Source organism: Cupressus sempervirens, chromosome 2, assembly GCF_028749045.1.
Source record: "Cupressus sempervirens isolate cs-2001-9-10 chromosome 2, ASM2874904v1, whole genome shotgun sequence".
NCBI classification, from domain to species: Eukaryota; Viridiplantae; Streptophyta; class Pinopsida; order Cupressales; family Cupressaceae; genus Cupressus; species Cupressus sempervirens.
Window position 1 is genome coordinate 267,554,720 of NC_143119.1, and position 144,179 is coordinate 267,698,898.

Below are 144,179 nucleotides of genomic sequence, written 5' to 3' on the forward strand. Positions count from 1 at the left end.
CAGATAATTTGAGACCACAATCAACATTAGTGCCAAGAAATACCCAATAAAATTGGGTGGCACACAAATTGAGGCAAAGTCAAAAATTCCCAAAAACTAATGTTGATGAAAATCAACAAAATTAGAACCCTAGTTCTAATTGGGTATAAAAACCCCAGATATCAAATAAAATTTGGGTTCGGAGTTTGTATGCAAAAATGACAAACATAATAGTCCAAAACCACCAAACCCCACACCAAAAGAAAACACATTCTCATACTTGCCCAATCGGGTAGAGCCAACATATAGGAACAGAAGGGAAGACTAGTTCTTTGCCTCCTAACATACCAACACTAGAAACAAACTCAAGAATAGAGCTAAGGCATAAAAATGAAAAAGCCGTACTTGGAAACAAAATAGGAATGCTCACAGTAAGATAAATGCTCTGCTAAAACTGTCAAAAGTCTCAACAAACTAAGGTCTTCCCGTACTAATTCCAACAAGATCAATCCTTTGTCGATCCCAGGCCTGTAGCTCCCACAACAAATAAAACAAAAATCCTCCTTAAGAGGGTTCTTGGAATTTTGCTCTCAATTTCCAATTTATAAGTGAGAAGTGAGAAAATAACTCACTTTTTGGGATATATATTCACTTTAAAAGTGAAATATTAAAACAGGAAAATAACTAGCTCACTTAAATAAATCCCTCTTTAACCCAGACAAAATCAGGCAATTCAAGTTAAGTGGAATTCAACTGTGACAAAGCTATCGATAATTAAAATAATTCAATTAAATACCAAAGACCCTTAAAATATTAAATCACAATATTTTTTAATAATTTCTACAACAAATGTGGATATCTAAATGCACAGACAAAACACTAGTCTAGTCACAAATGCAAATGAACCCAAATTTATTAAATCACCGAAGAGTATAATTAACAATTAGACAAGATAGGTCACCCATAAAGGGACGACATTTGCTAGGTATAAACAACCAAATCACTAACTCCATGTGCCACTGCCGAGGATTTAAATTCTGCACACTAAACAACATGATCAAGTGAAATTGCATATAATAATATAGTTGAAGTGATAAATGCATTAAATCACATAATTAACCATTTATTTAATTACATTAAAATGATCTATTTACAGCACTCATTGCATCATATAACATCTCAAAGAAAGAATGAAGTACATATGTGTAGCATCGAATCATAGTATCCAAAATCCAATAAGTCCACCATATAATCATAAACAAAGTATATCTTCGAATACAAAATATCTAGATATCATCATGAAGCATCATGTCACATCAATAAGCATCATCATCTAGATATGATCAAATTGAAGAACATAGTATCTATCATCTATGATAGTAGAAATCAAAATATAGTAACTGACCATCAGGTCATCTTGGATATCCTCCAACACGAGTATCAAAATATCTCTCGAATCCAAAATATAATAAGGTACTAAATGAAAACATGAGAGGCACTACAATTCCAATCATGGATAATAAATCCAATTCCAAAAGTCTCAGGGTTACCTCTGGATCCTCCATTAAAATTAAGTTTAAACCATGAAGGGGGAGGAGGTGTTCAGATATATTTCAATGTGTCATCTTTTGAGGATGACCCATCCTTTCCCACACAAACTTGGTTAATGAGACCAAACCATTCTTTCTTCATGAGAGCATCGCAATCTATAACATTTCCTTAAATTTTGGAGATGAGGTGAGGTCTATTGTTTATGTTCTCCACAATGCTAGCCTCAATCTTGTTACAAAGAGATGAAATTCTCATGGTATAGTCTTTAAATATTATTTGGTTACATTCCTTCCATATTTCTCATGATAAGTCTAATTGTGCCAATTTCCAAAGAGAACCATAAGTGTTATTTTTGAAACTAGTAGGCCAAGCTTTGAGATGGCTTAAGAGATTTTTAAGAAAATATGATAAATATTGCAACCTGTTACAAAGCCAAGCCCAAGATTGATGAGTAAAGGGTCAATGAAGAAGAAAGTGGTCTATTGATTCCTCATCCTTTTATAAAGCACACAACAGGAGGGCCCTTCAAAACTAATTTTCCTAAACCAATCATCTGTGAGGATTTTGTTATGTGCAACAACCCAATGAAACATATAAGGAGTCATTATGAGACATGCTTTGTCCCAATAGAGGTCTAAGGGAAACTTAGTTAGAGTCCAATGCATTTGAGATGGTATGAATTGATATCCATCTTTGACACAATATGTTTCAGTTTTAGTAATTGTCAAAATTAGTGAATCCTTTGAGGCTTTAGGGAAGATTTGTCTATCCTTTAGAATAGAGACAAGTAGAGCTCTTTCTTATGGGAAGATGGGTGCATTGTCCCATGATTTCTAGCTCCAATCATAACCTAATCATTGAAATTTATGTCGATATAGTCACTAAAGTAAGGTCCCCATGCTACTATGATGGAATTGACTATATTGGCAGGTATAATTAATTTAAGGGGATGGTATTCTCCTTGGTAATGTTCCCAAAATAGAGTTGATTGGCCATTCCCAATATCCTAGGTGAGATCCTAGCTAATAATAGGTCTATTGGCTAACATGAAATTCCAAACTCTAGATCCTTTAGGAGGGGAGTTTGTTCAAAAAATGCTAAGGGGATCTTGAGGGGTAGGGTATTTATGATAGATAATTTGAGCCCATTCTTATTGGATTCTTTAAACATTATCTATACTAGTCTAGCACCAGAGGCTTTGCTTTTCAATATTACCTTTTTGATGCCAAGGCCCCCATTAAGAGAGTTGTTTGCAAATGACATCCCACTTGATAAGGGCTAACTTCTTTTGTTGGGAGACCCCATGTCAAAAGAATGTTCAAGTCTTCTTTCCCAGTTTTGCGTTGGCTTTGGAGGTCAAGGGGAGGCATGACATTTGATAAGAAGGAAGGTCTGAGAGAACATATTTAATAATAGTCAAATGACCTACACTAGATAACCATCTTGATTTCTAACTATCCATCTTACTATCCATATTTGAGATAATGTGGGACCATGCCTTATTTGACTTAGTGCCCTTGTCCAAGGGCATTCCAAGATATTTACAAGGGAATGCCCCTCTCCTAAAACCAAAGGTATTGAAAATCCTATTTTCCAAATGGGGGGCGGGTCAAAGTCGGTGAAGAAAACTTCAGATTTATTTGCATTGATGATCTGTTTTGAGGCTCTTATATGCATCTCAAGAATGTTTTTGAGAGATATAGCTTCAACAATAGAGCACTAAGCAAGCATAATAGTATCATCAACAAATTTTTCATGGGTAACATTCAAGATACAATTAGAAACCTTGATTCCCTAAAAAGTGCCATGGGTATGGGAAACACTTATGAGCCTGCCAAAAGCCTCAACCATAATGACAAACAAAAAGAGGAAATAGGATCTCCTTGCCTAAGACCTCTTGACATGCTAAAGAAACCTTTGAGTGACCCATTAATGAGTATAGATATCTTGGGGGGTGATATAAAACTAAAGACTAGATGAATCCACTACCTTGTAAAACCAAAGGCCTCTATACATTTACATAAAAATCACCAATCCACCTTGTTATAAGCTTTTTAAATATATAATTTTACTAGCATACAAGGGGTTTTATTAGCCTAAACTGAATAGATGAGTTCCTGAATGTGATAACCCCATCCATAATGGATCTACTAGGGATAAATCATGTTTTATCTTCTAAGATAATGAGTGGGAGAATGGGCTTTAGCCTATTGGCCAATGCTTTGGTAAGAATCTTATATATTGTGTTACACAAGGCCTATAGGCCTAAAATTTCCAAAGTGTAGTGCCTCATTCTTTTTTGGAATGAGGGTAAGGAATGTATGGTTAATTTATCTAAGAAGGTTTCTCAAATTTATGGTAGCCTCAATAGCTTTCCAAAATTCATCCCCCAAAAAATTCCAACACTTTTACAGAAAGCTAGCCTAGAAGTCATCAAAGCTAAGGGTGTTTATTTGGATGCAACTAAAAAAGAGTGATTCTGATTTGTTCTTTGATAAACTTCTTATTAAGATAAGCATTGCTTTTATTTTTCATTACGTAAGGAATGTTGTTTAGTAGGGTTTATTGGGCTGGGATGTTAGAGAAAGTTCAATTATTGAGAACCTCCTCAAAGTAGTGAATGGATTCAACACCAATACCTTCAGGTTCTTCCAACACAATACCTTGTGAGTTACTAATTCTAGTGATTTTATTTACTAATTCTCACATTTCTTCCCTTGAAAGGAGATCATCTTGTTTGTTTAGAAGTTCTTTTTCCCAAGAAATAAAGGTCATTGTCCACACATTTTCTTAGAAATTCCTCTTTTAATCCCATAATGTTTAGGTCTGCTTTATTAAGTTCTTCAAATATGTTTTTGAAGGAAATTTTTTTCCACTCTTTGATCTTGAATTTTAGGTGTTTTAATTTTGAAACAAATTAGAACATCTCAAAGCCCTAGAAGGAGACCTCATTCTACTAGACTTATAGGAGGGAGAGGAAGTTCTTATCTTGAAACCATATGTTTTCACACTTGAAGGGGTTTCTACTTAGCCTGACAGCTTTAGAGATATCAATCCTAATAGGGAAGTGATCTTATCCTAATATAGGCATGATCTATGTATAAAATTAAAAATTAAAAGAGGAAAGTTCCCCAGAGAACATAAATATGTCCTACCTTTCTTCTATTAGCTCTAATCTAGATCTCTTATATTTCCAAGTATAACCCATTGGTTGTGTGGATATCCATGAGATTGCAACACAAGATCTACTGATTTAAATCTCGAGATTCTTGGTTCAAAGACCTAACACCTCTAATCTTTTAATCTAAATTAGAGATGACATTGAAGTCTTACCCAAGAATGACATTACAATCCTAGCATGCCAAGAGAAAATTGGTTAACTCTGTCCAAAGCTCAAGCTTCCCAAAGGACGTTATGGGACCATAGATGTTGAGCAAGAGAAAGAACAAGGGTGATGATAATATTTTAACCCAACCACTCATCTAATTTGGGTTACTTTCAATAAAAATGAAGTTAATCGATTGGGGTTCCATAAAAACACAATGCTCCCAAAGGATGAGAGGACATGATGACCACATACCTTTCAACTATCTATTTTCCTATCAAGTGTGGAAAGTTCTTCAACTTGTAGTTTGGTTTCTTGGATAAGGATAATGCTTGAGGCTAGAGTTTAAAGCAATTTTTAAGAAAGTGTTGCTTGGAGGGGGCATTGCAGCCCTTGATATTCTACGATGAAATAGTCCCTTCCCATTTTGAAAGGTTGAGGTGAGTTTGGGTTGATTTCCTGCCTTACCATCATGTTTTCTTAAATATGACTTAGATTTTATGCCTCTTTTTCTTAGAAATTTTCTTTTAGTTAGGAGTTTTTTTTTTCCCATGAAGGTTTCCAGCTATACCAAGGCAAGGAGAAGGGCACACAACATATAATTCCATATACTCCAATACCAAGTTTGAGCTAGATGGTGAATCTACTTCAAGATGATAAAAAATGTGGATGGAGTTTAGTTAAGGGGAGTACAAAACTTTCAAATAATCAACCATCTGATTAATGCCAAGCATATTGGAGACTGATTCAAGTTCCATAAAAAAAAATTCTTTAACATTGTGCTCAAGAGAGGGAGGGAATAATGTAGATTGGGCAACAAAGATGTGAGATTCAAGATCCTTCCATCCAAGAAGTTATGGGTATATATGAATTCCCTTGTTAAGTCATTGAGTTGAAAAAGTCTTGTCCGTAAATATTTCATGATGTTTTTGGCCTCCTATTTGGTGGTTGTATCTAATTCATTAATCTTTAGGGGAGGGGGAACCTGGGGGGATTGATTGGGAGAGAGGGAACTGCATGTTCTATGTCTAAGAGGGATAAACCAAACAAAAGAGTCTGTTATTGGGGAATCGAGGTCATATTTTCCTCATAGCTATTGAGGTCAATGAAGGGGGGGGGGGAGAGGAAGCATAACCCTCTGGGTGAGAAATGATAATTGATCGAATCACTAGAGAATCTTGAGAAGGGGAGGGAGATGGGAGGATGACGGGGGGAGGCAGAGGGGTGGGGGGGGTAGGGGCATTGTGAATAGCACCAAGAGATGTGATAGGGTTATGGTTGAATAAAAACCCTTCAATTTGGAGAAATTTGATCATAGGTAAGATGGTGGATGAAGTAGCTTCCAAGGGGATTAAGTTATGGGAGTATAGGACTCTTTCAACGAAGGTGAAATCCTCTAGTAATGTTACCCTATTATCTTCAATATCACTAAAGAAGAGTTTTGGAAAAATGTGGAATCTTGCATTATCCTTTTTTATAGTCAACTTTGATAACTTGAAATGAGGGTTGATAAGGAGTAGAACTTTACAACCTTCATGCTCAGACTTAGGGTTTTCAAACTCTAGGAAGGAACCAAGACAATTCCTGATGCAGTAAATTGAATCCATATTTAAAAAGGTCAAGGGAGGATTCCTAAATTAAAGCAAAAATATTTTCTTTGCAAAAATATGAATGGGGATTGAAATTGTCAGGATAATCCAAAAAAAGAAAAGGATTTATGTTTCATTTTGGGGCTAGAAGTAGTGGTGTTAATAGGGCTATACTATTTGATAGTTTAAGAACATCATGGGCTAATTTCTACTTGGTTCCATTTCCCTATTAGACCTATTTAATATTAAGACAAATTATAGGTGATTGATCATGACGTGGAATAGTTCTCATACATTTTTAAAACATGTCATGATCAATAAAGGAGGAAAATTCACATGGAAGGGTAATAAGTTGGATGTTAGTGTAAAAAGAGGTATAAGCATACTAGTTAGTGTTTAACCTAGTTAGTGCAAGACTACATTAAAGCTAACATAGAGGTCATTTAGACTTTAGTTTCACCGCATGAAGACTCGCCATGTAACTCAAAACATACTCATAGATTCATAAACTTGTTTCATAGTTAGAGGAACAACAAAATTTTGGATCCTACCATCTATCCCATGTACTATCCTAAACTGAAATCACTTCAATTTAGCAATTGTTTAACTCTCCTTTCAAAGTGTTTGCATTGCACATTTGAATTTGGAACACTTCACAAACACATGTAATTCAATTCTCTCTTCCACTTAGGTGAAATTGAGGTAGGACTTAACACATCCTCCATTATTTCCCTCCTTGGCTTGTACAAAAAATGAGGTAGGATCTAATTTCTATGCATCCTCTTCTTCATCTCCAACCTTAACTCTATTTCACATTAATTTTTGTAAAAGTTAAGTTAAAAATGCTAAACTATTGTTTTATATTTTTTTCAAATGTGACATTTTAAAAAAGGTTTTGAGCTTTAAAAAAATTAGAGTTTCTAGAAGATCCATCATTGAACTTTGTGTTGAAGATAAATATTAATTAAATCCTTTAGCAGAATCTTCAAAGTCCATTCTAGTTGCACATAAACAAGTATTGGAAGAATGTTTGTAATGGCAAGTTGATCTCTAAAATCAAATTCTTTTGGTGAAGTACCTTACATGGGAGATTGTTACTATTGACAACTTAATGAAAGGGGATTTCAAATCCCAAATCGATGTTACCTGTGCAAGGCGAAGGGAGAATATATTAACCATTTTAAAAATGTTTTGTCCATTTTCTAGAGATGTTTAGATTATGGTCCTCCAAAAAGTATCTCTCTCTCTCTCTCATAGTTTTTTTGAATAATTTACAACAATTTATTCTAAATTGGGATTGCTCTTTCCTCCACTCCTTATCAGATTACTCTAGAAAATGGTCCCACCCCATATCTATTGGGAAATCTAGAAGGAGGGGAACATCCAAATCTTTAGTTTATCATAATTAATCTCTTAAAGGAGAACTCAACTTGTTGTAAGTGGAAAAATCCCCCTAACCCCCCTTCTATTGGTGACTAGAAGATTGCTTTATCTTGGATCTCTAGCCATTAAGGTGTTTGACAATTTCATATCTTTAATTCAAATGAATACTAAATGGGTTCCCCCTCCCATGCTAAAGCTAAAATTTGATGGTGTTGCAAGAAGTGGTTGTGCTACAGACAGGGGTGTGGTCAGAAACAATGTTGGTTGTTCACTAATTACTTATGTATGGAACTTTTGATCCACTTCTAATAGCATGGTGGAAGCCTTAGCATTGTATTATAGTGTGAAGTTAGTTGCCAATTTGGGATGGAAGCACCTATGTACCTATGTATAGAAGGTGGCTTTATAGTTATTGTGGAAAATGTTAAAGGAAGTATGGAGCCATGGTGGTTAATTTCTAATATTCTTGGTGACATGTGGATGTTCCTCGTTGGCTTGAAGAGACACACAATACAACACATTTATAGAGAGGGTAATGTTTCGGTAGACTCGTTGGCTTACCTAGGCTTGCAGGTTCAAGGATTTAAATGCTAGAGGAAAATAGTTTCTCTACTAGTGCATACTCAATCACTTATGGAAATGGAACAGAATATCATACATGGGAAATTATGGTTACCTGGTTGAGCTGAAAACTCTATTGGATTTTAAAGGTAGTGATAAATTCTTTAAGTTGGGAACTTTTGTGAATTCAAATTCAAGTTTAATCACTATCATGAAAAGAAGGCATCAGATGACAAATGTTAAAGTGGTTTTTCGTATTATGTAAGGTTCCTTAATGATTCAATCTATAAGGCTTACAAAAATGATTCAAGCAATTTTGTCAAAAGGGGAAAGATTTTAAATATTTATTTCCATTCTACCAAGATCTTGGGACATACTAGCGATCACATCTCTTAGAGAAGAGTTGGAATCAAAATTGATTGTGAGGACAACTTCCCACATGTGTCACCTTGTTGGTGTCTGGATAGTAAATTTATTACCTTTCCTAGTAATAATTATGGAAACTCAAAACATTTATTTATCACTAATATTTGCATTTTTAAGTTGTCTGTGATTAGCTATCTCAATAAGAGTTCTTGGAGAAAGGGTATTCTAAATTCTGTCAATTTGGGGTATTTGAAAGGGTTTGAGAAAGAGGCAGAGATGGTTGGTAACATGGTGAGGGTACAACCTCCTAAAATTGAGGACTATATGCAAAAAAATCCCTATGCATAGATAGCAATTAAGGAAGGCAACATGCTCCCTTTCATGGAGGCGATAGAGGGACATGATGAAAACTCTACCTAGTTTGTAAATTCTTAAAACATCAAGAGGGTGACTATCAATGGAATTAATTTCCAATTTGATGAGGAAATTTTTTCAATGGCTATTGGTTTATCCACGGAGGGCAGAAAATAGAAGAAGGTGACCAAGGTTTCAAATGATACTAGCCTCAACAATTTTTCTAAGAAGGATGAAGCCTCAGTTAAGCACATAAGTGGATTTAATGAGGAGGATCTATCATATTTTTTGGATGAGGTATGTCTTCTAATAATGAAGTACCTTACTCTTGAGAATAGATCTGGTGTTTCCTACTACAACCACTTCCCTTTACTTAATAATTTTAGGTATCATGATGAAATCTATATCCCCTTTGTCCTATTGCATGATTTACAAATTATGATGATGGATGTTAGGGACAAGAAAAAGAAAGGCAACAAAGAATTGATAATACACCAGGTGATCATCAACACTAATAATAATCAATTTATTTCCATGCAAAATGCCTAGGGCCCACCTAATCCCCCAAGAGATGTGGGTGGTAATCTCTCTATGACCCCTACTCCTCAGCCATCCTTGTCTTCCACTCCCTCTTGGTCTTCAAAAAATAGACAAAAAATATATGGATAGGACCCAGGTAAATGTAAAACAACAAAAAATTGAACACACTATGGAGGTTGATTTAGTGCATTCTAAAGATGATCATGAGGGTGGTTGTAGGAGGTTTGGTAGATTGGATAAGAGTAAGGTGAGGTAGATACAAATTGCCAATAGGTGAATGGAAACATAAGAAGAGGAGTTATGGTTAGGGGTGAGTGAAAAGAATAAAAAACCAATGAGGAAGGAGAAAGTGATTAGGGATAAGTATGTTGAGGAGGATGAGGTGGAAGATGAGACCTCAGAATTGGAGGAGGATGAAGTGAAGAAGGAGTCAACCCTTGAGTCTACCCATGTGTTGGCCAGTTTTACCATCAACATTGTTACTTCACTTTCCCTACCCCATGTTTCTCCTACCACAAATGCCACCTTCCATATGAAAACTAGTTCTCTAGAGGGTACCATGAAAAAAGACAAAGAAAGGGATTTGTCTAACCCCAATCTGTTGTAGGTCTAGGATACTAAGATGCCTAAGAGAAAGTGTGTTGGTTTTCAAATCTAGAGAGTACCATGGAGAAGGCCAAGGGAGATATTGACTCCCTACAAGTCCATTTTACTTCCCTGTATGAGAGCTTCAACACTTTGACAATTTTTTATGTGAAGATTATCCATGTGACAATAACTACCCTACAATGTCTTCAACATGAAAGGAAGATGTGACGTTGGGAGGAGGAGACTCCAAGAAACTTTATGAATTTTTGGTAGGTGATTGGACAAGGATTTTTGTTTCCGGGTTAGGGAAGGATAAGACAATAAAATAAGGCCTTTTGTTTACTGCATGTTTTGTTTCTTGTGTTTTGAATTTGCTAGGATGACGCAACTGTGAAAGTTTTGGACTGACCCTATGTGGCCTTAATTGGCTTTAAAAACTTTGCTAGTAGCTTTAGGATTGATCTTTATATTATAGTCTTAATAACAGATATTGTTGTGAACATTACTAGTGTTAGGTTAGATAAGTACTTTAACTAGTCAAGTAAGTTTTGTGGTGATGGTTTTTTGATATTACATGTTGGGGTTGTGATTTTGTTGGTTATTATGTAGGTGGTTGTCTATTGTTAATGGGTTTTCCACTATTTTTCTCTTAACGACCAACCCCTTTCATAGATTTCTTTAATATAAAAAGTAATAATTGCTACATTAAAATATTAAGAAAAGAATTGAAAAGGTCAAAGGTTAACAATAGAATAATATAAAATTTTAGCTAATAAGATGCAAAAATGTGTGAAAGTATACAAGTATTAATTTAAAAAAAACTATCAAATGTTTGTCCACTAAAAAGCATGTGATAAACCAACCTTTTTGGCTTGTTGATTTTTTTTACCAGAGAGAGGCAAGCAAGTACCATGAGGGTCGATTCTATACCAAATTTATTATTTCATCGAAATTTGATTGAACATTTCATGATCAAATTTAATTAAAAATGTCGTGATTAAGAGAGGGAAAGGGAAAAGGTGTATTTGAGTGTTTTCTTGAGTAATCTTATTTAACCTCAGTTCTCTTTTTTGTTTCAAGTCGTTGAATATTGTAGGTTTTATCTGTGATGTAGACATGGTGTGTGATATGGGATCTTATTTTACATTACTCAAAAATGTTATAATGAATCTCATTCATACTGTGGGTCAATAAATGTGACATGTGATATAAGGTCTATTGCACCACACAAGAAGTTATAGAGAAGCTCACCCTATAACTAGAAGCTCGTTCTATAGTTAATTGTTAAGTTCTATATTCTTGGTTAACTCTCAATTAAAGATGTCATATTTCCACAATCCATCAAAATTTGTTAGAAAGTTTCTAAGTTTGATTTAGTATTTTCTTCACTTCAACATTTTGGATCACATTACATGGTCCATCATGACGATGTAAGAGAGAAAGGAAGGAAGATTTTTTTGGATCTGCAATATTTTTCTTCCTTTTTTTCTCTCTTGTAGCTTGATGATAGATTATGTAGTGTGATCCGAAATGTTGATGTTGAAAAAATACCACACGATCAAATCTAGAAACTATCTAACTAACTCTCAATTTCATATAAATTAAAAATTACACTCCCAAAATTGCTTGCTCGTCTTTTTTACCAAAGGTTATTTGACCAATTCACTTCATAATCAAATATTCCAAGAACATTTGATCAAAAAATCATGATTATAGAAGAAAAAGGTTTTTTTTTGTATTTTGGATCAAATCTTTGATTTAAACTCAAAGTAGTCATTTTGGGTAGTCCAATATCATGGGTCAATCTCTCATTTACTACATGTGATTTGGGTATGTTTTACATTACCCAATAAATTTATAAGTTTACATGTGGAATCACATATTTTTTTTATCTATTTATTTATCTCTAAACTAATTACACAACTTAGATCCTAGAGGTTTTCTCATCAATTGTTCCTTCTGAGGTACAAGTCAAGATCAGTATGTACTTGGGGTAAAGACCAAGGTCAACTTGTAGTCGAGGCCTTGATTTCATGGGATCTCGGACCCATATCAAATTAAATTACTTTCCCACTCAGTCCAGTTGTCTCTTGTGGGATTTAATCTCCAAATCACTATAAAAATACCCTCATTTGCTTCATTTTGGCAATAAGGAAAAGAAGGCACAATTAGGTGGTCATCCCAATTTGACATAGAGAAATCATAAGGTAGAAACCAAACCTTGGAATTGTTCATTAAAGAAAAAGAGTTCAACCCTTTTAATCAAGTATCAACATCTAAATTCAAGCATTCAAGACATGAGTTGCAAAGGAATTGTGAATATGGATAACACTTGAGCTCTTGGGTGCTTGGTGCCATTCCCATGTTATTTTCATATCTATGTTTTTAAACTTCATATGTACACATTTTACATGCATTCAAACACATATTGATTGCATTTTCATGCTAGGGTTTCACTCTCTAGGGTTAGATCTTGGCATATACATAGCTCCTTGCATTCTAGATCCATATTCTACACTCACAAAAACTACACACATACATTTCCTAAGGGCTATTGTGGAGGTGGAAATCACCAAAATAAGGGGTTGAGTAAGGCAAACCCCTATATAGCCACCCACCCACCCACCCCCCCCCCCCCCCCCCCCCCACACACACACACACACATTTGTAGACTTGCAAGTTTCAGGGGTACAATTTTTATTGTAGATTTTAGGACCCAGAGCACTTTTCAAGTTTGTATTTTATTTTAAGTTCCAACACTGTTAGATACAAGTTGAGGTCGAATTGTACCATATTATTGTAGTGTCAATTTTTGCGATGATATGGGAAGCTAATCACCAAATTTTTTAAAACCCTATTTCATATTTGAGCCTAGGTTTAGGTCAAAGTCAACATGTATTGTACAGATCAATCTGTTCCTGGCATAAATTAGAGAGTTGCCTAGATCAAATTTCCTAGTTGGTTTGTAATTTCCCAATCTAGAAATCAGGATCTTTTGAGGCTTTGGTCAGCATAAAATCAATCTTTTAGCATCTTCACATCACTTGTTCTCATGGGTTCACACATTTTATCTTTATTCTTTGTACTTACTTTTCTAGATCAAATATATACTTATCTCCATATTTATCTTCATTTATTTCCTACAATGAGAATCAACACAAAGGTTCCAAACCTTGCAAAGTTGAGGTCCCCTACTCTTAACCTAGCTTCATTAGTGGTACTATTTGGATCTAATTTGTAAGAAATGATCCCTCTTGATTCTCCTTTTGTATTGTCCCCCCTTCATCCTTTGGATTTTGGTGAGTGATCTCTCATTTCTCATCAGTTTCCATAATACAACCCCTTCATTCTATCCTTAATAAGTAAGGCTTATCTGTACATTTGTAACACACACACACACATGATATTTTGCAATTTACATTTTTATCATTTGTGGGTGTTGGGTTTGCAAGCAAATCTCGATTGCTCTAACATTAGATTGGGGGATGTAAAGAAAAAATAAGGCTTATATATACATAATATAGAAGAAAAAGAAGAATGTGATCCTCTTATAACTACACCTATGAGAAGATCCTAAGTGAAAATAAACTAGTTAATAAGTATATCCCACTATACTAATCATTTTTTTTTGTATTATCTTGTACTAAAAAATGAGCCTAGGTTTGTGAAGGAAATTCTTTCTGTGAAGAAGAGTGAGCCCTTAATGGAGGCAATGCAAGAGGATATGATGAATTTGAATAGATGCAATACTTAGAATTCAAAAGATTTATTTTACAAAAGGAATCCTATTTGATATAAGTGGATATATAAAATAAATTTGAATTAAATGGATAGTTAGAGGGATACAAGAAAATATTGGTTACAAAGGGTTGCTCCCAAGGTGAGGGGTTAGATTTGTTGAAATATTGTAATCTATTAAAAAATTAAGTTTTAATAAAGTCTTGCCTTTTATTGTTTTTTAAAAATTGATTTAGAACATAATTTGTAAGTTAAATTAATTTTTTTGAAAGGGACCTTGATGAACAAATTTATGTGAGACTTATTTTTGCAATCCATTATTTTTGTTAAGATTAACTCTGTCTTTGTATGATTTGAGATAGTTACATCTTGTGGTATCACATATTTTGTTTTTTTGCATTATAATAGAAGTGTGTTAAGAATGGTTATGATTATTTTGTTTTCTTTTATGTTGTTGATGTTTAATTATTATTATCTAGTATGTTGATGGCATATATATTGGAAATAGAAAAAGTGTAGTTGGAAAGATTGAAACACTTTTTTTTTGGCACATTTAATATGAAGTGTAGGAGTTATAAAACATATCTTAGTATGGAGTTTTTAAAAAATGAATCAGGTTGGCTAAAGATACAACTTAATCAAATTATGTATGTTTAAACTTCCCTATGGCAATTTTCTATGTAGAATGTAAACTAGTGGACATTATTTTATGTGCAACTTCTAAGTAATCTTTAAATGACACTTTAAGATAGACGATGGTTTGGAGTATATGTCCAATGTTTCTTATGCTAATAGTTTTGGTACACCCTAATGTACATTATAGTGTAGCTTGTGTGCATGCAGTGGGAGTTATTAGTAGGTTTAAGTGAAATACATTTTATAAATTTTAAAGGGACCTCTAATCATTACCTTTTTGTTGTGCATATGATGGGCAATTTTATTGAAAGGTGGGCCTACTTTAAAATTAGAGTGGTGATTTTGGCAATTAACAAGTATTTATGTAATTATTCTATTTCAAGGAGTTGATATTGCCATAAGTGACAACCCGTAATTGTACTATGTATGTATGTCAAAATGCAAACCTATTAGAAACACTAAATATCTCAATCATAAGCCTAATATCTATAGTCAAATCAACAACGCCAATGAATCTCTAAGCCAAGCACATGATCATAAAATAACTAATATACTTTCACAAACATTGATAAGTTTGACTCCATTGTTCTATTGCCCTTCAAGATCTTGCAGGCAATAGTAATTTTCTCTCAGCATTAAGTGCTAGAAGAAGATGGCATAAACAAATGAAATATGGATGATTGATGATGCAAGAAAAATGATAACAAGTAAAAAAAATGATAGCATGTAAGTATGATCACAATGGTGGTTAGGTAATTGAGAGGTAAAAATCCTCTTTTGTAAAAACCTCCAAAAGAACCTAGGGTTTAGACTAAGAGGTTAAAAGATGAAATGTTAAGATTAAGAGGAGAGGGGTAAATGAATAAGTTTAAGCAATTAAATGAACAAGGAATGAGGTGAATAGGTGCATTAGTTTTTGGTAACATTCTTTAAGCTTAATGAACCTATACATGTGTGGAGGAGAGGGAAAAGGTGACTGAAGAGATATGTGACACTTTCCATGAGTATGAATTTAGATTATGATCTATGTGAACAAGATGAATGGTTAGTATTAGAAAAAAAAGAGGATAAACAATTAATCAAATAAATAGAAGCATCTATTTAATTAAGTGAAAATGGCAGAAATAAGATAAATAAATAAACATTTATTTAGTTACAGGAGAAAAAATGTCAATAAATTACATAAATGAAAAAAAAGATTTGTTTATTAATATTGAATCAATGGTAAAATAATTAATATTTATTTAGTTAAGTGAGAACATGCTTAGGTGTGTATATTGTTTCCCTTTTGCAGACAGTGTGGTTTATCACATTTCTTAAAAGAAGATAGTGCAAGCCCCAGTATTGGAGGTGATATGATCCTTGAGAGATTGGACGAAATTTTCCAATTTGTGCAAGTACTCTCTCAACAGAAACAAAGGAATAGTTAGTAGGTTCAAGGCTAGAAAGAATATAATGGGCAAAACAAAAATGGTGTGTAAAGGTGTCGCATGGTTAGTGGTAAGACATGATATTCACACGGGGTGGGTTATGGTTGTAGAGCTGATATGAGGATGGTCAGGGTTTCGAGGTCATTTGCACATAAAATTTTGGAGAGTGCGCATAAGATAAGATAAAATTATTAATGTCCAACAAGAGACCACCAAAGGGTCTAAGCAATGTTACACTAGTACTAGGGTACTTTGGGATGACGAGACAATAGGACACCGGGGCGAGTTTCCAAGGATGCAGGGAAAATGGTCTTATTTTTGAGACGACGGCAGAGAGGGGTATTGTATAGTATATATAGAACTTGAAATGTTAGTTATGAAATGATGTTTCAGTAGTTCACTAGAACATACCAAATTAAAATACTTGAACATAGCAAAATTGCAACATGAATTAGAACCATTGACATTCAACATAGTAACGTATTACATACCCAATAATAACATTCAAAAATCAAAATTCAAATAGAAATTCAAGTACACATCCTAGCAGCGACATGGTTGTAGAATGACGGAGGTGGGGGTGCTTGGGTACTCAATTATCTGGTGTGGGGACGTCTTGGGGATGGGTACTTCAAGGTTTGGGAGGGCGGTGCAAGTCTCTGGGTTACACTGGGTCTAAGGGACTGAAAGCTTACAAATAGGAAACTACCAACTACAGTAACACCAAATTGTGATCTAGAAAGAGCAAGATAGGAAAGCAAAAAGAACAAAGGAGAACACATAAGACATCATAGCACAGAGGAAAGAGTGTTGATTGCAAACATTTTAGAGGCAAAAAAATTGCTTTGATCACACAAGCAACATATATCCATCCCTTAAGTCTTTAGGTAGTCGTAAATGTGTCATTAATAAAGTACATAGGCTACATAATGTAAAGCACAATAGGAAGTTGTGACTTGCACAATTGTATGCATACCCAATCATTTGTTTTGATTCTACGAAATTGCAAGAGAAACATGTTCAATTGTAAACTGAAACTTGTTCAATTGTAAACTCACATGAATTGTCACAAATAACACATTTGATAAGGCTTTCTATGCAACCATTGAAGTTGCACAAATTTCTCAAGATTTTTTGCAACTAATAAGAAAATGCACGTTTGGTGAATAATGTTACACAATTGATAAAATTGACTAGGGGATTATGTGCAATTGGTAAAATTATGCAAAGGACTAGGATAAATAGATTATTTAGTTGATAGATAGGTCAATCAAAGATTTCAAAGCCAGTAGATTGGTTAATTTTATTGCAATTTGATTTAGATGTGATGATGCCTCAAGAGATGCACGTGCACACATAGTTGATGCAATCAAGTTTGACACAAATAGATCATGCCATACTCAATGCAACATGATTATGGCACATAGTTTTCATGTACGATATTTCAGTAATTCTTTGCTTATAAATAGCACTCATGGAGAGGTGGCATAGAAAGCATCTCACCTATCAACTGGGGAGATGTTCATCATCTTGGAGGATTCTTCAAATTTTGATACATAGGAGCAAGTGGTTTACAACACAATAGGAGATCTAGAGGCTATGTGCAACATTTGGAGACAATGAGCTAGATGTATGAGGGGAGGTTAGTTGGGTACAAATGTACACAAAGTAAACTCCACTACCATTGATTGGCTAGGAGTGATCAAAAGATTACTCTATCATGATAGAGAGAATAGGAAGGGGACGCACCTTCGAGCACATGGTCGTGGAGGGGGCTTGATTTGCCTAGGATCCTTGTAAATTGGCACACTTGTATGATGATCTACACAAGTTTGGCTACTTAGGAGGTGCTAGCTTGGCATTAGGAGTGATAGTTTTGTGAATATGGGCACGAGAGCATATAGTTGTGACTCGACAAATATGAATGAGAACTACATTTTTCCTAGGAAAATTATCAAATTAGACGGGGTTCTTAGAGAATCCTACACTTCAAAAGCATAATACTTTATATTTTTGGTAAGTTCAACAATTAGCTTCTTCAATAAAAGTATACAATTGACAACTCACAATCTAGATTAATTCCAATAGGATAATATCCACAATCCTCTCAAAATTATCTACTTTGACCATAAAATCTTTCTCAATGTAAAACCATTATATTGGTATAAATATTATGTTATTACCCTTTTTATGTTAATATAATATTATTTCCATTTAAATGATTAAGTTTTCGTAAGCAAAATGCTTCCTTACCCAATAGCATATAATGATGTATCATCCTTGATTATAGACTAATGAGTGCCAACAAATTCCCATAAATGCTTGATTGATGGTGACTAGGTGTGACCTCCCTGTGTTCTAGTGCCACCTCTACTTCCCTTAATCAAGTTATATGTTCATTAACTCATGATCACAAGTCATCTAGACTCCCCTATCCAAGAATGTGTGTGTGTGTATATATATATATATATATATATATATATATCACTTTTTTCTCTAAATTAATTAATAAAATAGCAATATTGTATGCATTTGGTTTCAAAAGCTTAATTTTTATTAGTGCTCATCACAAATTCATAGGCATTATGTCTTGGCTATCCTTTTCTTATTGTAAAATATTTTGAATATATTTCTTCATTTTTTAACCGTTTTCAAGTAGAATTTGGTGAATCCCACAGTTACTGCAAGTCAGTCCATAAACTGGAATTGAAGGACATTGCTTTTATAGCTTGGTGAATCCCAGCTTGCTTTATGATCCTAGGATTGCTTTGATTGTCTGAATTCCATGGTACAGTGACTTGCCGAAATCATTTACAAAGCTCAAGTCTTATGTCGTCGATGGTTAAAACACTTTTTGTCTTGTTTTTTTATTTGGGTGATTGCTAGGCCTCAAATTTCCATATGAATTGACAAGTACGATTTAAATTTCTCATATACTTTCCCGTGGTGTTAAAGATTTTCACGAGAGTATCTCATGCCAAATTATTAAACTCCAAAGTTACTTATGCTGCTAGCCACAGGAATGCTAAATGAGATGTAATAATATTAAACAGAACCAAATTAAAATCTAGTCAAAATTCATTTGCATGCTGACCAAGAATAACCTTTCAGAGAGATTTCTCGTGCATGTACATTACAGCACTTCCAATACCACATGGTAATTCCTAAACTACTTAGATAATTCAAAAGTAATTATTATTATTTGTACAACTCTCTAATTTGATGACAGCTACAACAGAGGCTTTTATACTAACTTTCCGTCCAATGGTAACTACACTCAAGTAGGCAACAGTAAACATAACAACTCCATTACATTAATCCATTTACATGAAATGGAAATAAGCACTCCAGTGATTCTGAAGATAACCGTCTACATTCAAGAAGATTCAATGTGGAAACTAATATGCCCAATAATGATTACAAGAAGATTCAGTCACAAACTTCCAAATCTTCAAAAAAAATTGGATTCCGGCTATGAACGTCTGAGTGTTTGATTGCCATGTTTTGGAACTCTCCTCTTAACAGATTCAAAAATCATAGTCTATATTTGACTCATTAAATGCTTTTGCAGGTCGAACTAGTCTCCCATTGTCATCGTATAGTGCCAAATTTTCACATGGCCTTGGAAAAATGTTTCCTATTGCTTTTCCCTGAATGTAAGTACACTGAAAAATATTTTTCTTCTTGTAAGTCACTCCAACATTCATATCCCTGAATTCTACATTTTTTATAGGTATTTCCTCACGACCATAAATTCTGACAGGTACACGCACCTCCTTACCATGGATGCCATGATAGTATAGGTTCTCAACTGTTGGAAGAGCATTTGGATCATATTTGTCATCTGGGTGTTCACCATAATCAGTCTTCACTACAATTCCAACCCGAAGAGTGTCGAATTTTAAATTTCTGTAATATATATCACGCACATAGCCCCCTCTTCCAGGGCTAGTTTTGATCCTCACACCACGTCTTGACTGCCACACAAGAATATTTTCAACTGTGACATTTGAGACACCTCCTGACATTTCACTCCCAATTGATACTGCTGCACTGTAATGAAATGATAAAAAATATAAGAAAATACAAATAAATAATGACTTCATGATCCTAAAAACTGCATATAGCTGCAAAATCAGTGAAGAATTAAGATCATAATTATTTACGGAAATGCAAGACAAGCAATGGTGTTGCATCTCTGCAACCCATTTACCTCACCTTACTCTAGATCGAAGTATGAGATTCCGGATAACAATATTTGCAGATGGTCGACCATATGCTATTCCATACTGATCCCAACCACTTTTGATTGCTATGCAATCATCACCAACACTTATATAGCTGTTTTCAATGATACAATTCTGGCAAGAGTCTAACATAAATATAGGCTTTAGTACCTTTTCTATAAAAAATGATTAAATGATAATTTAGTAGATATGATTTCCTGCTAATATTTATAATCTCTTTGCAGTTTTATGATAAGAAAATTAAGTCATCAAAATACACAACCAAGAAAATGCAGAAATTGAAACAACTCCCAATTGTTAACATATATTGAGTTGTATTTCCTAAATTTGAGACACAAAAAGCTTAGTTTTTTTGCCCAATAAACAACATTTTTAAAATGGGAATCCAAAAAAAAATTCAGCAAAAGAAACATTTACAGATAAAATTTCCCGAGGAAAACATTTAACAAACAAGGAACATCAGAAAATCCGGTTCCATTTTCCTCTAATTTGCCTATTCTACCATTCACTAATTGTAAATTAGTTCCATACGTCCTTTGAAATTAGGATGACATCAGATGGAATTGTTCTTCAATCTATATTTTTTTAGCCACTGCATTTCTAATCTGTTGGTTAAAAAAATTTGCAATCAAAATTTCTATAAAGAATATTGATGTGTAAGAATTATGTCTTCCTTTTAGATTTCATAGGCCTCCTCAAGTACTTAATTCTTCAACCTTAAAACAAATATAGCACTTACATGATCATATTAACATGTCCCAGAGCAGATTGGAATGGAAGATTAGGTTGGTGGTGATGACAGCAAGAAAAGAAAATGGATATAATTACTTACTGGCCTTCAACATGATCCCTACCTTGACTTAATCAATGGACATGCATGTGCAAAATAGAAACTGAGTAGAGAAATCAATTATCATTAGACAAAGCAAGATAGAGGTAATTATTTAAATAGTGCAATGTTTCTCTCTCAAAGGTGTTGTCTAATTGGGTTAAATTTGAAATTGTGAACATCAAACACAGAGTATATGTGCATTGGTTAAAAACTTGTGTGCAATATATTTAATAGAAAGATGTTATCCAAAGTAAAACATATAGATATATTCTTGCATGCGAAAGATAGAATTGCAAAGAACATTCTCTACCTGGATCAATGCCATCTGTGTTTGGAGCATCCAAAGGAGCCAAGATAGTCAATCCACTAAGGAAAACATTCTTACAGTCGTATGGGTGGAGTGTCCAGAATGGAGAATTGCGTAGTGTGATATTTGTAATCTCTATGTCAGTACTCCACATGAACTGCACAAGTCTTCCTCTTGTATGGTTCATCTGTTTTTGTCGAAACTTAGTCCACCAACTTTTCCCTTGACCGTCAATGGTGCCATTGTAACCTGCATTGATATAAGGCATCTGTAATTTACTTTGCTTAATTTTTGGAGGATATAAAGCCACAATTCCTAGAGGCAAAACAAAGAAAAATACAGCATACATTATTGCATTTTACAACAACCAGGATGTCAAAATATAATGCCTTCCCACTGAAATAAACATCCATTCAAAAACTGCTAAGGTTAAAACAATTAATCAACTCTGGTTGAGAAGTTATCCTAATTTAAAATGCCTGATAATAAATTAAACACAACTTCTATTGAGTTCATAATATTAAACCCTATTATACATATTCTATAACATAGATAACATTTAGAAATTAGCATATTAATGTTCAACTCCAGTTGGTGAATGGATTAATAAAGATGCAAATGAAATGTAGTTCTTTATTTTCCAATCTTCTAAATTGATACGTAAAACTATCAGAAACTCATAATGTTTTATATTGAAGATGGTCATCATGTGCTCTGATTCTTTAACTTTTATCTAGCATGCTCATCCACATTGAACATGTGTTCAGGACTCAGGTATCTGGGGTTGATGATAACCAAACAGGTTCAGGGTTTATATCAAATGTTTTAATATAACACACTGATTTAATCATAACCTATGTATTATATATATCTATACCCATGATATCATGAGGCATATTCTGTTTATTAGTGGTCATCCATCATAGAGTAGCTCAGATGTAACAAATGTTTCCCCAGTTTAGTATGGGACACATTAATACATATATCTCAGTACAGCTTTAATCTGTCCTAGTCTTATTACCCTAATGTTATTTAATATTCATATAGGTCTCAAACCATACCATTATCAAGAGATGTTCTGTCATGTCATTTTTTAATTACTTCAACTCTGGTAATTTGTAACCCTTGGATCTCAAGACAGGTTCTAGAATAAGTTAACCTGCTCCCTCAAATTGCCAAGGTGAGTGTCCTTAATCAATAATATCGTGACTCGTTTTCCTTGTATATCATCAGAATGTGTATTGGCCCTATTGTGGTGGCACGTTATGATATTGTCAATTCTTTTGCTTTTGGATTTGACATAGCAGCGTGACACCACTACCCTCTAGCCTCACTCTGAGGTTATGGCTATTTGAATCTATACTTAAATAGCATGGTTAACATTTACCAGATTGGGTTTATCTCTACTCGTGTTTTTGTTGTTATGATAGTTTCTTTTTCAACTCAGGTTTTTTTTTTTAACTCGGTACTTTTCTTATCGTGATCAGATTTATGTTTTGCCCACTGATTTGTTTGGCCAATCATTTGTCCAATAAGTTATTGTTTTGGTTCATGGTAAAAAGAGATATACAAGAACAAAGACTGAGCTAATAATGTAATTGAAGCACACCTATTAGCATACCATGTTGCTGACCCCAAAGAAAGACTAATACATCTAGAAACAATACCATTACAAATTACAATATACTTTGCCATCAATACTTGCTGTACCAAAATTATTGCACTAGCAAAAGCTTCATAACTCCTGCTTGCCAGGGAATTGCTTATGCTACAGAGTATTCAAGGTAACTTTTCTAGACATGCTAGGGATCCTTATTTTGACAAAAACGATGCACCACTTTGATTCATCAATGTTTTACATTGCACAGTTGTACCTGGAGGTGTTTCCAGTTTCCATTAATTGGGATTAGAAATCTTGCCAAGTCTTGTGTATTTTCCCTCAATTGCTAGGTTGATAGTTCCTTCTGCTTGGGGTTTCAATGATATGAAGTACCTATCCGCATCTTCGTATGAGTGAATGGTGATTCCCAAACTGTCTCCTGAAGTGGCTGGGCCGAGGATCTGTTGTTGAATATAGGAGCCTGAGAGATAGATTTACTGACCATTATGGCATTTCAGTATATGGACCTTTAAACAAAATGCTCTCAATGGCACCAACCCATCAGGGGAAAAAAAACCTAGATCTATGGGTCAAGTGCGCAAATGCAATCTCCCAACATAGGAAGAAGACTACAGCTTTTAGTGCTTCTGCCATCATGAAAGAACAGCTTAACAAAATAACCAGTTTTCTCAAGGTACAATGAAGGATGGTGACTGTTGTGAATAGTTTTCCTACAAATCGACTTATCACTAGTGTCTAGGGACTCCACATCACCTACTTTCCAGTTCAAATTCTTGTTTTAAGAAGAGTTATTTTGTGAACCGTGAATGTGTAAAACAGGTAAAGTGGATGCAGGGAGAGACAAGGTTAAGGGATAAGCAAACTCTCACGGCCAAATCATCTACAACAACCTGTGAAACAGATGCACTGCTCAATATATGGGCAGAACTTGCAGAGACAAGTCCATATTGGAATTTGATTGTGAAAATTTCCCAGTTTTGTCAATGTAAGAAAAAGGTCTGGAATTCACCATTGCAAGAGACAAAGCATTCAAAATTGTAACACAGACTTAAGGATCTCTAACCTGCAGTAAAGTCCACTGAAATCTACTCCAGGTAATGAGTATGTACAGTGTTACCTTCCTCATCTTCAACGGTGAGAGGATTATTTGCATTTATTACATGTGGTATAGCCATACTGCAGAATTGAGGATTGTGAGATATGAATAAACTTTAGCTTTCTTTCTTCTACACTGATTAATTTTTAGGTGCTTAACTGCTAAAAAAGTCAATTATAAACACAAGACAGCCTATCATGAATAATGTGAGCTCTCGTCCACAGATTTCATCTGAAAGGAGGCACATGATGGTTAAAAGAAATATCACCTAAGCTATTTGTTGATAAGGGACCTTGTAGAGGTAACCCAAGATATCATAGCTTGAGCTGCATTTGAGCATATGGAAGATCCTAAATTTCTTTTAAGCATACATGCATCATTAAATTATTCTCTTACCATAAGAGCAGTGGAAATTGTCTATTTAAGCAATTAAATTAGCTCAGGTTGGTTAATATTAAGTGTAGAATTGAATGAATAGCATTGAAAGACCCTCTATAAAAAGATTGAGACCCTATACACAGTTCCTCAAAATGGAAAGGTTTGTGATGCTGCAGAATGGATCAAAGAGATGGGACTATTTCGCCACCTTTACCATTATTAGCATATTGAACGCTGGATCAGAATGGATAAGATTTTGTGGAAAGTTGGCAAGGCATCAATGGTCATAGTTATGACAATGACAATGGGATAAAGGACAACTAAATGGTAAAGGATAAAAGAGTGTGATATCAGGAAGTAGTTATGAGAGGCATGGGAAGTAGGGGTGGGGTAGGGAACCTTGGGATGTTCGAAATTGGAAATTGAATAAAAGCTTAATATAGAATAGCATTGGAGGGTGGCGAATGAGAGGGGATATAAGGTAGTAGGGTAAGAAAAATAAATATAAGTAAAAAGGTTATAATTATATAAAGAAATACAGTGGGTGAAGGGTGGCAAAGGTGTGAAATGCAGTAACCTAGATTGAGATAAGTTCGGATAACTTTCAAATTCGAAAACCTGATGCCATATGGGTTATGTTAAGAGTTACCTTTTAGATGGTGAGATGGTACTGAGGGAAAGTAAAAAGGATAGGTTTGGAACGATAAGACCAGGAAATCTTTGCCAAATCGGGATCAGGTACAGGGGTACAAAACACTGGTATGGCACAATTTTTTGGGGGGGTTGGGTACATTTTTGGTACATTCATACGAATATATATATATACATACACACACATGCAGCTAAAAAACTGAAAATTTTAGAATGTCATATACCAATACATATGCTAAACAAAACCATTGGAAATTTCAAATTTTGAAACATAGCATTCTAATTTAAATTCAGGTTTTTGTATCAAAAAGATCAAAGTCAGAATCTCATGATAGATAAGTTCAGAGCTCATATATCAACAGCCTAGGTCTTCAAAATATCTAAAAGATCAAACTGGACTCACTAAACATTTTGACATTTAAAAACACAAATCCCAGATGTGAACTTGCAAGAGATTCATTTCGAAATCTGATATTTCATACCTAGAATCACCCAGAAAAATTCCATGATTCAGCAACTTACTCTCAAAGAATAAAATTCAGTACATAGAAGTGGATTAATGATTCATAACTGATCCTCGCAAGGAATCGGGATACTAGAAGGGATTGGAATCTTTGAACAAATGACTAGTGTGACTAGGACAACATTAAACTATGTTAATGGATTCATGTGTCCAACCCGCAAACAAGACCCAGGTCCATATGGGGTCAAGATTTGCAAACCAGTACATACTGGATTCTCATAGGGTATGGATTAGACCTTGTGGGTTTGTCTGGATTTGAACCTGTGTGTTTGTCAGGATTTACAGACCACGAATCTGGATGAACCCACAAGGTCGAATCCGGACCCTGTACGAATCTGGCATGAATCTGCGTGAATCCCCAGGGACCCACAAGCCAAACTTGGAATAAGTACAAACAAATCCACACACACACACACACGAATCCATTTGAATCATAATGGAAAAAAAGCTCACGAATCCATGAATCAGATTCTTGTACCTGAATCCAAATCAGCAAGTAAGCTGGTTAAAGTGGTGTCTTACTCCTGTTAATGTTTAGCATCATAAGAAGCAAAACATGAATCTCATATGCTACCACTGTTTGCTTTGCATCACAGAGAAATAAGCATCTGTATTTTGTTACTGATATCTACTATACATTACAGAGATATAAATATGCTACCATTGTCTGATATGCATCACAGAGACATATGCATACGTACATATATTCATACTGATGTATGCATACATATACGTATGCATATATCTCTGTCATACATCTGAAATATTGACAGTAAAATGTGCATGATGTTGACCAACTTATATTGGTCGGGCTTCATATTATCAGCGACTGATTATATTGCTTGTGTTGGGTTTCATACCCTGTGCCTTGCCTTTGTTATGATTATTATCGGGCCCTTGTGTTGTTATCGGGCGATGGCATATAAAACAAATTCTGGGCAGTTATTATGTTAACTAACATGCCTCCGAAGAGGCATATCCCTACGTGGCTTTTGGGCCATGTAGAGACATGACTCTTCGTAGTCATGTCTCTCACCATTTATATATATGTGCTCATTCACTGCTGCAGAAAAAGGATCGATTCAAGGCATCCGAGTACTTGCAGATAAATATATCAGTATTATTTATTATTGTTATCACCTTCACCTTTTGTTATACAGTGATCAAGAGCTTTAACCGTTGCTGAAGGAGGAAGATTGTTAAAGGTTTTGCTGCAAATCACAGTCAAAGATAAGTACTTATATTCTGCTTGATTTAATTCAGAACTTATCTACAAACATTATTTGTAATTGTTTATCTATTAGAGATCCACTTTACTTAACATGGTCCCAGAGCAGTACTGATAAGAAAACTCTTACAAAATATTCATTCTAAAACTGAGCCAAAGTTAAAGAAAGGAAAAGTTTTTTTTTAATATTAAAATGGTGAATCACGTAAGAATAGAAGACAAGCTAGATGGAGCATCAAACTTCTCATCTTGGAAAACCAGACTATTGATAGTTCTAAGAGAGATGGAATTAGAAAATCACATTGAAACAAATTTACCCATGCCTGAAAATGAATCCGAGAAAGCAACATGGAAGAGGCATAATAATAAAGCAATGAAAATAATCATAGAGTCAGTAAAGGATCATATACTTCCATCTATAGCCAATCTTAAAACCGCATTTGAAATGTTCTCCACCATTCAAAATACATTTGAAATTAACAATACAAGTAGATTACTAACTCTAAAACAAGATCTACTTTACATAAAAATAAAAAATGGAGAATCCATTACCTCTTACTTCCTAAGAATTACTGAATTAAAGGATCAACTTGCTACTATGCAAAGTCAAATAGATGATAAGGAACTAAGCATGATTGCTCTTGGAAGTTTGAGTCTCTTAAAAACGAATGTACTCAAGAAGAATTAAGATTAATTATGAGAGGAATCATTTCAAATCAAGAGGGAGAATTTCAAGCTCTTCAAGTCAGTACCAATAATAAAAGAAAAAGAAAGGGAATTCATCAAGACAACAAGGAAATCAACAAATCATACAAGAAAAGGGATTGGTCCAAAGTACAATGCTTCAAATGTGACAAATTCAGTCACATTCATAACTTTTGTCCAGAACGAGAGAAAATACAAGCAGCCCTAGCAGAAGTTGAGTATGAAAAGGATGAAAATCATGCATTTTAAGTTGTTAAATAAAGATAAGATCCCAAAGTGAGGAATCAGAGGGAGAATGATACATTTCCAAATACATAAGTGACATATGCAATGTTGATTCAGTTTTCCAATCAGAGATATGGTATATCAAGATTGATTTACAAATGAGCAAACAACAGATATTCTTATTGAACCTCTTGTTAATGTTATATTGGAATATTTCAGGTGAACTTGATATGATCAAATTGTAATGTTGAATATTGTATTTAATTTAAATTTATATGATTATATAGTTATTGCTTCAGATATGTAATGAAAGGTGACAATCTTTCATTGGCATATATAATCAGAAGGTAATCATTGTAAGGTGACGATCTTACATATGATAGGCCTATTATCTTGATTCTTTGGGCCAGAATTTGCCGGACACCATGATAACAAACAAATAGAAGGTAATCTTTGTAAGGTGAGGATCTTACAAATGATAGGCCTGTTATTATGACTGTGTTATCAGAAGTCATGAATAACGAAACAAGGTATAAGCTTCTCTAGACATTGCTTAAGTGCAAGTAGAGATTATGTGAGCCATCTCTAGACATTGCTTAAGTGCAAGTAGAGATTATATAAGCCATCTCTAGACATTGCTTAAGTGCAAGTTGAGATTATGTGAGCCATCTCTAGACATTGCTTAAGTGCAAGTAGAGATTATGTGAGCCATCTCTAGACATTGCTTAAGTGCAAGTAGAGATTATTTCTACGCTTCTCTAGACATTGCTTAAATGCAAGTAGAGACTAAGTGTGCTATCTCTAGACATTGCTCAAGTGCAAGTAGAGATTATTTTTTGGCTTCTCTAAACATTGCTTAAATGCAAGTAGAGACTAAGTGTGCTATCTCTAGACATTGCTTAAGTGCAAGTAGAGATTATTTACTATTCATATTATTTTGCTTATATGATGACTCTGATTAATGTTTTACTTCTTCCTAGCTGAAGAGGGAGTGTTAATGTTTAGCGTTAGAAGAAGCAAAACATGAATCTCATATGCTACCATTGTTTGTTTTGCATCATAGAGAAATAAGCATCTGTATTTTGTTATTGATATCTACTAAACATTATAGAGATATAAATATGCTACCACTGTTTGATATGCATCACAGAGACATATGCATACGTACATATATTCATACTAATGTATGCATACATATATGTATGCATATATCTCTGTCATACATCTGAAATATTGACAGTAAAATGTGCATGATGTTGACCAACTTATATTGGTCGGGCTTCATATCATCAGCAACTGATTATATTGCTTGTGTCGGGTTTCATACCCCGTGCCTTGCCTTTGTTATGATTATTATCAGGCCCTTGTGTTGTTATCGGGCGACGGCATATAAAACAAATTCTGGGCAGTTATTATGTTAACTAACATGCCTCTAAAGAGGCATGTCGCTACGTGGCTTTTGGGCCACGTAGAGACATGACTCTTCGGAGTCATGTCTCTCACCATTTATATATATGTGCTCATTCACAGCTGCAGAAAAAGGATAGATTCAAGGCATCCGAGTACTTGCAGATAAATATATCAGTATTATTTATTATTGTTATCACCTTCACCTTTTGTTATACAGTGATCAAGAGCTTTAACCGTTGCCGAAGGAGGAAGATTGTTAAAGGTTTTGCTGCAAATCACAGTCAAAGATAAGTACTTATATTCTGCTTGATTTAATTCAGAACTTATCTACAAGCATTATTTGTAATTGTTTATCTATCAAAGATCCACTATACTTAACAACTCCTAGTTACCAAAATTGGCAAAAGACAATCGACCTATGTGATTTTTTCATCTTCCAGAAATTGACTAAGTCGTTGACCAATTTTAACAGTTTCTTGGTAGAAAGTCGTGATTTTCATAAAAAAGACAAATTTCCCCAAAAGATCACAATCTTTAACTTTTTCTGATTTTTCCTGGCCTTTTTGTTTTCTCCCTGACTTTGGTAGTGATTATTTATTTATTTATTTGTAACCCCCACACCCAATTCTTTTCCTAGCAAGGTTTTCTTCATAGTCTGAATAATGTCATATTTGGCCAAAAGGTCAGCTGCAACATCTTTTGTGCCTCTATATGTACATATGCAATATTTTGGAGCTTCATAAGAGTTGGATGGTTAACATTCATTGTACCTTAGACTAACCAACATATTGGTTGAATAAACATCAGGGCGTTATATGTATTGGGTACCCCTCCAAAACAAGATGAGTAGGCCTAACTTGATTACAATATGGACACATTAGGGACCCTTGGAATGTCGTTCGATAGGATATGTAGAACTTGGTAAAAACCAATAGTTTAATAGGGATCCCCTGGAAGATCCCATGTTGGTGACATTTTCATGTGTGTCCCTTGGAAGGTCCCTACAAATCATAAATGAAGGCTCAATGAAATTAAGTTGCAGGAAGGTAGAGCACAAATGAAGTGACCATTGAAGGGAGACATGAACTTGAAAATGGACAGTAGTTTGATTAAGGGGAGTGCTTCAATTTTAGCCTAGCCAATCTCCCATATGTTAGAAGCACTCCTCTTGCTTGAGCCTAAATTTTTTGCGTGAGGATAATTGTGTTGTAAAAGCCTATAGTGGGAAATGAAATTGTAAGAACCGGAATGAACGCACTAAACAGATTGATTATTGCATTAACAATGAACTCTTATATAGAGTTTACAAACGCTAACTAAAGTGTAGTCTAAAAATAGACTTAACTGAGAAAATCTAAAAAGAAAGAGTATGAGACCACTAACTAAGGTCCTAGAAGAATACACTAAATATAGCAAGAACTGAAGATACCAAAAATAATCTAATGTCCTCCCTTAATGGTCATTCCATCAACTAGCTTGCAGAAGAGAATACTTGTCATGTAGTTACAAAAACTTTAGAACATTTTGTTGTTACTGAGACCTTGGATCTTCAAAATGACAATGACCAAAATTAGCCTAGAAAAAAATGGAGATGGTGGCCCTCTTCTTCAAAATGATGTGCATTAAGAGAGTAGAGCCTACCACAGACTCTTCCACTGACCCTCCCAAAATCTGCAAAACCAATGACTAGAAATGGTCACAAAAACAACCAATCTAATGTTGGATAACTGAACTGTCCTTCCCTAAAACAGAGATACATTAAGAACAGTTGGCCTGATTTTGAGGAAAATTGGAAGAACCCTTCAAACTTTGAAGATGAACATGCTGCCCCAAAACAGACTGCAAGATACTATAGTTTGATAATTACAAAGCATCTTTTTTTTGGAGGAAAACAACTAAAACACTGAATGAACATTCCATGCCAACATTGCATATTACAAACACTAGAAGCTTCAAAGAGAAAAATCGACCAAAAACAAACATGAATTTTGAGGTGAAAAATCAATCATAACGAAACAGAATCAAAGATATAGATCAAAGAATATGGAACTCCGTATTTTAGGAAAAAGGGTAAACCGTAAAACTCAACTGAATTTTTTTTGGAAAAAATTTTAAAAACCCCACTGAATTTTTTGAAGCGAAAAAATTATGAAAAACCCAATTGTGAGGCCTCGCCCCGACCCATCATAGCATAGTTGACACATTATTATTTTGATACTCATGACTCAATATGTCAAGACACTATCGGATACACTGAACATATTATGTTATTTCATGTCGTGTGATGTTTACTTTCAGATATTTGATTTTGTCATTTAATGCTTTATGAACATGTATGTTGATGAAGTAAGTGAATGCAGAATTAACACTTTGATTATACAATTTTAATGATTGAGAATATGAGTAGAACGAGATAAACAACTGATTATTTGAAAGATGGATGTTTTAAATTATGCAGAGTAACGAGAATCGCGCTGAAATCGCATGAATTGCCGATTCAGCAATCAGATTCATGCACGCCGATTTTTTTGGTGTCGGAAATCGTGATCGGCGATTTCATCGGGTGAATCGCATGTATCGGCGATTCACTCAAAAAATCGCCTGAATCGCCATTAGAAATCGCCAAAAATCAGCTGGCAGCAGCAAGCATGTTTAGTTGGAAATAATAAAAAAATCACTTATGTTTTTTGCTTTCTTTTTTACCTTTCCTCTTTGTTATAACCCCAAAGGGCCTTCTAATTGTTAAGCATGACTGGAAAAGAGAGGAGAAGAGAAAAGAAGAACCATAGGTTATAAAAAAAATTAAAAAAAAAAAAAAAAAACGACGACAAATAAAAAATGTTTAGAATGCATAACGGATGATGCCCAAGGGAAGGGAAAGACATAATCAGGTAGTAAAACATCAGCGGTTCCCAGAAAGAGTGTGGGATCAGAAGAAAATCACAAAAACACTGTGTTCCATGTAGTTTTGTGTGGTTTTCAGAGTGCTAATTTGGTCTTGGCGGCAGGGGCGCTGCCCCTCGACCCCGCTGGGGGCGTTGCCCCCTAGACCCCCAGTCGCTGCGGTTATCAGTCATGGGAAGTCTGACCAGTTGATGAGACCTGAAGCTGTTGCAGGCATGGAGTGTCTGTGGTGGAGAGAACAACAGAGCAAGCCTTTCGAGAGGGGTGATATGCTTTGAAGCACTTGGAGTAGGTGTTGGATGTGAAGCTGTCTTATAAAAACTCTTTATCCCATGTGGTAAACACAAACTTCCATGTTTATATATGTTAAGTTTCAACTTCTATTTGATGATGTTATAGTGTGTTTAAGTTATATTCAATAAAGGGTGCATGAAATAAGTCTTAAATTGTTAAAATCTCTACATTTAAAGGGTTTTTTCAAATTTGTTGATTCATCGCCGATTCACCGACGATTCACCCCCGATTCACGATTCAATTTGGCCGTGCCGATTCCGATACGATTCCGATTCTCGTTACTTTGAAATTATGTGATTTCCCTGATATGTTATATACATATATGCATGTGATTTTCTTGAGCTACTGATGTGTGCAACGAGTGTACAGGATATTTTAGCCAAGAAACCTAATGGAGAAATGAAACTGAACCCTATGTGTCATTGTGAAAACCCCATTGTTCGTATTTTAATTGTATCGTGAGATGTATGAATGTATCATTCTGTAATCAGTGAATGTTAATGTTTCGTAACAGTGTTTTTTTAGTGTTGCTTGACACTCGTGAATTGTATATGCGTTCCTGAATGCTAGTAGGGTTAATCGAGTAACTTTAAAATCTAAGTCGGACTAAGTTAGTGACCCTATTGCTAATCATCTTATAATCAAGATTAATTACCCCTAATCTGGATTAACGTTTAATCTGCTTTTTGAAAGTTGTTAGATAGTCCTAAAATTCCTAGCATTTGTTAGGTCCCAAATTAATCCCTAAGGCCTAAAATCATGAAATCTAAGTACCCAAGGGATATGGGTATGGGTTGGGGGCATTTTCCACCCCCCCTAGCCCCTTTTGTTAACTTTTACGGTCACTCAAAAATCCAATTCTTTCTTTGTTGCGAAAATTGATTGATCCCATCATGAGTTGGATGACCTTAACTCCACCTTGAGGTTAGCCTTAAGTCTAGTTGTGTTGGAAGCCTCTAGAACTTTTGGGCAAGTGGGGGAGTCATTGCTTTTAGAGGTGGTTGAGTTTAGGATCTTATTTAGAGGCAATTTTGAGAGGGTTTTGGGTGTTCACCCAACTTCTAGTTTTAGAAGGATTTTCAGAATTGAAGAAGGAGAGGAAAGCAAGCTCATCTAAAACTTGTTCTTTTGCCATAACTTGATTTTTGAAGGTAGGAATACTTCACCTCTTTTTGGTTTCATGTTGTGCTTCATGTTTCAGTTTCATTGTTTATGTATGTATGTGTGTGTGTTGAGTATGTTGGGAGAGATTGAAAACAGGTTTTCTTAAATGTCTTTCCTTTGTGTTTTGTTTTGAATTTCAAAGTTTTTTTTTATGGGTGTTTTGGCATCACTCACCCTCGGATAGGGCAGAAGTGGCCATTTTCAGGGAAAGGTCTTCAGTTGGATTCCAACAGTGTAGAGTCTCTTCTTAGGACAAGAAGAGGGAGAGAGGGTAGGGTGTTATGGGCCCCTACCTGTCAACACAAACCACGTATGAGTTTTGGCATGTAAGAATAGAAGAACAGAAGTTCTTGAGTTAGAGCCCCGATAGGGCATCTGTTTTGGTGTTGTGTCTGACGTCTCCTGTTGGAAAAATCCACCTTCTCCCTAGTTTGGTTCAATGTTGGATCTATTGTGAAAACCCGGTATGGGAATGAATGTCTAATTTTGTCATTATGTTATGATTGGTTGTCTCCTGGTTAGTTTTTGTTCTCTCCAAAATCACCGTGATGTATTTTAGAATTCAAAATGAATCCCTTGTTAAGGGCCAAGAAGGAAATTCAACTTGCTATTGAATTCAGTTATGTTGAGGAGATTTTTTCCTCAGGATTGAAAATCCTATGTAAAATGTATTTTTTAACTTATTATTGAAGTGGCAATGAAGTCGGGTTTTCTTACTGGTTCTTTCTCGGCTGAGCCTTTGAACCAAGTGGGTTAATAGAAAAAGAGATTGAGAAATATGCATTCATTCGAGTCTTATAGCAATTTCAGTTTATGCACGTGTATTGGATATTAAATAAAATGGTGACATGCAATTTATGCAATTTCTAAGTTCAATTATGTTATGGAAAAATTTAAGTTATGGTTGGAACTTCGTTTTAATTTCATGCTTATTAGGAAATAAAATTATTCTTATATTATTGTAAAACACAAACTGTTGAGCTCTAAGCTATAAACCCATTTAAACTATATATATATATATATATATATAACCCTTGTAAAAAAATACATTGCTTGGAAAATCCATATTTAGAAAATTATTGCAAAAACAAATTTAAAAAAATCTCTACACTTAGACAAAATTACACTTAGGAAAAAAAAAATACATTTCCAAGAGCCAAAATAGTCTCTAGATTTTGTATGGCAAAATGTTTCATTCTCATATAGCAACAGAGAATATTCTTTATAGATACCTTACTTTATATCTTAAATTCAAAAAAGAAAATAGAAAAAGAAATACTAATAAATAATTTCCTAAATATCGTACAGACCCAACTATATAACTTTATAACGTAATCCCATTCTCAACTTCAAACCCATCTAACTAAATTTTTCATTTAATTCCTTGTCAAGGTGGGTGCAAACCTTTTTGACTATTTGGCATTACATTTGTTTTTTTGTATTTAATGAGGGGAGATTTGTCTTTGTTTATAAGCTGATTTGACATGGCATTTATTCCTTATACCTCCCCACTCTATGCAAATCCTGCCCACTCCCAAGAAGACCACGTGACTTTAATGGGAAGAATGGCAAGTTTTAGTGGGTTTTCAAACCTATATAAAGTAAAGTTGTTCTTTTTTTTTTAAAATAAAGTTTGTTTTACTTTTCATCATCTTGGTCAGCGTGGAAGGTATATGGGGAAAGTTTTGGCCTTGAAAAAGGGAAGTATGCGTGGGGTAGTTTTAAGATTTGATTTTTTTGTTTGTTAGTAAAAAGGGATAGTTGTTAGGTTAGTTTAGGATTGTATTTATTTTGAATAAAGTTTTTTAGATTTGTATGTTATTTAGTTAGTGATTTAAATAAAGTTTTAAATGAAGTTGAGTTTTTGTATTAATGTTAGTATTTTTAGAATTGTGTTATTAGCATTAGTTTAAAAGAGTATTTAGTTATTTAGGATTAGTTTTTATTAAAAGTTGTTTATTTAAGTTGGTTTTAATTTATTAGTAATTTAATTAATTTGTTGGAAGTAATAGTATATTTTAAATTATAATTATTTTAAAATTTTTAGTTAGTGTTAATATAGATTAATTTAGTGTTATTATAGTAGCATGGTATATGTTAGATTAATAGAAAATGTTATTTTGTTTTGTTTTATTGTTTAGTCGTATTTAGTTTAATTTATATTGTTATTATTAGAAATATTTTATTTCTAATAGATTATAGTTTTAAATAAAATTGTTATTAGACGAGAGTCTAGATAAAGTTAAATTATTGATGTGATGATATATTAATTAGTAAATTCTATTTATTTCTAATGCTTCGAAATAATTGGCTCTGTAATTATTAAATTGTTATCGGAATGATTTAAGAGTATTAATCCTTATTATTTTTAAAGTAAATATAAGCGACAATGTGTTAAATCTTTAATAAATTGAATTTGGATTTGCTTAAATTAATTAATCGATTAAACAATGAAAGTTTTAATTTGACAATCTATTCATACTCATTAATTATAAACTTAAGTGATAATGTCAGGACACTGTTAGGGGAATCGTGTTGTTATCTTAACTGATTTAAACTTATCAAACTTAGTGAACTTAATTATTTTTAACTTTAAAAAAAAAAAATTGTGTGTTTTGCCCTCTGTATTTTGGGCATGACACCAACTAATAGGAAAAATTACTAAAACCCATTGCTTTCTTCTACACGGGTCTGAAAAAAAAAGAATGCTGAAAAAGTTGGAGTGCAGCCCAGCCAAAATCCCACAGAAAAACATGATAGCTGCCATAAAAATGGGTCAAAAAGAAAAAAGAAAAACTGGTCATAGGCTGATATAACTGCCAAGTCGAAACAAAACAAGCACTAGGTTAGTTCTTTGAAAAACTTTGCTACCAGAGAAAAGAGAATTGCCGCTAGAGACTACTGAACCAAAAAAAAATTTAGTTGCCAATTTGTGAAACGAATCTGATTTGGGCACGTGAATCGAATCTGTGGATTCGGGATTTTTTTTCCCAACTATGATTTGTGGAAGATTCGTGCACATATATATATATATATACTCTAAAAAATAAGAGAAATATACATAATTCTAAAATTAAATCATTTCATAATATGAATCTATGATTCTAGCATGCATCTTTGAATCTAGTAGCACAACCGATCTCCTTCGAATCCAAGCACTTTACTTCAAACCAGCAACTATGAGAAAGCAATTGAATTTGCATAATGAATTAAAAGGTTGTTTTTAGGGTTTGGACAAAAAAAAAAAATTTGGAGTTGGGCCCACATTTTTAAATTTTTGCTGCTTTCTTGGCCACAGATTTGTTAGGATTAACCTCAAATAGAAATAACAATTACATGCAAATATAACCAATACCAAAAAATAGTAGATAGCATAAAAGAGAACACAAGACACCAAGATTTAATGTGGTTCACCCAATCCTTGGGCTATGTCCACCAATAGCAAGTCTAATATTATCATTATCTAGTGATTGCAGTCCGCAACCCCTTACAGCTCATTACAGCCGCAAGAAGCTACAATGTCACCATTAAATTATGAAATCCCTAACCCTAAGCCTTTTTATACAAGTTTTTTTGTTGCTTACAAAATTAGGGCTAGAATAAGTCGTCCAATAGGAAAAATAGCAGCCGACGCCTTTTACAATATAGGGGAATTTTTGGCTCCCCACGAGGGCGTTGCCCCTCGACCCCAACCTATACTGCGACAAGGAGCACACTTGGGTTACTACCCCTTGACCTCTTATTTAACCCCCGTAGAAATAATATGGGGAGAAAACCACACCAAATAAACCTCCAAGTCTAATTAGGCTCCACATCACAACAGGATTCGCATTGGATCCTCGAGGATCCGGATCTTGCCTATGGATCCGTCAGGATTTGCAGCCCACTCTTTTTTGTTTTTGTTGCTTCCTTGGCTACGAATTCGTGCTGATCCACACTAGATCCTCATGGATCCTGTTGTGAGGTTTTCACAACATCGCCCCAAAAATTTTGGGGGACCCCCTTTTTCAGGCAGGCCTTTGCAATTTTCGCTGGTGTTGGGAATTTTTCGATGGCCTTAGCAAAATTTGGAGTTATCCAGAGGTTTTTGAATTGGCAATTTTACACCTTAGACACCTTCGAGCCAAGAGGGGATTTAGTTTGTTTTCACCCAATGCGAAACTTGATTTTTCAAAACATTTAATTCCATCCTTAGGCCTAACGAGTTTCAACAACAACATTTTCAATGGCTAAAACGATATCTAGTAGGATAAAATTGCAAATCTTAGACTTAGACGGATTTTGAAAATTTGAGTTAATTGAACAGGCTTGAACATTTTCAAAATGAATTTTTGATTTAGTTGTTTTGAAAAATCTTGAAATTTTTCAGTGAAAAGAATTTTTGATAGTGAAACTGAATTTAGAGTTTGAATTTTGATTGCCAGGAAAAGAATTTATTTTGTTAAAAAAAAATTGAGATTGTATTGCAAAATTGAAATTGGATTAAATTGCCAAATCTCATTAATTTGGTTGAAATTTTGCCTAGAAGATTTTAGAAATGTTAAAGGAAATTGGTAATTTGAAATTGAAAATTGATTTTTGGCTTGCTAGATTCGATTATAATGATATTTTAATTGTCAAAATGTTGTTAAATGAAAATTTTGGCATCTCCTAAACTTACCTTATTTCTATTTTGCAATTCTGGGTCAAACTAGCAATTAAAAGGGTCAATTTCACTATGGGGTTTAGTTATTTTCATATTTTATTTAAAACAGGGCCATTCTGGGGGGTTTAACTTAAGTTTTTGTTTCCCTCCAGGCAAGTCAGCCCACTTAGGTGGTCATCAGGAGGATATAAGAAGGGGCTTCCCCCCTCTTATTTTCTCATTCCATTTCCACTCCTCTTGCTTGGTGTTGAGCGAATTTCTTCTAGTTGAGCGAATTTCTCCTTTGGTGGCGATTTTGGCAAGAGGATTTCCATTTTTGGGCAGCGAATTTCTTCCTAGACTAGGCGATTTCTGCCCTAAGGCAAATATGTGGGTGAAGATCCAATTTTAGGCAAGACTGGACGATTTTGGAGGTCTGATTTTCCTCCTAGGGCAGCGAATTTTTATTTCAGGCGATTTTATTTGGTGGAGAGGCAAGATGCTTGGAGGTCTGATTTTTGCAAGTGTGGGCGAATTTAGAAGGACAAAATTTTGATTTGGAGCAGACATTTCTGCCCTAGGGCAGCGATTTTCCTTCTAGTTGGGCGATTGTAGCAAGGAGGTTGAAATTTGATGAAAGGAGCAGATTTTTGCAAGTAATCCGTTCGCTATGGCATCACATTTTGGAAGACTGAAATTTCTGAGATCAGATTTGAATTTGAAATGGCCTGATTGTTGGCAAAAGGCAAATTTAAGGTAAGATTTTTGTTCGTCTTTAGAGGTGAAGATTGGTTGAAAAGGTGGATTTTATTCTTGTTCTTGTTTGGTTCGTTTCCCTTATCTTCTTCTTGCACTATTCATCCACCACTTCATCATCTCCACTGATAGGCTAAAGTTGGGAGATGTAAGTGTAGATTTTATGATAGGACATTTGGAGAGGCAGAAATAAGCTAGACAACCCTAGGATTGAAGTTGGGAGATATAAGTGTCATCCATCCTAAGATAACAAAAAGGCAGAAATAAGTGGTAGTCCCACCCCTAGGCTGGAGAGGCGATTATAAGTGTAGAGATAGGATTTGGAGAGGTAGAAATAAGCTAGATTCCATCGATAAAAAGAAGTTGGAAGATTTATAAGTGTAGTCCATATTATTTAGAACGAAGGGGCAAAAGTAAGTGTTTAGGATGGTGGATGTTAGTACAAGCAAGAACCCAAAGGGAACGAATACCAAAAAAGACAAGGAAGACATGATGCCTAACACCACCTTCTTCTCAAAAGTGAGGCGAATAAGTGATACCAATATCAGCACAGTGAACATGGTACAGTTGAAGGATAGATTTAAGGAAGGACAACCCCCATGACGAAGATCTACAAGAGCGGAATTGTACACGTGGTGGCTTTTTATCCTACCTTGCCTTGTTTGGAATTGGTAATGGAGTGTGCATCCCAGTTTTATATTGTGACCAAGTCCATCATTTTTTATGAAGGGAAGAGAGTGTTGGCTAACATCAGTAGAAAAGTGGTCAAAGAGGTATTCAATATTCCCTAGGATAAAGGCATGACAGTGGTAATGATGGATCAAACAACCAAGTTCTTTCAAGATAATCAAGATGCCTACTTCATTCATCTAAAGCAGAATTGGTTACACAAAGGCAAGAAGAGAGTTACCAAATCATCAAAGCTCAACTGGTCAGATTTCAAATCAAAGTATGGCAACCTTATTGTGCTTCTCAGCCGAATCATGGGCGTGGCTCAAGGTATGCAATTTGAGAATTGGATGTACTATTTTATTGATAAAATTGAAAATGGAAAGAGAAAATTTGATTGGGCTAGAATTATAAGTGAAAATTTAGAGTTGCAAAGAAGGACAATACAAATTCAAAAGCAACTCGACATGGAGTCTTACCTTTTCTATCTAATTGCAAGAATATGTGAACATCCTGGACTTCAAGCCTTAGGAGTGATTGGCAATGGGCCGAGGCAATGTTTGGTGCATGAGTGCTATCCACAGCTTCATTTGCACAACAAAGATTATAAGATGTTTTATGACGCCTTTGTTATGAAGACGATAAGAATATTACAAGGGACACCTGCTAGGAGGCTCTCAACAAAAGCGAAAGCAAAAGTTAAGAAGTATGGGAGTTGGTTCATCCAATTTCTGCAATTCACCTATATTAGAGTAGCAGGAGGTACAATTTGTCCCAAGAGACTTCCAAGGTACCCACCCAACAAAATAATGTTGATGGAGTTGGCTAGGCAACTTGACCATTATGACAAGATGATGAAACTTAAAGGTGAGACAAGGGTTACGTTCTCATTTGGAATAGGCAATGATACTTGCCCCAATCTTGTCACTTTTGTAGTTGTAGAGGAGTTAGAGCAATATCATCTAGGATGGTATAGATCAAGACAGGGATTTGATCCTAATAGTCTTATCAAGGCATCTCAAGAAAACACATTCAAACATACCCCTACTAAAGAAGATTTTTGGGCCAATGCATAGGATGACTTTCATGTGAGGAAGCTAGCTTTCTCAAAGTTGTCAGTGGGCATGATGAGGGTAATCAGATGGAGAGGCCTTGATATTTCCGATCCGCTGGAAGACGATGAAAAATTTGCTAAGGGAAGATTATGATATAATGGATGGAACAAAGTTGGGTCCAGTGGATTGGGATGATCATCAAGATCCTTCCTTAGAGGCAGCTACAAGGGCAGTAGATCTACACACTAAGTCATGGTACAATGAGAAGTTGAGGCAATTACAAAGTCAGAAGGTACGCCTTACTTATGAGATGATGAAACCGGAGAAAGAAGGTCCAGCGGAGTCAGTCAGACAAAAAGGTGGGGGCAGTAGCCAGCAACAAAGAGTAGTTAAGAGCAAGAAGAAAAATTTGGAGGTTGAGAAAAGTAATGAACATTAGGAGCCTCCAGCAAAGAGACAGAATGCAGCACCGTCAAGGGAGAGCATAATTGAGGCAAGAAGCCAAGAGGTTAATACAAGTGGACAAAGGGTCTCGGTAGAGGTGAGTTGTGATTCGGAATCAAGTGGTTACAGCAATAGTATCGAATACTCTCCTCTCTCAGAGAACCAACAAGGAGATGATATGACAGTCACTAGTGAAGAAGAGCATAGGCCAATTGATATTGAGGAAGTAAGCTAGGCACCTGAGGCCATTGGTGATGCTTTGCTAGTCGAATTGAATCTAGATTTGGGAAGATGCACTGCACCACTTTGGTTAAGGCAAATGCTTATGCCAAGAGGCGAGGTGGTGATTGTTCAAACAGTTGAAGATATTCAAGGGTTAGTGGAAAAGGAAGATAGTGAGAAATAGAAACAAATTGCAAAAACGGCGGCAAAGGCAATTGAGAGCAATGATGAGGGTCACCAAAAAGTTCAGATTGCTATACCAAAAGTTAGCAAGGCAGTGGATGAGATTGTACCCCAAGAGTATGAGATAGTAGAGCATAACTTGGGAAGAATCACGGATGACATGGAGTGTGAGGAGATCCAGGAAGGCATGGTTTCAATTAGAGAAAGGTTGAGGAAGGCAAACAAGAGGATTGTAAGGTTGGAGGCCAAAAACAAGTATTGGAGAGACTGCTAGCCTATCCAACAGTTGCATCAGGCAGCCCTTCCACAAGACAATGGGAGCAACATAGAAGAGATATCGACTCACATGCACAAAATCAAAGATTGGATCAGTGATATAATTCAAGATGGGCAAAATTTCTTGCCTTCCTTTATCTCGACATTCAAGTCATTAGTGGCTATTAGAGACAAATATAGAACATTTGAAGGGGAGTGGAAGGATTTCCTTCCAGTCAAGGACTTAGCCATTCCCAGGCTGCAGGCAGTTATTGGGCTACCGGAGGGATATTTGGAGAGAACCAAGTTGGTGGATGGAAGAATGAGTATGGTAGAGTCTTGGTATGTTGCCTTGACCGTCAAATTGAGAATACTTGAAGAGATACGGAATCAGATTGCACATCATAGTCCAAGCATTGACACTTCCATTTCAACCATGATGAGCAATGTTGGGGTTGCACTTGATTTTGAAGGTATCAAAGAGGAGAATGTCAATGAGACAGAGTTTGGAACAAGATTGGATGAGTTGGGGAAGGTTGCCATTAGGAAGAAGCATTTGGGCACCCTTACCTCCCTCAATGCCTTTATCAAATATGCAAAAGAATATGAAAAAGATCATGAGAAGACACTGCAAGCAACGGGCAACATGATGAATTCAGTTGAGGTCAAAATTAAGCACACACCTTGCCCTCCTATGAAGGAAGTCAATGACAAGCTTGCCGAGTTCATTGTCTTGGCTAAGAAGATGAAAGGGTAGAATTATATCAGAGGATCATTTGATGCAAGCCCAAGTGGCAAATTCTCCTTTCTTCTTGGGTAGGATAGGTGTCTGATTCTAATAGGCTACCATTTTGGTGCCTTCTCATTGGTTGCCACTTTTTTCCTTTTTTTTTCATCAGTCCATTAATGAGGTGGCGTCTTCTCATTGGCTGATGGACTGGCAACCCTAGTTTGGGTTTCTAGGATTTGATTTGGATCGTTGATTTTGTCTCTTAATCTCTATCGTTGGTTGTAATTTTGGACCCTATATAAGGCCATTTGCCCTCATTTGTAAAGGGTTGAAGAAAATTGTTGCTTAGATAATACCAAAGCTGAATCTCTTATCATTGTTGTGTCTTGCATGGTGATTTAGAACACTTGGTGTTATTGCATGGTTTCTACTTCCAATAGTTAAAATTAAAGGGTTGAAGAAAATTGTATCTTAGATAATACCAAAATTGCTTCTCTTATCATTATTGTATCTTGCATGGTGATTAAGAACACTTGGTGTTATTGCATGGTTTCTACTTCCAATAGTTAAAGTTAAATTCCATTGAAGTTGTTAAAGTAGATTTTATTTCAAGAAAGTTGTTAAGCAAGAGTAAGAATAGATGGATAGTTGTACAGTAATACTAATGTATGTTTGATAGGTATCCATAAACTAGGCCACTAGCATCCTAGCGGCTTGTTAGGAAGCTTTGCGTGGTAATCTAGTCTTTTTTCCTTGAATCATTGCATCTATGGAGATAGCGCTAGTGGCAAGCTTACATCGGATTTGATCCCTGTCCATCTGCTAATCTTTCCATTCATAGGAATAGAAGTAAAGTAGAAAGTACTGTAGTAGTTGGACTTCATTCAAGAAGAAAGTTAAAATTTGTGCTTTAGTGACGCACAAACCCTCCATCATCACCATCAACATTATTTGGCGCTAATACATGTTGTAAAGCTAGATTTCATCACCATCACAGCAAAAGTTCAACATCCTTGAAAGAACAATGTAAGCCCGCCTACGTGATTAACTAGCAAATCACATTGATATAACTGAGTTAGTATCCACAAGTGTAAGGAACCTTGGAGTTTTCTCATGTTCATGAGTAATTACTTTTCAAGAGAGGGTTGAGTGTTTGGTATTCTATATCAAGTATTCGATTGCTATATGTTATGTAGTGGTACAAAGCTGACATCAATAGATCCATGCGCGGATCCGGATCTGAATCAGACCCAAATCCGTGGATCCTGACGGATCCACAAGTAGGATCAAAGATCCTACCCGGATCCTCACAGAGCTGACATTAACGGATCCATGCGCGGATTTGGATCCAGATCAAACCCAAATCCGCGGATCCTAACGGATCCACAAGTAGGATCAAAGATCCTACCCGGATCCTCACAGATCCGAATCTGGGTCCGGACTCCGACACGCGAATCCAAAAACTAAGATAAATCTATGTATATAAATTATATCTCATATATAATTATATATAGGTTTATTCGACTGAAGCTACCAAACATGAACAATAGCCAATTAGATGCTAAATATTTCAGCACACAAGTCATATTGCTTCTTGAAATGACCTCTCAAAACAACTGGTTCCTAGAGGATAGTAATGACATGACACATTGGAAGAACATATCTAATTTTGTTAGCACAAAAAATAATCTAGAGAAAAACATTGGATCTTTCTCCTCTTACCTTACATATCTAGAATTCGGTTGGGCTCCTCAATTCTCAATCCGAATCTCTCAATAGTTTTTTGCAAATTAATATCATAATAGCCACCAAGCTGCTGAATAGTTTAAACACAGAGTTAAATTCACAAACTAAAAGTAAATCTCCTATTTTGGTGGTGAAAAATAGGATCTAAAAAGCATTTAATCTTTTTTACAACTTCTATGTCTAGATTTGCAATGTAAAGAATTCCTACTCTTGATGCAAATCTCCTTATGCATGCTCTTCCTATAATATCCAATGAGAAGTTCAAAATTTCAGTATAAAAGTCATACTACTGCATTAAATGACCTCCAATTACTATTCTTATGGATCTAACGGAGAGATAATCCTTCAAACAATGCAATTCAATCCCAGAAATAAGGACAAAAATAAAATAGCCAAACAACCTTCCTGCAAAGACCAATTGAGCTAAATATGTTTACTAAGAGGACAAATCCCGTGGTAATAAGAATTTTAAATTTGGACAAATAGGAAATGACACTGAAACCAAAAACTCAACCCACTCCTTCAAGAATCTGGAGTGGGGGAGAGTTTAACAGACATTCTTAAGGCAACTCTGACTCCAGAAGAGCTCCAAAGGAGTGAACTCATAAGCTTTAGAGTTCAATATTGTAATCATCACTTTGCTTACAGCTAATAATGCCTTGAACTTCTGCAATACTGGCTATTCCTCTGCTTATTATATTTAAGGACTAATGGCCAGTTACTCTCCCTGTGCAACAGCTCTCTTCTTCTTCAAGAACGTAATAAAAAACAAACAGTTATTGTATCATCTCACAAAGTCAGACGTACAATCCACATTTTCAAAGAAGATTCTAGTCACACCACAATGATACTTCCAGACAAATTGCTAGAATAGAAAACTGCCATCATATTATCAGTTTATATTTGGTATAACAAAGCACAGCTTTGCAATAAAAGGAAAAGTCCAATGAGAAACAAACCCGTAATAACCACATCCTGAAGATGTTGACCATGAATGAAACTGCCATAACGTGGTCCAGGATGCTCCCTACCGTATCCATATGAAGGTAATGGAGGCATCAATGGCCAGTATTTTTCATCCTATAAAAACACATGTTGCAATTTATAATTCTTTATTAAAATGCTCATTGATACCAGATATGAAAAAAAATGATAATCGTAAAAAAATCTACAATAAGTTGTAAATCCTTAATAAGATTATTCTACAATGCTACCATTTCATGTACTTTTTTGAATTTAAAATGTTTGATTCTTTCTCATGTTTGAGGAAAGCTCATTTCATCCGAGTAATGTTCATAACCCTTTGTCTACTAAGGCTGCAACAGAGAGACTACCTTTGCCACCAAAACTACCTAATCTAGAACATTGTCCACCTTTGTACTAGAGTACAATTAAAATTCAATAGCACAAATTATCACTAAATCACAGCTCAGCACAGGTTTAGAACCATTATTCCTATAAGTATCAATATAATATCCAAAATACATAAATTTAACAAATCCACATATCCTAAATATCATAAACATTTGCAGCTGCCACTGTGTTTTAAGTAATTTTGAATAGAATTTAGTAAAAAAAAAATATCCATCTGCTGCTTAATAATGGATTTTGCAGGAATAAGAAGAAAAAAGCTTAAAGATGTCAGTAAGGAACATCTGGAGATAAGGTTAAGCTCAATTATGATGGAGCTGCAAAAAGAAAATCCAAAAAAGCATGAGGAGTTTCAAGAGATAATAATATACAACCTCTGTTAATGTTTTAAGTCCAGATGAGACGTACAAAAAAAAAGACAAAAATATACAAACAGAATGAATAGGACTAATTAAGGAATATAAATGGCAAAAACTTTTGATGCAAAAGAACTCAATGCTAATTGTTGAAAGTTAAAGCAATCAAAAAGAGAGAGTACAATGAGTCATAAATGCCAATAGAGGCGTGTTGTGATGGTTAAGTTGTGGAGTTGTTATCTTTGCCATCAAGGTTCAGATCTAATGGGGATGAGGTCCCCCGTTTGTGGCCTCACTGGTGCATAGCTCCAGGTCAAAGCATTTACCTCTCTTTTATCAAAAAAAGAAAAAGAGTCATAAATAATAAATATCATTCAGGAATAAGCATGGAAATTAGGAATTTGAGATTGCATTATAGCATTTCAGATCTCAGGACAGGAAATACAGGGACAGATCTAGCAACAAATTGTGTGGTGGAAAAGTTGGGCGAGATGGTATATACTGATACATTTCCCTGGACTTAAATCTAACAGCAAGATGGTATATACTCGTACTTTTCCATGGCCTTAAATCTAACATCAGAATGCTGCAGAAAAGCAGAAGAGCTTGCTTGTTGTTTAACATTGTTTAAACTCGAGATAAAACTGATGAAAAGCTTCTGATGATTAAAAGAGGCATCTTTAGTTGCATCCAGTAATATCACTTCAAATTTGAATCAAACAGAAAAGAATGTTAAAAGAAGAAATAGTGTGATGGATAAATGATGAACAATACTAGAGTTCAATTTTGCAAAAAAATTTGCAGTTGAAATATATACTTGGAACTGATGAAGTGAAATTCTATAGATGAACAAGCAGAAGCTTAACTTTAATTTTTGAAGTTCGTCTCATTTTTATTTTCACAGTTTGATTGAGTTGACAACAAACAAGGAGTTGGAACCTCAGCCAACAATATTTCCATTATTCGGTCCCTTGAGCCAGGGTGCCTTTAACAAAAGAAATATAAATATGCCAAATACCTTGAAAACCTCCAACTCAAAATGAGAACTGTTTGAAATGAGACTGGCTAATGTAATGCAAGAAGACATGATTTTAACTAAACTAGTACAGCTTGCTAACAGTTCTAATGTTGCTTATAACAATTAGATGACTATGGCGGCAGTTCTGAGCCCATACTGTGATCTGCCCTGATTGGACATGCATTTGACAGTCCCAAAAATAATTAAAGTAAAGCCTTCCTTTTGGTCCTTATGACTCACGGGTCTATAACCATTCATCACTACACCACATAGCTTGTCTTTGCATCCAAATCCAGCTTAGAATTTCACAGGATATAAGTCATTCAACAGTGATGACAGAAAATTTTGACCATTCACTCCCTTAACATGTAACTTAATAATCTTTAGATTTCCTCCAACCAAACCTCTTCTAACTATGTCTTAGCCAGAGATTGTCCTTTCCTCACATTAAGACTATTTTATGTATATTCCACTTGTAAGGAATTATTTCCCTTACTAGGCTTTACTAACTGAAATAGATCCGCAACAAGAAGAAAAATAACTCACTTTAAGTTTTTAGTATTTTCTTTCTCCCACTATGACAAGGTTTGCTCAGAATGATGAATGTTTTGACAAATTTGTAAAAATATTCTAATAGTCTGCTCATCGAAGCCAAAGTTATACTAATGGAGATATTTAAAGATAAAAAATTTAGGGTCAAATATTTAATGTGCAGACTAGAGATTCTAGAGTTGGCTCAAGTGATATTAACTACACAGAGTCATCAGCATGCACCAGTCAGTGCATCCAGAAATTGATTTTCAAAGGAAATTTATAACCATAAATTATAAGCTTCACTCATGCTAATTACCATTTCCACATTAAAATGCTAACTGGCCTCTATGGAAAAAACTCTAGAGGAAAAAAAAAAAAGATAAAAGGAATTGAAAATAAGAGAAAAATCTGACGGAGCACATTAAACAGTCTAGGAGAAATATACTAACATTAATAGATGGAAAGTAGAAGAAAGATATTTAAAATCAATAGATGGAATATATTGTATAAGTTAAAAATTACAGATTTCTCGAGGATGCATGCAAAAATGCCCATCTTGAACAGAAAAGCCTACATGCCACGCAATAAGCTGGTGGTCAGAGCCAGACAGACCACAGTTCAAACCTGGGCTGACCACAGTCAACCTAAGGTGGGACATCATTAAATGTGTCCAATCAAGTTTTTTTGCAAATTTGATTTTTTTTTTCACATCCACAACCCTAAAAATGTAATGTTCCGAAGGCGAACTCGACCTGAGGGCGACCTTGACTTGAAGGCAAAATCGGCCCGAAAGGCATTTTGGCTTGAAGGGGATCTTGATCCGAAAGGAATCTCAATCTGAAGGGGAACTTGATCCGAAGGGAAACTCAGTCCGAAGGGAATCATGACCCGAAGGGGAACTCAACCCGAAGGGAAACTTGATCCAAAGGGAAACTCGGTCTGAAGGGGAACTCGGTCTGAAAGGAATCTCGACCCGAAGGGGAAATTGATCCAAAGGTGAAATCGGTTTAGTTCTGAGGGGAAACTTGATCCGAACAAAAACTCGATCCAAAGGGAAACTCTGTCCAAAAGGAATCTCGACCCAAAGGGGAAATCAATCCAAAGGGGATCTCGACTCGAAGGCTTTTGTCCTCGCAGTAGGGCATCCATATAGCAAACAATAGGGGATCCGTTCAATACAACAGACAATTCATATGGTACAGCAAGGGATCTATACAATGCAGTAGGAGATCCGTACAGTGTGGTAGGAGGTCGTACGGTGTGGTAGGAGGCCATATGGTAAAGCCAAGAATAGGCCGTACCGTAGAGGGAATCAGCCATGAGGCTAGGTTGAGTTGGTTGTACGGTAGGCTCAGAAGGTAATACAGTGCAGCAGGGTGAGATCCGTACGGTGTGGCAAGAGGCCATACGGTAAAGCCAAGAATAGGCCGTACCGTAGAGGGACTCAGCCGTGAGGCTAGGTTGAGTTGGTCGTACGATAGGCTCAGAATGTCATACGATGTAGCAAGGTGAGATTACAAGGCCGTACAGTATTGTTGTGATGTCGTACGGTAATGTTTGATGTCGGCCAAGTCCATAGTCTGTACGATGGTCGAAGAAGGGGGGGTTAGTCAAGACAACCATAAACAATATCAGAGTTCCAAATTCACCAAATAAATGTCGAGCAAGAATAGAGATTGAACACAAATAACCTTCAATTGATATTTGCAAAAAATGATGGTGCTCCGATTTGCCAAATCCGAGCCAAGAAATACAAAGACGACCTAGGATGAGAGTTGAATCCCACCGAAATCGGAGAGAACCAAGTAGGGAAGATCTTTCACTTCTGAAATGGCGAATAATACTGAACTCCAACAAGAATTCATAGTTCAAAGAAACAATCCAAATTGTATACCAACTTCTACCTAAATGTCGTGTTTAAATACCTTTGGAGGAACTTCCCAAGGGTTTACAAAGATAGCTGACAGCCACACCTACGGAAACAATTAAATTAAAAAAGGGTCCAAGATATACTAAATCAATCGGAACCACAAATACAAATATTTTTAACTTGGGCCCCCTATTAATTACTAAAGTAACTAATTAAAGGTCCTTTATTATATTATTTAAATTTTGGGACTAGTTAATTAATTAATTTAATTTAATTATTACATTAAAATTCGAGGACATGACAAATCCCCGCTACCCAAAGATTGCTTGCCCTCAAGCAATCTGTCATCAAACAAAACGCCAACAGCTCCAAGGTCCCAAATCAAATGCGCAGGCGAGATGAGTGAAATGACATCAATCCTCCACAACACCACATTGCTATCAAACTTTCGTTGCACCACTCTAATATAAATATTGCCATGTTGTGAGGCAACAAGATCCGAAACCAAACACACAGGCGAAATGAGTGAATTGTCATCAAACCTCTTGCACCACACTGTCATTAAGCATCTGCTAATTGTCATAGCCTTTAGCAGGATCCCAATGACACAAATTGATGAAATCTTTCACATGATTATGTTGAAAAATCTCTTTGGGTGTGGTTATACACATAAACGCTGATGCTGGCACAAACTCAGCCACTAACACAATCACAACAACCACTATTATATTCTTGACAGGTGAAACCTTGACGAAGAGAGCTTCGAAAGTGAGAATGTCGGCGAGGGGGGGGCTTGACCATGAGTACCTCGACAACAAGAGCTTCGGTGAAGGGTGTCGCAATGATGGGAACCTCAGCAAAGAGTAGTACCTCAATAAAGGGGACGTCAACAAAGAGTAACTCAGCGAAGGGAACCCCGACCATAAAAACCTCGACGAAGGAAGCCTTGGCAGAGAAAGCCTCAACGGAGAGTACCTTAGCAACAAACAAAATTTTAGTTGCAAATAAAACCTCGATGGCACACAGAACCTTGGTTGAAGCCTTGATAATGGATGGAGACTCAACAATGAGCAATGTCTCAATGGTGACAAACGTAGCTACTGCGACAAACGTAACTACAATGACAAGCACACAATGATGATGGACACAACCACAACGCCGCCGATAGACACAACTACGACGACGGAAACAAACTCGACATCAATGATGGACACAACGACAAGGATGGACTCGGCAACGGACATAGCGACGATGACGACAACGAACATAATGGAGATGACAAACATGGCAACGATGACGATGACGATGATGATGACGGACATGATGATGGACTCAGCAACAAACACAGTGGTGGTGATGACCATGGACACAATGATGATGATGAACTTGGTTACGGTGACAACAACAAACACCATGATGGTGATAGACACAACGACAGTGACAAAAATAGACACAACTACGATGACAGACACGGCGACAAGCATGGTGATAGTGATGAAAACAAACACAACTATGGTGATGGTGATAGATACAAACTCGACAACAGGCACATACTCAACATTGGTGATGGACGCGACAACGGTGATGGACACAACGACAGTGATGGTAATGATGATGTACTCGACGACGGACACGGTGACATAGGTGAAAACAGACACAACTATGGTGATAGACACGGCAACAATGACAATAACAAACACAATTATGGTGAAGGATACAACCACAGTGACGGACATACAACCTTGGCGACAAACATGACCACGATGATGGATATAACTTCGGTGACAGACACAACCACAATGATGCTGACGGACACAACTATGGCGATGGATACAAACTTGACAACAAACACAAATTTGACATCGGTGACGGACACGACAGTGATGGACATGAAGATGGACATAGCAATGGTGACGACAACGAACATAATGGAGATGATAGACATGGGGATGATGACGGTGACAGACATGATGATGGACTCAGCAACAAACACAGCGACGATGATGACCACGAACACAATGACAATGACAGACATGGTGACAGTGACAACAACGGACACCATGATGGTGACAGACACGGAAACAATGACGAAAATAGACACAACTACGATAACAGACACGGCAACGAGCATAGTGATAGTTATGAAAACAAACACAATTATGGTGACAGACACGATGATGATGACGATAACAAACACAACTATGGCGACGGCGACGTCTACACATACAAACTCGACAATAGACACATACTCGACGTCCATGATAGACACAACGATGGTGATGGACTCGGCAATGAACGCAGTGACAATGATGAAAATAGACAAAACTATGGTGACAGACACGGCGATGGTGATGATAACAAACACAACTATGGTGACGAATATAACCACAATGATGGACATACAACCTTGGCGACGGACATGACCACGATGATGGACATAGCTTTGGTGGCAGACACAACTTCGACAAAAAACACGACCTTGGTGACGGACACAACCTTGAGGACGAACACAACCTCGATGACAAATTGGGCCTTAACAACAGACACAGCTTCTATGATGGACACAACCTTGGCAACTAATAGAACCTCCACAATAGATAGTGTCTCAGCGACAGGCACAACCTCGAGCACAACTTCGGTGATGGGGACAACTTGATCCGTCCATGTCTTCACAAGGTCCATGTAAGCAACATCTTCATTTTTTAGGTGTTGTCCCCATGTTGGTGTAGTACAAAGATTTAGCGAATCCTCCTGGAGCAACCCTATAATTATGCTTTCATTCTCACGTAATGCATCACCCTTATCGTTGTCATCCATTTTCTCCCACTTGTGCAAATGAGATATTAGTTTTTCTTCACAATGCTTGAAAATATTACTGACCAATCTATATGCTGTTATAGAGGGTATACATTCTAGATTATGAATAGCCCATAACATAGATGTGATGGGTTGGAGTATTTCATCCATCTCTTCAATGCACGAAATCATAAGATTCTCCATAGAAACTAAAACCTTAGTATCATGTTCTTCCTTGATGGTGACCAAGAAGTGATGAAACAGATCATGGACCAAATTTTGCAACTCGAGATCTATGAGGAGGTTACCCACTTTGACATTTGCACAATTCTCCAAGGTTGTAGATGTCCTACCAAAAGGATCACCACTGATGTCATCTAGGCTCTGAAAGCTGTCAACAATCAAATGCAAGATCTCTATCATGGTGTTATCATCATATGGTGCTCTAGGAGCTGAAAATCTCAAGACCTCACAGAGAAACGATGCAACTGCCAACTTTTTTTCCTTGTCATGGTGTCTCAAAAGCCTAGGTTCGCTTAAGGCATCCTTAATCGACGAAAGGATTCTCTATATAAATTTTGAAGGTAATTGGTTCAGCTTACACAAACAAACTTTCAATATATCTAATGGAAGATCAACACCCTCGCTGAGCTCTTTTCCAATCTCAACACCCTCGCTGAGCTCTTTTCCAATCTTTTGTAATCCCTTCAACCACCACTCTCCATCGTTGTTCGGTGCCATAGTGTGATCCAAATACTAAAATCTCTCAATCATCCCAGCAGGCTGGCAAGATCACTAGCTCTGATACCACTATAATGTTTCAAAGGTGAACTCGACCTAAGGGCGACCTCGACCTAAATGCAATATCAGCTTGAAGGGGATCTTGATCCGAAAGGAATCTCGGTGCGAAGGGGAACTTGATCTGAAGAAAAACTTAGTCCGAAGGGAATCTTGACCCGAGGGGGAACTCAACCCGAGGGGAAACTTGATCCAAAGGGAATCTCAATCCAAAAGGGAACTTGGTCTGAAGGGAATCTCAACCTGAAGGGGAGATCGATCCAAAGGGGATTTGGTTCCGAGGGGAAACTCGATCCGAAGGGAAACTCGGTCCAAAGGGAATCTTGACCCAAAGGGGAAATCAATCCAAAGGGGATCTCGACCCAAAGGCTTCTATCCTCACATAGGGCGTTCGTACAAGGGATTTGTACAGTGTAGTAGGAGATCTGTATGGTGAGGCAAGAGGCTATATGGTAAAGCCAAGAATAGCCCATACGGTGGAGGGAATCAATTGTGAGGCTAGGTTGAGTTGGTCGTACGATAGGCTCAAAAGGTCATACAGTGTAGCTAGGTGAGATCACAAGGTTGTACGGTATTGTCATGATGTCGTAGGGTAATATTTGATGACAGCCAAGTCAATAGTTTGTACGGTGGTGGAGTTGTACAGGAGTAGCACAATTGTGTGGAAGAGGGGAGTGTTAGTCAATAAACAATATCAAAGTTCCAAATTTACTAAATAAATGTCGAGCAAGAATGGAGATTGAACACAAACAACCTTCAATTAATATTTGCAAACAAGATGGTGCTCCGATTTGCTAGATCTGAACCAAGAAATATAGAGATAGAATAGGGTGAGGGTTGAGTCCCACCAAAACCGGAGAAAGCCAAGTAGGGAAGATCTTTCACTTCTGAAATAGTGAACAATAATGAACTCCAACAAGAATTTGCAGTACAAATAAATAATCCAAATTGCATACCAACTACTACATGTCGTGCTTAAATACCCTTCAGAGGAACTTCCCAAGGGTTTACAAAGATAGCCGATGGCCACACCTAAAAAAACAATTAAATAAAAAAAAGGGTTCAAAATATACTAAATCAATCGGAACCACAAATACAAGTATTATTAACTTGGGCCCTATATTAATTAATTAAAGTAACTAATTAAAGGTCCTTTTATTATATTATTTAAATTTTGGGGCCAATTAATTAATTAATTAAATTAAACTATTACATTAAAATTTGGGACATGGCAAAAAAGTGGAAGGACGTATGTTGTGTTTTATCTTTCATATGGTGTTGAAATAGGTGGTTGAGAAAAAAATTGGTTGTAAAAGGAGTTGGAATATTGATTGGTGGATCTTCATCTACCTTTTTTTCCTTACTGGTCCATTCTCATGCTTTTATTTTGAATATGTATAATATTTCTTGCCATAGGAACTAAAATGGTATCTACCTCTTCCTCCATAGGTGAACAAACAATAAAGAATAGATCCAGATTTTGATTCTCCTATGTGGAAGTATGTTGATATTATAAGAACCCTTCTATGACACATTCTGTTGGAAATGTCTAGGTTGTGACAAAGGAAGGGATAGTTATCAAGTGGTGGGCCATTTGTGTGGATTACCTAGAAGGGGAGTCATGAAATGCCCTCGAAAAAATTCACCTTTACTAAATGAAACAATATTACTATAGACAAATAACCATCATTAGTACTAAAAAATCAAAGTGACTGCAGCCTCCCTCTATAAATATTGTGATTAAACTCCCATTTTATACTACCGCAATTGACCCTGAAACTGAAACTGAAGCACCCATTACATGCAAAACAAAGGGACCATTGGAAGAAAGATGCTTATATGCAAATGGGTTTCCTTTCAGTGTCGTTTGCTACCCATACTAGAAGATGTTCAAAAGTGTCAATGAAGTTCCAAGAGGGTATAAGGGCTCCAGTTATGAGAAAGTGTTGACCAACTTGTTAAATAGAGGTCAAGGGGGTTGAGGATACATTGAATCCCATAAAAGATTCATGGCCTCAGACAAGCGTATCAATTGTTTCAAAAAGGTGAAACGATGTAAGAAATTGTCCCTTGACCACTTCCATAGTGATGTCCCTTAAAAGGACATTTTTTTGAAATATGTGGATTGTGAGGGGTAAGTAAAAGATGGGTCATTATTGTTGATATTCTCATCTCTGCCATTGAAAAGTGGGACCTAGAAATGTTGTCCAAGTCATAATAGACAATGCAAAAAAATTTAGAGCTGTTGGTTTGTTGGCTGAAGAGCAATTTTAACATATCTTTTGGACACCTTGTACGGTCCACTCACCCAATCTTATGCTACAAAATATTGGGAACAAAATTGGGTTGGATCAAAGAGGTATATGTAGAGGTCGAAGACATCCAGAGGTTCATCGCAAACTACCAAATGACTAGAGGAATTTTCAAATTATTCTCACAATTAGAGCTATTGTTATGTTTAGAGCTATTATTACGTTCAAAGCTATTGAAGGTATGTGAACATGAAATTGTAATAATTTAATTTTAAACGAATAAGGTTTTATATTTTCCGACTTTTGTAATTTGATTGTGTAATATGTATTGTTTTCTAAAGTTTGCCTCTAATAGTTGTATTTTTTTGCTCTAATTTCTATTACGGGTTGTTGAGACCGGTTTTGCATCAAACTTAATCATCTTGACATGACTTATGAAAGTGAAAGTGGCACCTTGCAATATGGTGATCAGTAATAATTGGTCTATATGGAGGCAAAGCAACATTGAGAGGGCAATGAAAATCAAGCAAAGGATATTGGATGACTCATCATGGGAACATGTGGAGTATCTCCTTAAGTTCACCAAGCTCATTATGAGTGTCCTTTGCTACCTAACATGTATAGGCCTTGCCTTGGAAAGGTGTATAATGATGTACTCTATATGCTTGAGAATATGAAGCAAATCATAAATGAAAAAGAGAAACATCTTGAGAAGACCTTCAAACAATTGTAAGCAATTGTTTGTTCAACAATGGAACAAGATGACCATCCTCTACATTTGCTTGCCCATGCAGTGACACCAAAATATTATAGCACCCAATATCTTGATATACTAGGAACGATACCACCAGATAGAGATTGATGCCACCATGTAGAGATTTAGAAGTATTGGATGGATTTGAGTGTAATAACACCTGCAAGTTCTAACTTTGTAATCCGTTATGACTCAATGGCATTTTCTCAAACAGTTAATAAGCAAGGTATAATATGAAATTCTCTCTGTTGTTGAATCACAAACACCATACAAATTACAAGTGATATGCATAGAAATTCTGTCAACATTTATATGATCATAACATTCTGGAGCCACCACTTATACCACAACAAAAATTCGTAAAACACTTGGCATGAAATTATAATACTGATTATGAGCAGTTTAGATATGAACATTGCATCAAACATTTGGTGTGCTTCCTATTCCTTCATATCTAATGCAAGCAAATCGCAATGAAAAATACATGCATAAGAATTTAATTAAAGACTGATCTTGTAGTGATTGGATGCATCAAATTTAGTCCAAGTTGAAATCGCTGCCCCTGAAAACATCCAAAATTTAACGCTGAAGCTTAGAATAGCACCCTTATTCCAAAACATGCCCAAATAACTGTCAATGCTGGTCAATAATTTAAATGCAGCCTCTCAAAATGACAGTTGTAGCTTGTATGACCAGTGGCTCTCTTTCTAGGCTTACGATGCATCTAAATATTAACAGCTGCTTCTTAGTACAAAAATGCATGTCTATTTAGCAGTGTTGGGATTAGTGTTTGGTCCTCCTAACACCTGCAAACAATTCAGAACAATTCTAAAGACTTGAACACCCAACTCTTTCACCATTCGATTCAATCATGGCTCCTGTTTGAAGCCATAGCTAACCACACATTTCACTGGATTGTTTCACCAATTCAAAGTGCCTAACAGCTGAAGAAATTTTCCCTATGTCTCAAGCCCTTCCTTCTGCAAAACCCATGTTTTAACCCATCACCAAATTTACATAAAGCAAATGTCAATAGAATGGCTGGACTTTTGGCTTTTTTGGCTTTATATAATTCTCCATAACAAGTCTATATTCAGCTTCATTCCTCACATTACTTGAAAATATATTTTCTTTTGATGGAAATTGCATTCATAATTATCCCCCCTTTATATTTCTCGCATGAAAATGATTTTTCTTTCTTTGTTTATTTAATTCATTAAATGTTTGCTTCTCATATGCTCACATTTTGGGAGATTAATAATAGAAAGGCCTACTTTTGATAAATGATATTTAAATGCACATACTTAAGTCATTTGGCCCCATCTTAATGATGAATAGACCCTTTCATTAAAGTCCAATCATAACCTTATTTCATAATGTGCCATAAATGAATAATTATAAATAAAGCATTGCTTTGTTAATAATTAAAACAACATAATTCCATCAATACTTATTATTCTTTAGTTTCATCTGAACTAGAGAGTCAACCACTGCATCCACTGCAAATCTAGCTGCCTTACTAAAAATAGTAAGGGTCCATCTCTACCAATCCCAAACTTACTACAATTAATAAATCTCTGAACCTAATCAAGCCAAAGGTGCCAAGGGCAATCACTACAATTAAAGCCAGTCCCAGTGGCCTGCCAAATATAGCAACATGGGCATAACTGACAAACTATAAATAGGAAGTCCCTCAAACTGAGCTAATTGATGATAGAGTTAATCATTGTGCATACCAGGAGTCTAAGTGCTCATGCCAGATATAGCTATTAGCATGAATGCTGATGGTATTCCTTTGGGGGAGTATCCTAAGCATTGGAGAGTATTGACATGTTGCATCCATGACTATGTTTGTCATTGATGTCAACATAGCAGTAAGTCTGTGAAGAATGGAAGAGTAGCAGACAGAGATCATACCTATATGAACAAATTTTTGATGTACAAGTGATGCGCATTTAAGGACATGTTGTACCTGGTATCCTAATGAGGAGGTTAAATGTGCAGAGTCTAAGTCGACAATGTACAGAAGTTATAAGTGATTTACAGAGAGCAGTACAAAGACAGAATGCATGGAGAGCAATTTCTAATGATCCTATTATATCTTCTAGCAAAGATATAATCTGGTGATGCGCGGTCAATCAGTGACTAGAACAATCGGATGGTGATGTCAACAAGTGCGCAAGCCCTAGTATCGCACGTGTGAAGTTTTGTATATACTAAGTCGACAATGCTATTGTAATTGCGAATTAATTAATTATCTTATTATAGTTAATTGGGAAAGCCTCAAGGTCGACTCAAGGAATATTTTAAAGATAGAGTATAAAGGAAAGATGTTTTCCCTATTTGTAATGTGAAATGTAATATGTATTCTATGCGAAGTGCAAAGGAGCAGAGTGTTTGGTGAATGGGAGTAAGCGATTGAAGGGATTAATGGATGCGAGATTTGTGATCTGATTACAAGATTAGGAGCAAAGGTCCGATTGACAGGACAAAGAAAGAGGAAGGAAGTACAATTCAATTCTATTATTCTACAAGTAATAACACAAAAATCATTTGGACAGTGAGTTCATTGGTCTTGCCCTCGAAGTTGTTTGAACAATGGATCCATCTGCCTTCCACAACCCCTAACAAACAAAGATTCAAAGTCTCCTAATAGAGATTGATATGTACTAAATGTTGTTATAGGCTCCTAACAGGGTCCATCCTCTAACAAGGAATATTTATATAAGTACATCATTTTGAGGGTATCATTCCCACAAAGGTTTTCCCTCTGATCAAGGGTTTTCCTAGTTAACATATCTGGTGTTATTGTGCATGAATATCTTGTTGTGGTTTTTGATTCTATTGTTCACATGGTTGAGCTTGATTAAGGTTGATAATTGTGATAATAGTTGGATAACTGATTCACACCCCCTCCCTCTCAATTATATTGGTGGACTATATATTCTAACAATAGCAACTCCTTAACAATGACTTACAATAAATAGTAAGTCTCTGAATAACTTCTCCATTCAACGATATTGAATCTCAATGTTGCCACCAAGTTGTTCAAGCGCCCTTGTAAAGATAGAAATATTGACTTTCTTGAAATAGACACTTACTATAAATGGTAAGTGGGCCAAACTAAGACAAACCAAGAGCAATCCTAAACATCCCTGATCTCTGGTGTGGAAATTGGCCTTTGGCTTTGCCAACTGAGACCCTTTATCCATCTGACTTAGCCTACGTAGGCCACTAGTAGGCTAGGTCAAACCACCAACCATGGTGAGCTAAAAAGGGGGCATAACAAGGCAACATTCCTTGGAATCTTTCCTCGTGATGATATGTGGGATTTAATTACAGAGGAGTTCATTGAGTTTGTGAGTGCAAGAGGTCTAAGCAATGAAGCTTTGTGCCATCAATTTAGGAAGGATGCTCATGATTGGTGGTACCTCAATGGCCAACGATTTCAAACATTGTGCCCCCTTGCAATCAGAATTATATCACAGGTACGTTTTATTTATTAAAAGTAGTTTACTTGGTCTTCATGAGTTGCTAGCATTTTTTAATTTATAAGATTAATAATTTTATTTTTATTGTTTACTTTGTCTTGTCTTCATAATTTGTTGTCTCCTACATCAAAAAGAAATTGGAGGACATATTCTTTCATCCATTCAATAAAGTGCAATATGTTGCAATTAAAAAGGATGAGAACTTAATATATGTGTGCTCCAACTTGCGTCTCCTCTCGCAGAAGCATAGAAGGGGAGAAGAAGATGTGGGATTCAAATGCAAAGAATTCAGACTTGGATGCTTCCACTTCTTAGCTTGTAGTTGTTGAGTTGGAAGAATTTGGCACCAATATTGTTACTGGTGCAAATGATCCCATTGGCCTTGGCACTATTTGTGATTCAACTAATGCCAATGAAGAAGAAGAAGAAGAAGATGATGGTGTTGGTGGTGAAGGAGAAAAAATTATTAATCCATTAGTTGAAACTTGAAACAATGATAGTTGAACTTGATGCTATGATTTATCATTTGGCATTTTAAAATTTTAATGTTGAACTTGAAGTATATGATACTATAATGGTACTTTGTTGTTTATATGATATTATGTGACATTCTAATCTTAATTCATGCTTATAGAATGCATAAATATAGATCTATATAAATCTTACATTTTTTTGTATAGGCTAAGCAATGACCCTCTGTACAGGCTAAGTACATATTATTAAAAAAAAAATAGTTTACTTGGTCTTCTTGAGTTGTTAGTATGTTTTGTCTTATAAGATTAATAATTTTATTTTTATTGTTTACTTTGTCTTGTCTTTATAAGTTGCTAGTTCTTGCATCAGAAAGAAAGTGGAGCACATTCATTCATCCATTCAATAAAGCACAATACATTGCAATAAAAAAAGCCGAAAACTTAATATATGTGCATTCCAACTTGTGTCTCCTCTCTCACAAGCATAAAAAATTACCAAGAAAGGGAAAAGAAGCTGTGGGATTTAAATGCAAAGCATTCGGATTTGAATGCTTCCACTTCTCTTACATATTTTTGTACCAACGACCCAAAACTCATTTAAAAATTTTGCTGTACCAGAGAACAAGTTCTTTGATCCCCAACTTGAACCCGAACCCAATAGGCAACCTAGATGTTTCATAATGATTTAACTGCATTAGTTTAAATGTCTTAAATTAGGTCCATGATGGACAGACTAGATATAGGTATCTTCATGATTTTCTTCAAGTTAATATTGATCATGCTTGAGATCCTATTATTACAATTGGTCAAAGTTTTCTTTAAGCTTTGATGAAGGTGCAGACTCTCTGTACCCTTGAATTTTGATTGAGTCATCTAGGGAGAGCAATTTGCATGTTCAGAAATCATGCAAACCAAGGCAATGAGATTGAATCTAATCAGAACAGTTTTGAGTAAAAACAAAAGTTTATTGTTTGTGCTAAGCTGGAACTCAGATTGTAGGAAAAGATGAACTGTGCAGTCTGAGAAGAAATTTGGAGGCTGAGGTATTTACATTGGTTAATTGTCCTGATTATGCCAAAAGTAGTATGATTTAAAGCCGCTGCTAGGAAATTTAAGTATTTGGTTTCTAAAAAATGAAGATGCTATGTTTTAATCTTGAGCTATCGTTTATACTCTATTCAGCCTTAAGCCTTTGTAGTCATACCTTAACATGAAATTGTTTTCATATAACTAACAGTCAAGCTTCTCATTCAAAATTATCGTCAAGGCTCGCAGCCATGTTATTATTACAATGGATGATGTTTTTAATACTCAAGTATGGTTGTAACTTTCATAGCCTTACTCGATGGTGAAGTAGTATTGATTAGAATCCTTGCAATCATGTTTAACATTAACATTTGAAATATAGAATAGTAGGGTAAAGCCCTTGCAGCCATACCTTGTCATTATAATGATATTCTGTAATTAGCAGACATGTTGCTATAAGGAGCATTTGTATTCTACACATAATTACAATGAGTTTTCTGACAGAATGTGGGACAGGGGTGGAGGGAGGATTTTTGGGGATGAGGAGACAATGGACCTAAGTTTGGGGAGGGCGAGGAGACAAAGAGGCAAGGGTAGCAGGGCAGCAGCCTAGAGGTGCAAATGCACATAGTACTTGAAATATTAGTTTTAACTTTTAAAACGAATTGTAAAGAATAAGTATAAGAATAACAAATGGAACTTTGGATACTAAGTAAATTTTAAACTACTAAATATTTACACATGACCTTGAACATTAAAAATAATAAAGGGTGGAGGTTTGGGAGTGAATCTCCCAATAGGGTGTAAGAGCAATGCCCCTAGTGGGGATCTAGAGGCAATGCCCCTTGCAAGAGTTTGGGGTAGAGGCCCCAACAAAGTCGAAGAGCAGCCCACCTAACATAAACTATTGTGATACAAGATGGTGTTGAGGCACAGAGTCCCCACAACCAAGCAAAAATTAAGGCCTTCAAAACCACACAACTTTCATGGTGAATGTTGTTTTCACAATTCTATAAATTGTTTTTTGCAGCACCAAGTCCTTACTATTTTGAAACTTGGAAATGACATGAAATGAGATTAAAAGGAAAATTTACTGCGTTGTGTTTGGGTGATGCTCATAGGCCATAAGGATTTGTGCTTGGATATAGATTTCAAAAGAAAAAGTTGAAAAAACTCTTTTCATTGATCAGCCAGAGAGACACTTAGATGTCCCTGACATGTTTGAGAGACTTTGGGGAATCCCCCAATGTCTAAACTTCCCCTGGAAGTCCCTAAAAAAGACATTCCAAAGACAGTCTTCTTGAATGGGGTTGTGAATGAGCCCTAAAACATTATAATTTCATTGAAGCCAAGATATTTAGTTGTTATTACCATTGTATGCTTTAAGCCTGGGAATGTTAACTACTGAACCATTAACAGACAGTTTCCATTATACGCAGTATCATAACAAGCATGTGTTGAAAAGGCCTAAATACCAAAATTGTTAATATTCTGACATAGTTACACTGTCCTGCGAGATGGGGGGATGGCAGAATGGGGGGAAAAGTTCCCGGGATGGGGGGACAAAGGGGCCTAAATTTGGGGATGGTGGGGGGACGATAGCAGGGGACAGGGGGTTGTATATACTATACATATATTACTCAAAATGCTAGTTATTGAAAAGATGTATTACAATATAAGATATAAAGAAGCAAAAAAGTAACTACTTGAACATTGCAGTGAATTGGAACATTTAACATAAATAGTTGAATCAGCAAATAGTCAACACTAGTACATCCCCTCATCCTCAACGGAGATGGAAAAATCTAGTGGTGTCACTAGGGATAGGGGACGAAATCCCCAATCCCAGGTGTGTCCCTGTCTCCAAAACATGGGGCAAAAAGCGGGGGATGCGTCTCCGTGTTACTCTGCTTTCTGATGCTATATCATGGCTTCAGGCTAAGTGACATTTGTTGATTGCTACAAATATAAAGTATTGACTTAATAGTCTTTGAACTAAGGACCTGAATGAGATTTTAATTTGGCAGATTTAGAAGCAAAAATGTGATTCTAGTTTCTTATTATAGTCAACCAGCATTCATGTAAAAATGACAAGTCTTTTGACAGATAATAAGGTAATGAAAGAAGGATCTTACTTCAATAATAAATATTATGAGGACTAAATTGGAGATAGTTTTGCTAGTTAATGGGCCTAGATGGGTTAATCCATCTTCAGACAAGGAGCTGCAAGTGGTTTGGAAGGAACTCGACGAAGGATGGGTGAAAATGAACTTCAATGGCGCTTCCAAAGGAAACCCTAGTCCCTCAGGGATGGGCTGTATTGCCAAAGATTAGAAGGGTCATGTCCTGGCATGGTCTACAAAAAAAGTGGTTATTGGCGCCAATAACATTGTCGAAGCTAAAGCTGCTTTTTTGAGGAAATTATGGCGGAATGCTCAGGTATCCCCCATGTGCATCTAGAAGGAGATTCTCACATTATCACACATTCAATTGCCACAGGCAAAACAAAAGATTAGCATATTGACAAGTTGGTCAATTGGCAACATTCAAGGATTTCAAATTCTCTCACAGTAAGCAGCAAGGCTATGTAGAGGCAAACATTATTTTTAATAGGCAGAAACAGAGTGACGGTGGACTCAATTGTTCACTAACTGTACGAAAAAAAGGCTTGCAAAACAAATTTGAGGCATTCAAGTAATGTGTCAAGTACATGCAATAACACCCTAGGTGATTAATTGGTGAGGCATGCAAAGAGGCAAACTTTGAGAAACATATTTTTAGCCTCCTCCCTCAAGCTTCATTGCTATGGTTGTGTTAGAGTAATATAAGCAAGATGGAAAGATGTGGCTCAATTTCTAAAAAAGAGCATTGAAAGCGGTCATTGTTTTTTGTGGGAAAGGTTACACAAGATTGCCTGAGGAACATATTTGTAGTTGATGATGTTGAATTCCTCCATAAGGTCATGATAGTTCTTGGTGATGATAATCTAGCCATGAAGAGCGGATTTAGAACAAACATAAATATTTCCTCTCTATTCATCAAGTGGTGCTTGGAATTGGGTTCAATTGCAAATCCAAGATGGGTAGCGATAAAGTGCATTGGAGAAGAATAGAGGGGAGCTTTAGACGATAGCCTACTTAGGGCTTGTATCGGAGTCGGTATAGTTCCATAGGCAAAGGATTGGCTATGAGTTGGAAATGTAGATGCACCCATCATCCCTTCTTGATTTGGAATGCACTCAATGACAAGGAGTTCCAAACGGTGATCACAGGCTTGGAATTGTGTAATGTCCCCTTTTTGAGACATTAGAAATATTGAAGTCTTATTTTATATAATGTTAAAATTGACTTTGAGACCTAGACTCAATTTATTAAAAGGTCAATTTAATGTTATAAAGAGGGCAAAAGGTCAAGGAGGAATAACATGCATTTTGGTCAAAACAGCCCATCTAGGGCTTTCTCTTGCTCAAAGACGACTCATTGAGGAGCAATTGGTGTCTCCAATCCAAACATTTGGCTTCAACGAAAGGATTTAGTGCAAATAAGGCACTCTTAGCTTGTTCCTCATCTATAATGCTTGTGGTTTGACCTCTTGACACCATTTTTGGCTATCTTTGCATTTATCTCTTCAAGTATTTCCAAGTTTGAATGGTTCAAAATGGTGCTATATTTGTGCATTTTATTTCTCCATTATGCAACACTTGTCAAGCAACTCATCTTGACTCAAATATGCATTGATTTCAAGAGGATTGAGTCATGATCTGTTGTCTATATAATCTCCCTTTTTCTCAATCCAAAAATATATTAGATTTGATTCAAATTTTGCTCAAAGATTTCAAAAGATTTGATTCAAATATTGCTCAAAGATTTCAAAAGACTTCCTCTCTTGTCTTTGGTGAAGTGAGGTAAGTTTTCTTGTGGTTATTTTAGGGCTTTTATGTAAATATTCTTGTTCTTGTCAGTAGATAAAAATCTTCCATTTTATTTTCAGATTTGCACATGTTTTGTTCATAGGAATCTTTTACCCCCTTCTGTCTCAATTTCTCCAAGTTGCATATGCAAGTACTCATCTTGCTTGCATATGAGGTCAAGATTTAAAAATGTTATATGAATACGTATACAAGAAAAGCAAGCTTTTGTTCCATTGTGTAAATGCATCTCAAAAACTCACTTTCATGCATTTCATGTCTCTTTCCATACTTAATCCACCACTGCCACGTGACTTAAACTTATCATTGGTAGTTGTTTATCGGTTCACTTTTAATGGTAATTCAAACTTCCATTTGTAAGTAGATGCCATGTCACTCATTTTTCAAATATTCCTCTATCATAAAGCTTACTCTTTGCACATGCAATACCCTTTGAACCCATTTTTGGTTTTTCTCACGACACAAAGAGCCACTTTTAGCCCAAATCCATTCATCTCTTCGTTGTCCTAAAGTTTTCCAGTCATACCTCTTGTTCATAACATTTCAAAATCCATACTTACGCATCAAAAAGCGTCCAATGGATCCATCTCATGATGATGTTCTTGATTTATGGAATTTTAATGTACATGCTCACAAAGATGCCATGTCAAAAGAAGCTACATCAATCAAAGGTAAAGAGAAAAAGAAGATGAAATACCAATAAGATTAGTATCACAACTCCATTCCTCCTTCACAGGTTACCTCATACTATAAAGAAATAAAAGATACCGATATCTCTCACATGGACATAGAAGATTTTCTAAACGGAGTTGATGCCGCAGTGATTGAAGAAGTGTTTTACATCAAGAAGAGTAGCATATATGTGGTCTTCACTTTCCCCTTGGCTGCTCTAGAACCAAAGTTCATTTCTGATGTGCCAAAAACTTTGACCATCAGTCTAGAAACATCAAAGATCAAGACGGAAATATTATCATTTGTCTAGATCAAGATAAATATTGATAGGATTTTCCGAGTTCTACCTACTCCCCTTGGAAAGACGGAATGAAGATAGTGCATATTGCATCAAATATGTCAATTACAACTAGTAGATCAACAAAACACCTAACCTCATGAGATGGCCAAAGGGTGTACGTCGTACAAAATTCAAGGAGATCAATGATCTCATCACTCTACTCATCTACATAGGACTCAAAAGATCCAACAGTTTTGAGCCTTGGATGTACAAACACATCTCTTTAATTCTTGGATCCAAACAAAATAAGATATTCTGCGGAGAGATGATTAGTGATATCCTGTGAGCAGTTATCCCAAGACTCTACCACTAGGACAACTTACATGAATTCTAATATGGTTTACACTGATACTACCTTGGGATCTTTTCAAGAATTTCCACCAAGGGAGACAGGACAATGGTGCCTGTTTGGAGTACTATGATCAATAGCCTTTAGGGGCCAGTCACATGCATTACAGGAGAGTACAAGATGCTTTTTTGATGGGCATTAAATGTGCTTGTTTAACAAAGAGCTTCTGAAGAAGCGTATATTTGATGAAGCATGGAATAAAGTGAACGAGTATGGATTTCTATTCCTACAATTCCCCAACTTTGCATATCTGCAGTTGGGTATTTCAAAGGTGAACCATATACACTATCATGGTATCCCGCTAACAAGATCATATTGATAAAGTTGAGACAGCTCATGGCAATGTATGTGTACCAATCCACATTGCATAGACCAGGGTGGGGAATTTCTCATGAACTACATTAAGGATTGGTGGATAATCTTTGGCCATAGTTCCCAAGGCAAAGAACATGTAGTTTGAACTCCAAAGGATGACATTGAAGAAGTTCATGGCCACGAGTTATTTTGACTAGAGAGGCCTCAAAGACAATATAAGGAGGTAATTCATGATTGGCAGATAATCTTTGGCCATAGTTCCCAAGGCAAAGAACATGGAGTTTGGACTCCAAAGGATGACATTGAAGAAGTTCATGGCCACGAGTTATTTTGACTAGAGAGGCCTCAAAGACAAGATAAGGAGGTAATTCATGTATGTACACTACCTTGAGGACATGTAGATTGATTTGCAAACCAATGTAGACATTCAAAGGTTGGACTATTGACCATCAAACAAATCATTGAACTTAACCTTGCAAACATACCTACTAGGGCTAAGAGAATGATGAAATCCTTGATCTGGATTACACAAAGCATCATGTGGAAAGCTTGCCCATTCTTCCACTTAGTCATCCAAAGAAAATACTTCTATATGTGATCAGTCTCAACCAAACCTTGCCAATACTAACATTTGGTTAAAGAGAAGAGGCTTAAAATGTATCAAGATCAAACTAGGTAAAGACTTTGATTGTGTTGGTCCAATTGGTTTAGGTTGAAGATTAAAAGCAAGGGTAAGATGATACATCAACCTCAACTTCTGAGCCTTTGGTTGCATCCATTCCAAAACTCACTACCAAAGGAGGTAAGGCTGTAGGAAGAGTCCTTGAGGCGACGGCTATGGAACCTCAATAGATCCAAATTGATTCCAATGATGATGAGATGCCACCGAAGCCTAAGAAGTCTATCCCTACAACAAGTATTGTGGATGCATCAGTTGCAACAACACTTCTTGACTCTACACGTGTCAAATGAGTTACCAGATTCATCATTGGACATGGCTACGGATGCATGCTTCAAGGAACATGACAATCTTGTGGACTCAATCATGATAACTCTCTAGCTTTGCCAGCCTCCTTAGCGGCTCCTACAATCATGTCAGAGGATAAGCATCAAAGTTTTGAGAGTGTGTTTGATGTATACTCCATTACTATTCCCTTTATGTTGGTTCCAACTACAACATTACTGGACACTACCTCAACAAAATTCAAGTAATTTGTGGCTAAGGCTCATATCAGTCCTACGCATGTGACCATTCACACAGAGACTCCTCCCATTGTGACCACAATTGCATAGGTTGACTCGATAACTATATTGGTTACTACGTCTACAATAGGATCATCCTCTTTCTCTCTACTATTATGATAAATCGATGTTGTAGTTGTATTAAATAAAGGAGATGAAAACTCCTTATATAAATTTACAAAAACAATGCTTCAATTTGAAACAATCTTAAACTAAAGACGAAGATGAAAACTCCTTATATAAATTTACAAAAACAATGCTTCAATTTGAAACAATCTTAAACTAAAGCCGAAAATAGAAACTACTTAATAAACTTAAGACTTAACTAAAATGACCATTAAAGAAACTTTAAAATATTTTAATACACTCCCTTAATGGTCATTATCTAACTGGTGTCTTTTGATCACAAATTCTTTTAAACATTTTGTTGTTGCAAAGACCCTCCATGGATCTGCAAAATGTTAATGATCAAGAAGCCAAAATTTGCCCATAATAAAACAAAGAAGGGTGCCCCCTTCTTCAGAGTGCTTTGCAACAAGAGACAAAATTTTGCCACTAAGATGAGTCTGCCACTAACCCTCTTAGAATCAACAAAATATCTAACTAGAAAGCATCATAAAACATCCAAGCTGATGTTGGATAGCAAAGCTGGTCTTCCCTAGAGACAGAGATTAACACTGAGAACAGTTAGCACGATGTTGAGGAAAAATCGACAAACTTTCTAAACTTTGCAGGTGAGCATGATGCTCCAAAACAAACTACAAAAGCCACAAATTTTAAAGGAGAAAAATCAACAAAAACCCAACATGGTTTTTGAGGTGAAAATTTGATCAAAACCCAACATGATTTTTGACCTGAAAAATCAACCAAAACCAAATAGAATCTGAGACACAGATAATAAAATACAAAACTTTATTTTTGAGGAAACACGATAAAACCCAACAGATAATTTTTGAGGAAAAAATTATAAACCAACAATATGATCAGTATTCCGACCTTCAAAGATTGTTAACATTTGCTGCTTCCACGTGCCATAATTCCAACCATTGAACTTCTTATTTCCTTCGAACAAAATATTTGTCAGAGATGCCCTGCCACATTTTTCAGTAAAAAATGTGAAAATTTGTGCAGGCATGTACTTAAGGCAACAATCGAAAGACCCAAAAAAAATGTACCCAGAAGAGAGCTTGAAAAATTCAGAAAGAATATGTTGTTGGAATTTGGATCCGCTGGCTCAAATATTGAGGCACAAAAATCACAGAAAAACAAACCAATTGAGCTCTTGAAAAACCCACCAAGAATCTATAGAAAAAATTGATCCAATACAGAAAATTTGGGTTTCAAACAAAAATGGCCTGGGTTGAAAAAAAACTTCAAAAAAATGGTGGATTTGCAAACAAAAGAGCAGATTTTGGGCGTGAATCTAATGTTGAGGAGTTTAGAAACCCTAGATGCCTCCAATAAGCATAAATAGACCATAAAACAAGTGAAAATGGTCACTATTTTTTGCTGGAAAAATGACCACGAGTTGCAGAAAAAACTCATGAAAATTGGCAGGATTTGCAGCAGAAATAACTCCAAAAAACAGCAACTTCGAAACCGTGCAAAGGCAGAAAAAAAGGACCAAAACAAGGGCATGATTTGCAAACTAAAATCCCAGGCTGAAAATTATTTTCGAATAAAAAAAGGGAATGATAATTTCAAAAATAAAATTATTATTTTTTTGAAAAAAATTGAAGTGTTTGCTCTGCTACCATGTTATGATAAATTGATGTTGTTGTAGTTGTATTAAACAAAGGAGATGAAAAGTTCTTATATAGATTTACAAAGACAATGTTTCTAAAAGAAACAATTGTGAACTAAAGACGAAAATTAAAACTACTTTAAAAATATAAGACTTATTTATGAGGACGATTAAAGAAACATTATAATATTCTAATATTTACCTCCATTGTTGAGTGCAGTAACACAAAAGAGGAAGAAGATAGAAATCCCATCTGGACTTTAGACAAGTTGCTAGATCCAAGGCCCCAAAGAGCACAAAAGCAAAAATGGTTTTAAGGGTCGTGGTTGGAAATGATGAAGTCAAGTATGCAGAGGTAGTTGAGCCTCTAGTTGACAAACCTGTGGAGGAAATGCAGTCCGGAGATTACAAATTTAGCAGAATTGAATTCAGTAAACAAACATGCCTAAGTTGTCAACAAGATGAATAGGATGCGCTAAACATGCTCACACAAAAGAAAGATAAGTTGTGGGAGAAAAAGAATAGGTTGAAAGGAGAGAATGAGCGACTTCTGGATACCATAGAGAAAATGAAGAGCTCTTCTCTATTAATTGATCATGTTTCTTTAAAGCATGTTGTACAGGTAGAACGTAAGTCAAAGGCCCTAGATGAATGGAGGAGCCGCATAGAATCACAATGTACGCAAGTAATTCGAGATGCATATAGAGTGTTGAAGAATGAAAAGAAGACAGCAGAATAATTGAATGAACTTCTATGTTCATTTAATCATTAACTCAATCTGTTGGATGGAGATCTTGAGGTCTAGAGAAGCATGATAGAGATTGACCTCGATGTCTTGTGTAAGTATGAGGACATCTCTTTTGTAAAGATATGCTATGATTATTCACATCTGATGGTTAATAAGAACAAGCCATACAAGGACTAATGGTTGCGATCAAAGCAGCAATGGAACAAGGTGATAACCAAGAGAGTAAGATTAGTAAATGTTTCCAAGAACTATTATGCAAGATTTTTGCTGAAAATAGTGAGTTGATCAATGAAGAAGATATCCTAACATGGTTCATAGAAGCTATTCGTCTACAGCTTGAAGCAGATGTCTTCATTTTCAGCATGATAGACAAATTGGCAAGCTGGAAATATTCATTGAGTATCTTGCAAAGTAAGTTGAGGCAATGTGACAATGTTCTTTCAGAAGGTGCAAATACACTTTAGAAAGTGACCATCATTACACAGCATACCAGTGAAACAAATGTTGCAATTGTACAAGAGTCTCTGCAGAAGTTTGGAAAACACATTGATACTTTGTGAAGACATCTTTCAATAGACACTTCTTCTTTATGCTTTCTAGAGCAGGTATAGATTTTTTGACACATTGCATATCGAAGCAAAATACTGTGTAAATATTGGAAAATATGTACCTGTATAGTTGCTTCATGCAATCAGGTTGCAAGTGCATTAGGCATTGCAACATTGAATAAGTCATAGTTAGTTGTGAAATGAGTGAAAGTGGTTCAGTGTTCCCCTTTTCTCTCCTCTTTTCCTATTCAAAGGAGAGAGCTCGTTGTGTATTTTCATCTTTTGTTTTATGCAAGTTTAGTATCCTGTGATCTCTTGTGCCTTGAAAACTTTGTGTTTCATGGTACAGGTTTTCTGAATTTAATAAAGGAAACCAAAGTTTTCAAACTTCATATTGTGGATCTTGGGATAAATTGAATTTTCCTTAAGTTGCACCAGTTGATCTTTGTTTCAAGTTTTGTTTGGATCATTTGAGCTTTCGATTTAGTTCCTTGAAGACTTTGAGCTTCAAGAGAAGAAATTGCTATAGATAATAATGGATGCGAATTTAAAGGCTAAAGACATTGAGCTTTAGTTTGAAGTACTTTATATTTTGAAAACATTAGTAAGGGACTTTGTGCCTTGCCATGTGTTTTAGTTAAATAAAAGATTCAGGCTAATCGCAAGAGACTTTGGGTTCTTGTTGTTATTCTACCTAAGTATTCTAGTCAATTGTTGTCCTAGGAGTTGTTCTTACATCAACCACCAAGCCACTAGTATTATTGTAGAATAGGAGATTTTTGTAAAATTAAGAATGTAGTTACTTGTGAATCATTCCTGAAAAGAGAGGAATAGATTGAGAGAAGCGCCCCTTTGAATAATTTCAGTTAAAATCATGTTGAAGTGAAAATACCTATGGTAAGAAGGGAGCTGATGCAAAAGAATCCTAGGGTAGTTAGTAATCCTGCATATTGGAGGGATTTTGACTTTGGAGTTGAGGACTCGATCACCAAAGGAATGGTGCTTGTTTGCTACCGGGTGTAGTGTTGGTCAAGGTGCTCAATCATTGAAGGTGCTCGGTTGTTGAAGGAGCTCGGCATATACTGTAGCTCGGCATGTACTATGTTGATCGGCAATGCTTGAGGGAGCTCGGCAGTTCTTGGCTGGTGGTTGCTAACGCTTGGCAGTGTGGTTTGCAGGATGGACTTCTCGTGGATTTGCTCGGCTGACTTGGTGCATTTATTGTGTAAGGATTGAGATCATGACGTGGATCGATCATGGGAGTTTGTATGGACCTATTTGGGTCTTGGTTATTTGTCCTAGGTGTATTTAATGAGTGTTGTAAGCCTTCTAAGGCATTTGGTATTTAATATTTGTTGTAGGCCGACTTGTGGCCCAACGTGTATTTAATGTAAGAGTTTATTTAATTTGTAACTTGCTAGGCCGGACTTGTGGCTTAGTTGGGTATAAGTAAGGTGTCTTGTGGAGTCTTAAGTCGTATAATCATCTGGCTTAGAGAAGAGGATGTGGAAGAGGAACAAAGTTTGAGAAGAGCTAGTAGTTGCAGCTTGGGAAATAAGAAGATTGTTTAGTGGCTTGCAAACACAAGTTTAGATCTTGCTTGGAGGTTTCTACCAAAGTGTTGTGGTGCTATAGATCTAGACTAGTAGAGTTTGGATTGGATCTTGAGGGATCTTGCAGAACTATTACTTGCTTTGTATTTGGTCATAATTGAGAAGGCTTTACAGCCCAACACATTGCATGTAATTAGTTGTTTTATGAATAATGAGTTGAGTTTGGTATCAGATCTTATATCTTGTGTTGTGTTTCCGTTGTGTGGTTATTTGTTGGGGGCTAGGACATGTCCCTTGGAGATTCTCCTGCCTTGTACTACATCAGATGGTATCAGAGCGAAGGTTTTCCTGAGCGGGTAGACAGATTGCCGAAGTTGAGGCAGTATGCACCAGGACCTGGGGTGAAGATCATCAAAGTGGGGATTTGGTTGATCTTGTGGATTTATTGCAGAGGATTTGCAAAGATCTTGGAAGATGCCTCCAAGAAGATTGGACCCTAGGGCGATTGAAGATCTCTATGATGCTGTAGAAGCGAGGATCTCAGAGAAGGTTAAAACAGGTTTCAAATCTCAGATGGAGTTGATGAAGAATGAGATCATGAGGTTTATTGTTGGTGTAACTTAGCATGTGGGTACTGAAGACGGTTATGAGGAAGTTGTTAAAGACTTTGAGGTTGCTAGATCGAGTGGTGAAGACAGAACTAATCGTGTAGAGAGACCTATGGGAGATAAGGTTGGTCAGTTTGCTAGATCTGGATCTCCATTGAAGCTGAAGTTGGAGGTTTCTAATTTCTTAGGTGCTTCGAATCCTGAAGAATTGATTGATTGGATTGGTGAATTGGAAAACTACTTTGAGTTAGAGGATATTGGAGATCCGCTTAGAGTGAGATTGGCATAGACTAAGTTGAAAGGGCATGCCGCTCTTTGGTGGAAAGAATTGCAAAGATATAGAGAAGAGGAAGGTGAAATGAAGAACACTTGTTGGAGATTGATGGTGACAAAACTAAAGGCTAAGTTCATTCTTGTTGATTATGAACTTGAGTTGTTTAAGAGATTGCAGAATCTAAAATAGAAGAATATGTTTGTGAAGGATTATACCAAGGACTTCTACAAGCTGACTATTCGGTCTGGACATTGAGAATTTTCTAAGGAGAAGGTAGCTCGGTACGTTAATTTTTTAAGATTCAATATTCAGGATGAGATTGGTATGTTGAATATGGCTTTGGTTGAGGATGCTTATCAACATCCTCTAAAGGTAGAAGATAAGTTGAAAAGAAGAAATCAAGGAAGTTCCCGAGGGAAAGAGAAGCAAGATCACTCGGTAAAGGATAAACCGAGAGCAGAAGATGGACCAAAACCTGTTGAGCTAAAGAAGAGGACGGATAAGGTTGTCTTTAAAGGTAATTGTTTTTGTTGTGGTGAAGAATGTCATAGAGCTTTTGAATGTTCACAAAAGGCTAGTGATAGCAAAGTTGCTGCGATGAATGAAGTTGAAGCTTATGTCATTAAACTTGAGGAAGGAGAGAACTTGTTGGCTTGACAAGTACTATTTGGTAAGAAGGCACTAGAACCTTGTCAAAGGAGTAATTTGTTCTGGACTCGTAAGTCTAGTCGTAAAATCTGCAATGTGATTTGGATGGTGGTAGTACTGATAACCTTGTTGCTGAGGAGATGGCTCAGAAACTTGGTTTCAAGAGAATGAGACATCCTTGTCCTAATAGGATTGGCTGGTTTCAAGATGATGATGCTTTGGAAGTGAGGGAGCAGTGTCTTGTTGACTTTCAGATTGGGCAATACAAGGATCAAGTGTTGTGTGATATTGTGGACATGAGTATTTGCCACATATTGCTTGGTAGACCTTGGCAGTATTATTGCAAGGCTATGCATGATTGTGTCAAGAATGTGATTACTATTGAAAAATGTGGTAGGAAGCATTCCCTGCTTCCTTTGCAGAATGAAGAACTTGGTAGAAGGAACTTGAGTATTGGTAACCGAGTTGAGTTGAAGGATTTTGAGAGAGTTAGAGATTAGCGTGGAAAACAAACTTGTAGTACATCGAGGATGGATGTGAAGAAACAAAAATGGAACAAGGAAAAGAGTGTACAAATTGAAGACTTCGAGGACATGTATGTGAAGAACCAATTTGAAATTTATGTGTTGAATCCCAGAAGATGCTCTTCTAGCTACTGAGAACATCTTTTCGTACCTGGGGTGTCTAATGCAAGAGCATCCTAGGGTAGTTGGTAATCCTGCATGTTGGAGGGATTTTGGCTTTGGAGTTAAGGACTTGGTCACCAAAGGAGTGGTGCTCAATCGTTACTAGGTGTAGTGTTGGCTAAGGTGCTCAGTCACTAAAGGTACTCGGTCGCTGAAGGAGCTCAACATATACTGTTGCTTGGCAATGCTTGAGGGAGCTCGGCAGTTCTTGGCTGGTGGTTGTTGACACTCGGCAATGTGGTTTGAGGGATGGAGTTCTTGTGGATTTGCTTGGCTGACTTGGTGCATTTATTGTGTGAGGATTGAGATCGTGACGTGGACCGATCGTGGGAGTTTGTATGGACCTATTTGGGTCTTGGTCATTTGTCTTAGGCGTATTTAATGAGTGTTGTAAGCCTTCTAAGGAATTTGGTATTTAATATTTGTTGTAGGCCGACTTGTGGCTCAACATGTATTTAATGTAAGGGTTCATTTAATTTGTAACTTGTTAGGCCAACTTGTGGCTTAGTTGGGTATAAGTAAGGGGTCTTGTGGAGTCTTAAATCATAGAATTCATCCAATTTGGAGAAGAGAATGTGGAATAGGAACGAAGTTTGAGAAGAGCTAATAGCTGAGGCTTGGGAAACAAGGAGATTGCTTGGTGGCTTGAGAGCACAATATTAGATCTTGCTCGGAGGTTTCTACCAGAGTGCTGTGGTGCTACAGATCTAGACTAACTAAGGTTTGGATTGGATCTTGAGGGATCTAGCAGAACTATTACTTGTTTTGTATTTGGCCATAACCGAGAAGGCCTTATAGCCCGGCATATTGCATGTAATCAGTTGTTTATGAATAAAGAGTTGAGTTTGGTATCAGATCTTATATCTTGTGTTTCTGCTGTGTGGTCATTTGCTAGGGGCTAGGATATCTCCTTTGGGGATTCTCCTGCCTTGTATTAGGAGCATCCCCTATTGCTGAGAAGAGAGATTTATCTCACAATACCATTGCTTAAAATTACAATTTTGTAAGTTGTAGTCTTAGTGACTTACAAAAAAATTAGCCAAGATGATCAAGCAATTGGCATTTAATATTAATTTTTGAATTTGGCATTAATCAATGATGAAGTATCATACTATCAAATTATTTAGTTTTGTTTATTATAATATATATGTATGTATGTATGTATATGTACCCAATGTTACAAGATTCAAGAAGAGTTGGCAGATTAACGGATTTCCGGATGATTCATTAATTAAACAAAGGAACAAATGTGTTCCTTATAAAGAATTACAAGAACGTTGTTTCTAAAAGAAACAACGTAGACTGAAGACGGAATTAGAAACAAAACTAGAGACAGGATAGGAAACATTCCTATCTGGACTGAAGAAAAAAGAGACGAGATAGGAAACATTCCTATCTAGACTGAAAGACGGACTACAGACAAGTAGTTGACTATTATAGAAAGTATAAGATATTATCTTAATACCCTCCCTTAATGGTCAACGTACGGATGTCGAAACATTCTCTGATAATTGAGACCCTCCCTGGATCTACAGAATGCTGAAACCAAGAAGCTTTGCCAGAAGAGTGCTATGACTCAAAATAAGTTGCAATTATAAAACTTCGTTTTTGTGGAAAAAACGGTAAAACCCAAAATCTCACGCAACCTTGCGTATTACAGACAACTTGAAATGATTTTTGATGAGAAAATCAACAAACCCAGAATCTCACACAACCTTGCGTACTACAGACAACTTGAAATGATTTTTGAGGAGAAAATCAACAAACCCAGAATCTCACACAACCTTGCGTATTACAGACAACTTGAAATGATTTTTGAGGAGAAAATCAACAAACCCAGAATCTCACACAACCTTGTGTATTACAAACAACTTGAAATGATTTTTGAGGAGAAAATCAACAAACCCAGAAAAAACAGAAACAAATTCAGAAGGCTCTGCTCTTGTCGGAAGTCTCATGAAGACCTTTTAGATGTGTCCAGATTTCGGCAGCTGTCTTGCTGGATGGAATCTGAGAAAGCTGGTCATTAGCTACGGATAGTTTGAGAAGCATTACTGCCTCTCGATTGTTCAGATCCCATGTATCTTGATCAGGACCCAAAGAAGTCGGACGCTGTGTAACACCCAGAACAAATTGATCGGTGTTTCGATATTCGAAGATTGCGATGATGCGCTGCTTCCAAGTTCCATAATTGCAACCATTGAATTTGGAATTATGTTTGAGCAAAATATTTGTCAGAGATGCCATGGCACGTTTTCCAATGAAAAACTGTGAAAATCTGTGAAGGCACGTTCTTCGAGGCAAAAATACGAAAGACCCAGAAGAATCAGAGAATGACCTAGAAGAGAGCTCGAAAAACTCAGAAGGAATCTTCTGTCGTTTTTTGGATCCGCTAGCTCAAAAATCGAGGCACCCAGAAAAAACAGACGACAACCCAGTTGAGCTCTCGAAAAACCCACCAAGAATCTACAAACAAAAAAAAAATTTGACCCCAAAAATTAGGGTTTCGAAAAAAACGGCCCTAGCTGAAAGAGGCTTGAAAAAACTTCAGATTTCTTGATAAAAATGGCAGATTTTTTTTCAGGGAGAGCGCAAATGATGAAGAATGCAAACAAAACGAACTAATCCTTGACCCTACAATTGCGATTTTGCTGTCAAATGAGCTGGAAAATATATGGACGTGAGTTGCTTCAAACGCGTGTGATTTGGACGCAATTTGCAGAAAAAAATTGCGAGCTTTCCCAAGGATACAGGCACGGATTTTTCAGACCAGGAGGCTGCAAAAAAGAGACGACTGTCGTGGTGTGCAGATAATTTCAAAAGAAATTATAAATTTTTCAAAAAATTCCTTATCATGGCTCTGATACCATGTTACAAGATTCAAGAAGAGTTGGCAGATTAACGGATTTCCGGATGATTCATTAATTAAACAGAGGAACAAATGTGTTCCTTATAAAGAATTACAAGGACGTTGTTTCTAAAAGAAAAGAAACAACGTAGGCTGAAGACGGAATTAGAAACAAAACTAGAGACAGGATAGGAAACATTCCTATCTGGACTGAAGAAAAAAGAGACGGGATAGGAAACATTCCTATCTAGACTGAAAGACGGACTACAGACAAGTAGTTGACTATTATAGAAAGTATAAGATATTATCTTAATACCCAAACACGTCCAAAACCCCCCAAAAAATCACATATCCACGTATCGAGTTCTCATACCTGTATCTATACCCAAATTTGAATTGGTAACTTAGGTGGTAACCACACTTCCATAGTTTGTAGAAAGGTAGTTCACATTGAGGGGATTCTCAAACTAAGCCCACTAGCCAAATTTGCCAAGTAGAAAACCTACTAGCGGACAGACGCACAAGAGGTGTGAGGATGTTCAACATCCTCTCATTAGTCACTAGCGATGGGGTTGCAAAATTGTTTTGGTAACAAAACTACTTGTGTCAATATACTAAAGCAAGATCAATTCCTATGTTGCAATAGTGACCATCTCATATCCTTTGTGTGACAAAGAACTATGATGATGGCTACATACAAGACAACAAGGCCTTAAAACTCAAACATTTTGATTGTGATTGGATGTGTTTGTCCCCAATCACAAAAGTTGGTAGTTAGGTTTGGACATGTGTGTTCCCAATCATAATGGTTATGAGAAGATGTGTGTGTCCCTATTAATAACTTTGATATTGGTTAGATGTGTTTGTCCTATCCAAAATTATCATACGATTTGAGACGGAGATGTTTGTCCATATCCTTGATTCCATAGGTAGATGTGTTTGTCTGTATCCTTGGATAAAAGTTGTGTTTTTCCCTATCCAAATTTATCATATTACTTGAGATGGAAGTCCATATCCTTGATTCCATACGTAGATGTGTTTGTCCCTGTCCTTGGATAAAAGTCTCATATGATCAATCATATTGAATAAGCCTAGGAAGGCTAAATCCACTATTGCTTGTCATGAGTAGATGTGCATATCCCTAGGGAGGCTAATTCCACTATTGCTTGGCATGAGTAGATGTGCATATCCCTACTCTTTATCTTATATTTTGTGATTGAGTACTCTATGTGGTCATCGAGTGTTGTTAGTTCACTCATCCCCATTTGGAGAATGATGTGATGATGGGAGATGCTAGGAATATTATATCATTAGATGTCATAGTTATGGTTTCTTAGTTAGAGTTTGCTTATTTCTATGAGCATTTGTTATAGTTTGGTTATACCTGTAATTGTTTGTTATCCCAGCTATTATTAGAGGTTTTATATAATTCAGGATATGAAAAATCCTAGAGAAATATAATATCTTATTGAAATTACATATGAAATCAAAGCATACCGTTATTGTGTAATCCAATTGCAGAATTAAAAATTCTCAGTAACAGCAGGTTATAGGTATAAAATTCCTTAACCACACGTTATGAGGACAAAAATCTTCAACAACCATCACTGTTTCAAAGCATCGGTGCAGAATGTTAGGAGCTACTAGTGATCTGCTAGCATATTGGCAGATTTCTGAAAGCTCAAGGAATCAAACAAGTGTCCTTGGTACACCCAGTAAGCAGTTTAAATTCATAATAACCTGTATTATATGTGTGCAATCACAAGTCAAATACAAGGACAAACAAAGGAGTTATTGCGAGATATTTCTGTATCTGTTTACAGGAGACTCTCTAGGCATAGTCTGAGTACTTAAGTTGATTCAGATTTCTGTGTGATATTTCTTAGGATTTGTTCATAACATAAGCCAAGTATTTAATCAAGAGCAGCCAAAAATTATTATTTGAAAAAAATTACAGTTAGCAAATTCTGTGACTTATCTCAAGTAGAAAGTAGAAGCAAAGATACTTCATTTTTTTTATAAAAGAAAATAAATTATTTAAAGGAAAACGCATAAGCATCCAACCTCAACTGCAAGGATAACAGCTTCCTCCGCAAGGAACAAAGTCATGTGACTCGTAAGATTGAAGGGGGCAGTGAGCCAGAGTCCAGCCTGTACATTAAGCTGTCCTCCTCCTTCATTCCCCAGCGCTGCAATGGTTGCCACGGCATCCTCAAACGCCTTTGTATTAATTGTCAAACCATCCCCCACAGCCCCAAAATCCGTGAGATTAAACACGTGGGGTCTTAATCTGGGAATGGGCCTTGGGGGCTTCTTGAAGAAACTAATACTTTCCACTATATTCTTCTGCCAGAAAAACACTGAAAAAAATGCGAGAATCCATAATAAGAGAAACCAGTTTTTGTAGGATGACATCCGTCCCGCTGACACCCATCCCCTCAAGGTTGACTTCTGGTGTTGTAATCTGTTTGTCATCCCTGAAATCTCAACTACTTCTGCATTAGACCTATTTAATGCAGATGCTCTGGGAGAACAAGTATTCATTGAAACTGAAGAGAATACAAGTCCTTATCTTGTTTAGGACCTACTGAGCTCTCTAATACACGCCTTACATCTAACTTATGTGAGACCTAAACTGGACACAAGAACTCAGCATTGCTAAGTAAGCAAGTTTTGTGCTTTACTGAAATAGCCCTGCAATAATTACGTTGCTTGTATCATATCCACCGTTTGTAGCGCAGGTTCGTTCTGTGAAACTCTTTTGCGACACTCCCGAAGGTACAAAAAGGAAATATCTGAGATCTAATCTGAGGGACCCGCAACTGAACAATATTTTAAAAAGTTTTCGGTTTCAGGAAAACACAACTTCGTTCTTCATATAGCATTCAATTTCAGAAGAGACTAGAATAAAAACAAATCTCTGCAAATTTTAAATATATGGACCGGGAAAAAAGATAGAATTCGGATTCGTTCAGATCAAATTCTTATATGGTTGCTTTGGGGTTAAAAATATGTCACAAAGAAAAATGGCAAAACTTTTTGACAGATCGGTAGGTGGGTACCAACTGGAGGTTTGTTTGATCAAACTTCTCCACCAAATCTCTGCCAAACTTGAATGATTTTCTTCAATCCGAAGGCGCTTGTCCAGATTTATGGCACAAATCATTGTCGAAGTTGTAGTTTCTCCATCAATTCACCGCTGAGAGCTCCACTCCGTATTGTTTGGAGCGAAAAAAAGTAGGTAAATTCAAGATAGTTGGAACTTGAATTAAACTTGTTGGCAATCTAAAATATTAAATCCCTGTTTCTGGGGGCTTATGGGAAGTTATTCGATTAATTAGTTTAGAACCAATCCGTACAATTGGCCTGTGGTTTATTTTGTTTTTGGATCGAGGTTTCCTTAAATTTTAGGCAAACTACAGGAAAATTGTGAGCAAGATAAAGTATTTTACAATTTAAATATGGTGGAGGCGAATCTTCACTGCTAGTTTGGATGAAACTACTACTTCGAATATATATTTTCATTTTATTAAAATTAGTATATAATTATAATTTTTAATGTTTCTAACCCGCCTCTCAATTTCAAGGATGTTTGGAGATTTCATGATGGGATGAACCACCTCCTTCCATTGGGATGATTATTGATTTCGGCTTTGGCCATGTAAATTCTTGCGGAATGATCTTGTATTCTCACCCTGACCCTTTTCTGTGAATTGTAATCTTAGTATATTATTTATTGATAGAAAATGAATATTCATAAAAAAAAAAGGTAGTATATAATTATAATTTTTAAATCATAAAAATATCATATATAATTGTTACCATTAAAATTAGATTTGTTTTAGAAATAAACACAATAAATATTGTAATTTAGCTGATAGACTATTTGTGGGAACTTTGTTCTCGGAAATTGATTCTTTTACGGAAAAGTTGTAAGTTGGCTAGAAAAGTTGTCAGTTTTGGCAAAAAATATAATTCCTCCTAGTTAATTATTTATTGGTCAATTTTTTTTTTATCTTACTCCACTTTTAACTCTTGTTAAATTGATATTTATTAGTTGTTATCTCCACTTTTAACTATTGTTTTTTTTTTTTTTTTTTTTTTTTAAACAATTAGTTGTGATCTCCATTCAAGTTGTGATCATATTTATTTAACTTTTGACTTTTAAAATTGATTTAGATTTTAGTTTTTAAATTATTTTAATTTATTTTTTATATTAGTTTAATTTATTTTTTAAATATTAATTTTTAGTTTCTATAATTTTTTTAGTCAATAGAATATTTGTTAGAGACGATGTTATTTTTTCTTTTTTCTTTTTGTATTTCTCTTATTAATTTTTCATAATAGATTTTTTGATGGAGTTTTTTTAAATAATTTTTTTTCATATTTGAAAAAATTGAACTTAAATAAATAATATTTATTAATCTATTTAAATTTTTTAATAAATATTATGTTATTTAAATTGAAAACTATTAATAATCTAATTTGTTCACATAAGATTATATTTTAAATATCCACTTTTAACTATTATTTTTATTTTCCTATTTATTTAAAAAATAATTACTGTTGAACTTTGCATTAGCTCATGTTGCAATCTCTATTTATTTAACTTTTGATTTTTAAAATTGAATTAGATTTTATTTTTTAAATTATTTGTATTTTTTTATTAGCTTAGTTTTTTCCTTAAATATTGTTTTCTTAGTTTCTAATTTATTTAGTCAAATATAATATTTGTTAAAAACGTTAATTTTTCTTTTTTCTTTTTTGTATTTCTCTTATTAATTTTTCATAATAGATTTTTTAATGGATTTTTTTTAATATATATTTTTTATATTTGATAAATAATATTTATTAATCTATTTAAAAGATTTTAGTAAATATTATGTTATTTAAATTAAAAATTATTAATAATTTAATTTGCTCACATAAGATTATATTTTTTAAAAATAATTTTATTATCAAGCACTGGAATCGACTTATCATTGCAAACACAAAAGCATGCAACTGCTAGTTTAGCCTATTTGTGGAAACTTTGTTTCTGAAAATTTAATTTTTGATGAAAAAGTTGTAAGTTGGCCGGAAAAGTTGTCAGTTTGGCCGAAAATTTGTAATTCCTTCCTATTAATTATTTATAGACCAGTTTTTTTATCTTACTCCACTTTTAACTCTTGTTAAATTAATATTTATTAGTTGTTATCTCCACTTTTAACTATTATTTTTCCTTTTTTATTTATTTAAAAAAATAATTAGTTGTGATCTCCACCTGATCTTATTTATTTAACTTTTTACTTTTAAAATTGATTTACATTTTAGTTTTTAAATCATTTTAAATTTATTTTTTAATATTGCTTTCTAGTTTATATAATGTTTTTAGTGAATAGAATATTTATTATAGATGTTGCTATTTTTTCATTTTTTTAATTTCTCTTATTAATTTTTCATAATAGATTTTTTGATTGAGTATTTTAAGTGATTTTTTTATATTTGACAAATTGAATTTAAATAAATATTATAAATAATATTTATTAATCTATTTTAATTTTTTAATAAATATTATGTTATCTAAATTGAAAATTATTAATAATCTAATTTGTTCACATAAGATTATATTTTTAAATCTCCACTTTTAACTATTATTTTTCTTTTCCTATATATTTAAAAAATAATTACTTGTGATCTCCTCATGTTGCACTCTCTATTTATTTAACTTTTGATTTTTAAAATTGAATTAAGTTTTGGTTTTTAAATTATTTTAATTTACGTTTTATATTAGGTTAGTTTTTCTTTAAATATTGTTTTTTAATTTCTATAATTTATTTAGTCAATATAATATTTATTAGAGTTATTTTTTTCATAGTATTTTTTTGTATTTCTCTTATTAATTTTTCATAATAGATTTTTTTATGGGATATTTTTATGATTTTTTTCATATTTGATAAATTAAATTTAAATAAATAATATTTATTAATCTATTTAAAAGATTTTAGTAAATATTATGTTATTTAAATTAAAAATTATTAATATTCTAATTTGTTTACATAAGATTATATTTAAAAAATATATATATATTATCGAGCACCTATCTGCTTATCATTGCAAGCACAAAAGCGTGCAACTTAGTTATTAAAATTAAATCTAATATAAAATGATTAAATCTTTTAAATAAAAAAAAGTATCTTTTTTATGTTTTATCTAGAAGAAATAAAAAGTAAATAATAATAGATTTTTTTAAATGGAAACATGTCCATTTTATTTGCTTCTTTTCATTTGGTTCTTTATTTAGTGTCTCTCCCAATACCAGTGTGATAAGTTTATGTCAATTTATCTAATTATTAGTTATTATTAGTTCTCTTTTTAGAAATCAAGACTACATTTTTTTTATATCAATTTACATTGTGATTTTTTTTAATGTCATTTTTTAGCCATTAGTAATTAGAATTTTGTTTTGTTTATTCATGATTAGTTTTAAGTATTGGTCACAATTTAAGGTTAATAAAAGTATGGTTTATATTATTCGTTTTGTTTAGGATTTATTTTAAAGGATTGTATTTGTCATGTGAACAATATTTACATAAGGGGAATGTTGATTGTTGGTTTTCAAAATTGTCACTCCAAATCTTTAAGGTTAGTTTTAGGAATGCTTAATGTAGGTTAGTTTTGTAAAGTATAGTTATAAGATTAGACATGTGCCTTGACATAAATAATGTTCAAGATGTGTGTGTCGTTTTGTATTTACGTGTGTGTTAGTTTATTAATGCAAGGTCCTACAACTTCTTAAAGCCAATAAGTGAAGTGTAGTGAGAACCTAATGAATTTACATGTGTCTATACACAAAATTAGATGAAACTAAATAAACAAAAACCAAAAATGTTGTTTATGTTTGAATGTTTTGAGTTTGAGAGACATCACCTTGTTCAAAATTACTAGAGGATAAAATTCCAAGTTCTGTAGCTATTACTCAAAGGGTCTCTACTATATCTACCTTCATCTTCTCAAATAATTATTTTTCTCTTTGCATGAATATGTCATGTCTTCTTTTATTTCAGAATTATTTAAAGTAAACTTGTTTAAGGTTTCTTTTTCGGTAATTGACAAATCAACACCAATTATATTGCATATAGCTTAATTTTGTCTTCATTTTCAATGGCTTAATGTCATACATTCTCAAGTTCGTTTCATAGATCTTTCATAATATCTTTGTTGAAATTTTCAAGGTGCACATCTAGATCAATGAAGAATTTTACAAACACTTCAACAATTGTGGCCTTATCAATTTCATCAAAATTACCATACATCTCACATACCTCTTTCAATTTTCCTTCTTGTACCATGTAGTCAAATAGAGTATCTGATTTAAGATTTATTTTCATCTTCCAACTTACCTTTTTGTTTTCCCACATTAACTTTGATCTCCTGCCTTCTCAATTGCTCCATCTAAAGATACAATAGTATGTAACTTATGTCATTTATTTGTTTTGAGTCAATGGAATCTACATTTCTTCTTCTTTTTTATTTTTAACTTTTTCCTTAGATATGAATTCATTTATTTTTTCTATTGATACCTTTCATTTTGCTACTATCACATTCTTTTTCCTAATTTTGGTTTCCTTGACCATACTATTCATATTTTTCTTTTATTAGATTTTGTAGGAAATAGGCAACAAGCAACTAAGAGGGGGTGTATCAATTTTTTCTAAAACACTTAAGCTTCAAACCCTTAACCCTGAAAACTTAAAACAATTAATCACATAAACACTTATTACTGATTTGAAATATGTAAAACATGTAACAACAAAATATAAGAAGACATCAACAGCATATTATGCAAAATTTTACTATGGAAACCCAAACTAGGGTGAAAACAAAGGTGGGGCTAAACTCCACAATATGACTAATACATTGTTAAAAGTATAGACTTATTACAATATGGGGAATGTGCATACATTCAGGCTATAACATATTAAAATGGAAGCACCCACCATTTAAGACTTTTTAGCACCCTTCACATAGTGACTCCATGAACCATGGACAGACCCATGCTCAATGTGCTCATTCTCCAATCTCTTTCCACTTTTCCAAATTATGTTTGCACTCCCTATGAGAACCCTAGGACCTATTTATGAGCCCTTCCCCAAGAACAAGTTGACCTCTTCCTGGAAGAGGTTGATCAAGTTAACTTCTTCCTCGAGGGAAAGAGGCCTTAGGGCTTGAAGTGCATCAGGGTTTCTAGTTATTTTATGTTGATCCCCACTTAGCTTGTACTATTTTCCTACCCAAAAAACTAGTATAAAAAGGAGGTTTGGGATCTTCATTTAAATAGATTATCTTTTCATAATCTTTCATGAATAAGTTATCCATGTACACTATGTTGACATTACAGTCAAATTTGTTTATTAGTGACACAGACACTTAATCAGATAGTTAGTAACTACCAAACTTATATTGCAATCTACAGTATTAACCAAGTAATTCAGGCTATATTGAGTTCTATAGTTGCAACCAAGTTCCAGGAACAATGTTCAGTTCGCACCGAGCAATATCTACCAAGTTGGTGATTGTCAATGAAAATTGAGTTTTCTAGTGCTTACCGAGTTTGCAGCTTCAACAACGTGAATATAGTGTTGACTAACCTATACAGTGTCAACCAATTGATTCAGTTTATATCAAGCTTGCAGTGATAGTGTTGACTGAGCTATGTAGTGTCAACCAAGTGATTCAGTTTATATGTCGAGTTTTGTAGTGTTTACCAAGTCACTAGTGCAGACCGAGTTTAGACTACTTGGAAGTAATTAGTATGAGTCGATCTTCTACATCTACCAAGTACATGATGATGTCAAGTGTTGACAATGGTTTCTAAGTGTCAAAACCTCATCGAATTTGTCTTCAGAACCTAAATACCTACAATTGGGTTGACTTTGTGTGTTTTGGTAAAACTTGTATTACAACCGACTTAGATGAATTGTAATTTGGATTGGTATATATGTAATGTATTATATCACATCCAAAGTAGAATATGAATAATGGAATATAAAAATGAGACATACTAAGAGTAGAAGTGTGAAGTAAGGAGGCTACAAGCAGTATAAGAAGCAACAAAGGTTTATCTATCATGGCAAGGTGATCATTACACTCCAAAGGAATCTCATTTAGCAAATCAAAGTTGCAGATCAAAGATCAACCACTGGTTCATCCTAACAGGTGGAACAGTTAAATCTTTTTACAAGATAGACTTAACAGTCTTTTGTAAATCTCTTTACCAGGTGTATACTTCATTGTATGTTTGCAAATCCTTTTGAAAGGTGGACTTAGCATTCCTTATTGCTCCTAACAGGGTAGATCATCAGAAGTGATCATTGTAAGCCTTAACAGGTCAACTTTATACTACTGTACTAAAGCTTGAGGGTATCATCCCCACCCTAATTTTACCTTCTATTTGGAAGGTTTCTAGGTTACCATATTGTGTGCCAAAGTGTTATGAATGTTTTGATGCTTTCAGTTTTTTCATGCATGTAACTAGATCATAATACATATGGAGGATTAATTGGTGAATTAAGATTAAGTTATAATGGTTAATAATTCACCCCTCCCCTCTTAGTAACTTAGCCTATCATATATTTCCAACAATTGGTATCAGAGCTTTGTGGTTCTCAAAGAAGAATTTTAACAACTTGAGCAAAGATCAAAGGCAATGGAAGTATTTAGACTTGATAAGGCTATTGATAAAGAAAAGCTAGATTTGGAATTGGCTATTGGGCAACTTAAGAAAGAAAAGGAGCAATTCTCTCAATCCCTAAGGCGAAGAAAAGATCTTGCAGTATAGATGAATGACAAACTCTACACTAAAGAAAAAATTGAAGATATCCATTCAGAAAGTAATTCAGATAAAGATAATGAAGCAATCATAAAGCTATTAGAAAACAATGGTATACTTCAAGAAGAAGTAAGGAAGCTAAAAAGAGAACAAGAAATTTAGTCAATAAGATTGTGTGAAGTCATGGAAGAGAAAAACAAGATAAAAGAAGAATTAGAAGGAAACAAGAATGAAATTCAACATCTATCCCTTCAATAGGCAGACTTCATTGATCAGCTTACTAATGCAAATGAAGAAATCATGAATCTAAGATCAGAAAATGAAAGATTGCATAATGATCTAAATGCTAAAAAGAAAACTAATGAGAGATGATGAAATCTCAAGTAGACATGGATCAATTAAATGAGCAAATCCAATAAAGATAGAAAGGAAAAATAGGAATTGGATATATAGAAGAAGGTGAATCATCCAAGTAAGGAACTCAAAAGAATCAAAGACCTACTTGCAATCACTGTGGTAAGCTAGGTCATACATCAAACAAATGTTGGAGTAATAATAAAGCTAAATTTGATGGAAAATGCTAAAACTACAATAAGCATGGTCATAGAGCTAATGAATGTAAAGAGAAACCTAACTTTAAAGGAAAATGTCACAAATGCAAGAAGCGTGGGCACAAATCTTCTGAATGTAAAACTAAGATATTGAACCCAGAAAAATACATTGTAAAAATTATATTTGGTTGGGATTGCAACACATGGTGCAGATGTCATTACTATGGAGAATTTGGACACATTGGAATAAACTGTGTAAAACATCACATTAGGACAAGAGACTCCACTAGAAGATGTTTCATTTCTATAGAACTTGGACACCTCGCCAAGAACTGTATGAACACTAGAAGAATTGAAGATGAAAAGAAAGCCAAGGCTAATAACATCAGAAAGCAAATGAGACAATAGTGGATTCTAAAATCTCCTAAGAATGCAAGTCCAAGCAATGAAGCACATGTCACTTAAGAATTGGGTGACTCAAACACTTCTACTTGATCTCACTCAAGGATAACTAGAACTATGATTATGAAGCAGACATCTCACATCAGTTCTAGTTAGCAAAAAGGAAAGATCAATATCAACATTCAAGATGTAAAGGAATCATCGAGTGTCTAAGGAAATTTTGGACCTTACCGAGCTAGGTTGGGTTGCAAAACCTTGCCGAGCAAGGTCAGGAGTAACTAAGTCATTGTATGGACATTGAGTTATGAATGGCTCTACCGAGCAATTAATTCAAACCAAGTGCAAGACAGTCCATCATCAAGCAAGCAAACATACCAAGCATTTATGGCGATTGGAAAGTGGAATTTGTCAAAAAGGATGAAATTGAATTCATTTGTCACCTTGAATTTTCAAGAGCTATATGCGTGAAGAGTAATTTCTATGCATCCAAGTGATCTATACATTTTATTGTCGAATTTTTTCATGTTTTCATAAACCCTACCAAGCATGGCATCCTCTAGCAGCAAAACCAAGAAAGGATTTGAGATGTTAGTTTGAGGAGTTGAGTGGAAAGCACCTGACTTCAAGTTGAGTCTGACAATTGTGGAAATGCTTGATCCTACCAAAGCTCAATCACAAATTCCACCTAAGGTACTATTGGTTAATGATATTCACTCACATTTTCATTGTTCAATTCAAAACATAGGAAACCTAGAAATGGATGAAACTTTGGAAAAGTTGTGTGTGAATGGTGTGTTAAAACTCAAGCATCAACACTTGGAAACCAAGGGTTTAACCCACATTTCACACATGTCTTGAGAATTTCAGATAAAATGGATAAGGTTTATCCTTGGCCGTGTGCACAACGAGTAGTTATGGTTGGAGCAACATATTCTCATAACAAAGAAAATGATTCATTGTATCACAAGGCTCCCGATGTTGATGAAGGCAAAGACCACCAAAACCCTAAGTTGGGTAGAACTGGAAAAGAAAACACTTGCCTAATGGGGTGGAAGAGGCATGAAGATCAACTGTATAGCTAACATGGAGCTAAAGTTTGGAATTCATGTAATAACACATAAAATATATAGCTCCAGTCGTCTTAATAGCGTATCATGTGAGGCAGTTGATCTCACTTTCAAAGTAGTGAAGAACAACATGTCCTTTGATCTTGTTGAATTGACATTGAATGAATTCAACAAAAACATGGAAAGCATCAAAACTTTGAAGAATAACTCGTGTAAGTTCGATTCACTTTTAACCTATTTATTCTTCTTTGTACAAAAGTTCTTCCCTTCAAGAGGTACAATTGTATGGAGAAAAGATGTACCTATACTATATCAAATCAATGAGTATATAATAGAGATGGGTGAAAATTATGTCAGTATCATGGACAATTATTTTGATTCATTCAAGGATAAGATGAATAATATATTCAAAATTCCAAAGAAACTTGTAGAATCTTACAAGGATGATGTTTGTTTTATGGTAGATTGTGACAAAGTGTACATACAAGCAGTCAAACCTAGAGTGGTATGGGTTAAGGATCTAGGCTATGAGGTTAATATTGATGACACTAGGGATATCATTAAGGCATTGTTGAATGAACTTGTAGATCTCAAGGCCACATATTTTGGTACATTTGATGAAACCAAAGCTAGAATTGAACTAGAGATAAAAGTTCCTCAGGCTATCAGCAAAGGAAAGAAAAGGATAACAAAATTGAGACAAGCTAGTTCTACTCTCCTATTGATAGAAGGTAAAGGAGATGATGTGATTAAAGATTATATAGACCTGATGAGGCAAATGAAACAAAATCAGAAGAAGAAGAGCCGATCAAGAAGAAAGGTAAGGTTATCATAACCAAACCTACCAAGTCATCTACTATAGTATTTACAAGAAGAACATCTAGAAATAAATTGAAATTAGGTGAAGAGGTAGAGGATGTGATTTTCAAATGACCTCCACCTACATTTCAAGAGAAATTGAAAGAGATTGATTTTGGAGCTGGCATGGAAAATTTTAAATCATTAAGATATGAAACTAGAAATGTAGAAGAGAAGAAGCAAGTTGAAGACATGATTATGTCTAAGCTAGGCAAATGGAAATATTGATGCAGGAGCATCTAGTGGTGTAAGGGCAATCCTGTATCACCCAAAAATATGCTTAGAGATAGTTTATGTTTAATGTGTTTTTATTTCTGGATACCCATTTGGGTCAAATAAAGAATCCAACTCTCACAGTTCCACTATTAGTTTTCTAGGTTAGAGTTTTTAAGTACTTTGGGATACGTGTAAATGTAAAAAATGAGTTATTTTGTAATAGAGCCAAAATTATGATGAGTTAGAGGGTTTAATTTAGAGGGATGATTATACTTGTAATTTAAAGTGCTCCAAAAAAATAATTAGGTCAAAAGACTTCGCGGTTAGAAAGTTATTATAGTTTTAAGTTTCCTGGAGACCTCCTAAGAGCACTTCAAAGTCATATTTGGGGCACTAAATAGCCTTTTAAAAAGCCAAAAAATGGAGGAAAAGTGAATCTTTTGCATAAGGCTATAGAGTACTTTGCGAGCTTTCCAAAAATGTAAACAATTTGTTAATCAGAGTCCCGGTTCAAAAGTTATGCCTCCCGGAAGTTGGACTACCATTTATGGATTCTTCTAATTTTACACCCACTTCTAACATGATTTTTGGAACCTTCTATTTTGGCGGTGGATGCTAACTAGCATATTCTAAAATGTATTCCTAACCCTAAAAGAATTGGGGTCTATTTAGGAACATTTATGGCATTGTAAAGGCAGCTCTCAGTGGAGTTAGAGAGAAGGTACTATGTGGAGGATTTCTTTCTCTAGAATCATACTATTGTAAGCCCATACGGCATTTTTCATTGATAATAATATTTCCCTTTTTCCGAGTGTTCATTCTGGTCTTTGTTTGTGTCTCCATCAAGTGGTATCAAAGCTAAGTTTTCTTGAGTGTGTAGACAGAACGACAACTTGAGGCAATTTGTACCAGGATTGTGCGGTTGTGGGTTTGAGACAAGAAGATGCATCCATGAAGGGAACATGGTGGAAGGGCTAGATTTGTTACTCCCAAGGTTAGAACCCTCTAGAGACAAGTTCAAGCATTGCAGGAGGAGATCCGCAGAGGACTAAATGTTGTTGCAGGCAACGAAAGTGAGGAAGAAAATGAAGAAGAAGGAAATATTAGACAGAAAGGGGAAAGTGAAGAGGAAGTCCTAAATCAAGCAGAGGAGAGGCTTTTTAGGGCCATTTTAAGCTTGTAAAAAGACCTAAAATTGATGTGGGTATGTTTTCAGAAACTCTAAACCTGAATGAGTTGATCTATTGGATCAATGAACTAGAGGAGTATTTTGAGTATGAGGATATCAGAGGCCCAGAAAGTGTTAAGTTTGCAAAGGCCAAAATGAAAGGCCATGCCAAAATCTACTGGCAAGAGATTCAGCTAGAAAGGAATAGAAGAGGAAAGGAGAAAATCATAAGGTGGGATCGCATGGTGGAAAAACTAAAGAAGTAGTTCATTCCTGTTGATTATGAGTTTGATTTGTTCAAGAAAATGCAAGAGTTAAAGCAAGCAGGGAAATTTGTCCAGGAATATATAGAGGAATTTTATCGACTTCTTATTAGGGTAAGGCATGCAAAAGCTAATAAGGAGAAGGTTTCCCATTACCTCAGTGGGTTACAACCAAGCATTCAGGAGTTAAGTCTGGTTAGAATGACTAGCATTGAAGAGGCATACCAATTTTCCCTGTGAGTTGAAGAGAAGCTAAACAAAAAGTTTGATAAAAGGAAAAGAGGGTGCAGTCAAGAAGGCAGGGGTAGTGGTAGGTCATTTAGAGGCTGAAATGAGACACAAAAGAAAAATGAAGATGTGGGTACTAGTAGGTACCAGAGGAACAAGGGTTTCAACTGCTCCCATGATCAAAACTTTGGAGATTAGAGAAGACAAGGCAGAGGACGTGGAAAAGGTTCAGGAAGAGGAGACTTTCGTGGTACCTATTTTCATTGCAATGAAGAAGGTCATCGTGCATTTGAATGCCCTCAATGACAAGGAAGGACAGATAAGAGAGTTAATGGTCAAGCAAGGGTTGCTCATGTGGATGATGATGCACAATCATTGCATTCTGAGGATGAGAAAGAGGAGAGGTTGTTGTAAATGACAAGTTCTTACTTAGTGGTGAGACTGAACCTAGATAAAGGAGGATTTTTTTTTGTACCAGGTGTAAGTGCAAGGATAAGTGTTGTGATGTGATTGTTGATGGTGGCAGCACTGACAACTTGGTGTCTAAGGAGATGGTCTCTGAGCTAAAGCTCAAGAGGGAGAAATACCCCCAACCCTATCAGATTGCTTGGGTGAAGGATGATCATAAAGTCCTCATTAGTGAACAATGTTTGGTGAAGTTCAAGATTGGGAGTTACCATGATGAAGTTCTCTATGACATTATTCCAATGGATGTCTATCATTTATTGTTGGGAAGACCGTGGCAGTTTGATAGACATGTTGTACATGATGGTCATACAAATACATACTCTCTAACAAAGGATGGAGTAAGGTGAAAAGGTATGCACTAGTGCTAGGATATGTCTTGTTGATGGAAGAATTTTTTTGGATGTAATGAAACATCAGCGTATGTGTTATGCTTTGATTCTTAGAAGAGATAAGGAAGGTAGTAGCAAAATTCCACCTGAATTTTTAGGCCTATTAAGTGAGTATGGAGATGTCATCTCTGATAATGTTCCAGAAGGGTTGCCACCAGTAAGGCAAATCATTCATCAGATAGATTTAATTCATAGAGCTAGTTTGCTTAACAAGGCTGCTCATAGGATGACTCCTGAAACTGAGGAGCTAAATAGACAAGTTCAGGAGCTATTGAGGAAGGGTTTGATTCAAGAGAGCCCGAGTCCATGCGCAGTACCTATAGTACTGGCACCAAAGAAGGATGAAGAGTGGAGAATGTGTACAGACTCTCGAGCTATAAATAAAATAACCATCAAGTATCAGTTTCCTTTGCCAAGAATGGATGATCTTATGGACTGCTTGAGTGGAGCTCAATACTTCACAAAGATAGATCTCAAGAGTGGTTATCATTAGATACAAATACGAGAGGGAGATGAGTGGAAGACTGCATTCAAGACCAAGGAGGGTCTATATGAGTGGTTAGGCGTGCCCTTTGGACTAATCAATGTGCCAAGCACCTTCATGTGGCTTATGAATGAGGTACTAAAGAAATTCTTGGGAAAATTTGTTATTGTCTATTTGGATGATATTTTAATTTTCAATAAGACTTTGGATGGACATTTATTACACATTCGTAGTGTCCTTGAAAGGTTGAGGGAAGAGAAAATGTTGATTAATTTGAAAAAATGTAGCTTTGTAAAAAAAATAGTTAGTCTACTTGGGGTTTGTTGTATCATCTGAAGGTCTCAAAATGGATCCAGAGAAGGTAAAGGCCATCTTGGAATGGCCTACTCCAAGGTCTACTACTAAGGTGAGATCATTTTATGGTCTGGTTAGTTTTTATAGGAAGTTCATTAAGAATTTCAATGGCATATGTGCACCCGTAACCGAAACAACAAGGGGGGATAAGAAAGAGTTCAAGTGGACTACAATAGCTGCAAGGAGTTTTGAATTGTTGAAGAAGAAGGTGATATAACAACTTGTGTTGGTAGTGCTATTGAGGCTATATTGAGCCAAGAAGGTAAGCCTATTGCATATTTTAGTGAAAAATTGAATGATGCAAAGAAGAAGTATTATGTTTATGATCAGGAGTTCTATGCAATTGTTCAAGCCTTAAAGAAATGGAGGCACTATTTATTGCCAAAAGAATTTGTCTTGTATACTGATCACTAGGCATTACAGTACCAAAATAGCCAAGGTAAATTGAACTAGAGACATTTGAAGTGGTTAGAGTTCATGCAAAGCTATACATTTGTGTTGAAACATAGAAGTGGAAGGTCTAATAGGGTTGTAGATGCATTGAGTAGGAGATAGTTGTTGCTGGCAGTAATGTAGGTTGAAGTGGTTGGGTTTGACGAACTCAAGAATCTATACCTTGAGGATCCTGATTTTGCTGAAGCATGGAAGGCTTGTAAAGAACCTGTTACTATAGACAGAACCAGGTAGCTAGATTATTTGATTCAGGATGGTATGCTATTCAAGGGTAGTCAATTATGCATTCCAAGGAGTTCCATGAGGGAAAACTTGATCAAAGAGAAACACACTAGGGGAATGGCAGGAAACTTTGGTCAAGATAAGACCATTTCCATTCTTAGAGAACATTATTTTTGGCCTCAAATGTCACAAGATGTGAAGAAATTTGTGCAAAGTTGTCAAGTATGTCAAGCAGCCAAAGGATTTAGTCACAATACTGGAATTTATCAGCCATTGCCTATTCCATTAAAGCCTTGGGAGGATATAAGTATGGATTTTGTTCTTGGATTGCCAAGGACACAAAGGGGTAGTGACTTAGTATTTGTGGTGGTTGATAGGTTCTTTGAGATGGAACATTTCATCCCATGCCACAAGACTCATGATGTTGTACATATTGCATATTTGTTTTTTAGAGAGGTGGTAAGACTACATGGCCTCCCAAAGAGTATTGTTTCTGATAGAGATACTAAATTTGTGGGGTATTTCTGGAGAACTTTATGGAAGAAATTGAGGACATAATTGAGGTTCAGTTCTACACATCATCCACAGTTTGACAGACAGATCGAAGTGGTAAATATATGTTTGGGCAATTTGCTGAAGTGTTTAGTGGGAGATAAGCCCAAGGGATGGGATTTGATTTTGCCACAAGCAGAATTTGCTTACAATAATTATGTAAATAGGAGTACTGGTAGATCACCATTCCAAATTGTGTATGGAAGTAGTCCAAGGATTGCACCAGAATTGAGGAAGATGGAGTGAGGGGAGAGGACAAGTGCCGAGGCATAAGAATTTGTTGAACATTTCAAGAGCCTACATGAGGAGGTCCATGCATACATCACCAAGATGAATCAATAGTATAAAGCTAGGGTAGATCAAAGGAGGAGACATAAGGAGTTGCAAGTGGGGGATCTAGTTATGGTACACTTACGAAAGGAACGATTTCCAGTGGGTACTTACAACAAGCTAAAGATGAAGAAATTTGGCCTCTGCAAAATTTTGAATAACATGACTCGAGAAATGCATATGAGGTGGAGTTGCTAGATGGAATTCACATTTCTCCTATCTTCAACATTGTAGACTTAACAAAATATCATGATGATGGTGCAGGTGAGGGGTTGATGTTGGAGCCATGTCCAATTCCTACTTCTAAGAAGGAGGAGATAGAAGATATTCTAGATAGGCGTGTGGGTAGGAGTACTAGAAATAGGTAGTATGAAGAGTGCCTGGTGAAGTGGAAAGCATGACCAATAGAGGACTCAACTTGGATATCAACAGCAAAGGTTGCCCATTTGGGTTTTCCTCTACCATAAAGTGACAGGGTCACTTTTCAATCTACCCTAGGTGTTTGATGTAGGAGCATCCAGTGGTGTAAGGGCAATCCTGTATCACCCAAAAATATACTTAGAGATAGTTTCTATTTAATGTGTTTTTATTTCTGGATACCCATTTGGGTCAAATAAAGGATCCAACTCTCATAGTTCCACCATTAGTTTTTTGGGTTAGAGTTTTTAAGCACCTTGGGATATGTGTAAATGCAGAAAATGGGTTATTTTATAATAGAGCCAAAATTATGATGAGTTAGAGGGTGTAATTTGGATGGATGATTATACTTGTAATCTAAAGTGCTCAAGAAAAAGAATCAAGTCAAAAGATTTCATGGTTAGAAAGTTATTGTAGTTTTAAATTTCTTGGAGACCTCCAGAGCGCTTCAAAGTCAGATTAGGGGAACTAAACAACCTCATATAGGGCTAAAAAATGGGGGACAAGTGAAGCTTGTGTACAGGGTTGTAGAGCACTTTGAGAGCTTTCTGGAAATGTAAACGGTTCATCAATTGGAGTATCGTTCAAAAGTTATGCCTCCCGGAAGTTGGACTACTGTTTCTATATTCTTCTAATTTTACACCCACTTCTAACGTGACTTCTGGAACCTTCTATTTTGGCAGTGGATGCCAACTGGCATATTCTAGAATGTATTCCTAACCCTGAATGAATTGGGGTCTATTTAAGAACATTTCTAGCATTGTAAAGGTAGCTCTCAATGGAGTTAGAGAGAAGGTATTGTGTAGAGGATTTCTTTCTCCAAAATCATATTGTTGTAAGCCCATAGGAAATTTTTTATTGATAATAATATTTCCCTTTTCTTGTGTGTTCATCCCAGTCTTTGGTTGTGTCTCCATCAAATATTCACTTGATCAACATGCACAACAGATTCCCAAGGAACTGATGGAGAGAGTTAATCCAAGATGGGAACATGCCATGAAAACTGCAAAGGACATATATGAGTAGACTTCGAGGAAACTCATGCTGAGTTTTAATGACAAAGAAATAAAAGAGTCCATGAAGTAGAATGAAGAAAAACTAACCTTGAAAATTATCACTTGCTCAATACTGGTCAATGAAATTGAACATGTGGTGAGGAATGCCACTAATACATGGAAGAATATCTTCAATCTTCATCAACATAGTGATTTTGTTGTTCATGTCAAGGATGATGGTGAAGATGATAAGGAATAAGAGGACAATAATGATGATGAAGAAATGAATGATGATGATAAAGATGATGAGGAGCAAGAATAGGAAGCCACTAAGGAGAATCTCCCTGAGATTCAGACCATTGAGGAAATAGACCCTAAAAAGATTGTTGCAACAGTTATGGCCTCATTTCCTCACTCTTTGAGCAAAACTTTAATGCTATCAAGCTTACTGGAGCTAGTTGCACAAAAGATTGCACTATACCAAGTAGACTTGTCTACTATTCTTAGCTCATTGGAAACCTCTACCAACAATGTCACTTCTCTATTCAGTAAGCTATGTGATACATCTATCTTTACATAGGAAATCAAAGATAAATTCTCCAAGATAGATGAAGATTTGAAGGTGACTGTACACAAGCTATCACTTGACCGGAGCTATAGTTCTGCTCATTACACAAAGATCATATTTCTAACTGATATGCAATCATAATTACTAGGGGAAGAAGATAGGATGAGGTCCAAACCTATAGATATACAAGGCATGATTCTTCCAAATATGGATGCATTGTAGAAACACATTACACATGCCAAAACTCTCATCCATGATAATAACTTCTCCATAGCTAATCGCATGATGGAATTATTAGGAGAAGTTTAGATTGCATTGCATGCAAGTAAGGTGTTGTAAGAAAATTGGGACAGGACAATGTCACTGATTTTAAAGGTACATTCTAACTTCTTGTCACATTTTGGAATAATTGTATAGCATAAACCTTTGGCATTTATGTCAAAAAGGGGGAGAATATGTAAAAAAGGGAGAATATGTGATGATACAATAAAAGGGGAGAAGATGAGAAGATGTATAGCATATGAAGTATGTTGAATATATATATATATATATATGTGGGGGAGCATCATAATATTATACATATACATGTATAGATATTTAGATAAACATCTCTTACAAAAGAAATTTTGAAAAATCTTTAAAAAAATAGAGTATGTTACCGAGTTGAAGACACAAGATCAAGACTAAAATTGTTTTAAAGCTTTTTTAATTCAATTTTGATTAATAAGTGTTTTTTCCACTAATGCCAAACGAGGAGATTGTTGACATTACAATCAAGTTTATTTATTAGTGACACACACACTTAATCAAATATTTAGTAGCTATCGATCTTATCTTGCCATCTACATTGTTAACCAAGTAATTCAGGCTATACCAAGTTCTACAGTTGCTATTGAGTTCTAGGAACAATATTTAGTTTGCACCGAGTAGTATCTACCAAGTTGGTGATTATCAGTGCAAACCGAGTTTTCTAGTGCTTACCAAGTTCATAGCTTCAACAATGTGCATCTAGTGTTGACCGAGCTATATAGTGTCAACCAATTGATTCAATTTATATCGAGTTCACAGTGATAGTGTTGACTAAGCTATGCAATGTCAACCAAGTGATTCAATTTATATGTTGAGTTTTTGTAGTGTTCACCAAGTCACCAATGCAAACCAAGTTCAAACTACTTGGAAGTGATTAGTATGAGTTGAGTTTCTACGTCTACCAAGTGCATGATGATGTCGAGCATTGACAATGGTTGTCGAGCATTAGAACATCATCGAGTTTGTCTTCAGAACCCAGGTACCTGTAATTGGGTCGACTTTGTGTATTTTGGTAAAACTTATATTGCAACCAACTTAGATAAATTATAATTTGGATTGGTATATATTTAATGTATTATATCACATCCAAAATAGAATATGAATAATGGAATATAAAAATGAGACACACTAAGAGCAAAAGTACAAAGTAAGGAGGCTATAAGCAGTGTAAGGAGCATCAAAGATTTATTTATCATAGCAAGGTGATCATTACACTCCAAAAGAATCTCATTCAACAAATCAAAGTTGCAGATTAGATATCAGCCACTAGTTCATCCTAATAGGTGGAACAATTAAATCCTTTCACAAGGTAGACTTAACATTCTTTTGTAAATCTTTTTATCAAGTGCATACTTCATTGTATGTTGTAAATTCTTTTGCAAGGTGGACCTAGCAATTCCTATTACTCCTAATAGGGAAAATCATCAGAAGTGATTATTGTAAGCCTTAACAGGCCAACTTTATAATGCAATACTAAAGCTTGTGGGTATCATCCCCACCCCAATTTTACTTTCTATTTGTAAGGTTTATGGGTTACCATATTGTGTGTCAAAGTGTTATGAATGTTTTAATGCTTTCAATTTTTTCATGCATGCAACTAGATCAAAATACATATGAAAGATTAATTGGTGAATTAAGATTAAGTTTTATTGATTATTGATTCACCCCTCCTTCTCAGTAACTTAGCCTATTGTTAGGATTAAACCATAGACAGAAATAACAATTACATGCAAATATAACCAATATCAAAAAATAATAGATCACACAGAAAAGAACACAAGACACCAAGATTTAATGTGGTTCACCCAAACCTTGGGCTACATCCACCAAATAGCAAGTCCAATATTTTTACGATCCAATGATTACAACCTAATTACAATTCATAATCCCTTACAACTCAATACCACTGCAAGAACCAATTTTCATATCACCTTATGAAACAATCCCTAACCCTAAGCCCTTTTATACAAGTATTTTTACCGCTTTAGGATTATAATTAATAATTACATGTCAGCCCAAAATCCTAAAAAAATAGGGCCCAAATTTTTATTTCCTCAAGCCCTAAAGAATTTATGATGTAAGTACTTTCCTGATTGGTCATTGCAAACTAACAATCTCCCACTTGGGGACTGATCAGGCTCCACACTAAACAACAATCTCTGACTTGGAGACTGATCCTATAGTGATGCCACTACTCCATGAGGCTCCCACTAGATCAAACCACCTTGGACTCTGTTGTTCTTTTATTCATGCTCAATCTAGAAGAAGAATGGAAGCTGAAGAGGAGTTCAACTTCTCCCTTGTTACTACCTTTGTAAACATATCTGCTGGATTGTCATCTATATGTATCTTGTCCAACTTTAATTGTCCATCCTCCAAAACTGACTTAATGAAATGGTACCGCAACTGTATTTGTTTGGTCTTTGAATGTAGAGCTGAATTCTTTACAAGATGAATGGCACTCTGACTATCTATAAAAAAAATTTATCCTTCTAAGAGTGTCTCAATTCTTCCAAGATGAACTAAAGCCATATCACCTACTTGGATGCCTCTACATTAGTTACATGCGTTGCCTCTGTAGTGGATAAAGCATTAACCTTATGTAACCTAGAAACCCAACTCACGACTGCCCCACCAGCAGTAAAGACATAACCTATAGTACTCAGCTTGGTATTAATATCCCCTGCCAAATTTGAGTCAACATAGCCTTGTAAATCAGCAGTAGAGCCCCCAAAGTGTAAACACTTATTGGATGTTCCTCTCAGATATTTGAGAATCCATTTAACTACATTCCAATGCTCAATTCTTGGATGACTCATATACTTGCTAACAACTCCCACTGCATGTGCAATATCTGACCTGATACATACCATAGCATACATCAAGCTTCCTACAACTGAAGCATAGGGTACCTTGGACATCTTATCCTCCTCTTCTTGTGTCTTGGGACACATCTCTTTAGTAAACTTCAAAATGACTAAGTAAAGGTGTGTTGATAGCTTTAGCATTCTCCATAGAAACGTTGCAACACCTTCTCAACATAATCAGCTTGAGATAGCATCAATTTTCTATTCTTCCTATCTCTGCAAATTTACATACCAAGGATTTGTTTTGCTGCCCCCAAATCCTTCATAGCAAATGCATGTGCTAACTGGCATTTCAACCCCTTAATATGATCCATGTTAGACCCAACTACAAGCATATCATCAACATATAAACATAAAATAATGTAGTTATCATCATCCAACCTCTTAAACTAAAACACAATGATCTAAATGACACCTATTATATCCATGCTCATGTATAAAACTGTCAAATTTTAGATACCATTACCGAGGTGCTTACTTCAAGCCATATAAACTTTTCTTCAATTTGCACACTAATTTCTCCTTACCTTTGACCTCAAATCCCCATGGTTGGGCCATATATATCTCTTCATCCAAATCACCATAAAGGAAGGTTGTTTTAACATCAAGTTGCTCCAAATGCAAATCTCTAGTAGCCACAAGACGCAAAACAATACGGATAGGAGTCATTTAAACAATAGGAGAAAATATCTCATCAAAATTAATTCCTTTTTTTTGAGCAAATCCTTTTACATCTAACCTAGCTTTAAATCTTTTCTTACCTCCATCCTCTTCTTTTAACCAGTAAACCTACTTATTCTATAAAGGCCTTTTACCTACAAGCAACTTGCATAAATCCCATGTCTTATTCTTCATCAAAGAGTCCATTTCATCTTTCATTGTAGACTCCCATTGAATTTTAGTATCCACCTACACAACTTCATCATAACATTCAGGATCACTAGCATCAGTAAGTAAAATTGAATACAAAGAGAAAGAGAGAATCTTTCTGGAGGTCTAATTTGCCTTGTTGACCATCTAACATTCATCGATGTGTGTGGTATTTGTTATTGTGGTTGTTGCACATCATGAGGAATGGCTATGACATCAGCTTTTGGAGTATCATCCAACACTACATAATCATCTTCTTTCTTCTCATATTGTTGCAACAAATCTTTGTACAACACTTTCTCATTGAATATGACATCCCTACTTCTTACAATTTTATGATTTTCAAAATCACAAAGCCTATAACCTAATTCATTAATGCCATACCCAAAAAATACACATTTCTTTGACTTAGCTTCTAGCTTGGTTCTACTTTCAGAATCTATGTGAGAAAATGCTGCACAATTGAAGGTTTTGAGAACAAAATAAATCACCTTCTTACCAGTCCATGCTTCCTCTGGAATACCACAACCCAAAGGAGTAGAGGGGCCTCTATTAATAAAATATACAATAGTATTGACAACCTCTACCCACATGTGTAAGGGCAACCCAGTGTGCAACCTCATGCTCCTTGTGCGCTCCATTATAGTTCTGTTCGTGCGTTTAGCCACTCTATTTTTCTATGGAGTCCTTGGAACAATTTTCTATCTACGAATACCATTATTGGAGCAATAATCTTCAAATTCATGACTACAATACTCACCACCATTATTAGATCTGAGACATTTTAATTTCTTATCAGTCTCATTTTCAACCAAGCCTTTCCATTTCTTAAAAGTTTGAAATACATTAGATTTCTATCTAAGAAAATAAACCCATACTTTTCTAGTTGCATCATCAATAAATGTAACATAATAATGAGAGCCACCGAGTGAAGATATCTAAGTCAGTCCCCATACATCAGTATGCACAAGCTCTAATTTTTCCTTTTTCTTTTCCTTCCCAATCTTCACAAAACTCACTCTCTTTTGTTTTCCATACACACAACTTTCACAGAAATGCATATTAACACATTTTAGACTTGGTAAAAATTTCTTTGAATGAAGTACTTTCATACCTTTCTCACTCATGTGCCCAAGTCTATTGTTCCACAATGTTGTATCAAAATCTACAATAGCTATTTGCTTTCCCTGCTCAACTGCAACAATTGTTCCTGAACATTCATTTTTCTTTGAAACAATTAAAGTAGAAGGAATAATATGACCTGTACAAAGATATAAGGTGCCTACTTTCACACATTTTTCTACTACAAGGGAACCTTTTGAAACCTTCCAATTTTTATCATTAAAAGTAACTACACAACCCTCATCACCGAGTTGCCCTGTTGAAATTAAATTCTTACTCAGCCTTGGAACATGTCTTACCTCATGTAGTAGGCAATGATTCTCATTTTGCAACTTAATCTTAATTTTTCCCTTTCCAACAATTTGACAAGAATCATTATTCCCCAAATAAAGAAGCCCAAAATCCCCTTGGACATAATCAATGAAATAAACTCTATGAGGTGTAGTATGCAATGAAGCATCAGAATCTAACCCATGAATCATCAACACTTTCTAGAGATAGAAGCAAAGCATCCTCTCTGAATTTGTTACTTACCACGTTTGCCTCCTTGTCTCCATCTAGTTTATCTCCTTCAATTTTCTTTCGATTCCAACAATCTTTCTTTTTGTGTCTTGGTTTCCCATAGTACCAGCTATTGTTCGGTCCTCTCGATTGAGACCTCCTCCCCTTTGACTTTCCTCTTGATTTCCCACAATTTCCAGATTTACTTCCTCTCTTAGTTGTTCTGCATTTTCTTTGTGCATTCAAAGCACTTCCTGATGTAGATCCACCTAAAGTTTTCTTACGAGTTTCCTCACTCAAAAAAATGTCGGTCACATCATCATATTTTAGGGTACTAGATCCAAGAACAAAATTACTCACAACCATTACCAAGCCATTCCAACTTTTAGGCAAAGAACATAAAATCAAGAAAGCCCTAATTTCTTCATCAAAATTGATAATCATAGAAGATAATTGACTAGTAATAGTATTAAACTCATTTAAATGATCTACAATAGATCCACCTTCTGCCATTTTCATATTAAATAAACACTTCATGAGAAATACCTTGTTTGAAGTGAAGGGCTTTTCATACAATTTCACTAGGGTTTGCATCAATTCTTCTATCGTCTTCACTTTTGTATTATTAAATGCCACTAATGGTGCCAAGCATAATCAAATGCTTCCAAGTGCCTTTTTGTCTAAAAGATCCCATTTGTCATTTGACATAGATCCCTGATTCTTGGCTTTGCCTTCCAACGACTTTGATAAATCCTTCTAATAAAGATAGTCTTCTATTTGCATCTTCCATAACTGGAAGTTCTGCCCATTAAACCTATCAACCCTTAGCTGACCCTCATCTGCTATCACTCCCACTCAATTGTGAGACTTTTCTACAGAGGATAATTGAAAAACAACCTCACTTTGATACCACTTGTTAGGATTAAACCATGGATAAAAATAAAAATTACATGCAAATATAACCAATATTAGATTATAATAGATCACACAGAAAAGAACACAAGACACCAAGATTTAACATGGTTCACCCAAACCTTGGGCTACATCCACCAAATAGCAAGTCCAATATTTTTACAATCCAGTGATTACAATCCATAATCCCTTACAGCTCAATACCGCCATAAGAACCAATTTTCGTATCACCTTATGAAACAATCCCTAACCCTAAGCCCTTTTATACAAGTATTTTTACCACTTTAGGGTTATAATTAATAATTACATGTCGGCCCAAAATCTTAATAAAATAGGGCCCAAATTTTTTTCAAAAAATTTATGAAGTATGTACAGTACTTTCTTGATTAGTCACCACAAACTAACACCTATCTTATATTTTGAACACACTAGAGGAATTCAAGCATTCAAGAAAAGAAAGTTTCATCAAGCATTCAAGGAACTCAAGGCTTTAAGTATTCATTGTGGGCATTTACCTCTCAATGTCTATTGTTTTGTTGGCCATCAAGGGAGGAGATCTATTGGTGTAGGAGCACCTAAGGTTTGGGATTAAACCTTGAGTCATTTTAGCTTGTAAATGATCCTAACTAGATCATTGAAGAATAAAGACTCTAAGGGGGGTCCAATAAGAATATTAGTATTGTTTGATTATTAATTAGTATGTTTGGGCAAAATTTGCTAAGGGATGGCAAGAAATTGCCAAGTGTGCCAAAATGGGACATGATTTGTAAAAGGACCCTAAATTTCTTAGTAAGGGTGGGAACTATGTTAGGAAGGTCTAATAATGATTAAGTAATCACTCTACATTATTTAGAGGTGTTAGTGCATTGAGAAAGGTCAAAACACAAAAAGTTGCAAAGTTGTCATTGACAACATTTGAGAAAAATGTCCAAAAATTAGTTATGGGTTGGTTCCAACAACTATAACATGAGATATGAGGTTATATAAGGTCATCCAATGCCTAATTCAAAGGTCGATTGTCATTTTTTTCAAAAATCAATAGCAAGCTACTAGCATTTTACTATAATTTTACCATAGTCGGGCTTGCAAGTCAAGCAACTGACCTTAGTTGGATTGAATCTATGAATTTTTCATTGTACATAATTAATTTACATTATCTTCTTATTCTATGATTTTTGGTAGGATTTAGTATAGAGGAGCCAATAAAATGCCTTTTTTCTTTAATCCCCACCATGAGTTCTTTACGACGATTTGGGATATGGAAGGGCACTGTATGTATAGTGTACTATATGCTTTTGGATTTGATATGAAGTAGTTTTCTATTTTTCATGACTTTCCCTAGGCGGGCACTAGGAGAAAGAACATATATAGTTAGAGAAACTTTCAAGGGTGGATTGGGCATGGTGAATGTTGATTATAAGAGATTTGATTAAGGTCATAGGAAGCTATGGAGCCTTTGATAAGAGTGGTTCAATTCATTGAAGCCAATTTGAGATCAATAAACCAAAACTAGTTCAAAATCCTAGGGCCCCATTTGGCAACGGGAATACCATTGGAATAGGAATTTACACATTCGTATTCCCTGTTTAGGTGCAACAAGTGGCAAACGTGAATAGGAATACAACCAGAATAAGTATTCCAATTTTTCCCAAAAACATGGCATACACAATTCCACCTAGAGAGGTGGAATAGGAATACTTATTCCTATTCCATTTATTACTATGTTGAAAAATATAAAATTTTGGGTCTAAATTTGGGGTCCATCGTTCTCAAGTTCCCATTTTCTACTCATGTCCATCATTTGCTGTGGTCTTTTGTTTATGGTCACATCTGTCAATTTCTATCAGGCTTTCGTATCCTGCATTTTTTACATAGCATTTGTCTGCTTCCATTTGCATAGCATTTTTGCTTTGTATGATTGTAGTGTTCTCGTATTTGCATCAGATGAGGGTTTTAATATTCCCAGAATTGTGGTCTTTGGGTTTGAATTTGGGGTTTTTCATTCTCAAGTTTTCATTTGCCGCTCGCGTTCATCAGTTGTTGTGGTCTTCCGATGTCGCTCGCATCCATCAATTTGTAGCAGGCTTTCGTATCCTTATTAGAGACAGGTAGTTGTGTGCTTCCATTTGCATAGCATTTTTGTTTTGTATGATTGCAAGGTTCTCATATTTGCATTAGGTGAGGGTTTTAATATTTCCATTTTGTGGTATTTCAGGCAATGGTTCTCATATTTGCATCAGGGTTCTCACATTTCCAGTAGGGTGGTCTTCTGTATCAGGCAATGAAATTTGTGGTCTTTGGTATTGTCCATTTTTTGTAGGTATGGTTGCATGCTTCCTTGTAGCATTCATGTTTTGCAACATTCGTGATTTGTAGCATGTGCGATGAAATATGCTTATATTTGCATCTAAAATGGGGTTTTGTTCTTTATTCCCTATTGGTTGAATCAAAAAAGTTGAATCTAGATGCCTCATTCTAGACCACTAAGGTGATTTAGTAGACAAGGCTTGATCCTTACCCCGTTAATAGCAATAACTACCCATTTTCAGATTTTCCATGTGCTGATTTTGCTTTCAAGCATATACGGAGTGCTGATAATTGTTGGAAATCTAATTGAAAAACTCATTGTTGAAGATCAAAGAGGAAGATTGTTGTTAAAAGAATGTTTGAATCATTGTTTTGTCATTGATGTCAAACCTGCTATTTTTAGGAATGACATTTGCTTATAAGATCCAAGTACTATCACTTAGTTGATTGATGAAGAGGATTTGATCAATAAGATGTAACAAGAGCACCTAAGGGAAAAGGTTGAGTTATGATGTTGTAATGAAGTGCAAGGATCAGTTAAGACAATGGTCAAATGATGTATTCATAACATACTCAAAGATACATAGGATGGTCACACTTAGAAACATTGGAGGAAGAAGTTGTAACAAGATTGATTGCAAAGCTTAAACTAAGATCATTAGTGGGTGTCGAGCAAGTTAGTTGAAGTTGAACGAATTCTCAATTGGAGCTGAGTAACAAGAAATTCTAAGTGTATGTCAAATGATCTTTAGGTGTCGAGCATAAGAAAAAACACAGTTGATGCCGAGTAACACAGTATGTGCCAAGCACCAATATTTCAATAGTGTTGAGCTACTACATTATTTCAAATGATGAAGATTCGTCAAATCTAAGCCAACAAAGTGGTTACCTTGAATTTTGTGAACTAGTTGGAAGATAAGGATGATGAGCTGGTGGCACAAAATTCTATGTAAACTATTTTTAGGAAAATTCAAAAGGATTATTCAAGAAGTTTCTAGAGGAAACAAAATATGGATTACATGCAATGAATCCTACCTAATCCATATGAATTGAAATTAAAGAATGGAAGAATGAAGTGAGAAAAGGAACTCCAAGACTTCTATTTAAGGAGTCACAGACCAAGAAGCAAACATTGTTAATGCTACTACTGCAAAGAGCCAAATTGCAAAGTGGTTAAGGGTGTCAAGGAGAAGACATCTAGGAGAAGGAAGAGAACAGAGGCTCTACTTCTATGAGTGGTCATGAAGAGATGATTGCACTGGTACATTAAGCATGGAGACTCAAAGAGATTTTTAGAGGGCAAGTTTTTAGAGTTACATAGATTGAAGGCCAGGTAATGGTGTGAGTTGAGAAGTGATCTGAGATCTATAAGTTGAGTTGTATGTTGTAGTTAGGTCAAAGATTTTCTAATACTCTCTAGCAATTGTATTAGATATGAAAATTCTATGGACTTAGGTTGGTTTAATAGCCATTTGTAAATCCTTTAATAGGGTGGCATTCCAAGTGAATTTTCTAAAGTCCTCTAACTAGGCCCACTTCTAACAAGGTGGTTAAATCCTCTAACAAGGTCACATTTAATAGTGTGTTGTAAGCTTTTAATAGGGCAGGCCTTTCATAGGGCATCACTTCAGAAGAGTGAGAATTGAGTAGCATGTTATTGGTGGTTTTTCCCAAATTGGGTTTCCACGTAAATCACTGTGTTATGTGTTGATTTCCTATGTGTTATGCTTGCATGTTGATTTATAGTAACTTGCTAGTTAGAAAAGTTAAATCTTGAATGAGTGAATGGTTGAATGGGCTCACTATACTTAGTAAAAAGTTTGAATAGGAAATTTGGACCTTGAATAACTAATTCACCACCCCCCCCTGCCCTAAGTTATTCTAAAGCATTTCTAACAATTGGTATTAGAGCCATCTACTGATTTAGTTTCAAGGTACTAGAGGCAAAAAGATCAAGATGTCCAAAAGAGAAGTTCCTAAGCTCAACAAAGACAAATTTGCTGCATGGCAGAGTTTGATGAAATTGAACCTTGGATCAATAGGTGACTATGCACAAACTTCAATTTGAACAAAATATGTAAATCCAACATGACCTCTCATTATAGATGATTTGAACAAAAAGAAGGAGCACAATCAAGAAATGTTGGAGATTGCCTCTGCACTTAGTTATGCAGAATATGATGATATCAAAGATTGTGACACTACATTCAAGATGTGGAAAGCCTTATCAGATATCTATGGAGGAGATCAAAATGTCCAGAGAGCAAAGAGAGAAAGGCTAAGAGGAAAGTTTGATGACATGAAAATGGAGGAAGGTGAACATGCTACTCAATATGTTGCAAGAATGAAAGAAGTGGTAAGTGTAATAAGAAGTCTAAGTGGTCAATTGGAAGAAGAAATTGTCATCAACAAATACTTAAGAACATTTCTCCCTATCTATGCTATTAGAGTTTTAGCCATTAAAGACCTAAGGTGTGTACAAAGAAACACACTAACCTTTGAAGGAATAGTGGGAAGACTTACTACATTTGAATTGTCCAATTTTGATAACTACAGACTTGAGAACCTTGAATTTGCTTTCAGGGGATGACAATAAAATACACTAAGGAGGAGACATCAAGCAAGAATAGAAGGAACGGAAAGCATCCATCCAATGATAGCAGTGCAGATGAGGAAGATGCAGAATAGTTAGAAGCACTACTAGCTAGGAGATTTCATATAGGCAAAGGTAAATTCAAGGGTAAGCTCCCTATTTTATGTTTCAATTGCAATGAAATAGTTCATATTGCTGCAAGATGTACACAAAAGAAAAACTACAAAGAAGGAAACAAGTATAGGAACAAGAGAGAAGATGATAGCAAAGACTACAAACAAAAAGGCAAGATATGCTACATTGTTGAAGAAGATTCCGATGAGAATGATGATGAAGTAGTCTATGTAGCCATGAAGGATGAATCAGATAAAGATGAAGATGAATCAATAACATTGGTTACCTGTGTGAATAGGAATGACAAGTGGATCATAGATAGTGGATGCTCACATTACATGACATGAGATAAAAGTAAGTTCATTACCTTTACTCAATATGATGGAAATAATGTTAGATTTGGTAATGATGCCCCATGTCAAATCAAAGGAAAAAGGCTCTATCAAACTCTCAAAGGAAATTTCATGTGATAATGCATACTATGTTGAAGGATTGAACTATAACTTGTTGAGTGTATCACAGTTAAGTAATGTAAGTTGCAAAGTAGAGTTTGGAAACAAAACTACCAAGATCTATGACACTAATGGAAATATGATAGGAAAAGGTAAACTAGGAGTAATATATTTTACCTAGATATGGAAGATGCAACATGTCTTGTTGTTAGACTTGATGATGTGTGGTTGTGGCATAAAAGGTTGTATCATGTTAACTTTGATAATCTGATCAACATGAGCAAAAAGAACAAGGTCAGAGGGTTGCCCAAATTGAAGAAACCTAAAAACACAATGTGCAAACAATGTCAACTAGGGAGGATGACTAAGTCTAGTTTCAAAAGCAAAACATACACTTCCAAAGAAGTACTAGAGTTAGTCCATATAGACTTATGTGGTCCAATAGAAGTGCAAAGCTACCTAGGAGACAAATACATAATGTCACTTGTAGATGATTATTCCAAGATGATGACTGCTATGTTTTTAAAGCAAAAATCTAATGCATTTCAAATGTTTAAGTGGTATTTGGAAAGAGTTGAGAAGGAAACAGGAAAGAACCTGAAATGCCTAAGGTTAGATAGAAGAGGTGAGTTCACATCAAATGAATTTGAAATATTCTGCAATGACAAAGGTATCAAAAGGAAAACACCAGCACTAAGAACTCCACCACAGAATGGTATCACTGAAAGAAGGAATAGGTCAATGATTGAATGTGCTAGAACCTTGATGATGGAGAAAAATGTTGCACTAGAGTACTGGAGAGAAGCTGTAAGCACTGCAGTCTACACATTGAATAGAGTTCAAGTCAAGAAAGGTACAAATGCAACACCTTTTGAATTATGGTATGGTCACTCACTTAATGTTAAAAAATTTCAAAGTATTTAGTTGTAAATGTTACATTCTTAAAGATACTAGAAAGAGTGATGAAGGAATATTCCTTGGATACTCCACTAGAAGTAAGGCATATAAGTGTTTGAACACTAACACTAATAAGATTGTGGAGAGTGCAAATGTAAATTTTGATGAGCATGCAGAAGCTCAAGTTGATAAGTCCAAGGAATCAGAGGATTATAGATCCTTTGTATATTTCTATGAAGCAATGACTATTGAAGACAATACTGTAAATCAAGTTGGGAGTTAGTAACAAATTTTAGTATCAACCGAGTCTCAGCCAGTGAATGCCGAGCTACATTTAGAAGCCAAGCTGCAGAATATAGAAAATGAACATTCTAGTTCTAAAAATAGTACACATGAGAGGAATGATGAAGTGCAAGATGAAGAAGAACAAAATGACTCTGAAGCTAAAGGATCAAACATGGAAAGAAGGATAGAACGAAGATTAGCCAAATATGTGAGAAGACATCACCTTGTAGATCAAATCATTGGTGACGAGGATACTAGACCAATGACAAGGAATAGACTAAGGAATGAATCATGTCTACTAAGAAAGGTTGAACAAAAAATAGTGAAATATGCTCTACACGATGATGACTGGTATAAAGCCATGGAAGAGGAGATAGATCATATTGAGAAGAACAAAACATGGACCCAGTTCCTAGACCAGCTGATAAGAATGTGATTGGTACAAAATGGGTGTCTAGAAACAAACTTGACGAGAATGGTGAGATAACAAGAAACAAAGCCATACTATTTTGCAAAGGCTATGCACAAGAAGAAGGACTAGATTATGGGGAAACATTTGCCCTTGTTGCAAGAATGGAAGGAGTAAGAACATTGCTTGCATATGCTGCATATAAAGGTTTCAAAGTGTACCAAATGGATGTGAAGTCTACTTTTTTGAATGGTATACTAGAAGAGGAAGTCTACATAAAACAACCAGAGGGATTTTTTGATGAGAAGAACAAGGACATAGTTTGCAAACTACACAAAGCACTTTATGGATTAAAACAAGCACCTAGAGCATGGTATGAGAGACTGCACAAATATCTTGTAAAGATAGGATTTGAGAGAATAGATGACAAAAAAACTTGTATATCAAAGCTGAAAAAGGTAAAGACATTTTGATAGCAAAAATTTTTGTTGATGATATAATATTTAGAGGAAAAGATGTTCTTTGCAAAGATTTTGCTGATCAAATGAAGCATGAGTTTGAGATGTCAATGTTTGGAGAAATCAAATTCTTTGTTAGATTGCAAGTACATCAATTGAAACATGGCATATTTGTGACCCAATCCAAATATATCAAGGAGATACTCAAAACATTTGGATTAGAAGACTCAAAACTAGTTAGCACACCAATGGCAATAGGACATAAGTTATCCAAGAATGATGAGTTTGCTGAAGTGAATCAGACATTTTATAGATCAATGATTAGAAAGCTGCAATATGTTGTACATAGTAGACCAAACATTGCATTAGCAGTTGGAATAGTGGCAAGATTTTTGCAAATCCAAGAGAAAATCACTTAATGACTAGTAGTAAAGAGAATGTTGAGATACCTAAAAGGAACTGATGACTTTGGTTTGTACTACAAGAGGAGTGTGAATTTTGAACTAAAAGCCTACACTAATGCAAATTGGGGAGGTAAAATTGATGATAGAAAAAGCACTAGTGGAGGAGCACTTTTCTAGGGAAAAAGGTTGATTACATGGACCAACGAAAAGCAAAGTTGTACCTCATAGTCCACTGCTAAAGCTGAATTTGTTGCAGTTGCTATAAATTGCCCCAATATTGTATGGATCAAACATTTGTTACAAGGTATGAAGGAAGAGGAACTGAGCTTGTGATAATTTATTGTGATAATACAAGTGCTATCAACATATCAAAGAACCCTCTAATGCATGCTAAAACCAAGCACATTGCAATCAAGTATCACTATGTAAGAGAGTTGGTGGAAGACAAACAAGTAAATATGGATTATGTTAGCTCAAAGGAACAGATTGCTAACATCTTCACAAAGGCACTACCTAAAGATGCTTTTGAATATCTTAGAGATAAGTTAGGGGTGATTTCCCTAACTAAGGCTACTTAAAGCAAAAGAAAGAATGCCCTGCATTAGATGAGCCAATTGTTGAAGATTTTACACATTGATGCAGAAGATGTTTACTTTATGATTCATTCCTAAAGTAGTAGAAGTGTTGAAGTTCCAAATTAGTCACAAGCAACGTGACAGAGGGAGAAATTGAATGAACCTGCATAAGCTACACCTGCATGATAAGATGCTAATATGTCTTTGGCATTGTTGTCAAAGAGGGAGAAGTTGAGAGAAACTGATCAATAGCATGTGATCAAAAGTATGAGGGGGATACTGATCAAATGAAGATAGAGGGAGAAGTTGATCAGAACAATAGAAGATGAGTAATATAGAGAGAAAACAAAGAAAGGATACAGTAGCAAAGAGGGTGAAGCAGATAGTAGAGGGAGATGTGAATTCACAATTTACTTTTTGGCATTTGACTTACTATTCTAACCTAGTTAGCATTTGGATAAATAGTTTAGTCTGATGATTGATCAGTTTGGTTTTCCATCAATGTCAAAGACAGAGATTGTTGGAAATCTGATTGAAAAACTCATTGTTTAAGATTAAAGAGGAAGATTGTTGTTAAAAGAATGTTTTCAATCATTATTTTGTCATTGATGTCAAACTGCTACTTTTAGGAATGACATTTGCTTATAAGATCCAAGTACTCTCACTTAGTTGATTGATGAAGAGGATTTGATCAACAAGATGTAACAAGAACACCTAAGGGAAAATGTTGAGTTATGATGTTGTAATGAAGTGCAAGGATTAGTTAAGACAATGGTCAAATGATGTATTGATAACATACTCAAAGATACAGAGAATGGTCACACTTAGAAACATTGGATGAAGAAGTTGTAACAAGGTTGACTGTAAAGCTTAAACTAAGATCATTAGTGGATGCCGAGCAAGTTAGTTGAAGCCAAGCAAATTCTTAGTTGGAGCTGACTAACAAGAAATTCTAAGTGTATGCCGAATGATCTTCAGGTGTTGAGTGAAGTTCAGGTGCCAAGCATTAGAAAATCTTAGTTGGTGCCGAGTGAAGTTCAGGTGCCAAGCATCAGGAAAAATATAGTTGATGCCGAGTAACATAGTATGTGTTGAGCATTAGTATTTCAATAGTGCCAAGTTACTACATTATTTCAAATGATGAAGATTTGCCAAATTTGAGCCAACAAAGTGGTTACCTTGAATTTTGTGAACTAGTTGGAAGATCAGGATGATGAGCTAGTGGCACAAAATTCTATGTAAACCATTTTTAGGTGAATTCAAAAGGATTATTCAAGAAGTTTCTAGAGGAAACAAAATATGGGTTGGATGAAATGAATCCTACCTAATCCATACAAATTGAAATTAAAGAATGGAAGAATTGAGTAGGAAAAAGAACTCCAAGACTTCTATTTAAGGAGTCACAGACCAAGAAGCAAACCCTGCTGATGCAAAGAGCCAAATTGTGAAGTGGTTAAGGGTGCCAAGGAGAAGACATCTAGGAGAAGACAGAGTACAGAGGCTCTACTTCTATGAGTGGTCATGAAGAGATGATTGCACTGGTACATTGAGCATGGAAACTCAAAGAGACTAAGCTTGAAAGGAGGACAAGTTTTTAGAGTTGCAGAGATTGAAGCCCAGGCAATGGTATGAGATGAGAAGTGATATGAGATCTGCAAGTTGAGTTGTATGTTGTAGTCAGGTCAAATATTTTCTAATACTCTCTAGCAATTGTATTAGATATGAAAATCCTATGGACTTAGGTTGGTTTAATAGCCATTTGGAAATCCTTTAATAAGGTGGCATTCCAAGTGAATGTTCTAAAGTCCTCTAACCAAGCCCACTTCTAATAGGGTGGTTAAATCCTCTAACAAGGTCACATTTAATAGTGTGTTGTAAGCCTTTAACAAGGCAAGCCTTTCATAGGGCATCACTTCAGAAGAGTGAGAATTAAGTAGCATGTTATTGGTGGTTTTTCTCAAATTGGGTTTCCACGTAAATCACTATGTTATGTGTTGATTTCCTATGTGTTATTCTTGCATGTTGATTTACAGTAACTTGCTAGTTAGAAAAGTTAAAGCTTGGATCAATGAATGGTTGAATGGGCTCACTATACTTAGTGAAAAGTTTGAATAGGACATTTGGACCTTGAATAACTGATTCACCACACCCCCCTACCACCCCCCCCGCCCTCTCAGTTATTTTAAAGCATTTCTAACAATAACATGATTATAATGTTGGTAGCCATATACATTATTGTTGTTAACATGGTACACAAGCATATTCCACAAATACTCTGCACCCACATCTACACAGGCCTACAATAGGGATGGGGTTGGTTCATGCTTTGTTTTACTAAATTCCCTCATTTACATATATGGCTACCAACACTATAATTGTGTTCAAGCAGAGGCAATTGTAGGGCTGATAACATGTTTCTAGTGTTGCTAGCCATATATGTTATTGCTGATAACCAGCACTATGATTGTAGTGCTAGTTGCTTCAATGTTTGGAGTGCTAATAACACGATTATAATGTTGCTAGCAATATATATTATTTTTGTTAATAGGGTACATAAGAATATTCCACAAATACTCTACACCCATGTCTACACAAGTCTACAATAGGGATGGGGTTGGTTCATGCTTTGTTTTGCTGAATTTGCTCATTTACATATATGGCTAGCAACACTATAATTGTGTTCAAGCAGAGACAATTGTTGAGCCCATTGATAAGAAAGCATGAAAAGGTAGAAGCAAGGTCTAGATGTGTCTATTAAGGCAAGATCATAGACCTATTGCAACTTTAACTACATCCTTCACAGTGGATCAAAAAGGACATTGTGTATTCTACTCCAAATTCAGAGATTAATAGATGAAATTACTCTCTTAGTATTCCTTTGCACCCCCTTACAGGATGGTCTGATAACACTCTCCATGAAAGATAACATATTTTATCATATTTTAGTAGGTGTGGTTTATAACTCTTAGATTAGGTGAAGGAAACATCTAAGATATTATAATGGCCCCTTAAAAAAACAAGCAGAGTCCCACGGATTATTCTAATTTCTTCCTATTATCTTGACTCCTTAAAAAGCAACATGGTAGAGTCCCAAGATAAAACTTTTCCTTTCTTTGACTAAACATTTTAATTTCTTAGTGTTCTTTTTGAAGACCAATTCGTTAGACATTGTGAATTAAAATTATGAATATTGGTAGGCAACTTATATAGATTACTGTCTACTATTTCTACGAGTAAGAGAAGGTTCATACAATTCTTTTGAATTTTAATATATGGTTTGAATTCCAAACTATTTACTCATAGTGATTAGGTCTATATGTAGGTGGTGTTAAGATTATATTGGTAATATGTATAATCTACAAATAATAGTATGTGAATTGGATGGTAGATTACTTTTGTATCTGATATGACTCTAGGAATTATGTAAATATAAGATATTCCTATCTTCTAATGTATAGATACAATTTAGTGCAATAATGCTATTTAGTGTCGTGTGTGGTATGTTGATACAATTGTGCAATTATGAATATGCTGATATGTCAATATGAATATCCAATTATGAATATGTTGCTATGTCTAATCAGGTGACATGAATATGCAACTAAGAGGGTATCACTTATAGCAATGAGTTGCTATTTTTGATATGGATATATAATCTTGCAACAGTAATAGTGCTCTCTAATGCTGATCCTTATTGTATACAATCGTATGTGACACTTAGGGAAATTTTCTCTGATGAGCTGTCTAATTGTATATGTAAGAATGACATAAAGGTTTTTTAATTATACCAGGTTTGACTGAACTGAATCACCTTATATATCTCTATCATCATGTGGTGTAATCTTTCTTTGAGGAGACACATCTCATACTAATTGATTAATTGCTAATTGTATATTTTCCTTAATAAGGTATTGAATAGTCAACTATATCTTATCAATGGATCATATGGGAATGGATGCACAAATGATTTGGTTTTATTCTTCATGATATTGATTTGCTTCTGACTTGTGTAATTCACTACCTTGCATGATCAATATTTGTTTGGTATCATTTGTCTAGTTGATAGTTATCATCCATCTTAACCACTGTCATCAATTGTATTCTTAGATCAACATATTATCTTTAGACTAATGTTAAGTAATAGTACTGAGTGGTAATAATCGATCCCCCTCCTTATGCATTGTAGTCCATAATAATTAAACAAGGTTTGAAAAATCAAAATTAAATGCATCATTGATTTTAAATGGGTTTTTGTATCATCAATTGTTAACAAAAAGAAATCTCCTCTTTTTCTTAGACTGATCAATTCCATCATAGTATTTGACCCTATATCAGGTTTTTACAAGTATTCATATTAATATACAGAAGAAATCAAGAAAATAATGAATTAAATGGTCTTAGATTGTGAGGAGAATGACCACCCATCATTAATACACTCAACATTAACTTCTTCACTTGTTGTACCCAAGGCCACGAGTAATGGATATAACCATTCTGCCCACCAGTCACCATTACTCACATAAGGGAAGCTATTTTCAAATCGGATGGTCTCTTCAAACCTGCATTAGCATGTAAGAGAGATTAATTTAAGATAATTATATTTTCGCAATCTTATAAGAATGCAATTGTAGTTTTTGAATTCGATTGTATAAGATTTTTTTACATCAATATTTCTGATCACATTCTGTGATCCATCTACCATCTTTCATTAGAATGAAGAGAATAGTAGGAGAGATGATGGATTATAGAGTGTAAAAAGTCTTACACAATCAAATCTAGAAACTAAAATAAGATTGATTTTGTACTCTGCACTCTTTCTGCTAATGCATCACTTCTTTTACCTGTGGTTGAGAATTGAAAGTTAGATTTTTTCTTGTCAAGGTCTTATAATTGCCATTTCCAATAAAATAAACAGATTCCACCATTATCAGAAGACAAAACAAGGCCTCCTTGGAACTATATAAGGATTTCCCTAGAACTTTAACAACAATTGAATAGATGACTATTGTTTCTTAACATGCTTTGGAGAACCAATAAGATGCATTGTAGTTATGGGATAAATAAGTTATAAGATATTTAACTTATGAAAAACTTTTTTGACCTTGTGCATCAACTGGGCATTGGTGAAGTAGCCTATGAGCTCTTTAATTCTACCTATATTGTGACACAATAATGGAATTATTATGAATGGATATGGATCCTTAACCCTTTATCCTAGAGCATACATAAGGTTATGTGTAGTCTGTTTGTATCTATCATAACTTTAAAAAAGTTATAAAGGTATAGATCATTATTATATTCATATTTAGATAGTTAGATTGTCTTTTATATTTTAAGTCTCTTGATTGGCCTATATGGCAGCTAGGGCATATTAAGTATATATCAAAGTAGCTTGCTATTATTAGTACTAAATTTACTATAAGAGAAATTATGGCTGACTATGGTAAATGTAATGGTAGATTCACACTTGCTAGCTAACATAATTGATTTTAAAACTAATTGACATTATTGATAGCTTATTTGTTCTTTTCCTTGTAATAATTCTGTAGTAATGTTTTTAATGCCATGTACAAATTATATGGGAATATCAACTAATAACTCCATTAAAATGTTATAGGGCATTTGATGGATCATACTAATGGTATACAAGTTTATGAAAGCATTTTTAGGAAGATCATGCTCTTGTGTGTACTTTCCATTTTTCTTGCAGCCCAAGCAATATTCATAGTGGTAGCATCAGAAGATGCTAGAAGGCAGGGGGGCAAGCGAAGAAGGGTTGCCTGTCCTTTTTATAAATGTATTATGTATTCCAATGAGATGGATTTCTATGATCAAATACACATGAGTAGAGGAGCATTCTTCAAACTTGCCAATATTCTGAGGGAGAAAAGGAGCATTAAAGATATGATAAACATGAAATTAGAAGAACAACTAGTTATGTTCCTACATACTCTTGGCCACAATCTAAGAAATCATAAGATTGACCATAACTTTGGTCACTCAAGAGAGATAATGAGTCACTACTTCCACAAGGTCTTGAAGGCTATCATATCACTCCATACCAGTTACTTTTTGCCTCCTTCTCCAAACATTCCTCTCAAAATTATAGGGAAGGACCATTTTGATCCATACTTCAAGGTAAGTCTCATACTGTCATGTATTTTTTTGCTTGAGTCTATTGCTACATATATAACAATAATATTTCTTACACTAGGACTGCATTGGAGCAATTGATGGAACCCATATACCAGTTACCATTGAGGTCAAAAATCAAGCAAAATATTGTGATAGAAAAGACAACCTATAAAAAAATGTAATGGGTGTTTGTTCATTTGACTACAAGTTTCAATATGTTCTTACTGGGTGGGAAGGGTCAGCTATAGATAGTCATGTTCTTGCTTTAGCTCTTTCAAGAGTGGATCCACTACTAGTTCGCTGAGGTATATTAAATCATAATTTTAATGATTATATCACCATTATTGTCAACCATAATTTTCATGCAATTTTCAATCTATAATATTCTTTTTCCTTTGTATAGGAAAGTTCTATTTAGTTGATGCTAGCTATCCAAATGTTCCTAAATTTCTTGCCCCATATCAGTGTACGGGCTACCACCTAAAAGAGTTTTCCAGAGAAAACCCAATCAATAGTGCGCATGAGCTATTTAACCATTGACACTCCTCTCTTAGGAATGTGATTTAGTGCACATTTGGTATTTTGAAGCAACGTTTTCCTATCTTGAGGCATGCGACACTATACAATATCACGAGTCAAACAAAGATTGTGTTAGCTTGTTGCATATTACACAATTTCATTATAATAGAGGATAGTGTTCCACCCAAAATGGAAATTGAAGAGGATGATGATCATGACGGGATAAATGTGCCAATTCTTGAAACTTATGGGATGACTCAACGAGATAGAGATGATTGGATAAATTTTTGAGATAAAATAACAAGAAGGATGTGGGAGGACTATAGATCTCAACATTAGTTGTTCTATATCGATATTAGTTGTTCTTTTTACTCACATTTACACTTTTTTCCTCACTTTTGAATAGCTATAATACTCAAACTGACACTTCGTATAGACTGTTGATTCATCAATTATAAATCATAATTATTGTTATGCTTTAAACTATTGATTAAGTGATTTGAAGCTGTGATTTAGGAATTGTGAATCATAATTATTGTTATGCTTTAAACTACTGATTTTGTGGTTTAAAATTGTGATTTAGGAATTGCAAAACATAATTATTGTTATGATTTAAATTGCAGATTAAGTAATTTTAGAGCGTGATTTAGGAATTGTGAATCATAATTATTGTTATGCTTTATACTGTTGATTAATTGATTTTAAAATGTGATTGAGGAATTGTGAATCAGAATTACTGTTATTTTGCAAGTTTATTACTAACAACTCATTATTACAAACAACTCATTACTTATTGCAAGTTTTGCAACTATATAACAGATGCTTATTTCAAAGGTAAAAATGTCTTTCACAAATCTATTGACAAGCATACATAAGGATGTTTGTATGCCCCCCATTTCTACCCCTTTTAGTATCCCCATTGCTTCTTCCATTTCTACCCCAATTGCTAGTTCTTCTTGAAGTCCAAAAGTGGTGTGGACTAGAGATATGAAGTGGAAACTTCTGAACTTGCTCCTTGAGTAAGTTACTCTAGGAAGGAAAGGTGAATGAGGTTTTAGGAAAGAAGCATGGACATCAATAGAGAGGAGATTCAATGAAGACTTAAAGTTGAATCTTGGAAGAGAGAACTTTTAAAATAAGTTGAAAACATGGAAGTCGATGTATAGAGTTATGAAGGAGTTGCACAATACAAGTGGGTTTGCTTGGAATGAGACAAAGCAATGCATGGATGCCGATGATAGTGTATGGGATGAACTTCTGAAGGTAACATCCTCTTCAAAGCTATGTCCCATTCTAATTTCAAACAAATATCTAATTATTTAATTTCTCCAATGTATAGAGAAATGAATTCAGGATTGCAAAAGTGTATAGGAGGCAACCATCCACCTATTTTAATGATCTAGCGGTCATTGTGGGAAATGACATGGTAGAATGAAATGTAGCTACAATGGCCCAAGATGCTGAAGATGGTAACCTCTTTGATGAGGCTGTTGATTTGGGTGATGATGAGGAAATTAATATGCCTTTGAATGTGGTTGATGATTTAGATGAAGATTACCTTCAGCCAAATCAATCCACTACATCCACTAGAAAGAGTCCTTCCCCATCAACGTCAAGGAGTCTAAAGAGACGGAAGGCAAGCATGGCCTCTTCTTTGGATGTAATATTTGAACACGTCCATGATATACAAGAGGGAATCAATAAGTTGCACACCATCAAATTTGATAAAGAGGATACTAAGAAAGATGCTGCAAATTTGTTTGCTACCTTGAAAGCCATCCTTGGAATCAGTTGACAAACTATGACTGTCGCATCTGATAATATTATTTAAGAACCAACAAGAGCTATTTGGTTCTTAGAGATGGATTACTTAGCGAGGGAAGATTATATTAGATATAAATTTGGAGGATTGTAATAGTTTTATTCGAAACAAACATTTAAATGTCAATTTTTTTTCATTCAAGCTGAAAGATGTCATACTTTTGTATTGAACTTTGTTGTTATTTCACAGGTATTGGACAATGTGGCTAAGCAGATTTATAAATATAAGTTGAAAGATTGTTGTTCTTGAGTATAATATGAATATTATGTACTTCCAAAATTATATTTACTTCCAGAATCATATTATTATTGGATAAAATGAATATTATGTACTTCCAAATTTATATTGAGTTGAATATTGAAGTTAAAACACTTGTATACAGAGCAAAGAAGACCAAATTGTGAAGATGTACACATAGCGCCATCGAATTGCGAAGTAATTTCCACACTAGTCTTCCTATTTATTTTCCCCTGCTCATACAAATTACTATATAATAATAATATGGGCTGATAGGGTTTGTTTATAATGCATAATAATATGTTGTATTCACCACCCACAACTAACTGTGACATTCATTTCAAGAAATGTTATTAGTACAAATCATCTATGTAAGTCATTGACTGCTAGAAATATGATCTTTTCTATTAGAAAAGTGTTTCTAGTATGTGTCAAGATTTGACCTGATAGACTCCTACTTTTCAAGGTCTTCATGTGATATTATTTTGATTCATGCATTCCAAATTCCCCATTTTATGTTACCTATTTATGTGGCATGCAAGACAATATGTATGAATGTTCATTCCCCATTTAATGTTATCTACTATATCAAAATTGAGCTGATGACTTATTATTAATGTATAATATTTCTGGAATATATATAGATATTTCAATGAATACTTGTTTCACAATACAGGTGAGATTTTAGGTTTTAAAGTTTCAATATTTAACCTAGGATTACTATCTTTTTTGTTTCTTAGAACTGAATTTATTCCTCAATGCATGATCTGTTACAATTCCATGTCTCAAATTTTGGATTAATTTATTTATGGAGCTCTCTATCATGATGACTTGCCTTCCTGTGTTCTACAAGCGGAGACATTGAGAACTGTATCCTGCTGGGGCTTATTCACTTCCTACATGGATCATGAGAGTTCCTCTCTCACTGTTGTAGTCTTCCATTTGGGTCATTCTCACCTACTATACCATCTAGGTAAAATAGATTCTAGTAATCTTGACTTGAAATAATTTAAAATTCCTTGCAGATCTTATGTTTATAGAGGACATCAAGCCCTGGTGTATATGGGGTTATTGGATATCTCCTCTTAAGTATGTTCAAAATGTCATTGTAGTGAATGAATATATATCAATGCATTGAACAAGCAACTTCTTTCTGTTTCTTGATTATCTTTCCTTTGGTTTTTAATGTGGTTTCTATTGAGAAAAAGATTGGGATTTTCCTATTCAATCCCAATTTTTAGTTACTTTATTTTCAGAGGAAAGGGAAAATCTATTTGAATTACTTCATTTTCAGAGGAAAAATATTATTGGTAAGTGTATGTCTCAAATTTAGTAGCCTCATTTTGTCTTTCAGGATTTTGTATTATGAGCATTTGAGAGATGTTTCAGTAGCTGAAGATCTGGTGTTATCTAGACAGGAAATCTTCCATGTGAGAGCATTGAAATTGAAGCATAGTGTTGGCCAAAAAATAGATATAGAATAACAATTAGTTCCATGATGTGTTAGGTATCATTCTTGAGTCTTCCTGCTCCTTATTTCTCTGGGTTTAGCTTCTAAAAAACCTGATGAATCTCAAATAATCTATTTTGTAAATAAATTTCTTGTGTATCTTGTGAGAATTTTCTTAAATCAAAGCATTTGTTTAGAAAGAAATGTATATCAAATTGTATTACATTATTTCGTAGATCTAATTGTGTGAATATTTTCTTCCATGGGTTCTTGTCCAAAGATACTACCAGAGGTCAAACCTAATGTAGCTTTTCACCAGGTTGAATGAAGAATTAACAGATCTAATTCCTGAACGTTGTTGATGTCACATGTATTTTGGATAACTATAAATTGCCTGACGCCAGATTAAATTTAAAGGGAATGCATGTTCATTTCTTTACTTACACATTGCATTGTTTCTTGTTCTCAATATGGTTCATGTGATTAAGAATGTGCCAATTGCTCATATATGAAAATTTACATATTGTTAGATCCAAACCAGTCACAATAAAATTGTACGTTGTTGCATTATACTTTAATTATTTGAGTATGGTTCATAATGGTACATATGTCAAAAGTATTGATTGCATTTTGATTTAGATAATCATTATGTTGCTCAATTTCATGTCTTCAGGGAGAATATTGACGCGTTACGTTAGTATTTTTTAAGATATGAAAAAGAACAATTAGCCTGGATTAGATTTTAAGTTAAATGTTCAAATTTATATGGTATTATATTTATAATTTTAAATAATATATTATTTTGTTCTATTTTAAATGGTATATTATTTTCATCTTTTATGCACTCCAAGTTGAATGTGTTCTAATTTAGCATTCATAAGGACTCCCTAAATGGTTGCTTGTGCTTGCCAATTGCTTTACTTGGATCACCAATAATTATTGGATATATACCCTAAATTATGCAGACTATGCAAAGCAATTCGAAAGGATTGAACACCACATGATCATATAAATTGAGGTCATTATCATTTTATAAATTGGATTTTTCTATGATGAATGTATATAAAATAATATATCTTACTATTTGAATGTTTCATTTTATTTTTATTTGTTCATATTTTATAAAGGTTTGATGGATTTAAATTTGCCAATGTGTGAGTGTGGCACTGGCCATGCAGTAGTGAAGACCTCACATACAAAGGATAACCTAGGGCGTAAATTCTATTCTTGTCCAAATGCAAGAAAGGTTATTACTAATTTTTGTTGTATGAACTTACATTTTTGTACCAACTAATTATTTTGGACACTACTAATTTAGAATTCATATTGTAGGGGGATAATGGTTGTAATTTGTTTCAGTGGGTCAATAAGGTCCCCCCAACATCCGTCGAAGCTAAATTCATAGCACATGGAAGTACTGATTGCAAGTTGTGCAGGCTTCGAGAGAGTGAAAACATGTTTCTTCAAGGCATGTTGGGAGTTATAATTGTTTCAATCATACTAGTCTTTTGGGACCATATGCGTAAATGCAATTAAAGGCCAAAGCAACTATCGTAATTTATTTTATGATTTTGATTAGAAATGGTGGACACATTTAATAACAATTTGACTATTTTGTTGTTTGGAACTTTGTTCTAATCGTATTGTGGTGACTAATTCTATTAAAATGATGAATAAATTATACCAATTTCATTACTATTTCAATTGATTGAGTAAATTAAAATTTTTTTCCCCCATATTTTAACTTGTTTCTTCATGTTTCCTTATTTTGGAGAGTTGAGTTTTGATTAAGAATTTGTTACATTGGAAAGAATGATTTTTTATTAAAAAGAATTTAATGGAGGAATTTATTTTTCATAAGGAAAAAAAGGTTTCACATTGAATTTATTAGAAAAATGTTGTTTTTAAAAATATTTTATTAATAGAAGAATTATGACATAATGATCTTTGAATCTTGAATCATACTTACTAAAATTATGACATAATGATCTTTAAAAAAAATATTTAAACAATTTATTTATTAGCTTAATAACATTTATTATATTATAGGTTGTGCACAAATGATAAGGCCATAAGGTTTTAATGTTGGAGAGCTATGTTTGAATCACCCAAAATGATGTATATGTGATCTTTGTGACTTAAATTTAAAAATTTAAAAACATAAAAAAAAAAAATGTGTAAAAGTAATCTAACTCATTCAAATGTATAATGAAAAAAATATTAAATAACAATTTAAAAAATCTTATTTCAATTCCGCTTTTGCACAACCAAATAGAGAATAGGAATACGTATTCCATATTCCATATCAAATTTTGGGTGACCCAAATAGAGAATAGGAATACATATTCTATATTCCCTATCAAATTATGGGTGACCAAAATAGAGAATAGGAATACATATTCCATTTTTGTATTCTCGAAATAACAAAACCAGAATAAGTATTCATATTCCTGTGTTCTTATTCCGATTGCCAAACGGGCCCCAAGTAATAAGCAGAGTTGGTAGAAGGGGGTTAGACACTTTGGAGAACCTAAAAATCTTTGAGTTCTCCCAAAAAGGCATCCTGATCAATAATTTTTTTTTGAACTCCTTTGTGAAGTTTTTGAGTTATTAAGCAAAAACTTGTTTTGGAGGCGTAATTAGGCCTAGAAGGCTACTATCCCTAAAATATGAGGTTTTTTGAAATCAGTAAGAAAGGTAATGAAAGTTTGAGCATTTTAATGTTAATAATGGTTTAAAAAGGTCCTATAAAGGTGATGCCAAAGTTGTTGAACAAGGTGGTTTAGATGCCCATCCATCCATTTAGGAGTTAGCCATGCATATGGTGCAATTAGTGTGAACTTACCTTGTGAGTTCAAGTAAGCACTGTGAAGTCTTTGTTTGGTAGTGAGGTCTTGAGGAGGAGGGGAATTTTGAAGGGATTCTCCTCAAGACTAGGTTAAAAAAAGAACCCTAAGAAAGCTAAACTAAAGGCCCAAGTAGGAGTCCAAGTGTCAAGGGACTCAAGTAGAAGATCTCCTAGTCAAATTGGTATCAGAGAAGATAAAGAATTGGGAAAGAAGAAGGTTTATATCTAAGTCAATTGGAGAAGCTAGTATGGTGTCTAATGTGGAATTGGCCAAGATGGTCCAAGAGAAAGTCATAGTAGCCCATGAACGAGAGTTATAAAATCAACTCTTGAAGGAGAAGTTGATAGCTATTGAAAGTAAGCTAGGGAAAGTTGAAGTGAAGGATAAAGATGTTAGTGAGGAGATTAAAGAAAGTGAGAATAGGGGTAAGACAATTGGCATAGAAGATGAGGGCCCAAAACCAAACCCACCATGAAAAGAAGAACCATTTTTTAAGGCTAATAAAGCATTGGGAGGAAAGGCACTTGAATGTGTTCCCCTATTCATTAGCAAGATGGAGTCATAAATTAGTTATGGATTGGATAGAGGAAATGGAAAACCATTTTGAGTGTGAAGGTATAAGTGAGGCCCAAAAACTAAAGGTGGAAAAATCAAGAATGAGGGGACCAACCCTAGCATGGTGGAAATTTTTGCAATCAGAAAGGAAAAATGACTTAGCAAGAAACCCATAGTTGTATGGCATGGTTGTGAGAATAAGAAAAAAAGATCTACTATAAGATTATGAAATACAACTCCATAGGAGGAGACATAATTTGAGACAAAGGGAGATGGATGTAGCTACATATGTAGGAGAATTGCAAAAACTATGCTTAAGATCTAAGGTATAGGAAGATGAGAGCATTAAAGTGGCCACATATTTGAATGGACCTAGATGGAACATTTAGAAAGAGATTATTCTTAGTGCTACCAACTTGGCATCAAGGTAGAGGAGAAGAATAAGAAGAAATAACACTCAAGCACTAGAGGTAGAGGTAGAGGAAGAGACTTTAGAGGGCATAGAGGTGGATTTAGTGGTTGAGGAGGTGAATCAAAACCCGAAGGAGAGTAAAAATGAATTAATAGAGAAATGGATCAAGTGGAAAGAGTAATTTTAGTAAAGTTAGCGGATTCAATGGTGACAGTAGAGGAAGATTTGGTGGATCAAGAAGGGGCTCACATTTTGCAACTATGAAGTGCTACAATTGTGGTCAATTAGGCCACCCATCTTATGAGTGTCCTAAAAAGGCATCATCCTCACAAGCATAGAAGAGTGTGGCTTATGTCCAAGAAGAAGCAAGCAATGTTAGATATCCTAAGGTGAACCTTGATTTGGAGAGTGGGGAGAATCTCATGTTCAAGAGAATATTGATAAAACAACTAGTCAAGGAAGAGCCCAAGAAAAGAAGATTACTATTCAAGGCAAGGTTTGAAATTCTTGATAAAGTATGTAAGTTGATAATAGATTTAGGGTCTACTGGCAATATTATCTCATAGAAGGTAGTAAATACATTAGGACTTGTTAGAATACCACACCCTCCCCCCTAGAGAGTTACATGGTTGAATAAAGGGAAAAAAAATTTGGTCAATGAACAAACATGGATTGAATTTTCCATGGGGGGATACAAAAACAAAAATTTATGTGATGTGATACCCATGGATGTATGTCACTTGTTACTAGGCATACCATGGTAGTATGATAAAGATGCCATACACCATGGAAAGAAGAAAACTTAAACCTTCCAAAAAGATGGAGTGACTTACAAATTTTGGTCTCTTGTGGAATAAGAGGAATCTAAGATAATAGATTCTAGTATATTGTTGATGAGTGGAAAGGAGTTCATACATGATCTTGAGAAATAAGGAGTAGGATTTTCCATTGTGGTGAAGCCAAGAGAGGAAGACAAACCAAAGTGAGCACCTTTACCTATAGAAGTACAACAAATATTGGATAAGTTCAAAGACATAGTAAGTAATCAGACACTTGCAACTTTACCCAATAAAGAGTAGTAAACCATCAAATTGACATCATAACAAGGGTGTCACTACCTATTAAAGAATCTTATAAGATGACTCCCAATGAAAACAAGGAGGTAGCAAGACAAGTCCAAGAGTTACTTGACCAAGGGTTGATAAGGAAGAGCATAAGACCATATACAATACCAATTGTTTTAGCACCCAAAAAAGAAGGTAAGTCGATATTATTTATTGATTATAGGGAAATTATTAGGATAACCATAAGATATTGGTTATCATATTCCTAAAATATATAGTTATCATATTCCTAAAATATACAATCTAGTGGATTATCTTGGAGGGGCCAGGTATTTTACCAAAATTAACTTAAAAAGTAAGTATCATCAAATTAGGATGAAATTGGGGAATGAATGGAAGACAACCTTCAAAACTATAGAAGGTTTGTATGAGTGGCTTGTTATGCCATTTGGGCTTACTAATGTTCCTAGCACCTTCATGAGATTAATCAATGAAGTGCATAAGGACTACATAGGGATACTTTTTGTTGTTTACCTAGATGACATTCTCATCTTTAGCAAAACAAGAGAAGAACACCTAAAACATTTGGAGATTGTGTTAAGAAGATTGCATGAGGAGAAACTAGATATAAACTTGGAGAAAAGTGAATTTTTGAAGTAGGAGCTTGTCTACCTTGGATTTGTAATTTCACAAGGTAATCTAAAAATGGATCCTAGAAAAGTTGAAGCAATCCTTAGTTGGCCTACCCCCAAAAAAGGGAGAAGGTAAGGAGTTTCCATGGGTTAGCCCAATTTTATAGAAAATTTATAAGAGGTTTTAGTGGAATTTATGCTCCTATTCTAAACACAATTAAAGGTCGTTTGAAAATAGAATTTAAGTGGATTAAGGAAGCTAACGAAGGATCTGAAATGTTGAAACAAGAAGTGACCACCCGACCTATTTTGGTTCTACCTATTTTTTATAAGTTATTTACTATTGAATGTAATGCAAGCAATGTGGTAGTAGGGGTACTACTAAGTCAAGAAGGGAGACTAGTGGCATTTTATAGTGAGAAGATAAATGAATCTAAGAGAAAATATTCATCCTATGACCTAGATTTGTATGCATTGGTTCATGCCCTTAGGAAGTAGTGACACTATTTATTACCCAAGGACTTTGTGGTTTTTACTGACACTCAAGTATTGAGTTATTTAAATACTCAAGACAAGTTTAGTCACATACATATAAAGTGTATGAGTTCCTAGTTGCTTATATATTCATAATTAAGCATAAAAAGTGTTAAAGCAACAAGTTTTTGATGCAATTAGTAGGAGACTTCTCACTATTCAAGACGTGCAGTTACAGAGCATTGAGGTTGAAAGCTTCAAAGATCTTTACCAAGAATGATGGATATTTCTTATAGGTCTATAAGGTATGTATTGATTTTAATAACCATTTTCAAAGTCAATTTGTAGACTACACATTGCAGAATGGATTATTTTTTAACGTGGCAAGTTATGTGTACCTAGGGGATCCATGGGGGAAAAAATTATACATGAAAGATACAATGAAAGACTTGGTGGTCATTTTGGTCTAAATAAGATAGTTGAACTAGTTCAAAGGTTCTACTTTTGTTCTAATATGCAAATGGATGTGAGAAGGTTTGTAGAGCAGTGTACTATGTGTCAAAAAGCCAAGGGTACAACTTCAAATGTTGGTTTATACCAACCATTGGCTATACCTAACATACCATGGGAGTGTATTAACATGGATCTTAACATCAACTTTCCAAGGACCAATACTAGTTTAGATAGTGTATTTGTGGGTGTTAATAGGTTCAACAAAATGAGCCATTTTATCCTATGCAAGACAACTCATGATGCCAGTTCCATAACCCATCCATTCTTCAAAGAGGTGGCAAGGATACACGGTTTACTATTTAGAATAGTGTCTGATAGGGATGTGGAATTTATTGATCATTCTAGAAAACTATTAGAAATAGGGAATATTGTTGGGGGGGGGGGGGGGGGGGGGGTGAATCAATATTCTAAAAACTTTAGCCCAAAACTCAATATTATAAATTTCCTTATGACTTGTATATGAAAGAAAATTAATTATATTGAATAGTAAACATAACCATGCAATAAGAGAACTCATAACACCATAATTTTTTAACTAGGGAAACCCTATCCAAGGGAAAACCTCGGTGGGGATGGTACCCACAAGATTATCCACTAATCAAAAGTATTTGGTTAAAGATATTGACCTTATTGACCCTATTAGGAGTCTATTACATACATATAGTGTCCCAGTCCTTGTTAGATGAATGAGGCCTTATTAGAAGCTTCAACCCTATTAGGAGTTACTTCAACCCTTTTAACAGTTGGTACATATACATATATAAAATGTACGCAAGAAGAGCCCACTGCCCTAACATGCAATATATAGTGTAATTTCTTGATACAAAAACCTCTTTACTTGTTGCTGATATCTTCAATATCTGATATAACACATGTTGCTCTTCACAAAAATTGCAATCCTCTAATCATACATCAGAATTCACATCACATAAAGTTTGCATAGTCTTTCTTAGAAGTACACTTAACTTCACATTTACAAACTTTCCTTTATACCTTTGTAATTCTAAAAATATTATCCAATTGGCTTCAAGATTTCACACGCTTGACAAAATACAAAATTAACTCTTGCCCTCTTAGGGTTAACATCTAGGATGTATTCCCTAATTATTCAAGTAATTAATTTTTAAATAAAATAATTCCTTAACTCACAATTAACCATTTCATGTCATGCTCTATTTTGTTTATATATTGCCACAACTGGTAAAACTATTATATCTTCTTCCGTACTGATCGTATTGACTTGAGCACTTGAACATGTTATCCTGACATCCTATTCCATCCATACCTAACCATGCACATGCTAATAATGCCTTAGTCAATTGTACATATCAAAATTGTATCCGCTTTGCCAGATAAACTAACTAATACTTGACAATTTTCTAAGTATGAATGTCATAACTATTGGAAATGTAATGACGAGCAAGTAAGTGAGAGGGGGGATGCGGGTGAATAAGAAACCAAAGAAACTTTTTCTCTAAGAATACTTCAGCTTCAATTCTTTAGATTATCTAATCTACTTCCATGCATCAACATAAGCAATAAAGAAATCAATACCATAACACTTTGGCACAATATATGGTAACCCAAAAACCCTCCAAGTAGAAGGTAAAACTAGGGTGGGGATGACACCCATAATGCTTCACTATTGTAGTAATAAAGTTGGCTAGTTAGGGCTTACAAATGATTACTTTTGGTGATCTACTCTGTTAGGAGTATAAGGGATTGGTAGGTCCACCTTTTAAAAGGATTTTACAATACAATGAAGTATATGCTCTATTAAGAGACTTAGCATAAGACTTTTAGGTCCACCTAGTTAGAGGATTTGACTGATGCACCTATTAGGAAAAAATAGCAAGATGATCTCTACTTTGCAACTTGATTTGTTGAATTAGATCCTTTGAATAATATGATCACCTAACTCTGATGGATGAGTCTTTATTCTACCCTCTATACTACCATGTAGCTTGATTACTTAATCAACTCCATATTCGCTTCTTGTACCTTCAAATATGTCTCATATTTGTAATGAAATAACTTGCACAATAGAAGAAATAATATGAAATATTATATAAATACTTGATAATAATTAAGAGTAACATGCCACTTCAAGGGAACAACCTCTAGATAACTCCAATGAGAACACACTTCACAATATGACCTTGAAATAAGATCCACAACCTCCTATATATACCTAATTATTCATAGGTTGAATAGACATAGCCCCACATAATACCTAGGTCAACCTATATACCTAAATAATAATATAATAATGATAACATGACTTAATTAAGGATTAAGATAACCACAAGTTGATTATTCATAACCCTATATACACCAATATTAAGGGTGTAGCATGCCACTTCTCTTGAAAGAAGAATTGTCCTCAATGATAACAAAGTTTAGATTCTTTTGAATGAACTCTTCATCCTCCCACCTGGCCTCTTCAACTAGTAAGTTCTTCAATTGGATGAGATACCAAGTCGGGGTTTTGTTCCTTATCTTCTTCGTGTGTGTTTGAAGAATGCACTCTAGTTCCAAAATTATTCTTCCTTCTTCATCAAGTTCTCACAGTACTATTTGAGTAGGAATATTCTACCCAATTACCTTCTTCAAACAAGAAACATGAAAAAATGGATGTATCTTTGTTGTTGGTGGCAACTCAAGCTTGTAGGCAATAGCACCAATCTTTTGCATGATTTGGTGTGGTCCATAATATCTTAGAGACAACTTATTATTCTTTTTTTTTGCTTCATTTAGATTTGTTTATAAGGCTGCAATCTCAAGAAGACCTAGTCCCCAACTTCATAATTCCTCTACTTCCTGAAACTCTTGGTGGCACCTTTAATAATGATGTGATGGAAGGAGGATGATATCCATAAAGTGCCAAAAATGGAGACATTTTTGATGATCTATGAAAAGAAGTACTGTACCACCATTATGCAAGAGGTAGCTAATCTACCCATTGAGATTTTTTTTTGAAGTGAAACAACGTAGATATCCTTCCAAACATTTATTAACAACCTTAGTTTTCCCATCTAATTGAGGATTGTATGAAGAACTATGAGCCAATTGAGTACCCAAACATGAGAATAAATCTTTCAAAAAGTGACTAGTAAAGATAGGATCACAATCACTAACAATAACCTTAGATGTATCATGTAGCTTTTGGATATTCTCCAAGAAAACTTTTTCCACTATACTTGTTGTAAAAGGATGTGATAATGCAATTAATTGTGCATATATTTAGTGACGTGATCAACTACTACCATGATGACATTATGACCTTTAGATTTGGGAAGCCCTATGATGAAGTCCATGGATACCTCTTCGTAACATTGGCTAGGAATAGATAAAAGCTGCAAGAGACCTAGTGTCTTAATTGTTTCACCTTTATTTCTTTGACAAACCAAACATTCGGCCACAAATTTTTGAACATCACCTTTTAGCCCTTCCCAAAAAAATCTTGCTTGATCCGATGATATGTCTTCAAAAATCCTGAATGACCACCAATTGGGGACTCATGTAGTTCTTTCAGAATCTTGTGTTTATGAGTGGAGTTGTTGCAAAGATATAAGCACTCTTTATACCAAAGAATATCCCCCTTTAAACAAAACTTATCTAAACTAATAGCGTCAATTTTTATTTTCTAGATGAGATTAATTGTTGCAACATCATTTTGCCACTCTTCTTTGGCTTCTAACACCAAATTTTCTTGTAATATAGAAAGGGCACACAATATGCTTCATCTTTTTCATCCTTCTTGGAAAGTGTATCAGCCATAATGTTTTCCTTCCCTTTCTTGTATACAATTTCAAAGTCATATCCCAACATCTTAGTGAACCATTTTTGTTGCTCTTTTGATGAAAGTCTTTGCTCCAAAAAATATTTTAGGCTATCATGATCTATCTTAACCTTGAAGTGTCGACCCATTAAATAGGGCCTCCATTTTTTAACTACATGAAGGATTGCTAGCATTTCCTTCTCATAAATAGGTTTAAGTTTATTTTTACCTTTTAATTGATGAATCTCAAAATCAATTGGTTGACCTTCTTGCATGAGAACTACTCCTATCCCATTTCCAAAAGCATCACATTCTATAATGAATTCCTTGGTGAAGTTTGGAGTGGCAAGCACTGGAGTTGTACACATAGCCTTCTTCAATTGCTCAAATGATACATTAGTAGATTAATTCCAATGAAAAGAATCCTTCTTCAATAGAGTGGTAAGGGGTACTGCTATACAACCATAACTTTTCACAAATCTTCTATAGTATGTTGTCAATCCCAAGAGACCCCTCAGCTTCTTAACAATTTTTGGAATACGCCATTCCATGATAGCCTTAATTTTGTTAGGGTCCACCTTTACTCCATGCGAAAGTATGTTTCCCAAATACTCCACCTCCTTAAGACCAAAAGCACACTTGGATGGCTTAGCATAGAGTTGATGATCTTTGAGCAATTGTAATGATTGATTTACATGCTACAAATGTTCTTTCCAAGTCTTGCTATAAATTAATATATCATCAAAAAACACTAACACAATTTTTCTCAAGAACTTCTTAAAAATGAAACTCATCAAACTTTGGAATGTAGATGGTGCATTGGTAAGACTGAATGGCATCACCAAAAATTCATAATGACCCTCATGAATTCAAAATATTGTCTTACAAATATCTTCCTCTTTAATTCGAATTTGGTGATAACTCGATCTAAGATCTAACATGGTAAAATACACAGCTCCATTTAATTCATCTAGAAGATCATTGATAACTGGAATAGGAAACTTATCTTTAATGGTGTACTTATTGAGCACTTTATAATCTGGACACATGTGCCAAGTTTCATCCTTCTTACACACCATCATAACAGGTGAGGAGTAAGCACTTTGGCTATGCCTACTAATTTCTACCTCTAGCATTTCCTCAACAATTTTTTTATCTCAATTTTTTGTATGTGCGAGTACCTATAAGGTTTGATGTTTGGTGGCTGGCTCTCTAGAACTAGTTGTATGGCATGGTCATGATCCCTCTTAGGAGGAAGTCCTTTAGACATATCTCCAACAATGACTAAGTGGTGATCAATTATTTCTTTTAAATCTAGATGAGTAAGAGCATTAGATTGAGAGACTTCTCATGAACATAGCTAGGCCACAAATCCATCCACACCTTTCTTAAGAAACTTTTGCATTTGATGAGAGCTTACCATCTGTGGGGTTTTTCCTTCAATCCCCTTAGCTCCACTTCCATTCCTTTTGATTGAAATCACATGAATAGTTCTTGGAAGTTCATCTCAATTGTTTCCAACATAGTAAGCCATTGTACTTCCAAAATAATAACTACTGCACCCATGAATATTGCATATATTGGGGTATCAAGTTGATAACCTCCCATGGATAATTTGGTGCTATGACAATTTCCTAAACAACTAATTGTGTCCCCATCTATAATCAAAACTTGAAACTCTAGGGCTAGATATATAAAACAATTTAGAAGAGTTACCACCTTTTTGTTGATGAAATTATTTGTACTACCTGAGTTGATCAACACTGTTACTTTCTGCTTCTTTAAGAAACCCACTACCTTAAGAATTTGTGGTGCACTGAAACTTGAAAGTGCATGACAAGAAATGATTGGTTGAGAATTATGTGATTCCTCATCAAAATCCCTATTCCCCTTTGATATGGATTCATTGTCTTCTTCCTCACTTGAACCTTCAATATAAAACAATTTATTTTTACTACATTGATTTCCTCAACTATATTTGCTATCACAGTTGAAACACAACCCTTTTGCTCTTTTCTCCTCAATTTTTTGTGGAATCAACCTAGTAGTTTGAGGAAGTGAAGGTTTTGAATATCCTTTTTCTCTTGTCACATTAGCCCCTTGCTTTCTAAGAATCAAGAACTTTTCCTCTACCCTGCGTACCAATATAAAAGCCTCATTTATTGAGTTGGGACAAAACATGCATACCTCATGTTGAATGTGATCCTTTAGAGCATCCAAGAATAAATCATTCAAGTTCTCCTCTATAATTGTATCTACTCTTAAGGATCAATTTTTGAATTTTGGAATATAATCCTTAACTAATCCTATTTGATTAAGCTTAACAAGTTGGTTAAAGAAGTTTTCTGTCACACTATTGCTATATTGTGCTTTGAGTTCTTTTGTAAAAATTGACCATGATATAGAGAGACCCTTTTTCCTCCTATGAGTACAAAGCCAACGATACCAAATGAATTGATCTAGTTCTAGATATAAGGAAGCCATCGTGACCTTTTGTCCATATGGGATTTGATGTGCTTTAAAAAATTCTCATTTGATTTATCCATGTTAGAGGATCCTTGCCATCAAATTTGCGCATATCCATCTTTGGAATTTTTTTTTTCTAGATCCCGTATGATTAATAAAATTTGTGTCATTATTAGTCGACTTGAAGGTTTCACCTTGATTTCTTGAGAGCTCCTTCCTTGTTTCATTCATATAGGTGGTTAACATGCTTCGTATATCTAATATATCTCCTCGTAGGTCACACATATCCCTCTTAACCTCTTCCTTGAACTTACTACGTTACTCATTGGGATTACTATACTCTGTTGCTTCCCAATCTTGATCAGAGGATTTCCCCAGTGTGGTAGCATTCTTTTTGCCTCTTGTTGAAGGCCCCATCATGATGGAAACCAATATTTCACACAAATGAAATGTAAATTCTCATATTTATTTATTTATTTATTTACTGTAACTTACTAGGCCCAAGATACTCTTACTTAGAAAAAAAATCCCAAAAAAATTAGCAAATTTGTTGCTTTGAGAGAGAATTTTCCTAATTTTGCAATATCTTGCTTTTTTCTTTCCAATTTCTCCAAGCTTTGAAATTTAGGCTCCTCTACTACGTATTCAAAAGCCCAATAAAAGTTATACTCCAATTCAGCAGGATGTGAGAGATATGAAGATCTCAATAAATTGTGTAGAAATAGTAATTCTACAATAATTTTCTCAAATTTTCTCCAATTCCTCTAAATTTTGGACTATAGCTTCTTTAATATGGTCTTAATTTTTTTAAAAAAAATTTCTAAAATTTGAAAGTTATACTCTTACCAAAATCGCCCCAATGTTGAGAATTTTATTTGCCTCTATGGTGCCAAGATCATGCTTTGATACCACTTGCAACAAAATAACTTGCACAATAGAATAAATAATATGGAATATTATATAAATTCTTGATAATAACTGAGAGTAATAGGCCACTTCGAGGGGGAAATCTTCAAATATCTTCAATGAAAACACATTTCACAATATGATCTTAAAATAAGACTCACAATCTGTTATATATACCTAATTATGCTTAGGTTGAATAGACACAAGCCTACATATTTCCTAGGCTGACCTACCTACCTAAATAATGATATAATAATGATAACATGGCTTAATTAAGGATTAAGATAGCCACAAGTTTACTATTCATAACCCTATATACACCAATATTAAGGGCATAGTCATATTACACTTATTACACATTTCAAACGATATACAAATGAACTTTTCTTCCTTATAAACCTTTCAAATAATAGCTTCACATCAATTTAGCTTCCACAATAGATATCTTTATAAAAGTAAAATATATTATTAGGTTAGCTTAAGTACTGATGCTTGAGAAATACAATGCTTTTGATGATCTACTGACACTCAGGCAATACAATGGGCTTAGGTGACACTTTTGCTCAGTTAGCACTAGATGCTTGGATAATGTTGTCACTTAGGTTTGCACCCTTGTACAAAGCCTATGCATGAGGACAACTTAGTGAAACATGGAAACAACCTCCAAGCTGTGGGACTTGAACTATGAGGTTGAGTCTCTGGAGAAGGCCGACTTCCTCTTACTATCAGGATGCACCTAACTACTCTTGGAGAGGAAAAGGGAAAAGGAGGACATGAAAGTAAATCTACCTAATCTAATCTAAAGAGGTGATGCACCAAAATAGAGTGTTCGGACCAAACCCTACCCATATATGCACTATTGGACCAGAATGAAACTAAGGATATACACATTCAGACTTGCTTTAATCTAATAATCACATACAAATCAGAAGACCAAGATGAATGACACAAGGAAAAAAGAGATTCGCTTATATTATCATTCACAGGCCAAGGAGATACAGTCATGTAGATCATAGATCTCTATAAAATACTAGTAAGAGGCAAAGAGTTCTTGCACTTTCATACCAATGGCTGAAGGAGATAAGACAAAAAATATGTAGTTCAGAGGCACAGGGGAATTTACATTGAGAATCTATAGAGGAGTAATAGAGCAAACAGAGAAAGGTCGACCCTACAAAATTCATAAAATTTTTCCTTTATAGCTTAGGCATAATTGGGATGTCCTCCAATAGTAATTACTTTGCAACTACCTACCATTAAGTCCTGCAAGGAACAATCATGGAGAAAATTTGATTTGGGTACAGATCCAGATGCAATGATATCTGATCTTGATTGGAACAGGGCCCCGAGAAGATAGAAATGACTCCATAATTGTACTCTAACCAGGTAGATAGATAGACCGGGGTGGTAGAGTGTTCTTCTTTGTTTCACATTTACTCCAGGGTGGTTGAAATCGATCATGAAGATTAGATTCGTGCAAAACCCTTGATTTCCCCAGTTTCTGTCTCATGAATTAGCAAGGTCAATAAATCAACCTATCTTGGCACCAAGATGAGCCATGTGGACCAACAATCTTTTATCTTTTTGCCACCCTGCAAAGTCTCCTCGAGTTGACCATGTCTTTTAACTAACTACACCAGCTCAACCTTGACTGGGGTGGTCTTGCTAAAACCTTGACTGTGGAAATTATTCTAACCACTATCATTGACTGTCAATGTTTCTTGAGCCACCAGGACACATGTCATCAAGGTGCTATGTTGCTATGCGTATCCTTTGAGCAATTTCCCATAGCGAGATAGTGCCTGTCGTACATCCAGATAGATTTGACAATCAGGAAGACTTGTCAAATTATTGCGCTTTGCTATTAAAACATATGGGCCCACGAAGCAACATCAGTACACATGACAACCACATGGCACAACCTAGCATCATCCCTACGGTTCACAAGAGAACACGGGTCCACCTTGCTACGTGTTGCTGAGGTGCTATGTTGCTATGGGTAATATCCTCCCAGCTTTCCATAGCAAGATAGCGCCCACCATTGATCCAAGGGTGAGGAAACCTTTGTGCATTTGAAAGGAGCATGGGTCCAAGCTACTGCTGACATCAAAAGATCTGCATAGCTAGCAATGAATCAAAATCCTCCTTCGATCGTTGTCACTTTCCACATTGCCTGAGGTCCCACCATGCTCCTTTACCGGCCGGGTGCTCGATAGTTCCATAGCACCCTCCGGTGCTGTCACTTTGCTGCCCACACGATAACCTTGGCCTTGCAAATTACGGACCCACCTAACAACTACCACTGAGGACAAGCCGTAGTATTACTTTGAAAAAGGGGGGGCATGATGTCATCTTTGCCACGCATCACCGAGGCACTATGTCACTATGGATATCCTCTGAGAAACTTCCCATAGCGAGATAGCACCCACCATTGATTTTCTAAGATTTGGTGACGAGCAAGATGGATCCGATCTATCAATGTACCAACCAATGAGAACTAGCCATGTGCCAACCTATCTGACAAGTCCTTGTAGGGCCCACATTCTACATAGTGATACCTCAACCAATGACAAAATTGATCACTGCCAATGTGTGCCAAAATTCATCATTGATATCTGACAGGGCGTACTTGGGACCCACCTGACAACTGATGTCGTCACAATAACACTTTCTGTCTAGGCGCTATGTCGCTAACGACAAAGAACACAAATTTTTTGATAGCGCCATAGCGCCCTTCGGGAATCTATCAAAACCTAGCGTTAGAAAAATATCAAGAAAAGGAGGACCCACTGGCCACGCAGCCAAAAGGTGCTATGTCGCTATGGCAAAATGACGTGCAACTTCCCATAGCGAGATAGCACCGACCGTGGATATCTTTCGATTCGATGATGGGGAACTTGCAGGATTGCAAAAATATACCTAGGAAATAAGGAATATCATAAGGTTCAATTGTTTAATTTTTTCGATATTCTTGGGGATGTTTAAAATAATATTAAATCGAGAAGTGACCGTTGGGTGGGCAGTATTTAAAATTCAAATATTTGATGGGGGGTACAATATGTAACATTTATGGTGACTCATAGGGGATGCTAGCCTGCTATGCATAAGACCAATGGCCTAAAGCATCCATTGGGCTACAGAGTCAAAAAAGAAAGTGGATCCTGCGTACACTGTGAAACCCTAACCCTACCTTTGAGAGGAAAACCTTGAAACCCTTGTCTCTGCAACTGGAACCAGAGATGAAAGCTTCATCTGCAACCTTCAAAATTTCAAAACTTGCTGTCTCACAGAGACAAAACCTATGCTCATGCACTTCTTGGAAAAGCAGGGAACAATTGGAAATCAAACTATGCTAACTATGTACATGGAATCTCAAACCCTCAGAAACATGGCTTGAGATAAATCCCATTGACTGGGATGGGCAAAATTTCACTTACAGGCCTACTTAACTAAAAAGCATTGGCCTGCTTGCAACTGACAATCTGATAGGGACCACTCCATAATGCATCAAACTTTGAATGTCTTCCTAGTTTTACCCTATCTGCATCCCATTTCATAACCAAATCTACCTCCCTGAAGATTCTAACCTTAGCTTTCCTGTCAAAACTCTTTTTTACCTACTGCTGGTGTGTCTCTAGGGTCTGCATGGCTTTACTTCTCTTTTCTTCCAGCTCCATTAGCTCTGCCATTCTTACTGTCATGGCATCATCTTCAATCAACTCTAGCTGATGAGCTAGCTCTAGGGATGGGAACTCCAATGAAATTGGAAGCCTTGCTTCTCTGCCATAGATTAACACAAATGGTGAATTCCCTATTGACCTTTTAGGCATTATTCTGTCAGCCCACAGTGTAGTCTTCAATTTTTTATGCCAACACCTCTGGTTATCTTCTATTGTCCTTTTCATGATCCTGATCAGGTTCTTGTTGGAGGACTCAACCAAACCATTACCCTGAGGATAGTAATTTGAGGATGTGCTCAAATATATATTATGATCCACTGCCCATGCACAAATCTGAGCTCCAACAAAAGACTTTGCATTATTTGAAATAATGGTTGAAGGGGCACCAAACCTAGTCACAACTCCATCAAGGAACTCAACAACTAAAGATTCAGTGGCATCCTTTAATGCAACTGCCTCTGTCCATCTAGTGAAGTGATCTGTAGCAGCTAGAATCCACTTGTGACCAGAACTAGAGGAAGGATTGATAGGGCCTATGAAATCCAATCCCCATTGAGCAAAGGGTTGATCCACCTGGATAGGATGAAGGGGGAGAGTTGCAAGTCTTTGTTTGCCAAAGAAGAAGGCACATTTTTCACACTTCCTCACATACTTATGACAGTCATGGAACAAGGATGGCCAAAAGTAACCAGCTCTCATGATCTTCATTGTAGTTGTTCTAGCTGAGAAGTGACCACCATCAGGACCATCATGAAGTTCTTTGATCATTCTTTCAGCCTAGTCTGTGTCAAGGCATCTTAATAGGGCTCCATTAAAACATTTTCTAAAGAGGACATTGTCAACTATGACATAAGAAATTGACTATAATCTATACTGTCTCCTTTTAGTCCTATCTAATCCTTGAGGGTATCCATTGCCTAACAAGAAATTCATTATATCATTCATCCAACTCCTTGGGTCACCATTTCTTGCCTCTTGTTGCTCTGTTAGTATCATAGCAGCTTCCTTATCAGGTTCTTGAGATGATAACATCTGTTCACACAACCCCCTCCCTCTTACCAGCTTGGTAATCTAAATGTCAATATCATATTCCATCACTTTAGTAATCCAACTAGCTCTTTTCTCACTAATATCTTTGTTCAAAAGGAAATCCTTCACATTGGCATGGGGTACTAACAAATGAATCTTATTATGAGACAAGAGGTGTCTAAATTTCTTTAAAGCTCTGATGACTGCAAGGGCTTGCTTCTCTACATAGCTATATTTATCTTCATATTCTTTAAGCCCTTCACTAAAGAAAGCTATGGGTTGCTCTTCATCTTTATCATTTTTTTGAGTCAGGACAACAGAAATGCTTGACTCACTTCCTAGGATATAAAGGATGAAATCTTTCTCAAAATTTGGATTCATGAGAGTAGGGGCTGAGGCTATGGCTATCTTGATCTCTTCAAAAATTTCCTTCCCTTCCTTGGTCCATGAAAAGACCATACCTTCCTTGAGCATAGCTATAAGAGGTTTCACCATGGCAGCAAGATTAGGGACAAATCTTCTCACAAAATTTATCCTACCTAAGAAACTTTGCAACCCTTTCTTGTGTTTAGGAAGAGGAAGGGCAAGTATTTCTTTTTTTCTCTCTAGATCAATGGTTAAGCCATCCTTAGATACAATATGTCCTAATAATTTTCCTTGGTTAGTAGCAAATACACACTTGCTTGGGTTAAGGGAAACCCCAAACTCTCTGCATCTTAAGAATACCTGTCTTAGATGATCGAAATGATCTTCTACATCCTTTGAATACACAATGATATCATCAAGGTAAACTAATACAAACTTTTCAATCAATCTTTTGAAGGCCATCTCCATTGCCTTCTGAAATGTAGCACCTGCATTGGGAAAGTCGAGTGATATAACTAGCTTAGTTTACACAAAGAGCTCAATTAACTCTGTGAACTCAGTTCACACATGAAACTTGTTTCCCATTGATAATACTTAATATCTCAATTTAGACTGTGAGCTTGATTAACACATTATACCTTCATCTTCTTTGGATATACTAAAATATGCTCCCTATTGGAAAGATCGATTACATTATTAGCCAATTTTCTTGGATAGCTTAAGTGACTTGTTACCAGTTGACAATATGGCTTATCATAGGGTTAACTGTTGGGTGATGCGATGTGCTCCCCTGCCCACAGGTGGTTAATTATGTGGTGTTCCATGTTCACTAAAAGTCATGGCTTTTGGTGCAACGGCAAATGGGCCCAACAATTGGTATCAGAGCACAAGGTGTGCAAATTGGAAAATTAGTGTTGAATTTCTTGGAAAGATGGAGGATTTGAAAATAGAGAAATTTACAGGCAAGAATTACAGCCTGTGGAAAGTGCAGATGCGTTCCTTGCTGGTTAAGCAAGACTTGGCTCTTGCAATCGAAGGAAAGTCTAAGAAACCATCTACAATGACTGATGAAGATTGGCAAAAGATGGATGACAAGGCTATGGCATCCATTTTTATCTCACTAGCGAAAAATGTCTTGTTCAATGTCTCAAATGAGACGTCAACGAAAGATGTTTGGGACAAACTTCAGAATATGTATCAAATGGCGTCGGCTGCAAACAAAATCTTCATTATGAAGAAACTCTACAAACTGAAAATGAAGGAAGGGATTGAAATGTCAAATCATATAAATGATTTGAACACCCTATTATGTCAAGCAAGCTCGGTTGGTATGACTCAAGATGACGAATCCAAAGCAATCATCTTGTTATGTTCTTTACCTGATAGTTGGGATCTCGTAGTTACAGCTGTAAGTACTTCAAGCTCTATGAAGTCAAAGCTGGCCTATGATGAAGTTGTTGCCACTTTATTAAGTGAAGACATGAGAAGGAGTAACAAAGACTCCTCATCCGGTGATGCTCTCACTATGGTCAGCACTGAGAGAAGAGGAAGAAGCCATCATAGAGGAAATAATAATTACAATCAGCAAAGATCAAAGTCACCCAATCGTTCAAGGTCAAGAGGTAGGAATGGTGAATGTTGGTTTTGTGGTAAGCCTGGCCACACAAAGAGAAATTTTCGGGCTTACAAGAAAGCACAAGAAAATGTGAGAAACATGGAAGCAAATATAGCCTATGAGAAAGATGAAAGTGCTTTAGTTCTTTCTACAAGTGACACAAAATCAGATTCTTGGGTGATAGATTTCGAAGCTTCTTTCCATGCTACTTCATGTACGGATTATTTCACAAACTACCATGGTGGTCAATTTGGAGAGGTATTTCTTGGAGACAACAAATCCTATGAAATAGTTGGCAAAGGTGACATTTTGTTACCGCTGGAAGATGGAGGGAAATGGTTGTTAAAAGATGTTCACCATGTTCCCAAATTAAAGCGAAATCTGATTTCGGTTAGTCAGCTCTTTGCCCAAGGATATTATCCATTCTTATATCCGGATACTTGGAAAGTTACCAAGGGTTCAAGAATAATTGCCAAGGGAAACAAAGTTGGCAATCTTTATCTCCTTGAGAAGCCTACTGAAATAGGGGCTGCTATGACAATCATGGGCAGCGATGCAGCACTTTGGCATCAAAGATTAGGCCACACGAGCAAAAAAGGCCTTGAGATAATGCTCAAAAGGGATCAACTACTGGGTCTCCAATCAACAAACTTGCAATTTTGTGAACATTGTCTTTACGGAAAACAAAAGTGGGTCAGCTTCTTGAAAGATGGACATGATCTCAAGGAGAAACCATTGGAACTTGTACACTCAGATGTCTTTGGTCCGGTTGAGGTAAGCTCTTTAGGAGGTTCAAATTTTTTTGTTACTTTCCTTGATGACTGTACTAGGAAAGTATGGATATATATGATGGCAAATAAATCTGAAGTCTTTTCTAAGTTTAAAGTTTTCAAAGCTCTTGTTGAAAACCAAAGGGGCCATAAGATCAAATGTTTAAAAATGAATAATGGAGGTGAGTTTTGTTCGCTAGAGTTCGACAATTATTGTGCAGATAATGGTATTCGTAGGGTGAAAGTTGTGCCCTATACCCCTCAAGAAAATGGGGTAGCGGAAAGACTCAATAGGACAATAATGGAGAAAGCTCGGTGTATGCTTTCTAATGTAGGATTGGGAAAAGAATTCTGGGCTGAGGCATGTAATACAGCCGTATATCTCATTAATCGAAGTCCTTCTTCAAGGTTGAACTTCAGAATTCTAGAAGAGGAATGGCAAGGTAGAAGACTCTCTTATTCTCATCTTAAAGTTTTTGGTT

General features: G+C 35.3%; 1 protein-coding gene across 1 annotated transcript; it reads right to left on the reverse strand.

The window, feature by feature from the left end:
- Window positions 1–19,218: 19,218 nt before the first annotated feature.
- Window positions 19,219–80,982, reverse strand: LOC149572085 (putative polygalacturonase). The gene is made up of 5 exons (XM_089813392.1): window positions 79,616–80,982; window positions 45,269–45,389; window positions 21,430–21,675; window positions 20,259–20,412; window positions 19,219–20,093 (listed from the first exon to the last, which is right to left on the reverse strand). Exons 1-5 carry the CDS (start codon window positions 80,093–80,095, stop codon window positions 19,568–19,570), a joined length of 1,527 nt encoding a protein of 508 aa, XP_089669518.1. The 5' UTR covers window positions 80,096–80,982; the 3' UTR covers window positions 19,219–19,567.
- Between the last annotated feature and the right edge of the window lie 63,197 nt (window positions 80,983–144,179).

Bases quoted from the DNA above. Each gene is read 5' to 3' on its own strand.
- LOC149572085 (XM_089813392.1), bottom strand. From the start codon at position 80,095: ATGAATACTTGTTCTCCCAGAGCATCTGCATTAAATAGGTCTAATGCA. The intron at 45,390-79,615 runs GTTGGATGCTTA...GTGTTTTTATAG, and splicing joins CTGTTATCCTTGCAGTTGAG to GATGAAAAATACTGGCCATT. The intron at 20,094-20,258 runs GTGAGGTAAATG...ATTTCATTACAG, and splicing joins ATACTTCGATCTAGAGTAAG to TGCAGCAGTATCAATTGGGA.